We start from the raw sequence: 132,527 nt of genomic DNA, 5'->3' as shown, positions 1-132,527 counted from the left end.
AGTGTATATTAAATTTAAAAAAAAAATTACAGAAACGAGAACTGTAATAACTGACACCTCCTCAACGGATTGTTTCAGCTGTGTGTTTAATGCCGCCTACACAGGTTCTTCTTTCCGTACCAACCTTTCGTTCGTTTCTATTTTTACGGCAGCTTTCGATTTTATTCACTTCATCGAAACGGCAAACGAAGCAATTTTAAAATAAATTTGCATATAAAATCGTTATAGCGTGGACTTTTTAAATGTCTCAACGTTCAACATCACCCTGTTGACCATAATTGTTCGTTTTCTTTCAAATTATTATGAGTGGAAACAGCCTAACACGAATAAACAAAGTGGAATTTCTTAGAGGGGATTTACATCCAGGAATTAAGGCTGAAGTTCTATAATTGACGTGACTAAAGCCTTGACTGGAAGCGCTCAATAGGGGAAGTTCGTCCGCGGCTCTGATCTCAAGGCGGCGCACTCCAATTGGCTGAAAGGCATGCCATTCAAAAGAGGGTGGTGCTAGGGGGGCTACGGGCGACTTTGGGCGAGATCTGCGTGTCTAATCGAGTTGAAGATTTTTTCATTGTTTGCAAATCGATAAGCGATTCTTTTTCAATTTTGCAGACTGTCTGAGGCGGTTTGAATATGAAGAACGTAGTAAAGCCTTACGACAGAGATGGCAAAGGAGGCGGGTATAGACAGTGTCGAAATCTACAAGTAAAGAGCAATCTTAAAAACAGGCACACGAATTCACACGAGCAGACCACCGCAGCTCCTCCCTTCCTGTCTGTATGTTGGCGTTGCTTCTTTCGAAGTGACAGCATTACGCGCCGAAATCTAATGAACTGTTCATTTCTTTATATTTCTTTCTCACGGATTTTGGCATCTGCGTTCAAATCCCGTATATGTTTGCCTTCTGTGCTCTGTTTGTAGATTCTCTAAGTGTTTCCGTAAGTTTTTTCTCTGATTGATCCTGGTTTTCCACTCTCTTGTCTCCCAAATGCACGATTCTTTAGTGCAGCGTTTCTCAACCTTTAAGTATTTGAGCCCCGAATTTTCATAACAGTTTTAATCGCGCCCCTCTAACGGTTTTTTTTTTTTGAAAGGAGCCCACTAATACCAATTTGTTCTTTTTAAATTAATAATATATCATAGATGCATATTTTATTATACCAACTTAACTTTTATCGACATTTATCTAACTCTATTTATTTTTCTAGTATCAGAATGTAGTTTAAGTTAGTTTGTTTTGGTTTCAATAGATGTATTTTTCATATTTTCGATTCTTGTTTTCTTTTTTCACATCTTCGCGCCCTCCTAGGGGGGCTCGCCCCACAGATTGAGAACCACTGATTTAGTGAATAGGAAATTCTGATTTCGATCCGTGTGAGTGTGAGTCGGATGAAAGGGACAGTGCAGGCTAATAAATTTGCGTTCTGTTACGTTTCTTGCTGGAGGCTCTAACCAGTCATCAATCCATCAATAATCATTTCGCCACTAAAATGACCGATCCCTATACGTCATTATTGAGTACAATTAATAAAGTTAATACACAAATACATCGATAACGCTGTTCACTTCCAATTGCGATATGCCATCCCATTCCTGTTGAGTTGTGCTTCTTCCAACGACTTCCCAATCCAATAATATCTCCCTGCTACGTCACCGCAACTTTTGATTACAGTTTCATGGCGGTAGTCATGGAATAGAATGAAGTTGGGCGGAGAGCAGAGCAGATGTCACTACAGGAGTCAGGCAGCAGTTACAGACCGGCAGTGTTAGGAGGGAAGTTTGTGGTTAGTGTGTAGCACAGACAGTTAAGATCAGGAGTAACTTAAGGTTATAGGAGTTTGTGTTGTTATGGTTAGGGGTTTATGTGGTTAGCGTGTAGCATAGACGTGAGGTAACGTCACTTCTATCCTGAAACTGCTGGTGTACAACTGCGGTCACTTATGGCTCTCCCATAAGCTGAGCCATCCCAATGGTTAGGCGTCTTATCATAACTTTGAACCCTGAGAACTGTGTTGTGCACAAACCTGACTCACCCTTTACCTTGTGCAGTGCATTTGGACACAGCCATATATCCAGCTACCGTCCTACCTGTTCAATCCAAAAAATGCAAACTACTGTGACTAAATGGGTGCAGTGCTGCAGTCTACTTCCTTTCGCTAAGTCAGCATGTCCTCAGCTGCTTCTGAACATCTCAGCTGTCTTACTTTGGGGGAGAGTACTGTGCTGCTTGCAAACCTGACATACTTCTTACCTTATGAAGAAGGAGACACTCAAAGTGCTTTACATACTGTAGATCAAACACCAGCAATGTGCAGCAAACACCTGGATTGACCATTGTGTGCCAATACACTCACCACATATTAGCTATTAGGTGCTGAAGGGGTGAGAGAGAGAGAGAGACCATTGGAGACAGGGGATGATAAGGAGGGCCAGAATGACCAGGCTGTTTAAGGGCAATTTAACCAGGACATTGGGAAACACCTTACTCTTTACAAAAGATGCCCAAGGACCTTTTGCAAACACAGAAAGTCAGAACCTCATTTTTATGTGTCATATGATGGAGAGTGTGGATATTTACAGCACTGTGTCCCCATCACTGCAATGGGGCTTTGGGGTCCACATGGTACGTACTCCCTATTGACCTCACCAACACCTCAAGCTTTATCTAGGTGGTCTCCCATCCAGGTACTGGCCAGGCCCAAACATGCTTAGCTTCAGGTGAATAATAATAATAATAATAATAATAATAATAATAATAATAATAATAATAAACTTTATTTACATTGCGCTTTATATTTAACAATCTCAAAGTACTACAAAATAAGAATAAATTAACAAAAAAGATAATATATAGGAATAATTTAACAAAATGCCTTTCTAAAAATATACGTTTTTAGGTTTCATTTAAAAGAAGTGCAGGTGACACAGCTGCTTGTGACTGTTGCAGTTGTGACTGTTCCACATGACCGTCATAATCAAGTTCTTCCATGTGAACCCTGAATACCATGGGAACTGATTGTGAGGTCATTTATGTTACGTTGAATGCCTAGAGGGGGCCTCATGGCCTAGGAACCCCTGCAGATTTGATATTTTTTTCTCCAGCCGTCTGGAGTTTTTTGTTTCTTTCTGTCCTCCCCAGCCATCGGACCTTACTTTTATTCTATGTTAATTAGTGTTCCATAATTCTATTTTCTTCTTTATTTTGTCTTTTTTCTCTTTCTTCATCGTGTAAAGCACTTCGAGCTACATTATTTGTATGAAAATGTGTCATAGAAATAAATGTTGTTGTACTTTTAAACCTAGCCGCATAGTCTGTAGTCTTTCTTGCACTTCAACTAAATAATTCTGACACTATTGATTTACAGGAGGATGGAATGTGGCCCTCTACATGTCCCACCTGGAAAAAAGACCTTCAGCTATTTGCTCCCTACCAGTAAGCTCAATAATCTATATATATAATTCACTAAGGCAAGACAACCATGGAAAGCATGCCGGAAGGGGCGTGGATTCACTAAGCCACCGACAAGTGAGACACCTATGGCGCACGCAGGAAGGACCCACGCCCACCAACTCGGACTCGGACTCGACGACACAGAAAAAATGCCGTCATTTATATTTGTCTGTCGTAGTGGCCACATGCAGTGCAGGTCAGGTTAATGTCATGTGCATGTCATGCACCTCCGAGCTACGTTGACTGTTCATAGAGGAATGTTTCTCGCGGAGGTGAATCGCCATATGCAGAGTGTGAAACAGTTTGCGAGGGGTATCCCATGGGATCCTTAAAACAACCCTTTACCACTGAGGTTAAAGCACAATGAAGTAAGCAGTCTTTAAAAACCGACTTTTCGGTTATGACTTACGACCGCGTGCACCATAGCAAACTGTTTTACACGCTACATACAGCTATTCGCATCCGTGACAAACATGCGTCTTCTTAGATGCTCCTGCAGGAACACGGAACACGTTTCCCTGCCCACCAACACTCCTTTTTCACCGGCCGGCGTCTACCTTTGCTCTCTAGGCATTCACACTGCCTGCCCATTTGCCCGGACGCAAAAACTCACCGACCACCCAGTTAGTCCCTTTCATCTGTGTTAGGAGTCCACATGTACGTCTGAGCCACGCGGCGTTTGTTATGCCGCAGGTTCACTATTGTGTTGTATTTTGCTCTCTCCAGAGTTCCATCTTTTCATTCACTTACTGTTGTATTCTCACACCAACCCGTTTTAGACAACCGTGTCTTTCCAAAGGTGTTTAGCATTCAATAAATAATTATGCATGAGATTGAGCGTGTGTCTACCCGGCGCGGAGAGATGTGGGTAAGCCGTTGCACCCCATTCGGGTTGCAAACCGTGGAATTCCCACTAAGTGCGACTCATACGCTCTAACTCATTACGTCCCTACCCTTTGTACACACCCCCCTCCCACCTCGCTACTACCGTGGTCGGGTGTCTTGGTGGATTATATATAGAAAAGCAGCCAAAACCACACAGAGCAATGAAAAGTCTACGTGAGTCACAGCTGCATCTGGACTGTGCAAAGACGACAACGACTCGAGTGACGAGTTAGAGGTGGGCACATGAGCGGGCAGTGCATACTGCACGAGAAATCAGCAGACTAGCATGACGAAGGGAGCGGAGTGGACGTCCTTCTCCTCTCCTCCCGTTCCACCCTTCGCGCCTGAGCACCGCATGGACGATTGTGTGTTGGTTCGTTCCGTGCATTGATTGATTACATTACCGATTTTTCAAATGTTAATTTTCTCCCTGTACTTAAAAATCATTAAAAAACCGGCCTGATTGTGTGGCGTATGGTACGCCGCGGGTTGGCTAGTACAGTATATATTATACAAGGGACATTCAAAAAGTTTCTGCACTGTTATATTTTTGTTGGAAACAGTGAAGGTGTGAGGAGTAGTAATTAGTCGTGTCTGAGAATGTCATGTGACTGGGAATGTTGCATCGCAAACGAAGGTGACTGTGAAGAAAAGTGATGGAATTTGTTTTTGAAATTCTTAATTAAGGGCGGAAATGTTTTGAATGACTCTCATATATATAGTCATATGAAAAAGTTTGGGAACTGGCTGTAATTGGATTTGAATTGGAAATCTTCCAGATACCAACACACATCCTTTATACCAGTGGTCTCAAACTCCAGTCCTGGATGGTCAAAGTGCCTGAAGGTTTTCATTTTAACGCTTTTCTTAATTTTTGCTGCTAACCTTTCATTTCAATATTATCCTGTCCTGGTGGTCCAGAGAAATAGTACAATCTGCATGCCTCCAGTCCTAGCCATTAGATGCTGTTGGATGGCGTCTCTGGTCAGGTTTTTATGCATCTCTTTCAACTCATCACCTACAATTTCCTCTGCTGTCATTTGAGCCACTGTATGAGGAGCAACACTTCCACAAAGAACATTCGTTCTGAGGTTTGATTTTTTTATTTCACATCATCCGGGTTATCGATTCTACTTCTTATCCTGTTCCTATATGCCTGTATATTTGAATTCCTCAAAAATACATTCCTCAATTTGGGCTCCTCGTTCATCACAATGTAATCATAGCCCGTCTGAAGAGCACTGGATAACAGTTCTCTCTGCATTTAATCCTCACAGAATCCGATGTGCTTGGAGCCCGTGGAAAAATGAACATCCCAGGACACGGCAGAATTGCTGCTGGAGCTGCTTTGTATCTCTAGGTTCAGGACTATTTTGTGAAGAGGATGTTGTAGGTGTTGGAGGATATCTGTTTTTCTTGTCAGACATCTTGGGCGATACAGTGGCGCAGAGGGTAGCGCTGCTGCCTCGCAGTTAGGAGACCTGGGTTCGCTTCCCAGGTCCTCCCTGCATGGAGTTTGCATGTTCTCCCCGTGTCTGCGTGGGTTTCCTCCCACCATCCAAAGACATGCAGGTTAGGTGAATTGGCGATTCTAAATTGTCCCTGGTATGCACGTGTGCCCTGCGGTGGACTGGCACCCTGCCCAGGGATTTCTTTCTGCCTTGTGCCCTGTGTTGGCTGGGATTGGCTCCAGCAGACCCTGTGTTAGGATATAGCGGGGTGGAAAATGACTGACTGACGTTTCCTATGACGTGTAGACATTTTGTTGAGCTGTAGGCCGTGTGATGTGGTTTTTCTTCTCTACTGGTACAAGTTTGCCACTCACAGCCCTAAAATGCATTGGACATAGCAGGGTCAGATTAAGACCAATGAACCCTAACCCTAAGCATGTTACTAGTGTGGTTATGTGACAAACCTGTTACACAAATCAGCTGATGAGTTCAATGCTAGTGAGACCCAGCCAGCTTTGTTTACACTCAATGGAAGTGAAACTCTTATGCCATGAAACAGAAACAAATGTGATATCTGATGGTACCTTCAAACCAAACTGTTCAAGTTTAGTCACTCAGCAGACCAAATAAAAAAGTTTTTTTGATCAAAACAAGTCAAAATAGATAAGGACGATTACGAAAGAATGACTAAAGCCAAAGGAGGTAGTGAAAGAATTAAGGGCTTGACAGCCAAGGAAAAAATAAATAAATAAATAAATAGAAACTCTGTGGTGCCCTCCTCTACCCTTGGAGCCCTAAGTAGGGGCTTATTTTGTTGAATTGTTAATCCACCCTTAAAGATGGGGTGAGAAGCTCAGTCATCCGGGAGGGACTCAGAGTAGAGCTGCTGCTCCGCCACATCGAGGGGAGTCAGATGAGGTGGCTTCAGGCAACTGATCAGGATGCCTCCTGGTCGCCTCCCTGGTGAGGCGTTCCGGGCACGTCCAACCGGGAGGAGGCCCCGGGGAAGACCCAGGACACGCTGGAGGGACTATGTCTCTCGGCTGGCCTGGGAACGCCTCAGGATTCCCCCAGAAGAGCTAGAAGAAGTAGCCGGGGAGAGGGAAGTCTGGGCATCCCTGCTCAATCTGCTGCCCCCGCGACCCAATCTTGGATAAGCGGAAGAGGATGGATGGATGTTAATCCAGGGCTGGAAGGCAGAAAACAAACTTGGAAGCTCCAGCACACATGAGGCATGCATATCACCAAACTCATCTGCAGGAACCAAGGAACCCGAGATGGTGCTTACCAGGTAAATAGCCAGTGCTGCAGGGGCAAGCGGCTTTCTGAGAGGTTCATTTCTTTGTGAAGAAAACACAGTAATGTGCTTGATGGAAAATATGTCATGTCATTTTTTAAGCCACTCAATCCAGACCAGAGTCGAGGTGGGTGCTGCAGCCCATCCCAGCTAGCATATACTGTACATAAAAGATCTGGGAGACAACCGTGACCCTAGTATAATATAAATTCAATTAAACTAGATGATCTTTTTTCACAGAGATTTTTTTCAGTGTCTTTTCAGACACAAGACCATTACAGAACTGAACAAAGATGGCAGTGTACCTGGTCATGTGGGTTCCGGGAAGGAAGGGGAGGGCTCAGGAGGGTGGACAACTTATTTGATTCTGCAGAGGGAAGAAGAGAGAAGGCATCAGAACATAGCAACAGACCTTGGTTTGGCAGGTAACTACCATCACCAGGGCCCTTAAGTTGCCCACCAAGTGTATGATTATATATGTTTGTGTGTGGTTTTTTACGCATAATTTATTTGCAATTTATAACTGAAAATACATAAAATGAGAAATAAATTGTTAATGAAAGGGAGCTACTATTATTATTATTGTTAGCAACATCAGCAATAATAGCAACAAAGCCTGCTGGGATTGAACACCTCCCTCTGTAATTGGATTCTGGACTGAGCACTGGAGCACCTCAAGGCTGTGTGCTCAGTCCATTATTGGTCACATTGCTGATTCATGACTGTGTAGCAACACACAGCTCTAATTACATTATAAAATTGACTTTAGGAAGACTAAGAGTGACCGTCTGCCACTGAACATTGACGGCTCAACTGTGGAGGTCATCAATAGCACCAAATTCCTGGGTGTCCACCTGGCAGAGAACCTCACCTGGTCCTACAACACCAGCTCTTTAGCCAAGAAAGCCCAGAAGCGGCTCTACTTCCTGCATAGGCTGAGGACACGGCAGAATTGCTGCTGGAGCTGCTTTGTATCTATAGGTTCAGGACTATTTTGTGAAGAGGATGTTGTAGGTGTTGGAGGACATCTTTTTTTCTTGTCAGACATCTTGGGCGATACAGTGGCGCAGAGGGTAGCGCTGCTGCCTCGCAGTTAGGAGACCTAGGAAGCCCATCTTCCACCAGCTGCTGTAACAACATTCTACAGAGGAACCATAGAGAGCATCCTGAGCAACTGCATCACTGTCTGGTTTTGGAAATTGCATGGTCAGGGATCGTAAAGCCCTACAACAGATTTTGAAGACAGCTGAGAAGATCATCGGTGTCTCTCTTCCATCCATCATGGACATTTACACCATACGCTGCATCTGCAAAGCCACCACCATTGTGAATAACCCAACACACCCTTCCGACTCACTGTTTGCACTCCTGCCATTGGGAAAAAGGTACTGAAGCATCCGTGCCCTTATCACCAGAATGTGTAACAGTCAGTCAGATTCCTGAACACTCACGGACCGGTCTGATATCTGATATATGTGTTCTGCTCTGCAATGTTACACATGGTTGCACATGTTTGCACATTTGACTAACATGTACCTTCTTATATATTACGTGTCTTTATGTTATGTGTCATGGATTCTTCGTTGTCCTGTGTTCTATGTAGCACCATGGTCCTGGAGGAATGTTGTTTCGTTTCACTGTATGCTGTACTACTGTATATGGATGAAATGACAATAGATACTCTTGAATCTTGAACAACAACAACAACAATAATAATAATAATAATAATAATAATAATAATAATGATGATGATGATGATGATGATTATTATTATTAGTCCCAGGTAGATAATTACAGTGCATCCAGAAAGGATTCACAGCGCATCACTTTCTTCACATTTTGTTATGTTATAGCCTTATTCCAAAATGGATTAAATTAATTAATTTATTATTCAAATATGGCTACAGAGTCCTATTTTCTAGCAGCTATTCTTTCAGTGTCCTAATGGTCAACTCCCTTAGCTTAATTCATAATTAGCCCTTTGTAAATTCTAATTTGTTATTAGAGAAACCTTTGTAATTGCATTAGCACCACTGAAACCTTTTATTCTGTTTGCATGGGTTGCAAGATACTGCCATTCTTAAAGTCCAGTTCTGCATTCAAAAATTAAACAGCTTTTTCAGCAAAAATGTCAATCCTTTTTTTTTTACTGTATTATTTTATTCTATTCAGTTTGACAGATTGCCAAGAAATTGAAGATTGCATACAAAGGTGCCAATTATTGTCTTGAGAGGAGAGGACAGAGTGGATCTAACATCACAGAGGACTGAACAACATAGCGTGTAGTGTCAAAAACCAACACCTTACAGCTTCTCAGTTGGCTTCTTCCTTAAATTTATGTCAAATGCCAGTGTCATCCACAATAGGAAACAGATGACTCCAGGATTCTGGCCTTAGAAAAAAACATATTTGAAACAGGCAAATAAAAAGAAATATAAAATGGACAAAAGAAAACAGGTATCTGAAGGAAGAGAACTGTGAAAGTGTACTATGGTGAGCATCCTGGAGACGTCTTCTTACTGTTGCAGATAGCACTGGCATTTGGGATGTATTTAAGGAAGCAGTTAGTTAATTCTCTGTAGATACTCAATTTAAAATCAGATTAAACTGTGCTTTGAACAATTTAAAATAGATAAATGCTGGCTAGGTGAATTGGTGATTCCCGATTGTTTATGTGTGTGTGTGTGTGTGTGTGTGTGAGTGGACACAGCGAACGACTGGCATTTTGGACTGGCTGTTTAGTGAATTACACTCTTTTCTGCCGGGATGAGCTCTGACTCCACAAGATGCTTAACTGAATGAACTAAGCAGGTTACAAGAATGTTATGTTATTATTATCAGTAATAATACTAATAACCTAATAATTCCTCATATCTAGGTTTTCCTGTCCAGTTTCTGGAGTTGGATGTGAAAGCAACAAATACATTACTATTAAAGTTTATGAAAAAAATACTAATAATTGCTACAATACTATACTAATAATAATAGGGTCTTGACAGTAATAATTTATTCAATGATTATAATAAAAATGAACCCTAAGATGGCACAGTCATTACTGTAACCATGTAAGAGCCTTAATCCTTGCTCAAAATTCTACACCTGTTTGGTATGTTTACCTGAGGAAGTTTGCATGCATTTCGATTTTGAATCTTAAGGAGTGTAAATGTACTGCTACAGCACAAAATATACGGTACGTCAAATGGTGGTCTCGAAAAGGCTCACTGTGGGGCGGTGCTTGTGAGTGTCCCTTGCGAATAAATAAGTTTGGTTCCTCTTTTGTACCTCTGTCAGTTCGGATCGTTGAAAGAAGCGTTACTACTACTACTACTACTACCACTACTACTACTAATAATAATAATAATACAGAGCCGCTTTAAGGCGAATTGCCTTACCAACTTCATCTCATCGACAACACGATAATTCGGTTTGGAACAAGTAAATGACACTTACTAAGCACCGAACAGTTAGAGAACACAGAACATGCAAAAGCTGCTTTTATATACACTGTACAATCAGCGCCTGTTATCTGAGCTATCAAGCAGCTTTCTTTGTCTCTGAGCCTCATATGACGCTTTGTTTTCAGGGGACAACCTTCATAGATACTGCGGTTCCTTAAGTCTGTGCGCGGTGGTAAAAAAGTAAGAAAATTAGTACTAATCTGCTATTGAATCTACTTATGCGGGATACCACAAACTCCTGTCTGCGACACGTACAAACAGCTTAGTTAAAGTAAGTGAACTTGCGTGTGTGGTTGTGTTGTAGAGAAACAGAAAGAGAGAGAGCGCGTCACAACTAGAGCTTACGTCACAAAGGACGCTCCTCCCCCGAAAGTCCCTTTCCTTAAAACAGGAACGCCGGCTTGTAAATATAACCAAGCAGTGAATGGCACCGCGATTACATCCCTGATTGGGGGTCTTAGGAATTCCTTGCCTTTGGTGAATAATTTTTAACTTCTCATCCTTGACACATGGAAGCACGTGGTGAGACCGTTTTTTTTTCCATTATGCTGTTTCGAATTCTTGTTACCGCTTCGGTTTCGATGACATATGCGCTTCTATGATTTAACGATGTTTTCCATAAAGACTACATGATGGCTTGATATTATCTCTCCTTTCGAGTGGCACGCATGACTGGGAGGCGAGTGCTTGCTGTGTGGTAGCTTAAACAGGTGCGTTGCCCATTACAGTAACTCCGGTCACAGTTTGACTCAGTTCTGAGCTTCATCGCGACACGATCTTAACTCCGCTAAGCGAAGTCTCAGTCTGCTTATATGAAAGACTCATTTCAGAATACGGCATGGGTCATGGTTGGCATTTAGTATTTTGCTCACTTGCGGTGTTTCTCCAGACGGCCGCATCGGTTTAGTGGAAACAGCGTAAAAGTGAAATCGTGTAAACTTAACTAGTTACCTAATATAGGGATTTTTCTTATTAATTATGTAACTGATCCAAAGCTGATCAGGAGCTGACAGACACGCTACAAGTTCAACTGACATTTCTTCTGACGGATTTACGTGACTTGGTGTGGCAGTGGCTGGGTGTTTTAACTGAAGAGCTGAGCTTTGACTTTGGTGATCGCGTTTTGAATCTTGATCCATGTTGCTGTCTGAATGGAGTTTACAAGTTCTTTTCATACTGGTGTAGATTTTCCTTCCTGCAGTAAAGAATTCCCAAAGTTGTGCTGATTAGGTCGAATGTTGATTCCAAATTGCTCGGTGTGTGAGTGTCCACTGCACCCTGTCCAAAATTGGCTGCTACAAAAATTGCCTGTGACGTTCTGCAATGCAAAAAGGAAAGAAGGAGGTTTGAGTACGTTAGGTTCTGGTAGTTCTGGTTTGTGGTTATTTTGATGATGTGGCAGTACACCAGGGGGTGTACTGGGTCCAGTGCCATGGGTTTGTGTTGGGGATTGCTGGTTGTCTATGCTGATCATCTCCTTTATGCCTTCATATGCGTTCTTATCCCACAAACTCAAACTGGCACCTTGTCTAGGGCTGTTTGCTGTCTTGGACCCAAGTGCTGTTGGGATGGTCTCCAGACCCCTGTGACCATGTAACTCCAGGTTTGAGAGTGTTATGTTATCAGAACCTAATTGGTTTAAGCTGGTTATATATATATATGTTTTATACATTTTTTTTCAAACATCGTCGACTTAAATATAATTTATGATGAAACAAGCCAAGGAAATGAATTACTTGAAATAAAGGCAAATACCTCTATGAGGATTGTTGCTATTATCCTGTTCTTTATGTTGATTTTATTAAACAAAAAATCATGTAATAATGCTAAAAAATAACATTATCTAACTAAAATGGGCATTTTATATCTTTAATATTGGACATATGTTCACCTGTCTTATATGCACACTGCTTATATCAGACTTTGCATACCAGGTTGCCAAGCCCCTACTTTGGTTATTTTTGTATTCTATCTATCTATCTATCTATCTATCTATCTATCTATCTATCTATCTATCTATCTATCTATCTAATCCTGCCTACTATACTAAAATTATCTATCTATCTATCTATCTATCTATCTATCTATCTATCTATCTATCTATCTATCTATCTATCTATCTATCTAATCCTGCCTACTATACTAAAATATCTATCTATCTGCCCCACATTTCTGGGTTACATATCACAAAGGCTTTCATTAATAAGCCATTTATAAACAATATGTAACACTTGACTGATTACTACTTAATGCAGCCATCTTGCAAACTTGCTTATGCAGGGCAGGGTTGTTGGGGAAGCTGGAGCCAAGCCCAGTAACCATCTGACACAAGGCAGGAACATGCCTTGGAGGTGGCAGCTGTCCATAGCAGGATGATCACACACATACCCAACCACACACACACACACACACACACGCACATGCTCTAGGGCTAACTTAGCATCTCCAATCCACCTAACCAGCATGTCTTTGGACTGCGGGAGGAAAGCAGAGGGCCTGGAGAAGTCTACATGGACACAGGGAGAACATGCAGTCTCCACAAAGGGAACACTCAGGTCTCCTTACATTTCCATCTACTTGCTTAGCAGATGCTCTTTTCCAAAGTGACTTACAAATGAGGTCAACATAATCAAGTAAACATCAGTCTGGGTGACTGTATGGGAACAAGCATTACAGGACAAAGTGACAAAATCGATTGTCACAAGCGAAGAGCTCAGAACAAAACCCAACTGAGTTACAATTCCTAGATTATAAAAACCTAACAGCTAATACGTTACTCTGTGCCTCCTACCATTATTTCATGTACACAGAAATAGTTATAAATGTGAAATAATGAATCTAATTTTTTTTTAAATTTTGCAATGGTTTACATTAATATTTAATTGACAACATTAGATGATGCCTCTTTACATGTTTTTTGAAAATGTTTATTCATCAGATGTGGTATCTCTTTGCAGTACCTAATCTAAAGTTTAAACATCCTTTGTAAAGACTGAATAGGTTTATTAATGAAAATGTATTCTAGAGTGTCATCCAAGCCAGTGTTTCTCAACCTTACTGGACCCACATTCTCCCTTGCCGTGACCCAGCGCCATTATAAACGAAGGCAACTTGTGAGTCCCTGACAGAAGCCCTCAACTCCAAAGTGTGTTGCGCCCCCTGCAGTTTCAGAAACACTGAACCCATCTTCTATTTCTCAATGATGTTCTCTATTACCTCAAATTGACAAGTTCTCTTTAAAACTTTCTGCTGATAATCTGTCCAGAAATTAACTTCATCGATGTCAGTGTAAATAAAGCATGTCGGCCCATGCTGAAGCTTTTCTTTGTTGTTTTATTCTTTAACAAGGAGCCACTTGCTTTCTTGTTCATGAGCTGGGAAGTGATTGAGTGCTGTGTTCTGTTTAATGGACTGTGTCAGGAAAGTATTATTGCACCTGCCCTGTATTTTCTGTTTTTGTTAAATTGGATTGCATGTCATTACCACATTTTGCTTTGTAATCAATGACATAATAATTATAAAAAAAGAAATGTTGTGATGGGTGGTGCTATCACCTTATGAATGTTGTGTCATGTTGTGCCAGCTGTTTAAATTGACATGGTCTGGTGACGTGATCCGCAACAGCAATCAACAAGTCTGATATTCCCAATGACTAAAAGCCACATAACGTGACATCAGCTTTAACTATTGTGGACTGGCAGGGACACCTCCATGCTGGAAGGTCCAGGGGGGAGCAAGAATGTTACCTCCCCTGTAACGCTAGATGGCAGCCCCTCTGGGTAGCAGTGGTGCCTCGGACTCCATGGGCTTTATGGGAGTGGGAGTTTAGTGCTGCCCTGTCGATAGGAGATGCTGATGCCTGGAGAGCAGCTATTCCACCACACCCAGACGTAGGCCATCGAGCACCTGGAGCACCTCTGGGTGACCTGTATAAGGGGCCAGCAAGCAGTATTCCAGGAGCCAGAGTCAGGAGGATGATGATGAAGATGATGATGAGGAGAAGGAGGAGGACAAAGCTTGCTGAGGAGGAGTGGAGGAGAAAGGTGAACTGTGAGATAAAAGAAAGAAAAGAGAGTGAGAGACAAAGAAAATGTATGTTTGGGCTTTTGGGGACACTGTAGATAAAAATCACGTGTGCTTTAGTACTGGTGTCATTTGCGTCTGTCTGTGATCCGGGCTGGAATGTTCACACTATCTCTACAGAGAACTTGAGGCTTCCCTAAATGGCCTGCATGGATAAAACAGCTTCTTTTGGTGGACATTTCCTATGCTTTAAAGTGCTCTCGAGCTCAGTTTTGGAACTATGTAAAGTTTATGTGCACCTCACAATGCACAGAAGACTGTCCTGTTTAGATCTGTAATTTGATAAATTAATGAATTCATGAATTAATACATGGAAATCAGTGTCCGAGGACCGAGCAGTGAAGACGTGTAGTGCTAAACTTGACTCACTTCTACTAAAAGATAAACCGAATTGTGTGAGATTAGTGAATACACTTGCCACGTTATTAGTTTTGTTAGATCTCCTAACTGACTCAAGGAAATGCTGGCACTGGCAGCACATTTTTGTTCATCGACGTCAGCACTGATTTCCAGGAAAGGCCCTGAGTTAATCAGCAGGCAGTCCTGCCTTCTATTAAGTGCTTTAACTTTACTGGTTGACAACACAGAAGCTATGGGTAGCACTGAAAGACAGGGACTCCGTGTGTAGATGGGGGGAAAACCCAGAAAATGGGGTGAGCGTGTGAAGTTTGTATGAAAAGTGGGGGCCGTCAGCTGTCAGTGCTGGGCCTGCTGCCCTTTTTAACTGATGCAATTGATCTAAATAAGTGTATGAATAACAAGATAGATAAGTGTGCAAAATATACTAATAAAATGAAATGGTAAATACCTTACAGTCAGCAGAAACATTCAGAAATCCACATAGCAACCGAAAACATTTAAGAAGATTTCACCATGGTGGGTTTGAAAGTTGAAAGTCCACAACATGAGAAGGACCAAGGAGTCATAGTGAACTCGTCACTCTCCACATCCAGGCAGGAGTGATTAGCAAGACTAATATTAGGCTGGGTTAAGGACCACGGAGTACAAGCCAAAGGAGGTTAGTTTTAAGCTGTGCCACACAGTAGTTAAGTCTCATCTGGGAAGCTGTGTGCAGTTTTGGTCTCCAGCTGCCCCATAAGACCCTGGTTAGGAAAATGGATGGATAAACACATTACAAAAAATGGAGCAAATTCAGAGAACAACTGAAATTATGCTAAGAGTGAGCTGGTGATATAACATCCATTCATCCACCCATTATCCAATCCGCTATATCCAAACTCCAGGGTCACGGGGGTCTGCTGGAGCCAATCCCAGCCAACACAGGGCACAACGCAAGGCAGGAAACAAACCCCGGGCAGGGCGCCAGCCCACCGCAGGTAATATAACATGTAGCTGATGATTTGCAATATTACACCTCAAATTAATAAGGTCTCAAGCAGTGTACAAAATATTCCATGGTAAGTAAAGGGGTCCTGTTACTGTTTGTTTGCTGGATTTTACATTTTTTACTCTGGCGCTTTGAAATATAAAATAAATCATGTATGGCTAATTCTATCAGTTAGAATTCTTATTTTAATTAGATAAATCATGTCATATGTGGATATGCACTCTGCAAATGAAAATCAAGTCACATTGCACTACCAACCATTAATCACAGTACATGCAAGCCTACAGTGGATTCAGAAAAATATTCAGACCCCATTACTCTCTGCACATTTTACTGTGTCATAGATTGAATTTTAAATGGATATGTATGCCCATTGTTGCCCATCTATCTATCTATCTATCTATCTATCTATCTATCTATCTATCTATCTATCTATCTATCTATCTATCTATCTATCTATCTATCTATCTATCTATCTATCTATCCTGCCTAATATACCAAATTTAACATCTATCTATCTATCTATCTATCTATCTATCTATCTATCTATCTATCTATCTATCTATCTATCTATTGTGATGGAAACCAGGGTGTCAGTGAGCCCCAAACCCCAACACGAACACACAAGCACAGTCCCGGGTCCAAATAAAGGTTGGTTTATTAACCAGACTCCTCAAACAAGTCACAAATAGTACAAAAACACAAGTTTCTCTCTCTCCACAATTCAATTCTTCCCCACAATTTCTCTCACCACCACACTGCCTTCCTCCAGTCGTGTGTTGTCTTTCTTCCTCCCAGCTCCGACTTGCCTGGCCAGGGGAGTGCAGGCTAATTATTAATGACCCGGGAGTACTTCCGGAGCTTGTCTCCCTGCAGCGCTCTCTTGCAGCACCCAGTGACCCCAGCAGGGCTGCTCTGCCAGACTACATCTCGCCTAGATGCCCTGCTGGCTTTCCACTGGGCACCGATATCTGGGACTGCTGCCATCTAGCATGTTGAGGGAGTTAAAAGCCCCCAGCCACATCTTCTCCTTTTAGTGGGCTGACCATCACTCCCTTCCATCTAGGTCTGGTGCCTTTTTCCTCCACGGCTGTTTTCCTCTAGATGGCGCTAGGTATCTAGTTGGAATAAGTTCTTTTGCAATTGCAGTGTCTTAAGTAGCCCAAAACTATATAGATATAATATTTAAAAGGCAATATCTCTCCCATAGTGATATGACGGTAAGAAATCACATAAGAGAAAATAACTTAGCTTTCTTTAATGACGATTTAAACGGCATTACAGATGAGGAAGCCATAGCAAAACTTTTTAACCGATGTGGGATCTCGATGTGTGCAGTCTGCCATTTTCGTTGCTGGGTTGGAAGGATTTTCGGGATCGAATGACATTTTCTTCCATCCGTCAATCAGCTTCAAAGGTGTGCCAGGCAATGTTCCAAGGCTTTATACTCTTTCTCCATGTGCGGACCCTTACTTAGGTAAATCATGCCATTCCAAACAAAGCAAAGAGAGGATTCAATTTCATGCACACAGAAATAGTACAATGCCCATTTTCGTAGTTGTCCCTTTCGTGTCTTCTACTGCTTGCCTAGCAGTTCTAAATGATGAGCCCCTGTGTGCTAAATCAAGCCTTTAGCTGTACATATGAGGAAGAAGCAGATTTATAAAATATTTTTTGCACAGGGCACAGTGACATATTAAACATATTAACTTTTATTCTGATTACAACAGGCTGGGATGCCCATCTGCCTGTTAGGCACCCCCCTATTCAGGTAAGAAACTATCCCCTCTTCTGGTCGAGATGCCCATACAGCCCATGTGGCATCTATCTATCTATCTATCTATCTATCTATCTATCTATCTATCTATCTATCTATCTATCTATCTATCTATCTATCTATCTATCCTGTATTCTTCTTCTTCTTCTTCTTCTTTCAGCTGTTCCTGTTAGGGGTTGCCACAGTAGATCATCTTCTTCCATATCTTTCTGTCCTCATCATCTTGTTCTGTCACCCTGATCACCTGCATGTTCTTTCTCACCACATCCATAAACTTTCTCTTAGGCCTTCCTCTTCCCCGGCCTCTCTGTCCTTAGCATCCTTCTCCCAATATACCCAGCATCTCTCCTCTGCACATGTCCAAACCAATGCAATCTCGCCTCTCTGACTTTGTCTCCCAACCGTCCAACTTACGCTGACCCTCTAATGTCCTCATTTCTAATCCTATCCATCCATGCAAATCTTAGCACCTTTAACTCTGCCACCTCCAGCTCTGTCTCCTGCTTTCTGGTCAGTGCCACCATCTTCAACCCATATAACATAGCTGGTCTCACTATCGTCCTGTAGATCTTCCCATTCACTCTTGCTGATACCCATCTGTCACAAGTTACTCCTGACACTCTTCTCCACCCACTCCACCCTGCCTTCACTCTCTTTCTCACTTCTCTTCCACAATCCCCTTTACTCTGTACTGTTGATCCCAAGTATTTAAACTCATCCACCTTTGCCAACTCTACTCCCTGCATCCTCACCATTCCACTGACCTCCCTGTCATTCACACACATGTATTCTGTTTGTTCCTACTGACCTTCATTCCTCTCCTCTCTAGAGCAGATCTCCACCTCTCCAGGGTCTCCTCAACCTGCTCCCTACTATCGCTACAGATCACAATGTCATCAGCAAACATCATACTCCATGGGGACTTCTGTCTAATATCTATGCAATCCTGCCTACTACACTAAAATTATTACCTACTGTATCTATCTAACAAATGTGCTGGTAGGGTAGAAGCTGAGGATGTGGCTCTTGCATTGTCTGTGACGATGTTAAGAGAATCTGTTATGTGCTTTTAAAGTAGTATAAGTAAATAAATTGTCCCATGAGAATGGTGCATTTTATTCTGCCTCCCACCTGATGTCACAGACTAAGCATTGGTCAAGTCATTGTTCAGGGCTAAATGTGCACAGGAGATTGGATGAAGGTAACTTTGCACAGGCCTCTGGCTGAGGGTATGAAGGCATGCAGGATGTTGGGCTTTAGAACAGAGGATAAATAAATAAGGCTTGGGTGTTTGCTTGTGGAAATGTACAGGGCTTATTAGTTTACCAACACCCATCTCTGTTAGGTTAATTAGAAAGACTAGCTGAGCTGAAAGAATTCATGAAGGTCAGTGGCAAAAGTGGAAAAATGGAAGCCATTTCTGACGCTGTTGTAGGTGTACTTACGAATTGTGCTTTATGCGATGCCTTCACTTTGTTTTCTTGCGTGCAGATCAGGGGATCAAGTGTCTTGTACACTTGAGTTGTCACATCTTGAAAGGGGTGTGCCCAGTGCAGATTTATTTTTTCCATTACACGTATATTTTTTCATTTTTAAAACCGCCTTATCCAACCCACAGTCGCAGGTGGCCAGAGTTTGTCCCACAGGGTATGAACCAACCTTGGGTAGGGCACAGTTACCCACACATTACTTGCTCACACTTAAATTCACCAGTCAACCTAATTGGGAAATTTATGTGAAAAAACAAATAAGAGCACGCCATGTCATAAAAGAGCTGCTAGGCAATTTCTAGGCTTAGGGCGTAGGGGATAAGAGGATGGGCTGAAGTCATTGTATCCTTAACTTAAGAAAAAGGGGTTTTAAAGGGGGCAGCATGGTGACAGTGGTAACTAGGGTGCTCCCTGTGGAGAGCTTAAGAGTTCTCTCTGCTGGTGTCCCCATTTGAGTTTTCTCCACAACACAAAGACATGCCAGTTAGGTGAACTGGATAAACTGGCCAATTATGTGCGTGTTTCCCTTGCAATGAACTGGTTCCCTGTTCAGGAAATGTTCTTGCCTTGTGCCCTATACTTGCTGGGACTGGCTCCTGGGACCCTGCTCTGTATAAGCAGGTTAAGAAAATGGAGGCATGTGGTTTAAAAGGTAAGTTGATTGATGTGGTTAACATTATGAAAGGAGTTATTGCAGTAGGGTAGATGTCAGCTGTCATTTTAAAGTGAATTATTCAGCTAGCTTACTGGGGACGAAGATACAGCTCTGTAAATGGTTAATTTAGCAAAAATGCTTTTTTTATTTGATTTACACATTTCCGAAGAGAGATATATGGATACATGGAATAAGACAGTGAGTAATGTAGCCATGAAAAGATGCTTGGGAACCGTGATATCTTTAACTGATGATGCTCTTGAAATAACAAGACACAGATATAATTTTGGTTCTAACATAGTGAGCCTCTGGCCACATAGCCCATTTCAAGTCAGTCTTGTTTGGTATTCTGTATAATGCTGTTACTATTTATGGGCACACAGTGTTTCAGTCATACTAATTAGTGACTGTGTTTAGCACCCAAACAGAACTCTGCAGACCCCGCAGTATTTACCTACTAGAATAAAGTACTCAAATCCGGGGTCTTATGTACCTGGCCGTGAATGTGCATACAAATAAATGGTGCCTGTTGATGGTATTCATCTTCATGTCCTGGGTCAGTGCCGGCCTTGATTAACTAGTTCTGAAAATGGATAGACAGATGGACAGACAGCTATTAGATAGACAGATAGATAGATAGATAGATAGAAATTGTAGTATAGTAGGCAGGATAGATATTAATTTTAGTATAGTGGGCAGGATTAGATAGATAGATAGATAGAAATTGTAGTATAGTAGGCAGCATAGATATTAATTTTAGTATAGTAGGCAGGATTAGATAGATAGATAGATAGATAGATAGATAGATAGATTTTAAGTTTAGTATAGTTGGCATGATAAAGTAGCTAATAGCTGCTGCCTCTGCTAAAAATACTACGGTAAATACTACGGCTGCTACTTCACATACTTCTATCACTCCTACTATAACTATTACTTCTGTCAATACTGCTAGTTTATATACAGCTGTAACTATGACTACTTAATTTTTTAATACTATTTTTACTACTTGTACTTTATGTCCAGTAAATTCTATTACTTTTTTCACCATATAATTTAACACTATAGTATATTTCTACATTTGCAATTTTAGTATTAATGTAGCAAAAACTACTACTATCATTGAGACGTCGTAAATTGCTACTGCTATTGATATTACTATTATATGTGACACTACTTTTGGCTGCGCATATTAGTACTACAAGTTTTAGTTCTGTTATACCGTATACATCTACAACTTTTAAAGTTATTACTTGTACAGCTAGTTTACGTACTGATATTGTTTATAATATTACGTCTTCTACTTTTACTGCTACTATTACTACTAGTACTGCTCATCTAATGTTAGTATTACTTGTACGACATCTACTTTTTATTCTGATATATTTATTAGTACTTCTACTTTTAATACTACTATTACTACTTTTAGTACTACTGTAGGTACTACCACTACTACTAATATTGCTAGATCTCTTACTACTACTATTATTCCTACTTCTAGTTTTAATGCTGCTCTACCTGGTAGTAGTAATTTTAATATTATTATTACTACTGCTAGAATAAATACTGCCATTAATAATACTATCAATGCTTTTGATTTTACTGTTATTGCTGCTGATGCTACCACTAGTTTCAATCACTAGAACCACCACATTTAGCTTTGCTATTTCTATAACTATTACCACTTTTAATTCTACTATTATTATTGCTGTTACTTTTAGTAATTTATTACAGCAACAACTATCTATTGTGACTACTGTATTGAATACTAGAATTTATATCAATGCTGCTTTTAGTACTGGTTTAAGTACTACTATTACTACTGATGCTTCTTTTAGCCCTGCTATTACCACATTTGTTGTCACTGCTGGTGTTTTACTACTGCTGTATTATTACTTCTAGTTTTAATGCTGCTATAATCTCTACTAATTTGCCTTTTAACACCAATATTACTACTTTTACCAGTTTTACAACTGGGTTAACAACAATTACTGTTACCACCACTTTTACTTGTACTGCTAGAAATATGATTTTTTTTATACTACCTTTACTACTTCTAACTAATTTAAAGCTAGAGTAATAATTATTACTATCACTAGTTTTACTTTTACTGCTATACAGTAAGTACTACCTTTAATCCTACTATTACTACTGAAGCTACTTATAGCACTGCTGTTACTACTTCTGTTATCACTGCTTGGTTTAGTTAACTTGGTTCATTTAATATTAAAAGTATTAGTGCTTCTCATTTTAAAACTGACTTTACTTTTACCACTTAGACTACTTTTAGCATTGCTGATACTTTTACTAATGCTTGTACTACTACTAATGTTTTGGTTGTTGTTACTGGTAGTGATAGTATTTCTGTAATCATCCATACTGTTACCGCTTTTACTAGTATCTCATAACAGCCATCAATATTTGTTAGTTGATTTCTATTACTATTATTAATGTTACAACAATCCATCCATCCATTTTCCAACCCACTGAATCCGAACACAGGGTCATGGGGGTCTGCTGGAGCCAATCCCAGTCAACACAGGGCACAAGGCAGGAACCAATCCCGGGTAGGGTGCTAACCCACCGCAGGACACACACAAACACACCAAGCACACACTAGGGCCAATTTAGAATCGCCAATCCACCTAACCTGCATGTCTTTGGACTGCGGGAGGAAACCCATGCAGATACGGGGAGAACATGCAAACTCCACGCAGGGAGGACCCGGGAAGCGAACCCAAGTCTCCTAACTGCGAGGCACTACCGCTACCACTGTGCCACCGTGCCGCCCTGTTACAACTGTCACTATCATAACTCCTTTTACTATTATTATCATTATTATTTGAACTACTTTTAAAGCTACAACTGCTCTTGCTATGACTGGTAGTGGTAGTTTTGGTACTGCTGTAACAATTAGTATTATTACTTTCAATAATACTTTTGCTCTTCACTTTTATTTGTTAATGTGTTATGTGAATCTTTTTGTTGGAAGATGCCTTTTTGTTTTCATTTATGTCCCGTTTTCTTTAATAATTTGCAGAATTTTAGAAATGTGTTTAAATGTAATATATTTATTTGCTCAGTTCCAACAAGGAATGTAATGTTTAACTGATGAAGGACGGGTTGTGGGTTGTGATGCAGTCAGAGAGGTCCTGAGAGGTGTCTTGGGTCGCTCTGCCTCGGTGCCTTTAGTGTCCGTTTCACATGAGCAAAACAGAGGGGCTGTGCACGTTCAGGTCAAGGAGATCAGTGGATGGGCAGAAGGTGGTCATCCATCCCAGAGTGTGTATGTGTCTTACAATGTCTCTCATTCACTATGCTATAAACTGAGAGATAATTATATAAAGAATTTCAGATATATAAAAACTATGCAGAAATCTTCTGGTCTCCTTGTAGCTTTTTATATTTGTCTGTGTGTTTCTGTATCTGTCTCATTTGTGCATATCAACGCTGTTATCTCCACAGCCTTCAGAGCTCTCTTATCATCTGTCTAAATTTGCTATCTGTATTTGTTCATCATTGTGCATATGCTCACAATGCCTGCTTGTATTTTTATTATTAACCGACTCTTTCTGTTTCAATGTAATGCTGTGCTGCTATATAATTATCTTCATTTTGCAAGCATTTACAAGTTTTATTCCCCCATGCTTGTAATGTCTTTAGTCTTAGAGCCTAATCTACTGCCTCTGTTCAATTGCATTCAGTCACTTACACAATTTCCCGGTCTTTGTTTTATTTATTTATTTATTTACTTTTTTAACGGCAGTAGTTAATTAAAAAATTTTTAGTTCCAAAGCTATGCATTAAAGCAGGGGTAAGCAATGTTGGTCCTGGAGGGCCACAATGGCTGCAGGTTTTTGTTTCAATCCCATTTCTTGAAAAGAAGTCAATCATTGATGGTGAAGCACTTATTGCTCAAGCAACATTTTTATGCTTAATTTTCGTTGTCTTGATTGTTAAGATTCCCCACCTTTAATTGATTATTAAAGTTCTATAAAGCTGCATTCTCTGTTTTTAACTGCTCCTTATTAGCAAAAAGATGCAGTTCTCCATCTAACTTGTCTCCATTTACACCTGTGTGTTTTCGTCACGAGCTGTCAGGTTTAATGAAGGAAATGGAAGAAGAAAAAGAGAAAAATCGAGAATTATTAGGAAAGGAAAGGAAAATAAGAATGACCTGTCATGGCAAAATGAAAACTCTAACAAGACTTGTTATTGGCAAGAATTGATTTTATAATCAAACAGCTCGGTTCGAACACAAATCTGTAGCCACTGCGGCCCTTCAGGACCAATGTTGCTCACCACTACACTAAAGAAAACTTATATAATATGACAATCAAACATACGTTTCAGTTAAACAAAACTACAAGATTTAGAAAACTCATGCAGTCGATCCTACGTATTAGAAAAACCTCAGTAAAACCCCACCCTCATCCACAGCGCACAGCTAATCTCTATACAGTATATATAAAATCCAATGTCTGTCTGTCTGTCTGTATGTCTGTCCGCTTTTCACGAGAGAATTACTTAACGCATTTAGTTTTGTTTGAACATTCCGTTGATTTTGCAACTTTCTCATGGCGTTAAGTATCACAGTTCGCTTGTGGTGCTGATTTATTAGCGCAAATCCAAGAGGGACTGATTGGGCGGCGAGGAGGGGGGCGGGGCCCTCCTCACTCACGCGTCTGCCTCGGGGCGTAACCTTAACTCTGCTTAGTTAGCGAATGAGAGAACTACTTAACGGATTTAGATCTTTTTTTTTCTAGAATTTGCTTGAACATTCCAATTGATTTTGCGACTTCTCTCATTACGCTAAGAATCATAGTTCACTTGCAGGAGCGATATATTCGCGTTAATCTGAGACAGAGGCTGCGGGTCGACGGGAGGTGGAAGCGTGACGTCAGGAGTGGGGAGCTGGGCGTGGGCCCTCCTCACTGTCCTGTTTCACGAATACGCGGGCGAAGCCGCAGGGGATGTCTAGTCTTCATAAATAACTTTAATCACAAAAGCACCAGACATATGCACCTGTCTTCCTAGCACTCCTCTTTAGCTGTCAGAGCATGGGATACACGCAAAGTCAAAACTAAGTATCATAGCTTGCTTGTGGTACCGATTTATTTGCGTGAATCCGAGAGAGACACAGTGGGCCGAGGCCCTCCTCACTCATGTGCCAGCCTCAGGGTGTATCTTACATCCGCTTAGCTAGCGAACGAGAGAACTACTTAATGGATTTAGATAGTTTTTCTTTATAGGATTTGCTTGAATGTTCTGGATGATTTTGCAACTTGTGTTAAGAATCATAGTCGGCTTGCAGGAGCGATATATTTGCATGAATCTGAGACACAGCCTACAAGCCGAGGGAAGGGGGAAGCATGACATCAGGAGTGGGGTGCCGGGCAGGGCCCTCTTCACTGTCCTGTTTCACTTCTACGCGGGTGAAGTGGCAGAGGATGGCTAGTTAGTAATAAAACAAAGAAGCCTACTGTGTTATACAACAACATTTATTTATATAGCACATTTTCATACAAAAACATGTAGCTCAAAGTGCTTTACATAATGAAGAATAGAAAAATAAAAGACACAGTAAGAAAAGAAAATACTGTAAGTCTAACAACAGAGTTACAACAGAATATTCGGGGCCTCTTTCTAGTGAATCTCTCTGTACATTTCAGTCTCTTAGCAAATCCCTAGCATACTAAACAGAATAGGAAGTGTTTGATATAATAATATTGCACATATTTAAGAAAAAAAATGTAAAGTTATTCACATGAGAAACAACAGACGAGTTATTGCACATCTATGTAGTTTTAAAAAAATGTTCTGGGAGCTTCAATAAGGACAGAGAGAACAGCTTATTGAGTGGATAAGTGGATGAGGAGTTATATAGTCTGATGGCTGTGGAATACATTATGCTAGTCAATCTACTGCTAAAAACTCCCATCTGTCCAACCACAACACTATGAAGTGAGTGATTAGCGTTTTCAATCATAGACTGAAGTCTAGGCAACAATCTCTGATCTGCCACAGTTTACAAGCTATCCAGTTTCTCTGCTATTACTTCTGAATCAATTTGTTAAACCTCTTAATGTCTGTAGCACAGCACAAGGATAAAAATGACACTCACAGAACATCTGCAGCTTAGTTCTGCAGACCTTAAAGGATCTAAGTCTGCTTAGGAAGTAGAGCCTACCCTGACCCCTCTCATATGTGGCCAGTGAGCTCTTAGACCAAGCTGACTTACCGTTCATATAAACCCTCAGGTACTTATAGTCCTGAACGATCTCTCCACATCCACACCCCTAATGGACAGGGGAGCAACTGGAGATCATGTTCTTCTGAAATGTTTAGTTTTACTGGCGTTTACCTGCAGCTGACAAGTTAACAAATCTGCCCACTAAACTACTACAGTGTAGTAGCATAATTCGTTCTGGAAACATGCTCGCAGTCCAAAGCACTTGTATATCAAAGTGAATTTCCCCATATGAAATAATGGAAACTCAGATGATTCGTTCCACAACCCAAAACTATTCATATAAAAATGATTAATACAAAATATAAAGTAAAAATACATAAAACATATTAACCTGCACTTTACCTTTAAAAAGAATCATGGCTGGTGTGAGTGAGTTTCTAAACTCTTGTGGGATTCCACCCAACGGGACAACACCCGGAAGAGCGTCCCAAAGCAATCGCAGTCTCCCAGCGCTGTAGCAGTTCGCCGTATAAGCATATCCAATACAAGGAACATTATAAAGATCCCGCTACAATAAATAACCGCGCTGTTGCTGTTTCCAGCTGAATAAAGCTGGTGTTGTTAAAGTACTGAGACTCGGCTTCGTGTTTTGGGGCGCAAGATGGGGACTCGCACTTCACAGCACACACGTGCGCGCGCACACACACAGTCACAATGCTGTAGTAAACAGTATATGCTCGTATGGATGTTGAGTACATGAGTGAGGCACGCAGACTCAGATGGAGAATAGGAAACGATTGCCCGAGAGAGAGAGAGACGCGCCAGCGAGAGAGATAAGGAGGGAGAAGAACCATCAGCTCAGTTGTGATCACATGACACTCAGCAGACAAAGTGTATCCATACTACTCGTATTGCAAGACATCGCTCGTTTATCAAGTCAAAATTTAATACAAAATTTAGCTCGTCTTGCAAAACACTCGTAAACCAAGTTACTCACAAACCGAGGTTCCACTGTATATTGATATCGTCACCTGATATTTCCCCTGTCGCAGATGGCTGGGGGGGTGACCTGGCCAAGGACACCGAGGAGGACCAGAGGAGGGCTCACGCCTCCCCCAGACCATGTGGGGGCGATCACCCTGGTGCCTATGGGGACTACGGGTACAGAGCTTTGAAGCTTAACCCTGTAGGGGCCCGTGGTCAACACCAGGGGGTGCCCCAATGCCTTGGCAGCCCTGGACCTCAGCACTTCCCCCACACCCGGAAGTGCAGGGGGAAAGAGGAGCAGGGATGCAGCCACTGGGGAGTGCCAGTGGAAGATTGCCAGGAAGCACCTGGAGCACATCCGGGTGTGTATAAAAGGGGCCGCCTCCCTTCATACAATGACTTGAGTCGGGTGGAAGAAGGACGAGGTCTTGGAGGAGGCAAGGAGGCGGCCTCAAGTAGTGAGGCATTGGACTGGTGGCTTGGACTTTGGGGTTGTGTGCTGCACTGTACATAATATTATGGTTACTAAATGTGTGCTGGGTGACCTGAACGTGTCCGCCTGTCAGTGTCCCGGCTGACTTCCACACCCCTATTGCAGAATCATCAGAGAATTTCTGCAGATGGCAGCCCTCTGTGTTGTTGCTAAAATCTGTAGTATACAAGGTGACAGAACTTATCCCTTGTGGAACACCAGGACTACACAGCAAAGTGTCAAACCCAAAGCCCTGTCGTTGCACATACTGTGGCCTTCCAGTTAAATGGTTCATGATCCACGAGACTAAGAGAGCATCCACCTATATAGCAGACAGCTTACTCCCCAGTCTGGCTGGCTGGATGGTGTTAAAGCACATGAGAAATCAAAGAACATAATCGCAAGAAAAGAAATACTGTAACAAGTTAATCAACATGGCTGCTTATCAGAACTCACCTCCTTAAATTAAGTTCCTGTGTTACTTCTGCCATTGGAAAGTATGCTACAAAAGACAATAAAGAGCCACCATAAACACAGCTCTTGTCAAACACGCACTGCTTCTTAGCCTCTTTCTGTGGTGTAGGCTAATTCTTGCGTTGCTACTCTGTGACCTGTCATGCATAGGATTGGAGCAGGAAGGTATGATGTTCTAGTAAAAGATGTTATTTTCTGCAAGGAACTCAGACAGAGTGCTCCATCATCAAGATTTTAGAACCTTGTGGCCTTATCAGTAAGAAAGTTCTTCTAAGAAAGATGACTAGGTCAGCCGGCAGCGGTGGTCAATCGACCATACTTTGAGAACCGGTGGTCTAGATTTTAGCGCTGTTGGCAGTATTTAATAAATTCTGGCAATGCTATCTACGCCCTTATAAATTAAAATATTTTCGAGTGTGAGTAATGGTGGTAGTTTAGGGAAGGTAAGGAAATTGTTTTTGACAAAGTTCCCAACTTGTAAATAGAAAGAAAAGCTTGTTCTTTATGTCCTGCTGTAAACTGACATCCTGTCCAAGATGGGTTTGTGTCTTGTGTCACCTCCTATGCTTGAGCATTTATTAAAATATAACACTGGACAAATGGCGCTTTTTTTTTTTTTTGCATCATTTTATTAAGTGCATGAATAGATCTCTGTGTGATCTCTGTACGTGCATTTCGTTATTTTGAAGCCGTAATGGAGCTCTATTTCCTTGTGTGGTAGCACAGTGTTGATCCTCTCCATCAAATAACCACATGCCTCTAGAGAATACAAGAGTTAAGAATTACCACAGTCCGGCTGGAATTGCCTTTTCCGCATCCTTAAAACTTGTGTGGGATAAGCAATTTTGAAAATATATTGAGCAGCAAAACTTCAGTGTGTGTTTGCAATATTTCCTTAATGATTGCAACATCAGCTATAATGTCGACAAAAAAAACCACCTATAATGTTTTCTGAGAAATCAGAAAAGCCTTGTCATGACAACTATTGCATGGTTATCTGATAAATTGGGTAATATGAGGAAACGATTCAAAGATGTACAAGAGAAAAACGAAAGCTGCCATGATATAACACGGTGGCCATAAAAATCTGAGCATTCCCATGATGTCCATTATAAAAGTGGTGACACCCCTAATTGTGTAGAGCCTCCTGCATTTTTAAGAACTTAAGATACAATTATGCCCCTTGTGTCACTCTCAGTGTTTTGCAAAAGGTGTCAAAGGTCTACACTAGGGATACGTTATCTCTGCTGTTAGATGAAGTTTACTTAGTAGCATGTGACTTTATGCCATTTTTTTTAGGGTTACAGTTTGTGAACCCTCTAGAATTTCTACATTTCTGCATAAATATGATCTAGAACATCTTCAGATTTTCACGTCCTAAAAGTAGGAAAAGAAAAAACAGTTAAACAAATGAGACACAAATTTAATACTTGGTAATTTATTTATTGAGGAAAATGATCAAATATTACATATTTGTGAGTGGTAAAAGTATGTGAACCTCACGGATGATCAGTTAGTTTGAAGGTGAAATTCGAGTCCGGTGTTTTCACTCAATGGGATGCCAATCAGGTGTGAGTGGGCACCCTGTGTTATTTAAAGAACAGGGATCTATCAAAGTCTGCTCTTCACAACACACGTTTGTGGAAGTGTATCATGGCACGAACAAAGGAGATTTCTGAGGACCTCGTTAAATGAGCTGTTGATGCTCATCAGGCTGGAAAAGGTTACAAAACCATCTCTAAAGAGTTTGGACTCCACCAATCCACAGTCAGACAGATTGCGTACAAATGGAGGAAATTCAAGACCATTGTTACCCTCCCCAGGAGTGGTCGACCAACAGAGATCACTCCAAGAGCAAGGCGTGTAATAGTCGGCGAGGTCACAAAGGACCCCACTGTAACTTCTAAGCAACTGAAGGCCTCTCTCACATTGGCTAATGTTCATGTTCATGAGTCCACCATCAGAAGAACACTGAACAACAATGGTGTGCATGGCAGGGTTGCAAGGAGAAAGCCACTGCTGTCCACAAAAAACTTTGCTGCTTTTGCTGCTGATCACGTGGACAAACCAGAAGGCTATTGGAAGAAAGTTTTGTAGATGGATGAGACCAAAATAGAACTTTTTGGTTCAAATGAAAAGCATTATGCTTGGGGAAAGGAAAACACTGCATTCCAGCATAAGAACCTTATCCCATCTGTGAAACATGGTGGTGGTAGTATCATGGTTTGGGCCTTTTTTGCTGCATCTGGGCCAGGATGGCTTGCCTTCATTGATGGAACAATGAATTCTGAATTATATCAGAGAATTCTAAAGGAAAATGTCAGGACATCTGTCCATGAACTGAATCTCAAGAGAAGGTGGGTCATGCAGCAAGACAACGACCCTAAGCACACAAGTCGTTCTACTAAAGAATGGTTAAAGAAGAATAAAGTTAATGTTTTGGAATGTCCAAGTCAAAGTCCTGACCTTAATCCAATCGAAATGTTGTGGAAGGACCTGAAACGAGCAGTTAATGTGAGGAAACCCAACAACATCCCAGAGTTGACGCTGTTCTGTAAGGAGGAAGGGGCTAAAATTCCTCCAAACCGGTGTGCAGGAATGATTAAAAGTTACCGGAAACGTTTAGTTGCAGTTATTGGTTTCTCTTTATCTACTTTTAGGACTTGAGTGAAAATCTAATGATGTTTTAGGTCATATTTATGCAGAAATATAGAAAATTCTAAAGGGTTCACAAACTTTCAAGCACAACTGTATATCAAACGGGACATACAACAGACAGCATGGTGTTGTAGTAGTTAGCAGCGTTTCTGCCTCACTGATTGAACAACTTGTATTTGGATCCTGTGCATGGTTGTTTTCTGGGTGGAGTGTGCACCTTCTCCCTGTGTCTGGATGAGTTTTTATTCCTCCCTTTATATATGATGTCCTCAATCAGTCCCTCAAACATATAGTATGGCCTTGAGCTTCAGGAGTTTTTAACTCCTGAGCTATGTAAACGTAAATGTACTTCTATTGATTATTTACAATTATTGGGTCATTGGGAGCTCTAAAATGTATAACTTGATTGTGTCTTCCAAAGTATTGGTACACAAACTAGGTCTAGTTCCTGGCCTGCGCCTAGTTCTTTTGAGGTAGACACAGTCCCTCATGATCCTAAACTGAGGCAACTGAGTTTGAGAGTGTGTTTTTGTTATGTTATGACATACAATAAGCCAGGACCTAAATGATTGATCCATAAATAGAGCAATTGCAAGTACGTACATCATACAAGTACGTAAAGTGTCACGCATGCGCGTCGGGGGACCTCCTCACAGGTAAAAACCCTGGGCCTTCCAGAAGGAGGCGTCATTAAAGGCACGAGCAACCTGCCGTATGGAGCTCTGCTACCTCAGTGACCTTTGCTTCTTCTTCATCTTCTTCTTTCAGCTGCTTCTGTTCGTGGTTGCCACAGCGGATCACCTTGTTCCATATGTTCCTGTCCTCTACATCTTGTTCTGTCACACCCATCACCTGCATGTCCTCTCTCACATCATCCATAAACCTCTTTTTAGGCCATAGTCTATTCCTCTTGCTTCTCAGCTCTATCCTTAGTACCCTTCTCTCAATATACCCAGCATCTCTTCTTTGCACATGTCCAAACCAACACAATCTCATCTCTCCATCCATTCAATCCAAAACCTCATTTCTTTAATTAAAACCCACATAATGGGAAGAAATATATATGCCAAGGAGCGTTACCTTTTTTTTTTTTTTTTTTGTGTCTGCGGACAATGAATAGAACAGCCCAGTTCGCACCACAAATCTTCTTACCGTGTGGAGCTGTCATTCCTATACCCGTCCACAACAGACTGAAACTTTAAGGCCCTTTTCTACAAACAGTCTGAAGCAGAGAATTTTTTTTTTCAAAATCTGTAGCTTAGAAAAGGGTATATTGAATCTTAATGTCATTAAATTTTCCTTTTTAAAAGCAGTAAATACGTAGTTGAGTGTGTTTAACATTCCTTTTGAGAACAAGGATAGCAAAGTCTACTGAAAGAAGAGCTTATGTATAAAATGATGATGACACTTGTTTGACAGCAACAATGGACTCTTGGCACACATTTTTTTAGTGCTCTCATCGTTACTCATCGATCAACTCCAAAAAAAGAATAAAAATAGGAAACACCGTGATGTGAACTCAGGTCTTTCAGTCCTTCTTTTGAAGTGAATGTACGTCATGGTCTCGTTCAAGTCTCACCCTTGAAGGCATATTTATGTTTTCAATTTTTATATTTTGTTTCTTTCTCATTAGGTTTTGTTTCTGTTGATTGTGTTATAGTGGCTGGTTACATGCTTTTGGTTGACTCTGTTAATCTAGCTCCTTCTTCTCAATGTATTTTATTTTTTGTTAATTATCTTAATATGTTAATTGTGAAGATGAGAGATCCTGAATAGCGAACAACCGTCAGGTGCAGTAATTATTTTCGATAATTAAATCATAGAGAGCCACTGTATCCTTTTTTTGCTCCCCTTTGCATTTTGGGTATTATACTTCTTTTGATCGTGTTTTGTAATGAGTGAAACAAGCAAGTGTCGATTCTCATACATTTATGTCAAACTTGTACTTAAATTTCTTTCACTGGTGATTTCACAATAGCAAAACACAAACCTCACGAATAAGAGTTTTGTTCAAGTCAAGTCAAGTCAGGTAGCTTTATTTTCACATATAATACCATCCATTCACCATATTGCAGCATACAGTGCCATGAAATAACGTTCCCCAAGACCAAGGTGCAACATATATTTAATAGAAGTGGGCGGATCGATTTAAATATCAATAATATTGACACCAATGTTGGATTGATGCTAGCATAACGGGATCAACAGTTTAGTTTCAGTTTCTCTCCTCTTCATTCAGTATGTTGCTGCCTTTTCATCAAAAAGTAGATATGTCTGTTGCAAACGCCACTCCTTTCACATCTCGCACACTCGGCTCTTCCTCCTCCCCTCCTCTGCTGTGTTTTGTTGTCGTCGCATCATGTGACTTAGCAGTGCTGAGCAGAGCGTAGACACCAAATTTTAAGCTGCAGTGAGTAGGAACATGATAGCATGGCAGGGAGGAAGAGGAGCATTGTGTGGTGTTATTTTATTGTTGTAAATGTAAACATTGCATACTTCGATGTGTGTAGGAAGGCTATTCGCTACCGTGGCAACACCACCAATTTATAAAAACACATTAAACACCACAAAAAAGAGAACATTGAGCTGCAAAAGAAACAAACAGAGGAGGAGGAGGATGAGGGAAATCCTTCAGACAGACCCAGACCCCAAGCACAGGGACAAATGTCACTGGCAGAGTCCTTTCAGAGAGGCAAAGATTATCCATTTAGCTTATGTAGTAGTGAAAGTAATATTTTAGTCACATTCAGGTAGCTTTAAATTCTTGCCAGTAATATATCTTTAACTCTGCCACCTCCAGCTCTGTCTCCTGCTTTCAGGACAGTCCCACCGTCTCCAACCCATATAACATAGCTGGTCTCACTACCGTCCTGTAGTCCTGTAGACCTTCCCTTTACCTGTCTGTCACAAATCACTCCTGACACTCTTCTCCACCCACTCCACCCTGCCTGCACTCTCTTCTTCACCTCTCTTTCACAATCCCTGTTACTCTGTACTGTTTATCCCAAGTATTTAAACTCATCCATCTTCGCAAACTCTACACCCTGCATCATCTTCACCATTCCACTGACCTCCCTCTCATCAACACACATGTATTCTGTTTGTTCCTACTGACCTTCATTCCTCTCCTCTCTAGAGCATATCTCCACCTCTCCAGGGTCTCCTCAATCTGCTCCCTACTATCGCTACAGATCACAATGTCATCAGCAAACATCACAGTCCACGGGGACTCCTGTCTAATCTCGTCTGTCAACCTGTTCATCACCATTGCAAATAAGAAAGAGCTCAGAGCCGATCTCTGATGTAATCCCACCTCCAACTTGAATGCATCCATCACTCCTATGGCAGACCTCACCACTGTCACACTCACATATCCTGTACAACTCTAACATACTTCTCTGCCACTCCCGACTTCCTCATATACCACAGCTCCTCTCGAGGCACCCTGTCATATGCTTTCTCCAAGTCCACAAAGACGCAATGCAACTCCTTCTGGCCTTCTCTAAACTTCTCCATCAACATCCATAGAGCAAACATTGAATCTTTGGTGCTCTTTCTTGGCATGAAACCATACTGCTGCTCACTAATCATCACCTCACTTCTTAACCTAGCTTCCACTACTCTTTCCCATAACTTCATGTGCTTCAAATAATCTGTACCACATCCATAAAATCAATCTTATAGTTATTACTCTTGTTCACATAACCACGGAGGAATGCAAAATGTAATGTGCAGCATATTTTCCACACAATGAAGCATCAAATCACTCCATTTTGCACATTACTGCCTCTTCTTTTCAGAAAAACCTAACAAAACGGATCCCATGATTACTTTGAAATCTCCATTTCATTTTTCTTGATTCAGGTAGGTGAGGCATCACAGGTTCCAAGTGTCGTAAAGCTCTTCGGTTTCATTTCTGTCTCTGGCAAATCTTTAGAACTGTGAATGGCAAAATCGTCATCATAACTGGTAAAGTGAGCATCGTACTACCAGAGCAATCACAACATACACCTGATAGCTCAACAAAATATCTACACAGGAAATTAGTCCATTTTTTTCTCTTTTTTCCATTAGAGATCTTTAAATATGAAATGACACACATAGAATAAGTGCAGAAAAACACTTTGCAGACAGTAACTAAATCCCTTTCTTTTTATGTTGTAATTGAATAAGATGCTTCTCGCACCCTTGTACCCTCAGACTATACGTCAGACACCAGATAAAAATCCAATAATTATTTATTATAATAATAATTGTGCACAAAGCACCACCACTCCACTATTCTTCAATAACCAATAATAAACAATACTCAATCACAATCCTCCACTCCCAGACGCTTAGCCACCCTGCCTCCCAACTCAGCTCCCCGTCTGGGAGCTCCCACAGTCCTTTTATATTCCCTGACCCGGAGGTGTTCCTTCCCAACAGTCCACAAGTCCTTATTCCTTCCGAGTCAGGGTAAATAATGTTTTTTCTCACCCCGGAAGCCCGTCGCTCTTCCTATGACGAACTTCAGGGTCATAGGGCATGAAGAACTCTTCGGTCCTCCCTGCGGCTCCCTCTCGTGGCCCCCATGGCATCCAGCAGGGCGGTGCATAAAAACTACATGGTCCATAATGCCCTGCTGGTCTTCTGGGGACCTCCATGCTGCAAGGAGGGCTCCACCTGGCGGCTTGGGGGTATTGGCCGGGGTACATGGCCGGCCATATCTTACAATGTCAATGGCTTGAATTTTCGCTGGAAGTGAAACAACACATATTTCTCACATTTTTTTTTTTTTGCTGTAAAATGAAACAGTGATTTTTGCTCATCACTATCCATTTTGTTTTGAATTTCAGGTTGTACTTTTTTTTTTTAATTTCAGAGTAGGATATTGATATTGCTTTGTTTAATTCTATTATTCTTGGATTTCTTTTTGGACTTTTTGGACTTCTGTGTTCTGTTAGATTAGGTCTGATTATTTTTTTCATCAGGAAAACATTGTATCGATAGTGAAATTCTGTTCAGAAGGACAGTCTTCAGATATCGCCTCTTCTCCAAGAGCATCGAAGGACTGGATTCTGAGTTAAAGAAACACCACCGTCCTTAAATCCAGTGGCCGGGCACCATCCTTCTCCTCTATGAATGTCCAGTAACTGAAAAGTGTGAATGATGTTGATTAGAAAATTGTCTGATCGATTAATCCCGGCACATCTTTCTCTTCCGGTTTTATTGGTACTATGCATACAAACCACAAACTATAAATCCCACAAGCTCCTCCGCATCAGTGCAAACCTGTTTAAAGGCACTGACCCCAATTGGTTGCACCCAGTGTTGTCATTCACATTTAACAATCACTCAACAGGACATACATAGAAACAAAAACCACTTATGTGGCCCCGCAACAACATAATCAGAAAAATTTGCAGAAGTAAACACCTGGAAAGATAAAAAGAACATTTAACAAAACCCAATATGTAAAGCAAGAATGCTTTGTTTTGTAGCACGTTCATTTTCTAAAAATTCATCTCACATGCCTGTCATGTTCTTAATTTTTACCCATTTTGTATGTGAAGCACCAGACTCCATTCCTAATCGTTTCTTAATGCTAATTTCATTACTAGTTTATTGTGACATTATTGTCACATGCACAGAGTAGAATGAAACACTTACTTTCAGGTGCTATCAGCATGGAACACGTCACCGCTCTCTGGCACCATGATTAGCGAGTACAATTACTTAGCCTTCAAACTATGTTGAGCATCTGGCTCCAGTCGATATTATTGTATTTATTTTATATCAAATACTACATTCAATAGCCAATTGACATTTTCATCCTTGTCATATCCTAGTTTGTATGCAAATCATGTAACTCAATAGCTAATCATAATGCATATATTTATTCACTGTATTTAAATAACAGGGAGGTTCTGAATAAAGAAACAGTTGTATTTGTTTTCTACCAGAGGCCATGAGAATAGAATAGCACCCTATACCATAATAATAATCCATAATAAAGAAAACAATAGTAATAAAGTTACAATGTTTACATTTAAAAAAAAAAAAAACGTAGTCAGGTCGATTAGTTAATGATAAATTTGGGTGTTGCCAGGTTGTAAGCCCTTGGCTGTGGTTTCACATAGCTGGCTTTGCATCAGATAAGATAAGCCCAAAGTGCCTTGTGTAAAACTGGTATTCACTATAAAAGAAGTGAACTGGAAATAATTCCCTGATTTTTATCACTTTGTATTGCATACCGAATAGGGATCCCAGTTTAAAACAGTCAGGTTTTTTTCATTTTTTTAATTGATGCCATATGTTGTTCTTTTTTCTTTGAATTCACAAAATTTGCACTGCACCTAGCAGTGAACTGCAACAGGTCTTGTATTTTTTTTTTTATACAGTTTACACACACCCTTTGAAACTTTGATCTTTGATTTAATAGGCGCTCACCAATCAGCCATTGTTTTAGTGTATATTATGACAGGTTTGTGGCATCTCAGTCAAGAACTTAAACATAGGACCTTGAACTTCCTGGGGTGTCTTCACTGCTGAACTAAATAAATATTTCTGTAGCTCTGGATACTACTATTGACAATATACAATTTATTCAACAACATCTATTGTGACATACATTTCATAACATTCTCACACTCATGTAGTCCAGTTCCTGGCAGAGGAACCCATCTCGGCAGCATCAGGCCAAAGGCAGAAACCAGCCCTGAGTAGTGTACCTGTCCATTGCCATGCCCCTTTCACATTCTGCTAAATTGGGATTGATAAATAATTTAATATGTTGCTCTTTAGGTAATGGAAAAAAATTCCGAGGTCCCAGTGAAAATTGCACAAAAACAACAACCAAACACAGTTTTTGAAATCAGGACAATCAATCTGTGATGCAGCACTGTCAACCACTTAAGAATTCTGACATATGATTAATATTATGCAACAGATTTACTTTGTTCCCCTCTCAAACTTAACTTAGAGCAGTGGTTCTCAAACTGTGGGGTGGGGCGTGAAAATGTGAAAAAAAGACAACAAGAATCGAAAATATGAAAAATACATCTACTGAAACCAAAAGAAATTAACTTAAACTATACTCTGATGCACTCTGATCAGCACCTCCAAATCCGAGAGCATGGTCCTCAGCCGGAAAAGGGTGGAGTGCCCTCTCAGGGTTGGGGGAGAGATCCTGCCCCAAGTGGAGGAGTTCAAGTATCTTGGGGTCTTGTTCACGAGTGGTGCGTGAGATCGACAGGTGGATCGGTGCGGCATCCGCAGTGATGCGGGCTCTGCATCGGTCTGTCGTGGTGAAAAAGGAGCTGAGCCGTAAGGCAAAGCTCTCAATTTACCAGTTGATCTACGCTCCTACCCTCACCTATGGTCATGAGCTATGGGTAATGACCGAAAGAACGAGATCGTGAATATAAGCGGCTGAAATGAGTTTCCTCCGCAGGGTGTCTGGGCTTTCCCTTAAAGATAGGGTGAGAAGCTCAGTCATCCAAGAGGGGCTCAGAGTAGAGCCGCTGCTCCTCCGCATTGAGAGTAGTCAGATGAGGTGGCTCAAGCATCTGATCAGGATGCCTCCTGGATGCCTCCCTGGTGAGGTGTTCTGGGCACGTCCAACCAGGAGGAGGCCCCGGGGAAGACCCAGGACACGCTGGAGGGACTATGTCTCCCGGCTGGCCTGGGAACGCCTTGGGATTCTCCCAGAAGAGCTGGAAGAAGTGGCCGGGGAGAGGGAAGTCTGGGGGTCTCTGCTTAAGCTGCTGCCCCCGCGACCTGACCTCGGATAAGCGGAAGAGGATGGATGGATAGATGGATACACTCTGATGCTAGAAAAATAAATATAGAGTTAGAAACATGTTGATAAAAGTTAAGTAGGTATAATAAAATATGCATCTATGATATATCATTAATTAAAAAAGAACAAATTTGGTATTAGTGGGCTCCTTTCAAAAAAAAAAAAGGTGGGGGGCGTGATTAAAACTGTTATGAAAACTCGGGTCGCAAATACGTAAAGGTTGAGAAACGCTGACCTAGAGCTTCCTATTCTAACATCCTGACGGTTTTCTTTGACCAATCAACCATACATGTTTGCTTTTAATTGTCGTTACTCAAAAAACAGTTTAATGAAGGTAGTAAATGTGCTGCTGGTTAACATAGGAATTCAAATATCGAATGGGGAGAAATAAATACTGTAGATATTTTATAAGTGGATCACCCAAGAGGCAGGGCCACCGATACATCACTGCTAGGGATTGCTCATGTCCCCATTTGAGGGAAGCTGGGAAATAGAGTCCCTTGTAGTTCACTGAACTTTGTTGGAGTGTTGTGGTATCTGCAAGTATTGCTATTGATATTGTCATTGGATTTGCAGTTTTTATCACTTTTTTTGCTTCTGTCAAAGGATTTTAATTTAACATTTTGTCTTGAGACTTGTTTGCCTTCTGATTGCCTCATTACCAACTCCTGCTTCATTTTCACATTTTGTTATATTCTCATTTTTGTGAATAAATCTTATTTTATAACGATTCTTTGTTTGCTCTTTCATCCACTAGCTGGGGGTTTATGGTCACCCTCCTTCTGATGGGGCTATTTTGTAAACATTAATTGTATTTTTTTAAACTGTAAATTTTACCTTTTGCAGCCAAATCCCATTTGTTGGGGACTTGGCTGAAAGTAGCTAGTACAGTAGGAGCTCAGGCTGCCCTAAAGTATCCTTGTCTGGGCAGACTGATTAGGATTTTGGAAGCATCACACCAATTTGGCTATTTTGTACTGCTACATCACAACACATGGGAAGCCAGTCCAACGCAGAATGTGATCATACCTTCTCAAACTGCGACAATTTATTCAATATAATAAAAAATATAATCTTATATATAAACATCTACGCATGGAAGTGTATGTGTGTGTCTGTCTGGCCCGGAAGTGAGAGGTGGAGTCGGGGTAAGGGCTTTACCTCCGAAGAAAGAGTCACTCGCTTAGCCGCTAATGCACAAGCGAGGCGAACACATTGGCAAAATGAAACCTGCTAGGAGAGAGACACCCAGAGTAGTTCCTTTCAATTACCTGACATTTCTACATTTCATTTTTTTTTCTGACGATTTCAATAGTTTCTAGGACCCCAGGCTTTTTACAGTAAGGGCTTACACAGCTAGTAATATATAATACCAGTAACGGCATACTGCACAATAACATGTAGTGAATACACTTGACTTGAGCACTCCTAGTTTTCATTCTCTGTCTCTGTCTCTGTTTAGCATTCGTTTGCTCAGAGGTTGATGCACTTGCTCTTCTTTTCTCCACCCTAGCGGCCCGCTGCTTCTCTTCTTTTGTCGGCATCTTTTTGCGTTAAAACGGATTAAGTTAGTTTTTGTTTTGCAATTACTTAGTAAGTTTTCTTTCATTTTTCACTTAAGCAGGCACTTAAGTCTACAATCTGCCTCAAGAATGATTAGCGAAGGTGGTAGGGAATGAGAACGGCGCCCATACGCATGCGCCACAAGGCCACCCTGCTGCGCGCTACCGAGAGTCGATTGTACAATAAAATAAAATAAAAATAAAAAGAGTAATAAAAATCATCACCCCGAAAGTGGATAGTAGACGTCACGTAGTACATGTGTACCAAATTTCAAAATCAATAGGTGAAACGGTTTGCAAGCTACAGGTGATTTAAAATCCTGGACAGACAAACGAACAGCCATGTTAGCGTATTATATAAAAAGATAATATAATATAATATAATATCTATTATATAAAAAAATCTTGGGTCAAGACGTGATCATCTCAAAGAGACACTTTGACGTCACACGACACTATACATTACAAACTTAGGAAGCAAGACCCGTGAGACGGTGACTTTTGCACGTCACGCCCAACTTACAAACAATTTTAAAAAAGTTCACAGACATCTAACCGCGCAGTTGTTGGAATGCTTTTGGCAGACACTCCCAGCTGTTAAAAATGTTATACGTTCTAGATGGCGTGTGAATGACTAGGCAAAGAAGAAAGAGCAACTCGTCGAAAAGAGACACGAAAGCATTGGAGATTAAAGAAGGTAAAAAAAGGATGCACAAGAGAACAGTAATAATCTATGTGCAAATTCAGAAAATAAGGAAAGTAATAATCAGCCCGGATGTCCCACGAGAGACACTTTAACATCCTGCAAGACAAAGCAGTGAGACAAAAGGACAGCTGCTGTATAGTCTTTTAATGATCAATATATTAATCGATGTGCAGCACAACAAGCAGAACATGCAGCTCACCAGCAGCAGCAGCAGAAAGAAAGCAGCTGATCCATCCACATCACCTTAGCGTGCTTTCAGCCCCGAACCCCAATGTCAAAACACGAGTGGCAGAGATGTAAAATGGCAGGTGCTTAGCGTGCCCCGGGGGGTGGAAGGGGGAAAGCGGGTGAAGTGAGGACAGCTGTTGTACAGGCTTTGAAATGATCGACGCACAGCGCGAGAAGCAGAACACGCAGCACAGCAGAAGGAGCAGTAAGCAAGCAGGTGTTCTGTCCGCATCTTAAAAGCATGCGTTCAGCCACCCCGTTCACAACGCGAGCGGCAGAGAAGCGAAATGGCTGGAGCGTGGCGTGCCCCAAGGATAATATAATATAATATAATATAATATAATATAATATAATATAATATAATATAATATAATATAATATAATATAATATAATATATGGGCGGCATGGTGGCACAGTGGGTAGCGCTGCTGCCTCACAGTTAGGAGACCTGGGTTCGCTTCCTGGGTCCTCCCTGCGTGGAGTTTGTATGTTCTCCCTGTGTCTGCGTGGGTTTCCTCCGGGTACTCCGGTTTCCTCCCACAGTCCAAAGACATGCAGGTTAGGTGCATTGGCGATTCTAAATTGTCCCTAGTGTGTGCTTGGTGTGTGTGTGTGTCCTGCGGTGGGTTGGCGCCCTGCCCGGGGTTTGTTTCCTGCCTTGTGCCCTGTGTTGGAAAACCCCCGTGACCCTGTAGTCAGGATATAGCAGGTTGGATGATGGATGGATTAATATAATATAATCAAAGGGCGGCACGGTGGCGTGGTGGGTAGCACTGCTGCCTCGCAGTTAGGAGACCCAGGTTCGCTTCCCAGGTCCTCCCTACATGGAGGTTGCGTGGGTTTCCTTTGGGTACTCCTGCCACAGTCCAAACACATGCAGGTTAGGTTAGGCAATTCTAAATTGTCCCTAGTGTGTGGGTCTGTGTCCTGTCACCCTGCCTGGGGTTTGTTTTCTGCCCTGTGCTGGCTGGGATTGGTTCCAGCAGATCCCCGTGACCCTGTGTTAGGATATAGTGGGTTGGAGACTGCCTGACTGACACTTTCTGATTAACAGTTCATGTTTCTTTCTAGCTGTCTTAATTCAATCAGCAGTCATTCTGTTGCCCTGCTATAGCATATAGTATAGCAGAGCAGTAAGAACATTCAATTAAACTTTTAGCTTCTCTAGAATCTTCCTTTTACCAATGTGAAATCTACATTCTATTCATATTCAGCAATACTTAGGTAATTTTACTATTAATATTAACCTAAAAGATATGGCTCTTACATGAGTGTTTACTAAAGTGGAAATTTCAATTCAGTTTTTACTCTCAGTACTTTACACAGTATTTTACAAAATGCTAATTTCAGCAAGTGATTGGGATGAAGGGTTTTCTTAGCTGGTTGTTTCTGGAGTCAGATATTTAGGTCAATTACATTTATTATGAACACATATGAAAATGTGGGTTGTGGTCTTCCACAGAAGACATATTTTGTGACTAACACATTCTTAATGTTTCTTATCTGTTTCAGCTGCCTTCTAGGACTGATGCCTCCCTTCGAAAGGGCAACAAAGCACAACATTCACATGCAGAGTCACTGTCCAAGTTCTTCTTTTTCCTTGTATCAACAGGAAATGAAATGAGTATCTTCTGGAGACCGATTACCACCCTAATGTTCCTCTTACTGGCCTCAGGGGTGTGTCTGACATCGAGGCCAGAGGAAGGTAAATATATGGCTGGTAATTTGGGGACTTTCTGTGTCTACTTGTACTGATGAACAAGTATGGTATAACAAACAGATCAAAAGGAAAATGCAACAGGCACAAGGTGAGAAGTGGTCACCTTAAGAGAGGAGCTGTACTGTAGAGGAACTTTGCAAGCTGTCTGTCCTTTCTTTTGTTTGATGCTTGAGGACATCCAAGGGATGGGATTAGGGATGGTGGATTAAGATAAGGATCTATGCTCTACATAGTCTAAAATGCTTTGATATTTCATGGTATCCAGTACTTACAGTATATTGTGACCAGCAGGGGACGTTGCAGCAACCCAAATACCAAACACAACCACACTACACAAGTCCTGGGCTCAAATAAAATAGGTCAGTCAGTCAGTCAGTCTCCAACCCACTATATCCTAACACAGGGTCACGGGGGTCTGCTGGATCCAATCCCAGCCTGCACAGGGTGCAAGACAAGAACCAACCCTAGGCAGGGTGCCATCCCACCTCAGAAATAAAATAGGTTTATTAACAAAAGTATCTTACAATAAGGTTCTTATACATTGGTTCTTTATCAATATTCTCTTCTCTTCTTTCTCTCTCTCTCGTTCTTCCACTCCTCCCAGACGAATGTTGTCCAATGACAATGGATGAGGTCAAGCAGCTTGCTTTATCCTAGACAGGGGAGTACTTCCAGTGATAGGGCGTGGCCCGATGAAAGTACTTCCAGGTCAAGAGAAAGTCACTGAAAGCAGAGATCACAGACCCTGATAGCACCTCCCGGAACTCAACACGGCTGCCCCAATGGGACCGCCGCTCCCAACATGCCTCACGGGTGTCCATACAGGTAGTGCACCCAGTCACCTAACCCATCGAGGGAGCATGTAACCATGAGCAGTTGTCTCCCCAGGTTCCTCTCTCACAGTGGCCTCCAGGCCAGGTATTGTTCCTCATCTGACCCTGCCGGGATGTCAGTACGCTCAGCTCCAAACTGACATCTCCTGTCTTCTTCCTGGCTAAGGTATGGAACACTGTGCCTTTCCTCTTGAGCTTCTAATGGGCTGACTTACCGTCCAGGTAAGGAACCTTGCCCCGTCCCAGCTGTGATGCCCGCTCAGATTTGTCATCCTTTACAATATAAATGATGCAGTTTGGGAGTGGGGATATGTTAACTGCAGAATATGAATATTAAAGAATGAGACTGCAAGTACAAGTGGATGAAATCCTTACAGGGTGGCTGGGCTGACATTTCATTATAGTGCGAGAAGGTTAGAGATTCAGGAGATTCTTGGGTTAGAGGCACTTCTCCTCTAGATCTAGATGTGCCAGTTGAGATGGTTTGGACTGGGCATGTCATAAAGATAAAAGATGGACAGCCCCCATTAAAAATGTTCTGGGTACCCTTACACTGTGGGAAGACCCAACGGCAGACCTAAAACACACTGGAAGAATCATATCTCTTGGCTGGCTTGGGAAGGCGTGGGGATTTCTCAGGAAGTGATGGAATCTGTAGCTGGGGACGAGGAAGTCTGCGCTGACTTGCTTGACCTACTGCTACCATGACCTTCACCAGGAAAAGTGGTTTCGGAAAATGAGATGACTTGTGCCGGTGAAACTAGGAAGTGCAAAATGTGAAGCTAGTTTCATAGTACAAACACTGGTTATGTGATGCAGGGATATTTTGGAATTGTTGAGTATTTTATAATAACTTGAAGATATTCCCTTCAAATTCTAAACACAAAATTGAAAAATCACAGTTGGTTAGAGAAAATGTAAAATTAGCTGAAACATCCTTGTTAACTTTTAAATCCAATATGGAGAAACTGGATGCAGTTCGAAACAAATCTGTAATCAGTTGAAGACCTCCTCTTCAAATGTTAAACACAAAAACGAGAAACCGTGTGCAGTTAGAATAAATTTATAATGAACTGAAGACAACCTTTTCAAATTTTATATACAAAATTGACAATAGCACGCACTTAGATTTTTTCCCTTCCTGTTTATGAACAGGCTGGGCTTAACACAATCGCTTTATATAAATGTAGAACAAGAACAAAAACTCGATTTAAGATTTATTTATGTGGATACCGGTGTTGATTACATTTTTTATTACCTAGTGCTGACTTGAATGCCGTTGTGATCAACGTTTCCTCAACTAGTTGGTGTTGGCTTTTCAGAGCTCCCTGCTGATTTTCTTAATTCAAAGGATTTTTTTTTTGTTCTTTATTTCGCCTTATACAATTTCTTGTATTAGGAATTTGTTAGTTTTCGCATACTCCTTGGGGTCAGAGTGCAGGGTCAGCCATTGTACAGCGCCCCTGGAGCAATTACAGGTTAAGGGTCTTGCTCAACGGCCCAGCAGAGTAGGATCTCTTTTGGCAGTGATGGGGATTCATACCAGCAAAGATCCTTAGTCTCAGAGCCACCACTCCACCCCTATTAGCTAGGGATGCACCATAACTACTCCTTGGTGCTTGTATCTCTACCATGCCACACTACAGGCACATGTTCTCAATATTAACCTCATGTTATGGCTTTTTCCTGGACACAAAAATCGCAGAAAATTTAGGAGGTACTTGGAATTAAATGCAAGTAAGTTTCAAAACTGAGAGGTGGCAGGAAGTACATAGGTAAGTGACTAGAATGTTCTTTTCTCACAAACAAAATGGGAAGATTATGGTGTTGATGGTGATTGATTTTCTGCCAAGGGCATGTCTCTCATGTCCCCATCAGATTTCCTGGTGTATTTGATCTTTCTGCTCATGTAGGGTTAATTTTGTGTACAAAGTTGATTTCCACTACAGCTTTCACATACTAATTTAAGTTTCAAATATGGCTGAATATGTTTATTTTAAACAACCCTTTAATATTTGAAATAAAATTCAATCTTATCTTAGTACTAATTCAGCCAGCATTTTAGGTCACCTGCTGAAAGACTAGATGCCTGCCTAATCAGGTTTGGGCTACAGCCAGACCTTACATGGTGATGCCCCTAATGACGAAGCAAACACTATGTACTTATTCTAATCTTCTAAAATATATACTGTGATTCCCCCATCTATCGTGGAAGTTACCTTCCAGACCCAAGAGCGAGAGGTGAAAATCTGCGACATAGAAAGATCATATAAATAAACATTTTTTTTTTTTATAGTTTAAGCCTTAAAATACTCCTCCCACACGCTTTAAACACATGTAAACTTGTAATGGCGAGCATCCTTGTAACGCTTTCCTTCCTGAAGCATATCCAGGAGTTTTACCTTCTCCTGAATGGTCAAAGTCTTCCTCTGGTGCTTAGGCTCACAGTTACCAGAAGGCTTAGAAGATGCAAGACTCTTGGGAGCCATCAAGGGTTTAAAACAAAACAAAAAAGTTCACAAAAAGTTTCCTCACAACGATTGGACCACAAGCAAGGTAAGCGATAGGCAGAGAGCTGAGATGCGTCTGTTCTTGCGAGATTACACCACATTAGCAGCAGCCAATCAGAGTCCAAGAGAATGAAAATACCGCTCTGATTGGTTGAGTCTCCTCTTTCGGCCAATAACGGACCTTGTAAGAAATCATCTGGGTACTGTAATACGAAAGTCTATCGTAGTGACTGCTGAAAACCGTATGCTTTGTTATGAATTGGCTGCAAAGTACACTAGAGGTAGGATGTACTTATTGAATTTTTCCACAATATAGCGAGGGTTGCCATAGCTGAACCGTGATACAGTGGGGGATCACTGTATATTGTAAAAATAAGTTTAGATGTACTTAATAGCATCATACCACCATGCCAGTTCACATTGTAAAGAGACTGACAATGAGAGGTCTCCTTTCATTTTACAAATTGTACACATGCCATCTTTTACTCAGATGGAGTGGTGGATCTGAGGCTAGGGATCCCTGCCAGCAATCGGAAGGTTGCTGGTTCAAATCCCATAAACGTCAGAAGAGACTCTACTCCGTTGGGCCCCTGAACAAGGCCCTTAATGACATTAATCTGCGTCCAGCCCTGCCAACAGGTCCTCCATTTTGCAGGGGGTTGATGGCAGGATTGGCACTCCAGCCACTGTAACAAACCTCACACTGTTCAGTGTGGTGCTGAGGTGTCACCCATTGCACGGCTGCACCTGGATCTCAATCGAGGTAGTTCACCGTGTGGAGGGTACGGCAACATGCTGTAATCAGCGCATGCTCCCCAGTCCTCTCTTATCTCTCAAGCTCTCATATAAATTTGACCTGTTTCACTTCAGATACACAGTATCACTAGTTAAACCTCAAATGTAATTAGAGTTATGTCCACTGTTTCAAAGTCTTTCATTTAAAAGAACAAAGCAATCAACACTAACAAATGCAAGTTAGGTGAGGGAGAAATTTCACGGGGAGATTAACAGTTCTCTGAACAATTTAAAGATCAGAAAACTTGTTGCTTATAGACTAAGCTTCTTCGTATTTTTGAATGGTTAACTTGTATCATCATTTATAATAAGTAATCGTGATAAGGAGGAAATAATTAAGGAAAATCTCAATGCAGTCTTTATTATATTCAGTTATTTCCTTTTTGTGCTCATTGAACTTAAAAAAAATGATTACAAAAGCATGTTTATGCAGTTATAAAACACTATGGATACGTGCTCAATTGACGCTACTTCATGACAAAGAAATCCTTTTTCTGAAGGTAATCTAACAATCTCCTCTTGCCAGGAAAAGTAGGATAAAATGTCAAAACACCATCTATTTGATGATGTCATTTTGTAATAAAGATTCCTGTTTGGTGTTTTCAAGTTCAAGTGTGATATCTTTAAAGCAGTTTTCACCCTTGTCTTTTCAAAAAACACGACATGGAGTCATAATGTTTTACAGATGGACCGGAAACACTTGGGTGTGAGTCTTTGGTTGGTACTGTATTGCTGTTACTATTAATTATACTATGCAGACATAACAATAAACTTGACTCACTTAAAATAGAGACATGCCAGTTGTTGTCTTGTAAGGGAATTGCCAAACTCAACAGAAATGTTGGGACACTAACCGGGTTCAACCCATTTAATCGTTTGAAGACTTCAAACAAAACAAGCGCTTGTTGGCATGAGAAACAAAAAGGCTTTGAGTGGAAAATAACCAAACTTCACCTCTGAGCTGCTTTGAATCGGCTTTCTTGAGCTGGTTGGCCTGCGCTGGAGTTCCTGTAGTGTGCTCAGTCCACGAGTCGTTGCCTCCTTCCTGAGGTACCTGGGCTTTATTGGAGTCAGACCGGAAAGGTTGGAGTCGTTTGCCATCATTGGGTCTTTTCCCAGCACTGTGGAGGGAAAAGGAGATGACACAGTTAGCGATAGTGCCCCCTCTCATCCTGAGACAGTGCAACATACCTCAGATGAACATGGAGGGCAATCCGTCAGCAAGTATCCATGACACTATATCAGCCTAATGTCCTAAGATCAGCCATCATTTTCCAATTTTGGGCCAGCAGTATAGTCTGTCTTGCTTTCTAGCCTGCTGCCAGCATTGTGTGGTAGTTTGGGCAGTAAATGGCTTTTCAGTGCAAAGTCAGGAGTTAATAGATAAGACAGGAAACAGAATGATCCATGATAGAGCTGACTGTTATTGTTTGCTTAACTCTTTTAGGGCTGAATATTTTTCCAAAAACTCACTTTTTTCCTAAAAAGAACAAAAAGCAATGGTTTAACACATCAATCAACAAAAATCATTTATTTTTGACAAATGTTACTGTCTTGCATGTTGTATGAGCCTGCATACTAGGCAATTTCACATACGGTGCATCCGGAAAGTATTCACAGCGCATCACTTTTTCCACATTTTGTTATGTTACAGCCTTATTCCAAAATGGATTAAATTCATTTTGTTTCCTCAGAATTCTACACACAACACCCCATGACAATGTGAAAAAAGTTTACTTGAGGTTTTTGCAAATATATTAAAAATAAAAAAAAACTGTACATATCACATAGCCCTTTATCAGTGCAACCTCACGCATGCGATGGCGCACCGGTGCGTCAGATGTGCAAATGCACCTGGAGCGGCTTCCGCTGGGGGTCCGATCAACTGATGCCAGCTCCACACTCTCCTGCTCACCTTCAACAAAATCGGAGTCCGAAAAGTCTCGTACTTGTCCAATTCAGTGATTAATGCGCATAACATCGTCTGCTGAGTATTTTGCTTTCTGTGCTGGCTTCACTCCCTCATGAGATGTCGATGCCATGTTGCCTTTGTTTTACTTTTCGTAACTCATGCACACGCAGGAATTAGATGCTGAGTCAATGAGTCTAACATTCCCACAAGCAAAGAGGGCCTACCTTTAACATAACAGGGAGTTTTGTCACCGTTTACAGCTGATTATCATCATCAACCCCTGCATGTCGACAAAAGTTGACATCCTCCCTAAAAGAGTCAAAGTTCATAATAACTTTTGTACTTTTTCAATATTTATCTAACAACAAATACAACCACTTTAAAATATTAGAATTTCTATAATAAAAAAAACAGACACTGCAGCGTCATTCCCCTGTTCTACAGTTTGTGATGAAGTAAAGGATTTACATGAAACTGAAATCACAGAACCTAGAGTTTCACTTCACAAAAAAAAATTTGCAAAACAAAGCATGTTTTACCACAAGCTAATTTTGCACCTTTACACATATATTTTCATCTCATCTGCAGGTTTTCTTCTCCATGTGCAAGAGCACGACACACTTTATTTGCAGTAAGCGGAAAGGGGGCCGTGGGTCGTGAACACTTTCCTTCATTAGTCAGTCTCCGGAAAGATCCTGACTTGGATCAGCTTGCAGAGTTTGGGAAATTGAGCACAGATGGTGTTACTGCTGACCCCAAATGGCCAGTGCAAGGTGGAACGGGCAGAGTGGAGGCACACGAGACAGATGAGAGTGGGTAGAGCTGAATGGAAGGAGCCATGAGAGATCAGGGAGAGTTGGGAGGTGGCAGGATGATAGATAGATAGATAGATAGATAGATAGATAGATAGATAGATAGATAGATAGATAGATAGATAGATAGATAGATAGATAGATAGATAGATAGATAGATAGATAGATAGATAGATAGATAGATAGATAGATAGATAGATAGATAGACATGGAGCAATGTATCTCAAAAACTTTGAAAAACACAAAACCTCTTGATGAGTTGCGTGTTTCGAAAATTGCAAAACAAATTCAGTGACAATTTCATACAAATATATTTGAAACAAAACTCTCCTATTTTCCTTATCACTATCTACACTCACCTAAAGGATTTTTAGGAACACCACACTAATACGGTGTTTGACCCCCTTTCACCTTCAGAACTGCCTTAATTCTACGTGGCATTGATTCAACAAGGTGCTGAAAGCATTCTTTAGAAATGTTGGCCCATATTGATAGGATAGCATCTTGCAGTTGATGGAGATTTGTGGGATGCACATCCAGGGCACGAAGCTCCCGTTCCACCACATCCCAAAGATGCTCTATTGGGTTGAGATCTGGTAACTGTGGGGGCCATTTTAGTACAGTGAACTCATTGTCATGTTCAAGAAACCAATTTGAAATGATTCGAGCTTTGTGACATGGTGCATTATCCTGCTGGAAGTAGCCATCAGAGGATGGGTACATGGTGGTCATGAAGGGATGGACATGGTCAGCGACAATGCTCAGGTAGCCCGTGGCATTTAAACGAAGCCCAATTGGCACTAAGGGGCCTAAAGTGTGCCAAGAAAACATCCCCCACACCATTACACCACCACCACCAGCCTGCACAGTGGTAACAAGGCATGATGGATCCATGTTCTCATTCTGCTTACGCCAAATTCTGACTCTACCATTTGAATGTCTCAACAGAAATCGAGACTCATCAGACCAGGCAACATTTTTCCAGTCTTCAACTGTCCAATTTTGGTGAGCTCGTTCAAATTGTAGCCTCTTTTTCCTATTTGTAGTGGAGATGAGTGGTACCCGGTGGGGTCTTCTGCTGTTGTAGCCCATCCGCCTCAAGGTTGTGCGTGTTGTGGCTTCACAAATGCTTTGCTGCATACCTCGGTTGTAACGAGTGGTTATTTCAGTCAAAGTTGCTCTTCTATCAGCTTGAATCAGTCGGCCCATTCTCCTCTGACCTCTAGCATCAACAAGGCATTTTCGCCCACAGGACTGCCGCATACTGGATGTTTTTCCCTTTTCACACCATTCTTTGTAAACCCTAGAATTGGTTGTGCGTGAAAATCCCGGTAACTGAGCAGATTGTAAAATACTCAGACCGGCCCGTCTGGCACCAACAACCATGCCACGCTCAAAATTGCTTAAATCACCTTTCTTTCCCATTCTGACATTCAGTTTGGAGTTCAGGAGATTGTCTTGACCAGGACCACACCCCTAAATGCATTGAAGCAACTGCCATGTGATTGGCTGATTAGATAATTGCATTAATGAGAAACTGAACAGGTGTTCCTAATAATCCTTTAGGTGAGTGTATAACCAGACAGTACATAAATGACTAAAAAGTTTATTGGGCTGTTTGGTTTTGTGGTGTCCTTACTGTGTGGAATACAAATCAGGGAAAGATATTTTACTTCCCAAAATACACTTGTAAGGCCATATGGAGTTTTAATATGGAATTTTGAGCTCCATATTACAGGAACTATTAAGCTGAAGACTCATTTCAAGACTGTAGAGGATGAATAGCTATGCATTAAGTATTTTTAGTCCATGGAAACTGAGATTAAGAGAAGAGATACCAGAAATGAATGAAATTATAAAAGGAACTTGAAGGGTGGAGTGGTGGCTCTGCGGCTAAAGATTTGTGCTGGTATCTAGAAGGTTGCTGGTTCAAATACCATTACTGTCAGAAGGGATCCTACTCTGTTGGGCCCTTCAGCAAGGCCCTTAACCTGAATATTGCTCCATGGGAGCAGTATAATGGCTGCTAGAATTATGAAGGGAATTACTCTGGTTGATCAAGATGGTTGTTTTATAATGAGTTAATTCAGAACATGAGAACACAGTTGGAAACCAGTTATGGGGAAATTTCACACAAACATTAGGAAGTTTTTCTTCACACAGAGAGCTAAAAATACTTGGAAAAAGTGACCATGTAGTGTGGTAGACAGTAGGACCTTAGGGACTTTCAACATTCGACTTGATGTTATTTCAGAAGAATTGAGTAGATAGGACTGGCAGGCTTTCTTGAGGTAAATGTCCTGTTCTCACATAGATTGTTCTAATGTTTTTAAGGTAAATTTTTAATCTTTGCCAGATTTGATAGCAAATATTCTTCATGCCTAATGTGCTGCTATTATTGTCTGCTCAAAATTTAGCATTTTATAAAATAAAATCTAAATTCTCTTTGTTTTCTTTTAGAAGTGACTCTTATAGACAGTTTGCAATGCTACAATGACTATAAAACTGCAACAGTGTGCAGCTGGACTGAAACAAGAAGACAACGTGAATTGTTCCCTATGAACCTCTACCACTGGAGTAATGAGGACGATAACGACGAGTAAGAGCTTAACATCTACTTCACCACATCTGTGGTATCAGAAAAACAGAGTTCATGTTAATTATCTTTTTCTTTTGCTGAACAGCTCAATACACGTCATTTAAATGTTATCTAGATTTTTCTTTCCCCTGAAGCCAACAATATTAGCTATTATCTGAGGACATGGTTTATGTCTTATTGACGCTAAGCTATCATTCTTTCAGAATGACTAAAAAAAGGCTTTTTTTCCACTTAAGTTTTGCATTTCGTTACAAAGACTTAAAACCAATATTTATTATGCTTAGTACAGTGTAGTAAGGGCTATGTGGGTGGCACAGTATTTATCCTTCGAGTCGCAGTCGGAGTTTGTACAGAGTTTGCCCTTTCTCTTACAGTATGTTAGTGCCTGCTTCCCCCCAGGAATTCTGCGTTTCCTCTGACATTAGTTAGTTTTCAATCTTACCTTATATTTTTAAGGACTTTCAGAAGGAGCTTTTTATAAACAAACCCCTGTTATTTTACAAAATAAATGATATCTGATTTGAAACACATGTTGGAATTGTAGGCTTTATTTGTGCGTAAGTAAAATAAATGGAACGGAACAGTGAGATAAGAGAGGAAATTCATTTTTTTTTCGTCTAAGTCATTAAGAGACGCACCAGTAAAACTAAACAAGTTTTATTGTGAAACATGACCCTTGCGCAGAACAATACACTTGTCTTAACGTTTCCATAGCTTTTCTGTGCCACTCAGATAAAACGTTTTGCCTTTCTTATGCAACCAGCCTTCTGTACCTGAGCTGATGTTTTCATCATAGCCATTCAGATTTGTGAATAAGTGTGGTGGGTTCATGGGGTCATTTTTGGAGGATTAGGGTAGAAGTGGTATTGGTTTGAATAAACAATTGGATCCTTAGAAGCCCATGCAGTGAAATGTAAGGTGGGATATTGTTGTGAAGCAAACAGGGAAAGGTCAACAGATTAATTTGTCACAAACTGCCACAAACTGGTATAATGTTGACCAGTTACAGGACATAATCAATATGAGTGACCCTGTCAACATCATAAAAAATTGTGCATGTGATCTTTCTGGCATTGTCTTGGACTTTGAATTCCTTTGGTTATGAAACATAGTCATATTTCCAGACGGTTATCAGCAAGAGTGAAAGGGAAGGTCTACAGGCCTGCAGTGAAACCAATTTTGTTATATGAGTTGGTTGCGGTGGTGCTGACCAGAAAGCAGGAGACAGAGCTGGAAGTGGTCGAGTTAAAGAAGCTAAGATGTGCATTGTGTGCGACGAGGATGGACAGGATTAGAAATGAGGACATTAGAGGGTCAACTCAAGTTGGACGGTTGGATGTGTTGGTTGGGACATGTGCAGAGGAGAGGAGAGATGCTGGGTATATTGAGAGAAGGGTGCTAAGGATAGAGCTGCCAGGCAAGAGGGAAAGGGGAAGGCCTAAGAGAAGGTTTATGGATGTGGTGAGAGAGGACATGCTGGTGATGGAGTTACTTACTTATAAATAGGAAAGACGTCAGTTCATTTTTGGCAGGGAATTTTTAAGAGCTGCTGTGTAAAGAGGGTAAAGGCTAAGACTTTTCTTAACTTGCACAAATCACACTTCTTCTGCAATATTAGTTCTGCTTTGCAAATTTTTTCTTTTGTGCTTATTCACCCGTGTAGAGTAGAATTGTCTTCATTTTCCACTGACAAAGACATTCCAATTGTAGATATACACATAGCATAACAGTCAAGAACAGGGGCGGGCAAAGTCAGTCCAGTTTTCACATTAATTCATTTGACTTCATCGTTTCTCGGTGCTAGGATTGCCCGTCTACTCATTACTTCTGTTGATGACCCTTCGGGATGAATTTCTTCAATAAGATTTTGACATAATAAGCCTTCTTTTTTTGGGAACTTAAAGTGAGGAAAATGTAAAAACTTATAAGAGCTGAGAGCGCAGGAACTGCGTCTGTCAAAAGCATTCACACGAATGACAGGTGAGAGGGCCGTGTCTGTGGATGAATAGGGTCGAGAGGAGGGTGGGACTTGAAAACATCTCATGGCCAAAGTCTCGTCTCGCAGAACTTGAAGTTATCTTTTTGAAAAAGTCTCGTCTCGGGATTTCCTTTTATAATAGAGAGACTTGATAGCTGTTGCCTTGTGCGTATCCTCTGCTTTCCTCCTGCGCCTTTCTTCGGTAACCGTGTGTGCCTCCCTTGCCTGGTGCTTTCTTTCTCAGTCGTGTTTCTGTAAAGCCTGATTCTCAGACGCTGCTATTTCAAGACGCCTTTCTCGCTTTTTGACTACCACCAATGGTAGATGGACCCCTGTTACCTGCCATGGATACATCATTCGTATTCTTTAATACTTTTGGTGTTTGGAGGCGACTCTCAGCATGCCTCCAATGCCTTTCTTTGGTATCCTTGTGTTTTGTGATCTCCCCAATGCCTGTTGCTTCCTGTCTGCTCATTTGACTGAGCAACCAAAGTTAAACTGACCACAAAGACCAAAGCCAACCTGACCAATCAGATTTCTTGGAAGGAAAGGTCACACAAACACATAGATGCAGTTAATTTGGATGACACGGTGGCACAGTGAGGAGACCCGGGTTTGCTTCCAGGGTACTTCCTGTGTGGAGTTTGCATGTTCTCCCCGTGTCTGCGTGGGTTTCCTCCGGGTGCTCAATCCTAAATTGTCCTTGGTGTGTGTGTGTGTGTGCCCTGTGGTGGGCTGGCGCCCTGCCCAGGGTTTGTTTCCTGCCTTGCACCTTGTGTTGTCTGGGATTGGCTTCAGCAGACCCCCGTGACCCTGTAGTTAGGATATAGCCGGTTGGATAATGGATGGATGTAGTTAATGTCCTTGGTGGAGATGTGATTTGTAACAGCTATCTTAATATAGTCATTAACATACACTGTAAGCCAAATCTACTATTTTTTTAAGCATTAAAATATTTTTTAGATGCCACTGAGTGTCCTGGTGGCAGAGAGGTTAGTGCTACTGCCTCTCAGCTCCTAATTTCAAACTGTGGCCCAGTCATTGCCTGTGTGTGTCTGTGTGTGTGCACGTGTTGAATTTCTTCATGTATTCTGCTGTTTGCCACATCACTCAGATACAGTAATTGGTGAATAAAAAGTGGCAGTTAGTTTGCGCTGTCATGGACGGGTACCCTGCCCAGGTTGAAACAGATGCTTCCACAATAAGCTGTACCCTCCCTCTGACCACATATTTGAGCTATGCGTTTGAAAATCGAATTAATAACTATTAAAAGCTGGACTCTTATCATTACTATCTCAGTTGGTAAAATGTGGACTTATTTTTTGTAAACCGTTAAACACTGCCCTCTAGTGTGTTCTAGGAATCACTTATGCATTAAATTTCTCAATTTTCCATCCATTTGATAGAGTTTATCACAAAAACATCCACACTCACTCATACGAGGTCACAACAGGAACTCCAGTTAAACCTGGCGGTTTAATTGTAGGGTCCCCATGGTGTTGATCTCGACAGCATTTGGCACAAGACAGGGACCGTTGTTGGACTCATTAAAGGTCAAATTAGAGTTGTGAATCAATTTAAGTCTGGATGTGTTGGCATGAAGGAAGAAAAATGGAGCACTGGGGGAAAAAATACCCACACAGGCACAGAGAGAAGGAATAAAAAATGTACACAGGAATATTTTACATCCCGATTGATAAATGTAAGCATAGTATATGAGGAGAGAAGAGGTTGGAAGTATGTACTGATAACGCATTGCCGCACCCACCACACAATGAACCATCTGGATTGAGACCCGAGTGCATCGGGTGACACCTCGGCACCACACTGGAACAGTGTGAGTTTTTTTGCGGTGCCTGGAGTGCCAGTCCTGCCACCAACCCCAAGTTTTCTCTGTAAGTTGGAGAATCCACTTGCATGGCTGGATGCAGGTTAATGTTATACCCAGGATGGAGCAATTCCAGGTTAAGAGCCTCGTTCAAGGGCTCAACAGAGCAGAGTCACTTCTGGGGTTTATAGGATTCAAACTGGCAACTTAGCCTCAGCCTCAGAGCCAATTCTCCGCCCCACAGCCTCATAGTCTATAACGGTGAGTAAAATATTTATATAATCGGCCATTTCAGTTGTTTACACCCTATACAACAGAACAGGACATTCCCAGTCCTGCTTTATTGAATTTAGGGTCACAGAACACACACAAGGCAGGAGACATACCCACACTAACACAGCACCATTCAAACTGACCTTCGTTTTATTTTACTTTGTTGTGTTTCTGCCACTTAATCAATTTCAATTCACTTTAATTCTAGTTTCCTGTCCCAAGAGGTACATTTGGTTTGTTTTTCCCAGAAAGACCAGCACAGTACGTACATTAAAATACTGCACATAAGAACTAAGCCATCAAACTTCACTTTGTATAAATTATTAAAATGTTAACAGTAAACATAATACGTGCAATATAACATCAAATCAAACCTGTTGTGTCCTTAAGCATTACTTAAGAATGCTTTGAAACCCTTTCAGTTTTTTTTTATGACTCATTGGTACAAGAAAACCCCCACATATGATATACTGTTCAACTCGTCTTGATGTCTGGTTATGTAAGATGTCAAGATTTTTGGGGATCCCTCCTGTTTTTGACCCTCTAGATCTGAAAATCACACATTTGTGGGCCATATTTATGATGAAGAGTAAACCAATAAGTGTGTTCAGCAAAAATTGACCAGAAGGATCTGAGGCCCCATCAACTGACCTCATGTTTCCCCCAATGAAATACAGTTCCAAAACGTCACCAATCTATATATATATATAAAATTCTTTTCACTTTTGAAACGGAAATTACGCATGACCACGCGATATGGAAATTACGTAGTGCGCCCCACGTCGCCCTCTCCCAGCCCTCCGCTCTGGACTCCAGTGCTGAGAGACAGACAAAACTGCCACATTGTAACTTTTTTTTAATTCCCAGTACTGTACTTGATAGTAGAAGTGATGAGGAAAATAGCTTTGCGTCTTTACACTTTTTAACTGCGCCGAGCTGTAAACCGCCTTCAGCAGCGACAGGTCGTAAGAACAAAGTGCACGCTGGGATGCGCGGTTTACTAATCACTTACTGAAAACAAGTACAGTAGTACCTTGAGATACGAGTGCCCCAACGTACGAGTTTTTTGAGATACGAGCTGTCACTAGGTCGATATTTTGCCTTGAGTTACAAGCCAAAATTCGAAATACGAGCCTTCAAAGAGCTTGTCGCCGCACATTCCGAGGAACTGACGACAGAGGAGTTGACGGAACTACAGACGCGACAACATACGGAGGTTCTGCAGGAGATCGGTATCGCGGAGGAGGTTACCTCATAAAGTGAGATAAAGGAAGTGATTGTAATTTGGGAAAAAAGTTTCGAACTTTAAAGAAAAGAAACACCCTGAAAAAGTTACAACTGATCGCGCAGCGGCGCTATTTAATGACACTTGCCTAACGCATTTTAGAAACATTCTGAAAGAGAGGATGAAACAGACCTCACTGGACAGGTTTTTATCGAAAACCCCTGCAGATGAAAGTGAGGAAGGTGCAGGCGAAAAGGGCAAAAATCAGTGAATAACATTCAGTTATTCAGTTCAGCCTTTCTCCACCACCTCCGTCAGCATCTTCAACTCGTCTGATCCCCAAGGTAAATGCCCCACGTTATACTGTACTTAATAAAAACACTTTATTGCAGTACATTCTATTGTATTGTGTTTTTATACAATATTCGTTATTTACAAGTATATTTTTCTTATTTAAAAAAATGTAACAAAAAAATTGCTGTGTTTTTTGGGTGTCCAGAGTGGGTTAATGGCATTTCAGTTCATTCAATGGGGAAAACTGATTTGAGATAAGAGCATTTTGATTTAAGAGCTCGGTCATGGAACGAATTAAACTCGTATCTCAAGGTATCACTGTACACAGAAACACATCGATCTATCCTATAGAAGTGCGCCCCGACTTACTGATATTGAAAAGAAGTAAACAGAAACACTTACTAATACTGAAAAGTAAACAGAAACACGCCGATCTATCCCATAGAAGTGCGCCCCGCGTCGTCCTCTCCCAGCCCTCCTCTCTAGGCTCCAGCACTTAGAGACAGACAAAACTGCCACATTGTAACTTTTTTATAATTCCCAGTACTTGATAGCAGAAGAGATGAAGAAAACAGCTTTGCGTCTTTACACTTTTTAACTGCGCCGAGCTGTAAACCACCTTCAGTGGCAACGGGTCGTAAGAACAAAGTAGACGTTGGGAAGTGCGGTTTAAATTTGAATCACGTGGGATGTGTTGTTCAGACGGCAATGTGAAATTAACACCTTTCAGCCGTCCACCTGTACCGTTGTTGTCTCTTATTTCTGGCGCAAATCCACATTCAACTCATATTTTACAGAAAATTACGAAATACAATTCGTGTTTTCAGATGACATCGTTTGGCAGCACGGCTCCTACCGAACAGTCTACGTTTATGCTGACATTGAAAATACCCCAAAAAAAAATTTATTGGGAAACTTCAGGAACCGTCAACATCGACAAAAAGAGTCAAGTTACACAGAGAAAGTGAGACAGAAGCAGATCGAAAGAGAAGACTCGCTGATCAACGCATACGATAATCACAATTGAGGGCCTCACAAACATCCGAACAACGTGCTGAACAGAATCGGTCGACGGATGCAGTCTTCACAGGCTACCACGTCACACAGGCGTCAGTTGCCTGATGCAAGCCACAAATTCCTCCAGATTCTGCATTTTATTTTTTTCCCTCCCGCTCAGTGAGCGAAGTCACTGGGTAATCTGCTAGTATGATCATTTTTTTGATATCCAATTCTTTACCTATGGTCCCAGCCTTCAAAAAGCCACTCCCAGAAGGTTGAACATCGACAAATTTCAAACCTAAGCATGTAGGGTATTGTTATAGACTATTTCAGGGGCAATGATTACAAACATGGAGTTATTTTTAATTTTTGATCCTTTACTAGGACTCTGTCCTTCTATGGACCTCTTCTACAATAACAAATTTATATTAAAATTGAGAATGTTTAAAGTTTAAAAATCTAAACTGAAAAAAGTCTTTCTGTATGAAAATGAAAACATGTTTGGCATCCAGCATCCATGCCCAGGCGTAATATCTTCTGGCCTTCACAAATATCTGATGAACAAAGGTGACAGGATGCACAAAGAAAGATGGACGTAAGGGTTAGCATACCTGATGAACAATGATTCCTAAATGCATGTCCTGATTGAAACAGATGGATTTACCATTGTGGCCATTTATTTTGCTGTGGTAGTATTTTAGTTTTTCAAGTAGCTGACGCAACTATACCATCCATCCATTATCCAAACTATATCCTAGCTAAAGGGTCACGGGGGTCTGCTGGAGCCAAACCCAGCCAACACAGAGCGCAAGGCAGGAACCAATCCCTGGCAGGGCGCCAACCCACTGCAGGACACACACACACCAAGCACACACTAGGGCCAATTTAGAATCGCCAATGCACCTAACCTGCATGTCTTTGGACTGGGGGAGGAAACCGGAGTACCCGGAGGAAACCCACGCAGACACGGGGGCAACTATACTTGTTCATTATATTTTATACTAGCCACCCCCTGTGGCTCTGCCTGTGTAATAGTGAAACAGGACAATGAGGGCCCTGCCTGGCTCCCTACTCCAGACGTCACGCTTCCCCCTCCCCTCGGCCCGCAGCCTCTGTCTCGGATTAGCATAAATATATCACATCTGCAAGTGAGCTATGCTTCTTAGCACGATGAGAGAAGTCGCAAAATCAACTGGAATGTTCAAGCAAAATCTAGACAAAAGCCCAATCTAAATCAGTTAAGTAGTTCTCTCGTTTGCTAGCTAAGCAGATGTAAGATACCCCCGAGGCTGGTGTGTAAGTGAGGAGTGCCCCGCACCACTCCCCTCGGCCCGCTGCACCTATCTTGGATTTGCGCGAATAAATTGGTACAGCAAGCGAACTATGATACTTCGCACAATGAGAGAGGTTGAAAAATCAACCGGAATATTCAAGCAAGTTATACTAAAAAAGCCCGATGTAAATCCGTTAAGTAGTTTTCTCGTGAAAAGCGGACGGACAGAGAGGATTTTATATATATAGAGATGAAGACCCCAGAATAGGGCACCTTACACTAATAAAAATGAAACCAATATTAAGACTCGACCTGTGATTGACTAGAATGATAAATGGTCAGCCTACAAGTTACCCTGAATAAAATTCATGTAGAAGGCTAACAGCAGTTGGAATGAATGAGTATCTGAACCGGTTGCTTCTTCTAACCTTGAACCTGTGACTTGTAATTATGAACTCAGTTGGTGAGGGAATGCACTCTGCTTTCTGTAATGCTTGCTTACGAAACAGGTCTTTTAAGTTTGACTGTTGGGGCCCTGTTATTTTACTTGTTACTAAAATAAAGAGTAAAAGATCTGAATAATCTAAAACAAAGGTTTTCCTTTATGATTAATCCCTTTCCAGTATTCTTTTGTTTTGCCGGAATACTATAAGGCGTTGTGTTGACATAGTCACTTGTTTTATTTTTATATATTAACACTCATATCCTTTACTCTTAACAGAAAGCAAAGTATTTGCCATCCAACAGAACCTCCTGAGAATATCTCCTCCTCTCTGATTGGTTGGAAGTGCAAAACTCTTTCCTTCTTGTATGCTGCTGGTTTGAAAGATTTTTATGTTTTCAGACCAGACATTCCAGTTGGAGAACCAAAACCTTTCCTCCTCTCAGAAAATGGTGAGTTTACTGACAGAGGTGTGTGTGTGTGTGTCAGGGTGAAGAGCCTGCTATGTGTGTGCATCTCTTGTGTGTTTTGTGTTCATGTTGTGCAGTCAAGCAGTTAACACATATGGGTGTTCTTTGTATTCAGACAGGAGGTTGTGGTGGTCCGTTAGACATTCTCAAATGTATGTTCCTGGCAGATTATGAAACAAAGAGACCAATACTACTGTACATCACGCCTGAGGAGGGTAGGATGACCTCCGTTGGGCTTGACGTTTACTCTTAACAATACAATTCTGTCATTCAGATGTGACAGGAGCTGCTTTGTTGTCTGCTTCACTTATTTATCTGAAGAAATTTGGTCAATGCACAGCTCAAGTTTCAAAAACTAGGACAACTGCCAAAGGCAAGTCGCCATTTCCTGTAACGTTTGACCTCTAGAGTTGTAAATAGACTAGAAGGAAGATGTGCAAAGTCCTTGGAGTAAGAGAAAGATGGCTGGAAGTGAATTCCTAGTAAACAACTACAGTATAAGGAACCTCACTGCCATCAAGCTACTCTATAAAAATGTCATATCTTTCAAGCAATCAATCTTTAACAGCATTTGCAGCATGCAGTGACACAACGCGATGGACTGTGCAGGTGCTAACAAAAACAAAGTACAGTAATTAAAAATAAAAAGCAGCAAGTGTAATAAAATTGAGAAAATATACATTTCTTCTTCTTCTTCTTCTTCCCCTCTGGCTTTTCCTTTGTCCATGGTCTCTCCCACAACTCTTTCTATTTCTGGCCTTCTCCTTTGTGCACCCAATGCCCTGCATGGTTCGGTGGCAACTGGGTGGTAGTCAACTCGCCAAAAGACAACCCGGAAAAGACAAGCCGGTGAAAGACAATTCAGCGAAGAAACAACTTGGTGAAATACAACTTGGCGAAATCATTTACCAGTTAGGTAAAAGTTAGGTTCAAAAATATTTTTTAATTATATTTAAATGACGTGATTTAAAATGTTGAAAATAAATTTATATAATTGGTGAACGAACTTTATTCTGCAGATGGAACAAACTCTATCTTACATTATCTTCTGCAACCAAAATTGCTAATCCTTTATTTAAATTGTATTGATTGTAATCGTATGATAACGTTATTTAGAATACAAAAGGTGAGCTGCGAGTACGGCTTAAGGAATATCTTTACTCTCAACATATTGGGACTCTCATAAAGCAGGTGATTCTGTGGATTTTCCGGCACCCTACATTGTCATTTAAATATCATTAAAAAAACTCTTTGAACCTATTACCTAAGTGGTAAAGAATGCTGCCAAATTGTCTTTCCACCAAGTTGTCTTTTCGACGAATTGTCTTTCGCCAAGTTGTCTTTTTGCCGAGTTGTCTGTCTTCCGAGTTGTCTTTTTGCCGAGTTGTCTGTCTTTCGAGTTGTCTTTTCGCCGAGTTGTCTGTCACTCAGTTGTCTTTTCGCCGAGTTGTCTGTCGCTCAGTTGTCTTTTCGCCGAGTTGCCTGTCGCTCAGTTGTCTTTTCGCCGAGTTGTCTGTCGACCAGTTGCTCTTGAATGGCCCTGCATATCTCACTTTGCTGTATCCTTTCACTTTTTTCTCTCTGTCTCCTCTGTCCTCCTGACCACTGCATTTTGAATACCCTTCATAGCACATTGTTTTCTTCCTGTTTCTATACTGCTCCAGTTGTGAAAATAGCCACAATACACATTGAGAGCTGCCCTGATACCTCCCATAATGTCCTGTTAGCATTTCCATCTGGCAGCAAAAAAAGATCAAAGTGATCTGTCTTCCTCTCTTACTTTTGAGGGAGCAACTTAGTTGTCTTGTAATGGTTTCTCTCCGACTTTGACAAGGTTGAATGAAGGCACTACAAAGGAGTAGGTGGAACAGGTGGACTATCATCAAGATCAGCTATCACAACACACAGATGGTCCAGTACCCATAATACATCAGGACTAACCCCTACCGGCTGATGGCCAGCAGGGAGCAGGTTACAATATGCAGGCTGTGAACAGCTCATTACCACCTGAATTATCACCTCTACACAAAACCTCCTATCAGCCAGATGGAGGAGAGCCCCTGTAGGACTGGCAAGCAGACAACAGGACATGACCGTTTCATGAGATGGTGAGGCAGCACACTTGACCATACCTGGTCCAAAAGATTCACAGTGACCTTCACAGTGGACACAAGACTAGCTGTCTTGGCAATGTGTAGCCCACTGGAGCATTTATTTTGTCATCTTCCACCCTTTCAATGTCACCTTGAAGCTTCCCCCAATATATAAAATCTCCATTCTATCTAAATTGTTCACTTCACACATCCACCGCAGCATTTTCATTCCTTGAACTCCCATTTATTCAGTTTTCCTTCTAGTTGTTCGCCACATTTTCTGCTCTGTAACACTTATTGCTCCTCTCTCTTTCATCTTGCAGATTTTTTCTTTTACTTTGGAAGCTATACTATGTAGGTGTCATGCAAAAAAAAAAAACATTTGAAAAAGTTATTAATCCATGCAAACGAATTACATAACTCATTCGAACAGATTATTTTCATTTTTTAGCCTGACTCCTATTTCAGTAATACGGAGCCCCATACAATATTAATTTGTTTGAACAGATTATTATTTTTTCCACTTTGCAGTCCAAATCTTATTATTTAGCTGAATTTATGGAATTTTCTCATTTGTTTCCAGTAAAGCCCAAACCTCCACGTGACCTGCAAGTCCACATGGATGAGAATGGAGTTGTCACCTTAACTTGGCAGAATGACTACCCATCTGAGCATCCTCTGAGAGGGCAGCTACAATACCAAGTCCAATATAAGAGAGATTTTGAGGATTGGCAGGTAAGACATTGGTTGGAGAATGCTGCAGTATGATATGATTTTGGATAGCATTGCCACATTTGGTAGCACAGAAATCTTTATGGAAACCTAAAAGGTGACACATATATATCTAGAAACAAATAGTTGTGGTACTAGAGAGGGCAATCTTTACCGAGTGACAGATAAGAGGGCACAGGAGAGGCCACGAGGTTACTAGAAAGAGATCACAGAAGTGGTCACCTGTGTACTCTACAATCTTACATAACAACAGCCAGTGAGGATTACACACAGTATGTCACTTGAATTCACTATAATCCAAACTAATACGAGGTCATAGACATTTTCACATGTGGTCTTTCTCCAGGATTTTCATTTGCGTAATTGTGCATGTAGCAATTGTTGGGGTCACAACTCATGACGTCATAACTTACACAATATTGAAGATTTCACCAGGGTAATAATATTATCCTCCCTTTGGGATGATTCTGTCAATCTTGTTGTTATATTAGCCAAATCATTTTCTGATGACAGATTTCAAATTCTACTTTTGATTTTTGGGTCCTGTTTTGAATTAGTTTCTAGTGTTTCGACTCCTGGTATTTGAATTTTTACCTGTGCTCTGACTAAGTCCATGTCCTCTCCCTTTGCAACTTGTTTATTTCATTTCCTGATTCTCTTGCTTATTTTGCACTTTTATGCATACTTTACTCCAGTGTGTTCCGTAATGACTGTAAACTGCTTGATGTGAGTGGAGCACGTGTGTAGCTATTTCATTATTCACAGGGTGCACTGCTGTTGAGATAGATAGATAGATAGATAGATAGATAGATAGATAGATAGATAGATAGATAGATAGATAGATAGATAGATAGATAGATAGATAGATAGATAGATAGATAGATAGATAGATAGATAGATAGATACTTTACTAATCCCAAGGGGAAATTCACATAATCCAGCAGCAGTATACTGATACAAAAAAAAAAAATAATAATTAAAGAGTAATAAAAATGAATGTAAAAGCAGACAATTACTTTAAATAATGTTAGCATTTACTCCCCCGGGTGGAATTGAAGAGTCGCATAGTGTGGGGGAGGAACGATCTCCTCAGTCTGTCAGTGGAGCAGGACAGTGACAAAAGTCTGTCACTGAAGCTACTCCTCTGCCTGGAGATGACACTGTTCAGTGGATGCAGTGGATTCTTCATGATTGACAGGAGTTTGCTTAGCGCCCGTCGCTCTGCCACAGATGTTAAACTGTCCAATTTTAATCCTACAATAGAGCCTGCCTTCTTAACAAGTTTGTCCAGGCGTGAGATGTCCTTCTTCTTTATACTGCCTCCCCAGCACACCACCGCGTAGAAGAGGGCACTCGCCACAACCGTCTGGTAGAACATCTGCAGCATCTTATTGCAGATGTTGAAGGACGCCAACCTTCTAAGAAAGTATAGCCGGCTCTGACCTTTCTTACACAGAGCATCAGTATTGGCAGTCCAGTCCAGCTGTCCATAGTGACAGATATTTGAACAGATTCAGTTGGCTTTTAAAGTGCAGAAATAGTCTGAAAATATATTTTTCTTACCTAAGATGACCCAGCATGCCAAAAAAAACAAAAAAATTTTTATATATATATATATATATATATATATATATACAGTATATATATATATATATATACAGTATATATATATCTTGCATAGTTTACTGTCAAATAATGCAAAGAGTACATGACACGTCTTTCACCCTCATTTGGGCTCATCAGGCGTACACACTCCATTGCACCCCTTGCGGGGATCAAACCTTGGACGTCAGAGACGAAGTCTCTTCATGCTGCGCCACGGCGTGTAGTTCGTTTATTTGACAGTCTGTAGATCAGAGTAATTACATTCATTGCATTTGTAGTCTGAGTCCTAACCTGATTGTATAGATGGTTACCTACCAGGCAATTCTATGCAGCATTCCATGATCTTCTTGCAACTGAAAGAGGGCCATGTGTCAGATGTTTAGAGAGGGGGAGAGAGAGAGAGAGTGGGGGAAATAATTATTTTATCTCCAGCTGAATTTGTAAGTTTGCTCACTTATAAAGAAATTAGCAATCTCTATTTTTTATGGTAGTTTAATTTTAATGGAGAGAGACAAAATATCAACCAAAAATCCGGAAAATCCACATTACATAAAAGTTATAAATTGACTTGCAAGTCATTGAGTGAAATAAGTTTTTGATCCCCTACAACCCAGCCAGAATTCTGGCTCCCACAGATTGGCTGTGTGCCCATGTGGCACTCAGATTACAATCAATCAATCGACAGATCAATTCCAGATACTTCTGCTCTCAACTCATTGTGTGTATAAAGCACACCGGTCCACAGAATCAATTTCTTCCATTCCAACCTCTCCACCACCATGGGCAACACCAAAGATCTGTCAAAGGATGTCAGGGACAAGATTGTAGACCTGCACAAGGCTGGATTTTTTGGTTTAAAAGAAAGCTTCCCGTTTCAATAAAATGAGATTCTGTGTCTCTTTGTAATGGTTACCAACAGAAGTGCAAATGACAGAAAAATTGTCACCAAAACCTTGATTTGCACTTTAACAAATGTCCTTTTGTATTTTTAACCATCCTCAATATGAGGAACCCATGTAATTCTCTAGTATGCCCTGTCTGTCTATCTATCTATCTATCTATCTATCTATCTATCTATCTATCTATCTATCTATCTATCTATCTATCTATCTATGTTATCCTACTTACTACACTTATCAATCTATCTATCTATCTATCTATCTATCTAACGTGCAATGGCAAATCGTTTCAGAGTTTTGGGGCTGTAACTGAAAAAGCTCGATCACCTCAGAGTTTGCATCGTGTCTTGGGAACACGTAAAAGCATCTGGTCTGCTGATCTGAGAGCTTGATTGTTCTTTTGTAAAACCCTTTCCTGATCTCAGCCATTCTGTAAAACAAACTGCCTAAAAGAGCTGGCTTTTCAGTTCTCTTCCCAATTCCCAATAAGAGAATAACAGCAGTAATATTCATCACTTTGTTCTTCTCCAAAAGTGTAATTTTTCATTAGGGTTTTTGCCACAGCCATTTTCAGCACGTTACTGATTCACATGGCTCACAGATACTGGCCTTCTTTTAATTAATTAAGCATACTTCAAGTATCTGGTGACTCTTAGTTAAGACTTGTATACTCCAAGAGCCCAGCCTTTCTTAAATGCTTTAACATGCAGAGTTTATGACCTTTCACTTGCTTCTTCAATTGTGACTTATTTCTGGTTCCTTTTCTGTTAATTTCTGCTTAGTTGTGTTTTCATTTCTCTGTTTTTCTGATGTTGCCTTTTCTTTCTCTGAGCTGCTTTACTACTTCCAAATAAAGCCCACAGTTGGCTTTTGTTGCTCACAATACCGAAGACATGGCACCCACGCAGTGGCTGAGGCTCATCTAACTGTTTCTGGTAGGTGTTATAGTATGAAGGTAATGTTCTTAGAGGTAAGCAGTCTTATACCTGTGATATCAGGAAAGTAGCGGGGGTCACTGATGATACAGAAAGGAATATATCTGACAGCCTATATCTGATTTTTCTCAAGCATTAAAAACAAATAAATAGAAAAAAATAATAAAATCATTCACATTTAAAACAAATTGCTAATTGAGTGTTTCATTATCAGAATGCTGAACCAATTCATGTTCCCGAAAATGAAACCCAATTTGTGATTGGATCAGAGAGACAAATCAAGAGCATGAATTACACAGCTAGAGTGCGATCCCGAATGAAACCCACTGGCCAAAATCTGGGAACCTGGAGCAAGTGGAGCCTCCCAGTGGACTGGAACAGTAAGCCTGGTAAGTCTTTTACAATAATGTGTCTATGGTGTTTTACATTTGGTTTTTGCGATTCCTGGGTGTTAGGGGCACAGGAAGTGTCAGTCGAAGCTTGTTTGGAGCCTTTAGGGGGGTTGATGGAGTGCGCACCCCTTCAGTAGCACAAACAGTGTCCATTTGTGAATATACCGCAGCCTTTAAGGAGCATTTGCCCCTTGGTGTATGGAGCATGAACACATTTACTTTTATTAAATGACACCCAATTAGTAGCTGTGAACAGTCAGTATCATTAGTACATTAGTATCATTAACGCCACCAACTCATTGTCATCATAGTTTGACCTTCTCCCACGGTGTATAGAGAGCATGCACTTTCAAAAATACAAATGATGCCCTTTTGGATGTATACCATGGACATTATTATACTTTTCTGACCGGGGTTTCCTTCATTGTGCAGTGTGTACTCTCGAATGTCACCTGGTGACCCTCAGATGCAAACTAATAGATTGTCCATCTGTTGGCACAGTCCACAATGAATGCAAAAATCTGTGAATACATTCAACCACGTAGGCTAACACACAAACAAACACATACGCGCACACACACAATACAATACATGTACAGCACGATTACAACTGTATTTAGATAACAGTAAAAATGCAAAACTCTGTTTTGTAATGTTATTCCTAGGCCTACCTGTAAATTGAAAAAAAAAAAAAAACATTAAAATCCACTATCTCTGCTAGATTGGCTTCTGCAAAGTCTTCACAGATTACCTGTTCTTGAATCACCAAGCAAAGCATATCCAATAATATAACCTTTTCTTATGGGGTCATAACTTTCTTCTATCTCTTGTACTAAGGTGTTGTACCGTGTTAGCCATTATGAATGTAGTGAGACGTCAAGCAAAATTATGCCTTTTATTGGCTAACTAAAAAGATTACAATATGCAAGCTTTCGAGGCAACTCAGGCCCCTTCTTCAGGCAGGATGTAATACAGAAACTGGAGTTCCCTGTGTTTATATACACACAAGGACAGCAGGTGGATCTGTGAATCTTAAACCTGTGAATAGCAAGGGCCAACTGTAGTTTTAATGTCATATTGTAAAAAAGAAGTAGGTATATGTGTGATAGTAAATGATAAAAAAATTATTAATAGTGCACATTGTATGTATTTATGACTTACTAGACCTTTTTAGTTTCATCCACTTTTTCCAGCGTAGGCACGTTGCCCGTAGTTTTCTGCAAAATAATTTCCATTTCATTTTTGATAACAAACCCATGAATAGCTGAATCTGTGAATCGTAAACCTGTGAATGGTAAGGGCCAAATGTAGTTTTATTCTCATATTGTAAAAAAAAAAAAAAAAATGGCGTTCATTAAACTTTGCACACCCCACATGCTGTCCTCTTTACAGAATTTCACATAACTAATTCTGATCTCGGTTAGCTGCAACATTTATATCAACTACAGTCTATATAAAATCCAACGTCTGTCTGTCCGATTTTAACGAGAGAACTTCTTCAGAACAGATTTCGATTTTTTTTTTTAATAATTTGCTTGAATATTCCAGTTGAGTTTTGCGACTTCTCTCATTGCGCTATGTATCATAGTTCGCTTGAGTTACCGCTTTAGTTGCGCAAATCCTCACTCACATGCCAGCCTTGGGGCGTACCTTACCTCCGCCTAGCTTAATTCTGATCGTGGTTAGCTGCGGCAATTATCTCAACTAGAATCTCGTGACTTCATTCAATCTCGGGCCAAAAAAATGATTCAAAGCAATGACAATAGTAGTTATGCAGACATTAGTTTATTAAACTGAGACTCCTATTCTGACACTGTAAGTACAACAGTAGTCATTAATGTATAACATCTCACAGACAAACAGTTAAAGAAATACACCCACTGTAGATATATTGTATATCACACCATACTAACCATGCTGAGATATCATTTGGCTATAGGTTAGGTTGACTAATTACTTTAAATTAAATGAGTAGATATGAATGTGGATGTGAGGATGAGCTTTGTCCAAGCATGGTTGGCTTATTCGTTTAGGATAAAACACAACTTTCCCAATAACCTTCTTGTAGAATAAGTCCTTACGCATAAAATATATAGCCTGTCCTTTCAGACCGTGTCTGTTATATTTTACATGACCACTAGATGTCATGAAGCGTCATGCTTTAGTTGTTACATGATGAAGTGCTGTATCTTGTATGGCCACTAGATGTCATCAAGGAACAGAGTGTAGGGTTAGGTTATAATTAATGAAATATTTAAGCATTAGGAAACCAATCCTTATAAATTAATTACGCTGCATACTTCAGAAGAACAGTTACTTACTTAATCATACATAGCGTCATAGGCATCAAAAACAAAGCATTAACCGTGCATGGATAGGGCAGTCCAAAGCAGGACACACGTAGATTTAGTATCAGTATTATGCAGACTTCTTTGGGATGCAGGAACAAAATTGGAGTTCCCAGTGAACAATCCATGAACACCGACAGAATGTGTAAAATCCACTGAGAGATGAGATTATTAACCCTAGACTCTACATCGTAATTTAGTCTTTCCTGTTCCTGGTTTATTATTGGGCAGCACGGTGGCACAGTAGTAGCGCTGCTGCCTCGCAGTAAGGAGACCTGGGTTCGCTTTCTGGGTCCTCCCTGCGTGGAGTTTGCGTGTTCTCACCATGTTCCTCCAGGCGCTCCGGTTTCCTCCCACAGTCCAAAGACATGCAGGTTAGGTGCATTGGTAATCCTAAATTGTCCCTAGTGTGTGTGTGTGTGTGTGCACCCTGTGGTGGGCTGGCGCCCTGCCCGGGATTTGTTCCTGCCTTGCGCCCTGGGATTGGCTCCAGCACACCCCCGTGCCCCTGTAGTTAGGATATAGTGGGTTGGAAAAGGACTGACTGACTAGTTTATTTTTTGTTATTCCAGGGACCTACTGGGACTCTCCAAATCTCATCTGCACATTTGATGGGCATCTTAGTGTCTCTTGTACCTGGGAGGTCCCAAAAGAAATTGCTTCAGTTTTGAAGTTTAATCTGACGTACCAGACCAGTTCTGATGCTCAGTAAGTACCCGACGTGTTGTTTTTCCACTTCTTCTTTTATTCAGTCTATTGGGGAACACTTTGGTCTCCTCCTGGTTTATCTTCTCCAGCCTTCTTCCTAACATTGACGTCTAGGTCATGTGATGCTAGGAAATCTAAGCTTTCTACCGTTATTTTCTAAAAGGCAAGTGTGCATTCCTGAAGCTTTCGGTGAGAATCTTGAAGGGCCTGTTGTGGTCTTCCAGTGTGAATTCAATGTAACCAGCGCCTCGGAAGTGGTTGTCGGACTGAAACCAGAAGAACATGTCAAAGTAATACATCCATATCAAAATAGTAAGTTTCTCCAATTTCTTTCATTAATTTAATAAATAAATAACAAGAAAGAGCAGAGTTAGCCACCCTTTCTATGGTGACTAGTTTTACCACACTGTCTATATTCCAGCTTATCTAGATTTATGTTTGGGATTTCTTGTAAACTTTATGGAACTTGAAAATACAATCAGTACAGAGGAGAAAGGATCCAATGGGCTCCTTTCACTTGCATTCTCTCAGATCATTCAGAGCTGTTAATTTATCCAAACCTGCCTTGTCTTCACCAGAGCAATGGCTGTAATGCTTCCTCTGTTTGCTCCTTGTTTTAAATCTTGTTATCCCATGCAAGATTCACAAGAATGTGGAGCCCTATTCTGGCAATGTTTGTCACAAGGCTGGAACTAACCTTCAATATCATGCCAGTCTCTCACAGGGCACTGTGACACTCTGGGTAAACAACAGCTGCCATACTCGTTTGAACCCAGGACCATCAATAGTCATGTTCTGAGGATGAGTTGGGCAATGAGGAAACTTAACAGTGGTCTCCGCCACAGGGCACACAGTCCCGAGATCTTCAAAAATCAATTCCTACTGAAATAAATCCCACCCTGCCCTCATGCCTGTGATGAAGAGATGGCATAAGACATTAACGGAAGGAAATACCTTTCCTTACTTAATAAAAGAAACCTAGTGGAGCAATGCATTATTGATAGTGGAGGCCCTAACTCCATCTGCATTCTTCTTCAGAGGGGACTAAGAGGCAACTATTTTTCACAGCTGTGATATCCCATATATGAGATTCCAAAGCTTACAAAAAGTATGACGTGACCTTAATCATTTGCTGCTATCTTTTTCAGTCAAGCTGCCCCCACCCCAAAATCTCAGTGTCCATCTTGTTGATAATGAATGGGTGCTCAGCTGGGAGGAAGATCACTCAGAACTTATAAGTAATAAAGCTGAATTTTATGTTCACTATAAAAAAGTCAACGAGCCATGGGAGGTAAGATTTAACATTTAATAATAGATTGCTGTTTGTAGATGCTACTTATGTGTCCTACCACATGAACCTCATTTCTTAGACAGTTAGAAAGCAGCTTACCCAAGAACCTGTAAGCTTATTGTCCACCTGTAAGACTATTGGTGTCTAGTGGACATATCATTATTAAATTGTTCCTTGGAATTCGGCACATGGCTCCTCCTGGGTTTGGCATATATGGATTACTGGACCAATGAGCGAGATTACACGGCAGCCCTCCTACTAATTTTCATGATAGGCGAAACACCGGTATGCAGAGCTGGACTGACATTTACAATCAGCGGGAGTTTTCCCAGTGGGCTGCTGCTGGCTTGGCCTGGTCTGGCATTCAGAGCAACCAGTGAAATAAACTAATGGTGAAATTATATAATGTTATTATACTGGAAAACGTGCAGGTGTTATTTCTCTGTAGTGGGCACAAATCCTTTTGGTTTAACCTTGGAAGGTTTCTTTTCTGGTTTCTGGTTGGATGGTTTCTTGGGATTGGCTCCAGCAGACCCCCCGTGACCCTGTAGTTAGGATATAGCAGGTTGAATAATGGATGGATGGATGGTTTCTTGTTTTTGTTCAAGTCAAGTTTTGACTTTATGTGCATCTTAGCTCTGACAGTTAAAGAGGAGTGCTATGATGAGAGGTGCATACGTCTGGTGCTTCATACGTCTGGTGATAGATAGATAGATAGATAGATAGATAGATAGATAGATAGATAGATAGATAGATAGATAGATAGATAGATAGATAGATAGATAGATAGATAGATATTAATTTGTGTAGTAGGCAGGATATGATAGATAGATAGATAGATAGATAGATAGATAGATAGATAGATAGATAGATAGATAGATAGATAGATAGATAGATAGATAGATAGATAGATACTTTATTAATCCCAAGGGGAAATTCGCATACTCCAGCAGCAGCATACTGATAAAGAACAATATTAAATTAATGAGTGATAACAATGAAGGTATACCAGATAGACAATAACTTTGTATAATATTAACGTTTACCCCCCGAGGTGGAATTGAAGAATCGCATAGTGTGGTAGAGGATCGATCTCCTCAGTCTGTCGGTGGAGCAGGACGGTGACAGCAGTCTGTCGCTGAAGCAGCTGATCTCTGTCTGGAGATGACACTGTTCAGTGGATGCAGTGGATTCTCCATGATTGACAGGAGCCAGCTTAGCTCCCGTCGCTCTGCCACGGATGTCAAACTGTCCAGCTCCATGCCTGCAATAGAGCCTGCCTTCCTTACCAGTTTGTCCAGGCGTGAGGCGTCCCTCTTCTTTATGCTGCCTCTCCAGCACACCACTATGTAGAAGAGAGTGCTCACCACAACCATCTGATAGAAAATCTGCAGCATCTTATTGCAGATGTTGAAGGACGCCAGTCTTCTAAGGAATTGTAGTCAGCTCTGTCCTTTCTTACACAGAGTATTAGTATTGATAGTCTAGTCCAATTTATCATCTAGCTGCAATCCCTGGTATTTCTAGGTCTGCACCCTCTGAACACAGTCGCCGCTGATGATCACAGGGTCCATGAGGGGCCTGGGCGTCCTAAAATCCATCACCAGCTCCTTGGTTTTGCTGGGGTTCAATTCTATAATGTTATATATGAAGACTAGCCATCCACCGCGGCTCTACCTGCATAGTAATGAAACAGGACAGTAAGGAGGACCCTGCCAGGCTCCTCACTCCTGATGTCATGTTTCCCCCTCCCCTTGGCCCACAGCCTCTGTCTCGGATTAGCCCAAATATATCGCTCATGCAAGAGAACTATGATTCGCAAAATCAACAGGAATGTTCAAGCAAATTATAGAAAAAAACCCAATCTAAATACGTTAAGTAGTTTCTCTTGTGAAAAGTGGACAGACATACAAACGGGCCTAAAAAACTATAAGAACTTTCGCGCTTGGATCATAGAATTTTTAAAACTGTTTCTTAGCGAGCATCAACGGGCCAAGGGTAATCTACATTCCAAATTTCAAATCCCAAGTCCTCATGGTTCGGGAGATTTTGTGATGAGTGAGTCAGTCAGTGGTATTTGGCTTTTATATATATAGGTTGTTTAAAAGTTTATGATATACTGTACTTTGAATTATATTTGGACTAGCTGTCCCCCGTGGCTCCGCCCGCATAGTAGTGGAAGAGGAAAGTGAGGAGGACCCTACCCGGCTCCCTACTCCTGACGTCACACTTCCCCCTCCCCTCTCTCTTGGATTCGCGCAAATAGGGGTCTCAGTTTAATAAACCAAACTCTGCATAACTAGCATTGTTATTGCTTTAGCCTGAGATTGAATGAAGTCACGAGATTCTAGTTCAGATAATTGCCGCAGCTAACCACGATCAGAATTAAGCTGGGCGGAGGTAAGGTACGCCCCGAAGCTGGCATGTGAGTGAGGATTTGCGCAAATAAATCGGTACCATAAGCGAACTATGATACATAGCGCAATGAGAGAAGTCACAAAATCAACCGGAATGTTCAAGCAAATTATAGGATAAAGCCCGATTTAAATCCGTTAAGTAGATCTCTCGTAAAAAGCGGCAGACAGACAGACAGATAGACGTTGGATTTTATATATAGAGAGATGTTGTATGGGTTTTGGTATTTGTTACTATGCATTTATTTTATTTTTGTTTCAAATTTTAACTTAGTGTAACATTATGTCACATTTTACATTTTTTTTTCCTTTTTCCCTCAGAGTCATTGAATAGGCTACACGAAATGTTTTATTTTTTTATTAATGAAACACATATGTGAGAGGAATGATTTGCGTTTTTAAATGCACCTGTTGTTTTTTATTTCATGATAAGTTTGTTAATGAGCACGTCTTGTTTTTACTTTATTTTAATATTTTTAAAGTGCGTCTCTCGTGCTCTGACAGTTAAACCTTAGCGCTACGATAAGATAGTGACTGGAAAGGCCACACAAAATGTTTCATAGTTTTTACTAAGTGCATTCTTTTAAAAATGTTTGACAGAATTCTGTGGCACTAAGACACTGAGTTATTGTCTGTTGAAGAAATTCAAAGTGGTCTTTTTTGACCAACACTTCAAACTTTGTGGAAGATTATTCAGCATTGCCATCCAGACATGGACAGCGGCTCAGCTGTGGAGATTTCAGATTGCAACCATAATCTCTGCACTGGGGATTCCACTGACAACTACTTTTTGTGGTTCAGTGCTTCTTGCACATTTGTTTTGATATAAATATTATAGGAGTATATGGTTTATGTATTTATGAAGTGTTGTTCCACACTTTATCAGAAGTTGTCTTGAGACTAATATTTAAGTGTGAAATGTATGTGTTAAGGGAGGCACGGTGGCGCAGTGGGTACCGCTGCTGCCTCGCAGTTAGGAGACCTGGGTTCGTTTCCCGGGTCCTCCGTGCGTGGAGTTTGTATGTTCTCCCCGTGTCTGCATGGGTTTCCTCCCACAGTCCAAAGACATGCAGGTTAGGTGCATTGAGGATCCTAAATTGTCCCTAGTGTGTGCTTGGTGTGTGTGGGCTGGCGCCCTGCCAGGGGTTTGTTTCCTGCCTTGTGCTCTGTGTTGGCTGGGATTGGCTCCAGCAGACCCCCGTGACCCTATAGTTAGGATATAGTGGAATGGATGGATGGGTGGATGTATGTGTTAAAGCTATGGTCTCCTCGTTCATAAAACAATTCCAAGACAAAATGGCATTTGTTGGATTTTTGCGTCTGTGCTTGTACAAGAAAACTAATGTATGTTGTGTGGCCTTGGTTAGACTTGGGATTCCTGACCTGAATAAGCTTCCCAGTCTGGCCCTGCTGGTGTGCCAATATGACGGTTTAAAACCTTAAATTACATTGACTCTCTAATGTAACCAGTAAATCCATGGGAGTGTGAGAGGAAAACCAGAGTATCTGATCGAAAACCCCCACAGAATGGTGTCCTGTCCAGGGCACCCAATTCTGCCAGGTTAAGCTCTGTCTGGCCTCCCATTAGGTGGGTTTGAGAATGTTAGAAAATGTTATATTGCATGTGGCAAATATACAGATCAAAACTAACATAAAGTGGTTATGACATCTATAATAACATATTAATAAACTGAGGGGAAAGAAGGAAAGAGAGTTGGCAGTCTTTGAATGAGTAAACCATTCCCTAGCTGCACCAGTGCAGAAGAACTAAATGGCAGGAGGAAAAGTGCCCAGGATAAATAGCAGGAGTGTCTGAAAGAGAGGGACATATAAAGTTATGACTATCCTATGGTTATGACTGCGTTGAGCAACATAGCCATCACTGAATTAGGAGGAGCCCAATTCTTTTAGGAGGACCTTTTGTATTTTGATTTTAATGTTGCCTCGTGACACAATATCATATTTTGTTCCTCTGTGGTTTTAGATCCAGTTTGTTTTTCTTTTCTTGGTATAATGTCTTCCAGGTATTGCTTCTTCTGCCACTTTGACTCTACTCCACTTCATCTTTTTTCTCTGTTTTAGGCAGCTGTGGTTAAAAGTAATTTCAATCAAATATCAAATAGGAAAACGTTCCAGATGGCTATTCCAACTTCAAAGCTGTCCCCCACTACAGAGTATGTGGCAAAAGTTCGGGCTATATTAGGTTCCAAAAATGATCCAAATTATTATAGCGGGGACTGGAGTGAGTGGAGCGCAGAGTGTCACTGGAAGACAGAACCAGGTAGGTTGAGCAAAATCACGGACTTCAGGAAAGTAAACCTTGGGATTTAAAAGTCACTGCTCCATTTTAACATAGCATTACATGATGTTCTCAGATCTAACCAGCCTAAGATTGTAGTAACCATAGCACATTGCCGCTCTAATGTGTAAATAAACATAAATAGTAAGTCATTTCCTTTAAGTTTATAGTTAGCTGGGGGTTATTTTTCAGAAATCATCTTGCTGTGCGCCTTGCGTCCTGTGATGGCTGGGATTGGCTCAAGCAGACCCCCATGACCCTGTAGTTAGTATATAGCAAGTTGGATCATGGATGGATGGATGGATGGATGGATCTTGCTATGCATACGCCGGCTATGAAGAGAGGAGCAAAGCAAAACTCAGAGAGCATCAATGGTGGCTTCTGACATTAATAAATGGGTTACAAATGGAAAGATGTTTCCAGACCAAGAAAGCTCTTTACACATTTCATACAACTTCGACAGCTCTTTGTACCGGCAACAATGTCGATATTGTCAGCATTAAAATTTTGGGACTGGACCCCAAGTACAATCTGCATGCGTAGAGCTGCTGACAGTCAAGACAGACTTTTTCAGATGTATTATTCTGTACTTCTGTGTATTATGCATGTATTGAAAATATCTTCATATGTTGGTGTATTTGATACAAGAGCGGCGTTTGGGGGTGGTAAGTGGGGTGACTGCCCAAGGCCTCGCGTCTAACGGGGCCCCGCTTTTGAGGTCCGTGTGTCCCGTTCAAGTGGATTTGTCAAGTTATATTCCGTCCATCCATTATCCAACCCGCTATATCCTAACTACAGGGTCACGGGGGGTCTGCTGGAGGCAATCCCGGGCAGGGTGCCAGCCCACCTCACCACAGCAAGTTATATTCACTAGTTTTATATATATATATATATATTGTGGAGCCAACCCGAACACAGACAGGCGGACATGTTGTTTGTCACCACCACACGTTTATTACATACAATATTTACAATTTAAAGTCACTCAGAATCAGCATAAAGTGCACAACAAACCCCAATCCACAGTCCTGGCCAAACAACAATGCCTTCTCCTTCGGGCCACCTCCACACTCTCTTCTGCCTCGTCCTGCTTCTACCCGACTCCAGCCTCGAATGAAGGGAGACGGCCCCTTTTATATACTCCCGGACGAGCTCCAGGTGGTTCCCGGCATTCCCCTCTTGGCCACGCCCCAGCGTGGCGGAAGTGCCGGCTGTTCTTCCCCCAGCACTTCCTGGTGTGGCGGAAGTGCTGAGGTCACAAGTCCCCAAGGCATTGGGGCGCCTCCTGGCGGTGACCACGGGCCCCTACAGGGAGCAACCAGAAAGGCGGCCTCCACGTGATCCCAGATGGGCACACGCCCACTTCCGGTCCTCCAAGGCGTCCCGGCCGGGTCGTCGCCCCTGGCATCCATGACAATATATATATATATATATATATACAGTATATATATATATATATATATATATATATATACACAGTATATATATATATATATATATATAACAGCAAGTTATATTCACTAGTATGTATATATATATATATACAGGGTTATTCAAAGAGAATGAACCGATTTCATTACACAATATTTTATTAAGGAAAAGTAATACAAAACTCCAGCCAAGTCACAAGTATTCTATTCACAAACACGTTTTATTTCCTGTCTTACAATTGTTCAATGTGGCCACCACCTGCAGCACGGACAACATCAATGCGATAAGAGAATTCCTCCCAGGTGCCTATCAGCAGTGCGTGTCTGCATGGGTTTCCTCCCGGTACTTTGGTTTCCTCCCATAGTCCAAAGACTTGCAGGTTAGGTGCAAGTTGTGTTTGGTATGTGTTTGTGTGTGTACGCCCTGCGGTGGGCTGGCACCCTGTGTTGGCTGGGATTGGTCCAGCAGACCCCCGTGACCCTGTAGTTAGGATGCAAAATGGATGGATGTTTTTATTATTATTATTATTATTATTATTATGGTTAACTTACTTAAAGCATTAGGAGAAGGGTGCTGTTGTATGAGCTGCTTGCATATGTAGATAGATAGATAGATAGATAGATAGATACTTTAGTATAGTAGGCAGGATTAGATAGATAGATAGATAGATAGATAGATAGATAGATAGATAGATAGATAGAAATTGTAGTATAGTAGGCAGCATAGATATTAATTTTAGTATAGTATGCAGGATTAGATAGATAGATAGATAGATAGATAGATAGATAGATAGATAGATAGATAGATAGATAGATAGATACTTTATTAATCCTAAGGGGAAATTCACAAAAAAAAAAAACACACAACAAACTTCATTCTCTGTAGGTCCTGACATTTTTCACCAGTGCGGCCAGTTCGTCGATCTTATTTGGTAGTGAGTTCACATTTCCCAGAATCATAGAAGGCACGAAGGCTTGTAGCGGCACTTTCTCCCTAGTCGCTTGGCTTTTATCTTACCTCCAGCTCTGCTGTCACGAAACCGCCTTCTTACCTCGTCAGGTAAATAGGGAACCACACCGGCGCGGGCATTTGTTCTCAGCGCTTGAAGCTGACTACTTGAATAGACGAGTCTCGGCGTGTAAAAATCCATGTCCAAGTAGTAAAAAGTGTCCAAGGAGTCCACATAAAAGAAAGTGATAGGAGTGATCAGTAAAATAAAGAAAAAGGTAGAAAAATAAAGTCGTACACGCATGCATGCATTACAAAATCCATTTCAATAGATGGTGCACCCACCGCAAGTGTGATCTATGTCGATTACTAAGATCTCAGTCCATCTTAGACAGGTAGTGCAGCTAGTATTTTTGTAACGGGTTAAAATAGGTAAGCAAACATTTGTGTTTTTAATGTGATAACACTTTGTCTTTTCTGGCTGAAAATGTCCCATCCATCATCTACACTAGCCAACATAACAATCAATTTCTCTTTTTGAAAGAGTTGAGAATTTGCTCCTCTTGTGTCCAATTGGATTTTGTAATTGCGGTAACTCCTTGCTGGGTTGGAACAGTGAATGCTACTTCTTTGTATTTCCAATTTATTGGGGTGTCAGGAATATAAGTTTAATCACACATTAAGTAGTACTAGGGTGTTGTACTGTGTTAGCCATTATGAATGTAGAGAAAAGCCAAGCAAAATGACACCTTTTATTGGCTAACTAAAAAGATTACAATATGCAAGCTTTCGAGGCAACTCAGGCCCCTTCTTAAGGCAAGATGTAATGTCTGAAGAAGGGGCCTGAGTTGCCTTGAAAGCTTGCATATTGTTATCTTTTTAGTTAGCCAATAAAAGGTGTCATTCTGCTTGGCTTTTCTCTACAATCACACATTAATAAACCCAATGACTTGTTAAATAATTGAATCCACCAACAGCAAACAGCATTTATAGTAGGGGTAGTGGGCACATCTGGGTTCACAGACATTCCTGTAGGTCTCTGTATAAGTGCAGGAGACAAAACCAGCAGTGACATTCAGTATTATTATAGAGATGATTCAGAGTGGATTCATTCAACATTGATTTAAAGTTGCTATAAATTGCAAAACTGTATTGGCATCAAAGCCCTATCATAAAACAAGTTTGAATAAATGTCTACCCTCAAGAAACAGTAAAAGCTTATAAAAGTCATCCTCAATTGTTCACTTTCTGCTATATTGTGAACAGCGACTTGGCAGGCACTAAAAATAGGAAACAATAGGAACGTCAGCGTAGGGTATGTGTACTCTAGAGTTCTTGGTGAAGTTAAATCATTACATATGCACAGAAAAAAAAAAGATTCTCTAATTTAGCCTCCTTTTTTCTTGCAGGTCAAGATAATCCACTGATGATGATTTTTATCATGGTGCCAATAGCCATTTTTGTCGGTGCCATTGTGCTAACTATTATGTACAAGAAAGGTCAGAGGTAAGTGACCAATTATAATTAATATGGAAATAATACAACTGAAGGGGAAGCAGCCTGTGTGTTGTTTCATAATGAGGTCATTATCTGTAATGCTAAGATTATTAAAATATACTGCATAAGTAGACCGATAGCATCACTCTGCACAATTACATTGAATGATTTCCAGTTTCCCACTTAATATTATCATTTCTTTCAGCTTGATGATGAAGTGGGGCATATCAGTTCCCGAGCCTCAGAAAAGCAAAGTGCTGACGGAGCATTTCAAAGTACGTTTGGCATTTTCTTATTGTGTCTTCTGCTATCACTGTCAAATCAGCTCTTTACTGGAAAAGAATATTTTCTTAAAAGAATACTGAAGAGTTTAAAGATAGATGAACAATCTAGACCAGCCTAATTACTCAACTCAAGAACAAATATCCTCCAAGTGATTTAAAGGAATATTCCACCCACACATTACTTCCTGTGGTTTGTAGTAGATAGATAGATAGATAGATAGATAGATAGATAGATAGATAGATAGATAGATAGATAGATAGATAGATAGATAGATAGATAGATAGATAGATACTTTATTAATCCCAAGGGGAAATTCACAATGACCAAGAAAAAAAATTAATATCATGTGTTCATGCACAACAGAAATAAAGTTTCTGATGGAATATGTGTCTATGATGACCAATGCAGGGCAACAGTTAAACATTTTAAAATGTCAATGGAAAAATAATCTCATGTGGATTATGTGATATGAGTAACATGTCAAGTCATCCAGTCGTATGCCCACAACATTCAAAATACATGGATTTTTTGATTAAATATTGTTAAACAAATACTTCTGTAAAATAAGAGTACTGTAGTGTAGAAACAGGAAACATGTTCACAAGGGGTTGAGGGTTTGGATTTTTTTATTCAGAATTAGAAGGTGGCCATCAGAACAGAAATCTTGGGGTTTCCTTAGGGTTGCATTTCTGTTTTATAGACTTTATAGGTTTTTTTTTTCTTTTTCTTAATTTATCCCCCTTCTCTTGTCTGTCCTTTGTCTATTTTTATTTGTATTTCTAATTTGTCTGGTCCCTTGCTGATTTAGGTGTTTCCCGGAGAGCCTTATTTAAGACACTGCTGCTCACCCTTCTTTATTCTGGTTTGTGGTTCTTGAGCCTTTTTTTCATTTTGTATGTTCTGTTTATGACCTTTACTCTTCATTTAGATATTACATTTTGCTTAGTGGATTTTTAGCCGTGTTTATTAATTTATTGTAATTTTCTTTTTGTAATCAGATTTTCAGTTCTGTGCTTCCCTGTTTTGTTTGTGAATATTTTAGTTCAGATTTTTTTTTTTTAATTTGTGTATTTTGTATTGCGTTAAATTCCATACTGCTTTGCAGCCCTTCCCCATCATAACTTGTCATCTATGGGGAAGGAGCGAAATCTTTAGATTCATCCAAAATTTCGGTTTCCAGATTTCGATGGATTTCATTGTCTTAGGGTCCCCTGATACCGAAACATTGATATCTTGATGATGGGTGTGTGTGTGTCTGTCTGTGTGCATGTGTCACAGTTTCTTGAGGACGGTCTAGAGCTAAATAGAAAAGTACCAAACTCGAAACTGATGCCTGATTAGTTTTTGAGCAAAATCGTGCAAGAGAACAAGGCAGTCTAGAGGAACCCTCAACTATCGTAATTCTGCAATTGAATATGAATTCTTCTCATCAATTGCTATTATTAGTATGATGCTGCTGGATTATATGAATTTCCCCTTGGGATTAATAAAGTATCTATCTATCTATCTATCTATCTATCTATCTATCTATCTATCTATCTATCTATCTATCTATCTATCTATCTATCTATCTATCTATCTATCTATCTATGTATCCTGCCTACTACACTAAAATTCATATCTATCTATCTATCTATCTATCTATCTATCTATCTATCTATCTATCTATCTATCTATCTATCTATCTATCTATCTATCTATAATGACCTAATTTATGATCAGAAAGATCAGTGTCAGAGCATTAAGTAATTACTGAAATGATAGAGAATAGTTTGGGTAACTTGGTTCTTGGGGTACAAAGCCTACTGATACTACTGTCCGAGTTTTTTACACTTTAAAATATTACATTTTTAAATGTTTAGTTTTGGACAAGATATTTGACAGTTTCCATCTTTCCCATTCTTGAGTTAGGCTTTAAAGTCTTCTGCCTTAACATTTAACCAGCTATATTTCTTTGTTTCAGCTGACTGTTTTCATCTTATTTTAACTTAAACATGTTGTCTTCTTTTTTTTTTTCCTATACCCATAGAAGATCTCTGGATTTCATCTTGTTTCCTTAAATACCCCAGATAAACCCAGAATCAGCAGCCTGCAGGTCATGGACACTCTTCAAACCTCTTTACTCTCCCCGTATGTATCCATAAAATTTTCACCTTTCCATTTCAAAAGTCATTCTTCTTAGACTCTCATCTATGATTTGCTTCCTTCCTAAAATTACCTAAATTCTTTGAAATATTGTTGTGATTCAGCAATACACGAAATGGCAAAGGTGAGAGACCTGTAAAATATAACAGGCCTGAATCCTAACCAACCAGCCTGTCCAGATAAAGTACACTGAAGGGCAGCCTAAGTTCCTGCTTTACAGACAGTCTTCGGCCTACACCAACTCAAAAGGGTTTTGCCTTCAAAAGTTGAAACATGTGTAAGCAATATCACAAAATGATCAAATTATTTAAGAGCGGAGATACAGCAACCATCCACGACTGGCTTTTGTTTTAAAGGTAAATGAAAAAATCTCCCAATTATAAAAGGAAATCCTGTAACGAGACTTTCTCAGAGATAATTTCAACTCCTGCGAGAGTTCATTTCAGGACCCGGTAAATGAGATTTTAAACTTTAAGTCGGAGACTTGTAGATCATCTAAATCATGTTGTCATCAGGGAAAAGTAGTATTTCTTCACAATGAAGAGGCGTATCCACGAGAATTAAAAGATATATTGTTTGGTGAAAGTGGAATCCATATACGTGAGCGGCAGAGATGTGAAGTAGCTGGCACGCCCGCGGTCCACTCACTTCTTATTCGTGTGAATGCTATTGTGAGACATGGTTCCTGCACTCTCAGCTCCAAACGGGGTCAGAAATAAAAGACAGAGAGTAGAAGACAAAGTAGAATGTCGTAAAGAGGTTCAAAAACGTTGGCACAATACACATGCAGAGCAGGTTAGAGATTATGAAAGTAGTAAAATTCAAAAGTCTTAAAAAACTGATAGTAAAGTTCGCATTACCGGTAACAAATGGAAATTATTACTCAGTGCAATAATGTAACAGCGAAAAGAGATTGAATATATGGACATAGGTGATATGATAAAAGTATGTAGATTTTGTTCAGCTTTAAACTTTAAGTCGGAGACTTGTAGGTCGTCTAATTTGTGTTGCCTTCAGGGAAAAGTAGTGTTTCTTCCCAATGATGAGGCCTATCCGCAAGAATTAAAAGATTTGTTGTTTGGTGAAATTGAAATCCACTTTTCGGCTGAGACGTGAAGTGGCTGGCGCGTAGTGCAGGCCAAGGTGTTGGCAAGCGAAGCGAGCAGGGGGCGAAGCCCCCTAGTTTTTAGTAGAACAATCTAGATGAGATCAGGCTATTCGGCCAAAAAAAAGCTTACAAGTCCTATCCACTTAATTCTTCCAAAATAACATCAAGTCTAGTTTTGAAAGTTCCTAAAGTCCTACTGTCTGCCACTACTAGCTTATTCCATTTGTCTATGGTTCTCTGTTTAAACAGATTCTTCCTCGTGTTTGTGTGAAATTTACTCTTAACAAGCTTCCAACCGTGTCCCCGTGTTCTTGATAAGGTCATCTTAAAGTCATAGTCCTCATATTAAGAAGGATTTAATTAACAAAATAGAGAGCAATATCAAACTATCCAAAAATGTCAAAAGGGCAAATACACAGTGATTAAATCCTAATACGGTAATCCAGTAAATGAAATCCAGACATACACACAAATTCAAGAAAACCAAGAAAGTCAAAATAAGAGCAACTCTCAATTCCACCATAACTTAATATCCAGGCTGCCTTGATCAGCCGTGGGCAGTTCCTTAATAGTGAGGTAATGGTGGCCCCACCTCCTTGGGATCCACAAACAAAACACAAGGAACATGAGAGAACATAATTACACACACAAACTAAATAATACATACAAATGACAAAAGGAACAGAAAATACATAAATAGATAATACACAGTATTAAGAGGTGCAGCTTTAAAAAAAAAGATCCCGCAAACAATTTAAACATAAGCTAGGGAGGATCTTTGGCTAAAACATAACAAAAGATCTTCCAAAATAAGTGTAACATACATCAGTGTTGAATTTTTATTAACAAAAAGCTAGCAGTATTTGGTAATATTTACATTGAACTGTTTATCGCGTAATAATATGTGAAATTAAAATTTTGCAAAGCAAAAGAAAAGGACGCATTTCCGCACAGTGGTATGAAAAAATAATAACAGTAAATTTATTGCTGAATCAACAAACTCACATTGGGCCAAAGATTTGTTGGTGCAGTGGATTGTGAACAAGTTCTACAGTGGACTAAAGTTCCTGTCTTGCACCTGAACCATCCGCAAATCTGTCGTTGGAGAAATTAGGTTCAGTAAATGAATGGCTGGATGATTAGTCTAATGTTGGGTTCTACTTTTATAGATCTGCCTCCTAGATGTGTACAATTTCCTAATTCTCACTTTTTCATTATTCTGCAGGAAAGATATGCTAATGACTCCCACATCCCCTGTACTGACAGATGATGGCCTATACAAGTACTTTGATGACTTTTCTGAGCCTGGCATGGTTCAGAACATCCAAATAGCTCCACACGACACCCCAGGGGGATTGGTTAACCACAAAACTTCTCAATTGTTCAGTTTCAGTGGCCCCTATATTCTTTGCCCTCGGGCAAGCTCCTTACCTGATGTAAAAATCTCTCCTGGTCAAAACAACCCAGATGCAGAAAATGGTTATATCTCAGCACTGAACCGGGTTGATCATCATTCTTTACTGCAAGGGAACCAACTTTCGGGGTGCAAGGAGTCAACTGGTTACATTGAATCTCCATGCCCTAAAGACTACATCGCTGAAACACGCAAGATAAGCTGCCCTTGCTTGAATTCTGAGTCCTTGTTGTTGAATAGTTCAGGGAGATTGGATCATTTGTTAAACAAAGGCAACACTTTGCAATCAGAGCAGCAAGTGAGGAGTATTACTTGCTTTAATTATGTCAGCAGTTCAGACCTACCGAATCTGCCAAAAGAAAAAATTGGAAACATTGACAGTGAAAAATTGCCAGTTACGAGTTGCAATGCAGATGTAGGAAGACAGAATGCTTGTATCACTGGGACACTGGAGCCCCGATGTCCCATCCTGCAAGACAATATCACAAGTCATTCTAAATCTACTCAGGAGACCCCACAAGATAGACTTGTTGAACCCAACCTACTGTTCCTCACTGCAGGGCTAAATGGGGAGAAACCTTCTGAATTTTTGTCTGTGAGTTGTGACCCTGAATACAGCACCCTGCAAATGCTAAACTCCCAAAACTGTTTGACAGAGGGGGGCGCACCTACCACTGGTCCTATTGTACCTGTTTTACTGAAGCAGGTAGGAGATTATTGTTTCATCCCAGATCCCAGTGGTCGAGATTGGAGCTCGGCATCCCTTCCAGGTCTCTCTGACCTGGCCAATCAAAACTTTCCCAAGTTTAAACCCACAGGAGAACAGAACTGTGGAAATCCTTACGTGACACTTACAACAGTGTCTTAGGGTCTGTTCTCAGATTCTTTGTGAATGGAACTTGTTCGGTTTAAATTTTGAATGGGCTGACCTCAGTTGATGCTGTAAACACTCATTGCGAAAGTCTGTAAGGCACACACTTGTCTATCCAAGAGTTTAGCTGTTCAATTTTCAGTAATTTACTCTTGTCTTCTCAACATCATCCCTTTCAATGCAGTGTTTAATCCTGATCTTGGTTGTAGCTCATAACAAATACAAAATGTTCACGAAGTGGCACAAAGACTAGCAACTGGGACACGGCATCCTCACAGAAAACAGGGCTGACTTCAAATATCTGCCAAATGTCATTCTACCACTGTCATAAAGAAAATGGTTACAGAACAAATTGTAAAATACACAATGACAATTTATTAATCTGATTTTATAACCACTTTTTCATATTGATATCAATTTGGAGTAATTGTGTCTTTTAAGTTTTTGGTAGGTTACCCTTTCATTGGTTTTGACAGAATACACAGCTTTTCAGCTGCTAACCATAGCGATGAGCTTCAGTTGTATGGTTTAGCAATCAGACAAATAGACATTTACATCTTTTATTATAAGCTTACTCAGAACATGGTGTTAAATAAGAGAATCGACAGGATAAAGATCTGGGGTACCAGTAGAAAACCCTGCTTAATGTCCAAGTTGAATAACATTGTATTGTTTTTAAGAAGTAAAAGAAAAAATACAACAGTATTGATATTTTTGGTTGCAAAAAAAGATTTTATGGGAAACAGCCTGCATGACGGCTGATTCCAAAGAGAGAAGGATTTCCTATTGCCGGTGGATTTGTATAGCAGAACAGAAGTGGAAGGGGTGGAATGATCAATGTTCCAGGTAGAAGTAACATTAGTGGTTCTCCAGATTGTCTTCCTCCATTTCAAGGCAACTGGAGATCAGGTTGGTGGTTAGCCTCATTCACCTTCTCCAAAATACTTGATAAGCCCCTTTAGACACATCCACATCCCACAATGCTAATCAGTGGTATCAGATGATTAAAGGACCCCCAGAAAGGGGCGCCAAAGCGAGCTGCTTCCAAAAGGCTGCTGCACGTCTGCATAAACTAATTCATCCTGAGTTTGTGACTGGAAATGTTCTTGAAACACATTGAGTTTCTTCAAAAAGTTTGTATGATTTGTATTTGCATATCTGACCAATATTCCATATATCATCATTCTCCAATACCTAAATAAAGAAAGTCTATTAAGACACAGAAGATAAGCTCATTTTATTTAATACAAAACACAAACTAGCTTACTTATTATGGATTCAGAGTTAGTATATAAGATACTGTATTTCCCAAACAATTACAACACCTGCCATATTATGCTGCACTGTAAAATGCTTCATATGCAACTATAACTAAAACACAAAATGAAATCAAACATACTGATTTGAAATTAAATCAGTCAGAACCCCTAATAATAAACAGTTGAAGCAATAATAAATATTACCATATATACTCACGTATAAGTCGGTTGTAGAAACCCAAAAAATCGATCATAAAATCAGACCCTGACTTAAACGCATTTCAAAAATGCGACACTTAAATTCTTCTTGCTTCCTCCAATCTCGCACCAGTTTCTCAGATACATTGAACTTTATTGCAGCAGTGGAGTTACCCATTTCTTTCACCACTTCAATGACTTTTAATTTAAAACCAACTTCATATTTTCTTCTGATCGAACATTCCATCGTAGATAAGGGATGCTCTTACGATAAAGGTGTATGAGGGTGTGAGATACAAAAAACACAAAACAGTGCAAACGTCACTTTGGAATAGTCTGGGTATTACCGTGTGGTCGTGTAGGCACAATAGAGAGAGAGAGGGGTTAGGGATCTATGCACCCAAATAGATAAAAAAGGCTGTGTGCTCCATGGTTACTCTCTCAGGTGGGAGTTAGCATATCATAATCCCTTGTACGAATAGTGAGAGTTTTCCACATTCCACTTATACAACCAGCATTATAAAATACCATAAATTATACAGTTAAATCAAGTCCAGACTTATCTGCGAGTATATACGGTACATGTAGTTTTCAGCCTTAAACCCACCTCTGCTAGTAGTACATTGTGCTACTCACAATCCTAAAAGGTATTTAGTATACTCACTAGCAGCATGGATGGATGTCTATATACGAGGGATCTTTAAAAAGTTTTTGCACTTTTATATTTTCGTTGGAAATGGAGAAGGCGGGAGGAGTAGTCATTGAGCATTAAAAAGTTGGTACAATGCTGGAAAAATTGCAATGCAAATGAAGGGGACAATGTAGAAAAATGATTTACAGTAATCCCTCGCTATATCGCGCTTCGACTTTCGCGGATTTTAAATGTAAGCATATCTAAATATATATCACGAATTTTTCGCTGGTTCACAGATTTCTGCGGACAATGGGTCTTTTAATTTATGGTACATGCTTCCTCAGTTTGTTTGCCCAGTTGATTTCATACAAGGGACGTTATTGGCGGATGGCTTAGAAGCTACCCAATCAGAGCATGTATTACTTATTAACTAAAACTTCTCAATGATATACGATATGCTTCCCACGCGGTGCTTGATTGTTTGCTTTTCTCTGTCTCTCTCACTCTCTCTGCCTGACGGAGGGGGTGTGAGTAGAGGGGCTGTTTGCACAGAGGCTGTTTGCCTAGAGGATACGGACGCTCCTCTACAAAATGCCGCTTTATCGCGGTGCTTCGGCATACTTAAAAGCACAAAAGCACGTATTGATTTTTGATTGTTTGCTTTTCTCTGTCTTTCTCACTCTCTCTGACATGATCTGTGCCTGACAGAGGGGCTGTTTGCCTAGAAGATACGGACGCTCCTCTAAAAAATGCTGAAAGACTACCTTCACATTGCTCCCTTCTTTGTGGCTGCGTTATCGCGGTGCACATACTTAAAAGCCCAACAGCACGTATTGATTTTTTGATTGTTTGCTTTTCTCTCTCTCTCTCTCACTCTCTGACATTCTCTGCTCCTGATGGCGCACCTTGAAGAGGAAGATATGTTTGCATTCTTTTAATTGTGAGAAAGAACTGTCATCTGTGTCTTGTCATGGAGCACAGTTTAAACTTTTGACTAAAGGGTGTTATTTCATGTCTAGAGGGCTCTAATAATGTTAACAGTGTTAAATAGAGTTTATAAGGGCTTAAAATACATAAAAATAACCATACTAACATATGGTTTCTACTTCGTGGATTTTAATCTATCGTGGGGGGTTCTGGAACGCAACCCCCGCGATCGAGGAGGGATTACTGTAATTCATTTTTGAACATTATAGGGAAAAAAATACACCTTTAGAAGAGTCATTTTCAACATTTCAATAGGCATTTTCCCCACTACAGGAGCTTTGTTTTCTGTACTATGTAGGCCCTGGGTCATTTGTAGGCCCTGGCCACTTTTGTGTGTTGCCTTCCCACAACAGGAACTGTAATTCCTATGCAAAATATGTGACATGCAAAGAAGTGCAAAGTGTGGCACGATCTAATGTGGGTCACCTGTACCTTATTGCTTTGAAGCAATCACATTTCCACAGGGAAATTATTGGCGTAATGCCATGCATGGCGCAGTGCAGCATGGATGCAGCTTTAAAAAGTGATGCGGAGTGAAGTGTGGCACATTACTGATAACTCTCCAAAGTCCAAACTAATAACCGACATGGAAGAGGATGCTATTTGCTTGTGGTCAACCAATCAGCAGAATTCATTGCCCAAGCTCCACCCACAAGAATTGCTAGTTGAACAAAAAGTACCCTGGAGTAGGAGCTAAAAAAAACCAAATAACAATACTAGATATTACAAATACCTTGAGTTCATGTGATTGGAATGCTACAAAATGTTGCAGAGTTTCTAACAAATCCCATGTTCCAGAAAAAAAAAAGTTTTTGTGATGGGAAAGCATCTAATGTGTACCAGGACCAATTGTTTTCATGCACCAATTCTGGAAAGACCTTTTAGACTGCTAAATCCATCCATTAAAGATGTTTTTATGAAAGAAAAAAAAAATCCTTAAAAAAAATAAACATCAAAAATATGTATACATGTGAATTAAAAAAAAAATCCCCCCAAAAAAATTAAAAGATAACTTTCTAGCATCCTTAATTGCATTCAGATTGGTGAATCGGCACTCAGCGTTACATTACGGTGGGAGCTTGTGTGCCAATGCAGTTGTTAATGTCGATTGATGAGGATTACAAAGCAGAGCGTATCATTTTTCTCAAAAAAAACAAAAAAAAAACATAATGCTGCATGAACATTAGAAAGCAAATAATTAACTTTTATTACATAAAGGATTGGAAAAGACTCCGCCTCCCAACCGGTTGTCACAGCAGACATTCACACAACATTGCATGCTTACTTGTGGAAAACAAGTGGTAGGAGTAGACTGTAAAGAGGGTGCTAAAGACTAAATGACAAGTGCCAGGTTACGGTGGGTGAGGTTGGCACAGATAATCCTTAACAAGTTGTACCAAGGGGGCTTCATTCAGAGTTTTCATTGTCATCTTTCTCTGCTGCACCACCCTGCTGTGGTGCTTCCAGTGTGACTACACTTTTTGTCTGCACTTCATAACTGCTCCATTCTGGTGTTGAGTGAATAATTATTACAGAGTACATTATTCGATTAATGTTTAATTAGTATCATTTTTTTTTTAGTATGACAACATCTCCATGTAAGCATTTATAATCTGGTTGTATTTATTCTTTGATCAACTTTTTTTTTTTTGTTAGCCATCAGATCACTGCCAACGTTTTCTACATAAAAATATCCTGCAAAGCCAAATACATTGACAGGAAGCTGAAAGGGGATTAGGGTGCTGTCTGCTTAAGACACGCTTATACTGAGATGTGGATGATGGGGTTCGTTGTTGCTTAATAAAACAGGGTAGCAAAAAGGAAGTTGGTTAGCAGATGAGGGTGAAAACCCAACTGTCAATATTTAAGTGAAGAAATTATATTTTTTGATACTTAAATGTATAACTGAGCGTTTAATACAAAGCAAGATTAAAAGCTAAGTGCTGGGCGCGGTGTTCAAGCTAAGTGTGACCTCAGGTAATGAATTCCTATATGATATCCATGTGTGTGCAGTTTTGAAGTCAAACCTTCACTTATTTACAGTCTAAACTGTTATTTGTAACACGTTCTTCATCAGGAAAAGAATTCTACTGACTCTTTTAATTCTCTTCTTTTTTATTTTTTTGGATAAGTGGCTCTGCGGTGCCCAGGGTTTGTTTCCTGCCTTGTGCCCTGTGTTGGCTGGGATTGGCTCCAGCAGACCCCCCGTGACCCTGTAGTTCGGATGTAGCGGGTTGGATAGATGGATAAGTGGCTGTTCTGTGAATTTTTGCCTACCTGAATGATAGAAACTCTGTACAGTTGTGTTGTTTTCAAGACACCAATGAATTGTTTTCTGATCAGAAATCAGAAGGTAAAATGAATGAGACGGAAAGCTGGAATACTTTCTTTGTTTTTGTGCTGTATGATTTCCAGACTTCTATTAGAAAAACAAAACATTTCAAGTCTGAGTTGTCTCTTAACACACTTGGATGAATTACTGCTGAATAGAGTGCCTTTCATAAAGAGGCCTATGACATCGCACATTACAAAAAAAATAAAACATAAATGTAAAACATTTAACATTAGGCTTTTTATTGTATGTTTCTTAACTTGCCAAGACGGTTTTCAAAAATGGTTTACTTTTACTGTTTTTTTTTTTTTTAAATAAATGGCTTAGCACTGGCACGGTGATTTGTGCTGCATCTTCACACATCCAGAATCCTGGGTTTGAGTCAATTGCCTGACTGTTGTCTGTGTGGAGGTTATGTGTTCTCTCCATATCTTTCCTAGTTCTCCTCCCACATCCCCAAATATGTACATATTAGATTATATGACACTTCCAAACTGGCCTGTTTTGGCTCTCAGATGGACTTGTGTCCTGTCTATCACTCTTAAAAACAAAGCTGCCAGAGAGCAACACCATAGGGGAACCATGTTTGGTTCCAAATGGCCCATCAACATGATGATCCAGAAAGAATCTTCATGATCTGAAACAGGCTCCATACTGTAAATAACTATGAATAGATGGTAAGATATCTGTGAAATACCAGTGGGTCGTGATTTTAAAACGACTCTCACTGCATAACAATGACAAAGGCCAAGTTCAGGTTTTCCTAATCAGTTAGGCTACCTAGCAGGAAACTACCATACATTAAAGATGTCAGGTTTCCTCTACATATTATTAGTTTTTTTCAAAGTACCGATTTAATACTGTATGTAGAGAACCCTTCCCAGAACGAAATGTTGCTTTGTCAAGCGAATGTTCCACGAGGAGCAAAACACCACCCAGTAAAGAACCATAAAGAGCCATTAAAGAACCAGCATGTTTAAGAGTGTAGAGATGTTTCCTGCATTGCTTTTACTGTTTCCAGGAAAGACTCCAGGACCCTGTAACCGATTTATGTTATATGACAAAACACTTAAAGGAATTCTCCACATAATATATTTTTAATATATTTAATATATAGAATATTTTTAATGTGTTTTCTACCCTATGTACTTTGTAGATGTAACTGAAAAAAAATTCTCATGTTTTCATGCAGAAAGGTGGAGGTTGGCATTAGTGACAATGCCGTATAATGGTAAGCATTGTGAAAAACGTCAATGGAAAAAAGGAAAAAAATATCTGACACTACTCGTGTCGCATAATCCATCCATCCAGTTTCTAACCCGCTGAATCCGAATAGGGTCACGGGAGTCTGCTGGAGTCAATCCCAGCCAACACAGGGCACAAGGCAGGAACCAATCCTGGGCAGGGTGCCAACCCACCGCAGGACACACACAAACACACCAATCACACACTAGGGCCAATTCAGAATCGCCAATCCACCTAACCTGCATGTCTTTGGATTGTGGGAGGAAACCCACGCAGACACGGGGAGAACATGCAAACTCCACACAGGGAGGACCCGAGAAGCGAACCCGGGTCCACTAACTGCGAGGCAGCAGCGCTACCACTGTGCCACCGTGCCGCCCCGCATAATCCATATCTCGGTTATCCAGCTGTATGCTCAAAATATGCAAAACACATACTTTAAAGTATTATTAAATTGATATTTCCACAATACTCAGTGCACGTATTCTAAACAGTAAACTAAAGCCTCAAGGGATTGCCTTTTTGAATTGAAGACAGGACTCTTGACCAATGAATCAGGGGAGAGAGGTGATCCTTCAATTTATAAAAGGCAATCCCATAAAGGTTTAGTTTACTGTTTAGAATGCGTGTGCTGAGTATTCCAGAAGTATCTGTTTAATAATATTTTCTAAAAAAAAAAAAGAGAATGCGTTGTGCATATTTTGAGCATACAACTGGATATCTGACACACAGATTGTGCGCCACGAATATTAAATAGATACTACCGGAATACTCGCCGCACACACTCTAAACAGTAAACTAAAACCTCATGGGATTACCTTTTAGAATTGAAGACAGGACTCTTGACCAACGAATCAGGGGTGAGAGGTGGGTCTTCAATTTAAAAAGGCAATCCCACGAGGCTTTAGTTTACTGTTTAGAATGCATGTGCCGAGTATTCCAGAAGTATCTATTTAATAAAATTTTGTCAAAAAAAAGAGAACGTGTTGTATGTTTTGAGCATACAACTGGATAATTGAAACACGGATTATGCGTTACGAATAATGCAAGATTTTTTTTTTCTCAACGTGGACGTTTTTTACTTTGTTTGCCATTGTACAGCATTAGTTACTAATGGCTTCTATGATGACAAAGTTATTTCCTTCCTTTCTGTATGGCAATATGAGATTATTTTTTCTTGTCCACCACTACAAGTTAAACAGGGTAAGTAACATATAAAAAATATATCCTTTTTGGATGGAGTATCCATTAAGTGCGTTATCACTACTTGATGATGGTGATGAGCTCGGTTTTCCAGCACTTCACTGAAACAGATCTCTGATTTTAAAATGACATTTGTCTTTAAATATGAAGCAAAATGACAGGTGTTATTTTAGCAAAATGTGCATAATATTTCAAACTTGAAATGCCAAACTTTAACAACTCTTGAAGAGATTTCGACTGATCACTTTATAAGTAACTAAGCACTCCTTCAAGAAGATGAAGCAAAATAGGCTGAAAGTTGTACATTTTCTTCTTCTGGACCATAGAGATGTAGCTTTTTGGACACCTGCCTCACTTGATTGCTCATTGACCAGGGGTCTTGCAACACCACAGCTTTTAAAGTTACAATGAGGTGTTATATCATGACCAATTAAGGAATGACAATAATACGATGTATAGGACTTGTGTTTCAGTACTTAAAGAGAAACCGTATTTTGAAATCCTACTAATGCTTGTGATTGCATTGCATTTATAATTAAATAAGTGCTGTATTTCCTGGAATAATGAAAAAGATGTTTGCATTATACATTAAAATGTATTTTGACTAAAATTCATGTTATCTGTCTCTTTATAATTAGATCCCCCCCCCCTTTTAAATATAACAGTATTTTCTGTAACGAATTAGCACCCCAACCAAAGGTAATTGGTGGTGCCTGGTTTCCTCCAAACGTGACGCCTGGCATTCACACCAGAGTTCCATCTTTGTCTCATCAGACCAGAGAATTTTGTTTCTCATGGTCTGAGAGTCCTTCAGGTGCCTTTTGGCAAACTCCAGGCGGGCTGCCATGTGCCTTTTATTAAGGAGTGGCTTCCGTCTGGCCAGTCCACCATACAGACCTGATTGGTGGATTGCTGCAGAGATGGTTGTCCTTCTGGAAGGTTCTCCTCTCTCCACAGAGGACCTCTGGAGCTCTGACAGTGTGACCATCGGGTTCTTGCTCACCTCCCTGACTAAGGCCCTTTTCCACTAATTGCTCAGCTTAGATGGCCGGCCAGCTCTAGGAAGAGTCCTGGTGGTTTCGAACTTCTTCCACTTACGGATGATGGAGGCCACTGTGCTCATTGGGACCTTCAAAGCAGCAGAAATTTTTCTGCAACCTTCCCCAGATTTGTGCCTCAAGACAATCCTGTCTCAGAGGTCTACAGACAATTCCTTTGACTTCATGCTTGGTTTGTGCTCTGACATGAACTGTCAGCTGTGGGACCTTCTATAGACAGGTGTGTGCCTTTCCAAATCATGTCCAGTCAACTGAATTTACCACAGGTGGACTCCAATGAAGCTGCAGAAACATCTCAAGGATTATCAGGGGAAACAGGATGAACCTGAGCTCAATTGAGCTTCATGGCAAAGGCGGTGAATACTTATGTACATGTGCTTTCTCAGTTTTTTTATTTGTAATAAATTTGCAGAAATCTCAAGTAAACTTTTTTCACGTTGTCATTATGGGGTGTTGTGTGTAGAATTCGGAGGAAAAAAATTAATTTTATCCATTTTGGAATAAGGCTGTAACATAACAAAATGTGGGAAAAGTGATGCGCTGTGAATACGATGCACTATACATTAGTGACATCACAAAGTTAAATTATATTGCTTTTTGCAACTTTGTCACCTTTATCGGAAAATGCTATTAAACATACCATAATCCAGGTCAGTTTGAATGAGGAATGCCCATTAGCTCAGTAGTTTTCACATTTAGCTGAAAGGTAAGCAGTCAGGTTTCTGTCTGAATATTTTGCATGTGTATGGCTGCCATGGGGAATCACACTAAATGCAGTAAGAACATTTTCCAGGATACGAGGTGTGACAATTGAATTCCCAAAACAGCCATGTAGAGCCACCCGTGTTACTGAAACAGTGGAGCTGTTGAAAATGTTGTATGGTGAGGATGCTCTCAACAAGTCAAGGGTCTTTGAGTGACATAAGGGGTTTCAAGGAGGGGCGAGAAGACATGAACGGCAACACCAGATGTGGATCATCCATCATGTCACTGTCCCAAGCTGTGATGTGCCACCTGTTTGCAATTTCTTGGCTAAGTAACCAGAAAGAAAACTGGTAGAAGAAAACTATGGAATGAGTGGTGTTACAGGGGCCAGGCAGAAGGAATGACAAACAAAGGCAGGCTAGGGTTCATAAGCCACAAACAGTTGCAAAGTTGAGTTTTGAAATCAAAATCAGTAAATGAAGACAACTCAGGCGAACACAGCAAAAGGTCTTTAAACTAAACTCCTTGTGGAAATTTATTTTTGCTTTCTCTCCACTAAGAAGAAAGAATTTAAACAAAGAGAGGCCTACCATGTTTTATTACTGACTGTAGTTTATAGCGCTGAGCTGCAAACAATATAGCATCACCCATAGCAAAGTAACTGAAAATGGTGGCAATCATGCAATACAAAGTGGGATCATAACAGCCATTGCAAAAACAATGCTTAATAAAAATAAAATTAAGAATTAGCACAAAACTGGCAGAAAAGGCATAAATGCAACATTTTAGAACAGCCAGACATAATTATGGCAGAAATTGCTTCACCAGATTAGTAAAATGCCAGATAGCCAAACTGGAATCAGAGCGCAGCCTACGACTCTTTTAAGAGTAAGAATTTCTGTCCAGCATTTCAACTTTAAGTATAGCATTACGTTTGTCTGAAATTTTTGCTTTTATGACGACATCTTTTGCATTGTAAATGGACATGTTGTCAGAGGCCTTCATTCGGGAGAACCTGCTGTCTCCTTTTTCATCATACATTTGACGGAATAAGACTTCATCGCAAGCCTGGCAAGGCTCAATTATTCCAGCAGCGCACCAGATATTGTACAGGTTGTAGTCGTATGGATTACTGAACATGATGGCGAGACAGCTGACAGTACTCCCTTCTTCACTCTTTGCCAGCTCATAGGTCAGGACGCCAACACACCCACGGGGCACCACTTTCCTTTTGGTGAAGGACATTATCGCTGCAGTCTCTTTAGGAAGAATGCTAGGAGGTGGAGTGATGTTGTATCCACTGGAACAATGGTATCTGAGGAGAAATAAAAAAGAAGATCAAAACAAAATGAATTCACCAAAGTAATGGCCTTCTATCTTTATATATAATACGCTACTGTGGCATTGTTTGTCTGTCCAGGATTTTAAATCACCTGTAGCTCGCAAACCATTTGACCGAGTGACCAGATATTTGGTACACATATACTATGTGACGTCTGCTATCTGCTTTCGGGGGTGATGATTGACCTCCAAGGTTATTCCTCTTTTTATTTTATTTTATTTAAGAAGATGATCCGCTGTGGCAACCCCTAACAAGAGCAGCCGAAAGAAGAAGAAGAAGAAGAATCAACTCCTGTGTATGGGCGCCGTTCTCATCCCTACCACCTTCGCCATCACTTCCTCTACCTCTTCATATCTTAAATCATTCTTGAGGCAGATTGAAGACTTAAGTGCCAGCTTAAGTGAAAAATTAAAGAAAACGTACTAAGTAATTTCAACACAAACACTGACTTAATCAGTTTTAACGTGAAAAGATGCTGACAAAAGAACAGAAGAAGCGGGCCACCAGGGTGGAGAAAAGAAGAGCAGCTCAGCAAGCAGCAAGCACATCAGCCTCTGAGCAAATGAGTGGTAAACGTACAGAGAAAGAGGATGAAAACTAGGATAACGTGCAGTGTGCCATTACTGGTACTCTATAATTCATTAAAAATACAGAGTTTTGAGAATAGAATGATTTTCTTTTATACGGTGATCTCTCTTTTCACTAAAGATGAGACATAGTTTCTTAAACAACTGAAAAACCAGAACCTCATAACCGTCTTATGTCTAGGAAAGACTTGATGGCAAAGAAAAGAAAAGCAGCTGCATGGGGCAAACATGGTGGGAAATTGTCACTGTGGGCTGGGTGAGCTAGCAGTAGTGTGACATAATGACTTCTCAACGTCTGTTTGGCTTGTCTAATTCATAACAGTGACAGGCCGACATTTCTGGAGCTCTGAAGCTTCAGCTTTTATGGAGGCCCTTTCACAACCAGCAATGAGGTCTGGGTGACCACTGTTATCGTCTTCCATAACAGATCTCCAGATTGTTTTTTGAAAATGTAACCACGACATCTCAGATTTTGATTAAAATTGCTGCACTGGATTATTTCACATGTCAGAGTCATTGATGTAAATAAAAATTCTTAAGCCTTATAGTTTTCAATTTATTGTTGGGGGGAAGACAATTAGTAAAATGTTTATGTGTGCATGATGCATCGTCGAAGGATGAAATAAACATAGAAAAGACCTCCAACAATATAATCTTTTATTTTACAACATCTCTCATATTACATAATATACAAAGCACATTTTACAAAAACAATAAATGAATTTGAACATTTTTTCATTTACCGCTAGCTTGCATGATACTTTAGTAATCTTTAATTTTTATTTTATAGATTATTTTGTATTAAAGTACACTATATTGTTATAATTTTTTTAAAAATATCCCTTCTTATACAGTAGACACACAAATGTGGATTAAGTTTGCTTCTGGTGCCCCTGCAGCTAACCCTAACCCTAACCATAACCCTATTAACAAATATTGTCTTGTGTAATTTTTGCTGTTCCTTTTTAATATACTGTATGTGCATCAACAACATCTTCTGAATATTCAATACATCTTGCCTGAAGAAGGGGCCAGAGTTGCCCTTGAAAGCTTGCATATTGTAATCTTTTTAGTTAACCAATTAAAGGTGCCATTTTGCTTGACTTCTCACTGCATTCATAATGACAAACACAGTACAACACCCTAGTACTACAATCGAAGTCCAGGAAGTTAAGTGACTGAATCAGCATCACTGTTGGATTTTGAACCAGCAACCTAATGGTTTAACATCTAGTGCCTTGGCCATTACAGAATGAAAAATGTCTTTGTTAAGTAAAGGAATAATAGTTCTACATCTTGATTATGTCTTGCCCGAAAAAGGGGCCAAAGCTGCCTTCGAAAGCTTGCATATTGTAATCATTCTAGTTAGCCAATTAAACGTGCCATTTTGCTTGATGTCTTATTACATTCATAATGGCTAACACGGGTCAACACCTTAGTACTACAATGGAAGTACAGGAAGTCAAGTGACTGCATCAACATCACTGTCAGATTTTGAACCAGCCACCTAATGGTTTAACATCTAGTGTCTTAGCCATTACAGAATGAAACAAAAGTCTTTGTTAAGTAAAGGATTAATAGTTATACACCTTGATTACATCTTCCCTGAAGAAGGGGCATGGGTTGCCTCGAAAGCTTGCATATTGTAATCTTTCTAGTTAGCCTATAAAAGGTGCAATTTTGCTTGACTATTGGCTACCTCCTGTGACAGCAACTCCACTCTGTTAGCACATAAGAGAACCTGAAAATGATTGAGATTTTAAAGCAAATGGTCAATTATCTTAGAACTGGTCGAAGGCAATCTTTGATAAAGCATTCACTTACTTTGGGTTTCTCAAGATGAAGGTTGAAGAGGAGTTCAATAATTGTATTGTGACGTTTCTGCTCGAGTCAATGGACTTTGAAGTGTTTTCAACAGCCAAGTCCAGCTTGGGGTCTGTGATCTTGTATATCTGTTCTGCCATTTGTTCAGTTTTGTGCTCTGAAACCAAATAACAACAGTCACCATCATCAACATCGTCAGTGTCAGGGGTCTGAGCCTTACGCTGGAAATACTCCTACTCCTACTACTACTACTACTCCTACTCCTACTACTACTACTACTAATAATAATAATAATAATAATAATAATAATAATAATGTAGCACCCTGGATGATTATTTGAACCTTTGTTATTAAAAACACAGTGTTTGTTCAAATATTATTTACATATAAACACGCCATTTTTATCTTATTTGTATCAGCTCAGAGGAAACTGATTTCCTGTTAAACTGGGGGTAAATGTTTATTAGTAGACTAATTTCTGATCCTCAAGGCGGTCATGTTTGGGATCGGTCAGTTGGTAAAGCAAAAAAGAAAGGCAGGAAAGTAAAAAAAAAAAAGTGCACAAGGAGGACGCGTGTTGGTGTTAACAGAGGGCTTGGGTCATTTATTTCAATTTTAATTGTGAATTGCGGGTGAATGTAAGAGAACGGGAAGAATGATAGCAGAAGAAAAAAAAATGATTAAGAAAAAAGAAGAGTTTTTGAATGCTTTGGTGAATCGATTTGAAGGCAGATTAGGGTGTTCGTCATTGTGGTCTCGTGGTAACCTGCAAGATGTGGCAGTTGGCCCGCTGCGTTAGAGTCAGAAAAGAAAAGAAGAGCTTCGTAAACAGACCGGGAATATTCAAGTCTGAGCTGAGGGCTTTAAGGAGTTGAAAGCGCTACTAGAAATCGTGCATCTTCATTTTCATGGTATAGATGCAGCTTTCTGGCAACAATAAGGCGGCAAGTGAAGGTTTTTTTTTGTTATCGCTTCATCTTTGCTTCAACGCGCACCAACTATAGGTAGCTACCACAAACTTCAAAGGCTCCAGTTCACTTTACTGCTATAATACAATAAATTATTATCCCTCTCCCACTTGGACAGAGGCAGTGGTGCTGTAAGAATTATGTTTCTGGACTTCTCTAGTGCCTTCAACACCATCCAACCTCTGCTCTTAGGGACAAGCTGACAGAGATGGGAGCAGATTCATACCTGGTGCCATGGATCGTGGACTATCTTACAGACAGACCTCAGTATGTGCGTCTCGGGAACTGCAGGTCTGACTTTGTGGTCAGCAGCACAGGAGCGCCGCAGGGGACTATACGTTCTCTGGTCCTGTTCAGCCAACATACATCGGACTTCTAATACAACTCAGAGTCCTGCCACGTGCAAAAGTTCGCTGACAACACTGCTATTGTGGGCTGCATCAGGAGTGGGCAGGAGGAGGAGTATAGGAACCTAATCAAGGACTTTGTTAAATAGTGCGACTCAATCCACCTACACCTGAACACCAGCAAGACCAAGGAGCTGGTGGTGGATTTTAGGAGGACCAGGCCCCTCATGGACCCTGTGATCATCAGAGGTGACTGTGTGTAGAGGGTGAAGACCTATAAATACCTGGGAGTGCAGCTGGATGATAAATTGGACTGGACTGCCAATACTGATGCTCTGTGTAAGAAAGGACAGAGCCGACTATACTTTCTGAGAAGGTTGGCATCCTTCAACATCTGCAGTAAGATGCTGCAGATGTTCTATCAGATGGTTGTGGTGAGCTCCCTCTTCTACGCGGTGGTGTGTTGGGGAGGCAGCATAAAGATGAAAGACGCCTCACGCCTGGACAAACTGGTGAGGAAGTCAGGCGCTATTGTAGGAATGAAGCTGGACAGTTTAACATCTGTGGCAGAGCGACGGGCGCTGAGCAGGCTCCTGTCAATCATGGAGAATCCACTGCATCCACTGAACAGGATCATCTCCAGACAGAGGAGCAGCTTCAGTGACAGACTGCTGTCACCGTCCTGCACCACTGACAGACTGAGGAGATCATTCCTCTGCCACACTATGCGACTCTTCAATTCCACCTTGAGGTAAAGTGTAACATTATACAAAGTTATTGTCTGTTATACCTGCGTTGTTATCACTCTTTAATTTAATATTGTTTTTTTATCAGTATGCTGCTTCTGGATTACGTGAATTTCCCCTTGGGATTAATAAAGTACCTATCTATCTATCTATAAATTGATTTATTTATATTTATAGATTTTCTTCTACAGAATATTCTTATTTAATTGAAGAATTATATTAAAGCTTGGGTTTCGATGGCACAATGGAACACCTTGTTAACAATGTCAGGCAAGCTTGTATTTTTGTGTTTGTTTTTTGATGAAATTATTTTTCATGAGAGGGTGGATGTGCTGAAGTTTTTTGTATATATATATATATATGTGTGTGTGTATGTCTGTGTATGCGTGTGTGTGAGGGGGACGTTCAAAAAGTTTCAGCACTTTTTTAACTCTATTTATTAAGAATTTAAAAAACAAATGACATCACTTTTCTGCACAGTCACCTTCTTTTGCGAGGCAATTTTCTCAGTCACATGACACTCTCAGACACGACCAGTTTCTACTCCTCCCGTCTTCACCGTTTCCAAAGAAAATATAAAAGTGCGGAAACTTTTTGAACATCTCTCATATATATATATATATATATATATTCATAGCATTCGTAGTCTGAGTCCCGATTTATATACAATTTTTGTGTACAATTTATGTGCCATTTATGGTACAAGTGTTGAACATGATGGCGAACAGGTTGAGACATTCCTGCAAATCATCTGCCATTCAATTGTTAACATAATTTTGACGCATCCTGTATATATATATATATATATATATATATATATATATATATATATATATATATATATATATATATATATATAAAGTAAAAGGACCGAGGAGACAGCAATAAGGGTTGGGGTTTCCGGCCCCGTATATTGTACAGACTTTGCACAGAAAATAAAGTGGTCCAAAGCATAAACTAAAGAGTTCATAAAACGCCACTCCTGGCGCCGGCCATTTTATTCGAAGTGCAAGGGAGGATGGGAAGGATATCAGGGCAAATCAAGGGCGGAAGCCTCCTACTCCAGGCCTATGGTGCAGGAAGGTCTTTCTTTCTATGAGGAAGCAGAGGGAGAAAGTTAATACCCCCCTTAGCCCAGGACCGAATCAGGTCGGGCGGACCTAACAGGAGAGGTCGGGCGTAACCGAATACGAGAGAGGGCATCGGCATTGGCCTGAAGGGTGCCCGCCGATAAGTGACAGTGAACTTATACGGCTGTAAGTCCAGGAACCACCTGGTGACCCGCGGATTCGACTCTTTGTGTAGGGACATCCACTGAAGTGCAGCGTGATCAGTCACCAGAGCGAATTCGCGACCCAGCAGGTAGTAACGGAGGTGGGTCACTGCCCACTTAATGGCCAAGGCCTCCCTCTCCACTGCCGCGCACGGTCTCCCGGTCCATCAGTTTCCGCTAAGGTACATCACAGGGTGCTCGACACCATCGACGCTTTGGCTCAGCACGCACCCAGGCCTGTGTCCGGCGCCGGTCTGGAGAATAAACGGAGCCCAAAATCGGGCGTCCGTAACACAGGTGCCGGCGTTAGGGCCTTCTTTAGGTCACTGAACGCTGTTCTGCTTTGTCGGTCCACACCACGTATAGGGAGCCCTTTTGTCAGGTCAGTCAAGGGTGCTGCTCTTCGAGAAACGGGAACAAACCGGCGGTAGTAACTCGCAAGCCCCAAGAAAGCCTGCACCTGTTTCTTGGTATTCGGACGGGCCATTCTAAGATGTCTTTAACTTTGGAGCTCTGTGGCCGCACCTGTCCTTGTCCCACGAGGTAGCCTAAATATTTGGCCTCCTTTAATCCAAAAACACTTCCGGGGTTTATGCGGAGGCCGGCTTTAGCCAGTGTTCGGAGGACAGCTGCGACCTGCAGTAGATGCTCCTCCCAGGTGCCGGAATAGATGACAACGCCATCCAGGTAGGCGGCACTATAGGACTGGTGGGGCTTCAGCACTCTATCTACCAGACGCTGGAAGGTCGCCGGGGCCCGTGCAGCCCAAATGGGAGGACCTTGTACTGCCAGTGCCCGCTAGGGGTGCTAAAGGCCGTTTTTCCTTTGCGGATGCCGTTAAAGGAATTTGCCAATACCCTTTGTCATGTCAAGGGTAGTCAGATACCGAGCCGCACTCCAGCCGCCAAGGAGGTCGCCAATGCGGGCATGGGGTAGGCATCGAACTTGGAGATCTGATTCAGACGCCTAAAGTCATTACAGAACCTCCAGGAGCCGCCTGGCTTGGAGACGAGGACAATAGGGCTGGACCAGGGACTATGGCTCTCTTCAATTATGTCCATGTCCAACATACGTTTCACCTCCAGTTCGACCTCTGCGCTGCTTTGCCTCCGGAGTCGGTAGGGCCTCTCCCGGACGATTACCCCGGCTCCGTGACTATATCGTGGCAATCAGCGGTCCGCCGGGTGACTCGCCACTACCTCGGGATGGCTCGGAGTGTTTGGGCTAACTCCTGCCGCTGCTTGGGGTCAGCTCTTGCCGAGGTTAAGGGCAGTTGTGCTTGCTAAAAGGGAGAGTGACCTATGGGAGCTGGGAGCTCCTCTCTATCTCCAGGGCTTTAACAGGTTGACATGATAGATCCTCTCACTCGGTCGACGATTGGGCTGTTTCACCAAATAGTCGCAGTCCTTTTCTCTCCTTAACCTCGTAAGGCCCTTGCCAGTGAGCGAGCAGCTTCGAAAGTGGGAGGTCGGGACGAGCACCATAACTCGGTCCCCGGGCGGAACTCCCTGAGGACGGAGTTGCGGTTGTAACACCGGCCTGCGCTGCTTGCGCACGAGTCACGTGCTCTTTTAGGAGGGGCCTGATCTTTGTGAGTCGGTCGCGCAGTTGCGCCACGCTCAAAATGTTAGAGGAGGGAAGAGCCTCGCCTCCCAGCCTTCTTTTAGGATGTCGAGGATTCCCCGGGTTGTCGCCTCGTATAGCAATTCAAATGGGGAGAAGCCTGTAGAGGCCTGGGGTACCTCCCGTAGGCAAAAGCACGAGCGGGAGGAGCTGGTCCCAGTTCCTGCCGCCCGCTGACTACCTTGCGGAGCATCTGCTTAAGCGCCTGATTAAACGCTCACCAACCCGCCAGTTTGCGGGTGATAGACTGACGCTTTCAGGTGCTTTATCTGCAGTAATTTGGCTACCTCCTTGAACGTATCCAAGTGAAGGGCGCACCCTGGTCCGTGAGGACCTCCTTGGGTATGCCCACGCGTGAAAACAAATTAACCAGTTCCCGTGCGATGCTTTTAGTATTAGCGGAGCGCAGGGGAACCGCCTCTGGGTACCGGGTGGCATAGTCCACCATGACTAGGATATACTTGTGGCCACGGGTTGAGGGCTCCAGGGTCCCACCAAATCGACCCCTATCCTTTCAAAGGGGATGTCCACGAGGGGAATAGGGACTAGAGGAGCACGGTCCCTCCTAGGAATCTGGCGGGTCTGGCACTCGGACAGGATTGACAGAACCGCCGGACCTCCTCATTGATCCCAGGCCAGTAAAAGCGGAGCTTAATCCTTCCAGTGTTTTTCGCCCCGAGGTGGGCCTAGGAGGTGAGCATGTGCCAACTCGCATATCTCCCGCCGGAAGGTACGCTGAATTAGCAACAACTTCCGACCTCGCCTCATGGGTAGCCACCGGTACAACAGATCATTCTCAAGGACAAAGAAGGGTTCCGCGGTGTGGATCCGTCCGCTGTTGAGCTGTTAGGCAGAACGACGCATTCCGGCAAAGCGCAGGGAGTCATCATTCCACTGCTCCCTCTTAAAGGAGGCCGGCGTGGACCGAAATTGATGGTCCAGGCCGAGAGGGTCTTGGGGCCTGGGCCCGGGAAGAGTTCCCTGGCTAGTCCCTTCTCCGCGGAATCTTCCGGTCAAGGTCCGTAGCCACGAAAGGCCCCCGAGACACCAGCGCCATAGGGCCTGCCCTTGTGCACGGCGTGGAGGCCGCGGGAGGGGTGCCTTTTCCCCTCATAACAAGATCCAACGAGGCCCCGGGAGCGGCGAATGGCTTACCGCTGATTCTTTTAGACCAGTCTTGTCCCAAAATCACTGGGAAGGGGGTCAGGTAACACAGCGACCGTCATTTGATTGGTTCCCCCTTCCAGGTGACATAGCAGTGAGCGGAACGATATGACCTAGTCCCCCCATGCACACAGGTGACCAACAAATGCTGTTTTAACCACTGTTGCGGTAAGACAAAACGGCGAGCAACAATGGTAATGTTGCTGCCGGAATCAAACAAAGCCACCACGGCGTGCCCATTTAGCAACACCACTCCCGTGATTCGACTCGCCAAGGGATGCGGCGGGTACAATACCTCTCCGACGATGTCCAGCTGCAGTCCATAGGCTCCGGGCGTGTGATGGGGCAGTTTGGTAGCAGGTGACCGGTCTCGCCACACTTGAAACAGCGCGGCGGACCCGCTCTCTCTGGCTCTGGCTGGCGCTTCTGCAGCGCCGAGGGGCTCGGGTGGCCGCCCGTCCCTGCCGGTTCCCCGAGCAGGCTTTTCTGACCCCCAAGTCGGAGGACCGCCAACTGACGCTCCAGGACGCCGAGGAGGCCCGACATGTTTGATAGGCGTGTCCCCGACCTGCTGGGCGAGGGAACTGGGCATGCATTGACCAGGCCTTCACAGGCCACCCGCCGACCACTTTCCGCCTGCCGGGCCTCTGGCCGTAGCCAGCGCCCATCTTGCCCCAGAACTCAACGCCTGGGCGCGAAGGGCTTTTCAGGGTCAAAGACCCAGTTCCGCCATTCGCCGCCTGCTGGCCCGGCTAATGCCGAAGGGCCAGTATTTCGGGCTTGAGGAGGTCGTAATTAGCGCCTCCTCCTCAGGGAGGTCATAATAGGCCGCAGCGCTGGTCCTTCAGGTATGGCGCCAGGATGGACGCCCACTGACCGCTGCCACTGCTCCGGTGGCCGCCCTCTCAAACATGCCCAGGTAGCGTCGACGCCCCCGAAGGGCCCATCGGACTAGGATGAGGCGGCTGCCTGGGCGGGTCTGGTCTCGCCCGCTGGGCTTCCACTAACCTGGCCTCGTGGCCTCCAGCTCCCGGTGGTGGCGGCTTGCGCAGCTGCAGCCTGGAGCTGGTCATTCATGGCTGCAGCACCGTGTTGAGGTCCTGTCCCTCCGTCATTCCGGGATCTCTATCCTGCCGACTACGCCACTTGTAAAGGACCGAGGAGACAGCAAGGGTTGGGGTTTCCGCCCCGTATATTGTACAGATCACAAAAAAAAAGGTCAAAGCATAAACAAACAGTTCATACGCGACGCCGACTCCTGGCGCCGCGCCATTTTATTGGGGAGGAGCCGAAGTGGAGGAATGCTGGGAAGGACCGCAAGGGAGGATGGGAAGGATGACGCCAGGGCAAGATGGCGGAGGAAGGGCGGAAGTACGCACTGCGTCAATCCAGCCTATGGTGCAGGAAGGTCTTTCTTTCTATGAGGAAGCAGAGGGAGAAAGTTAATACCCGCCATTCCCTGGCGCTAATGGTTTCCCAGGTGCTATCGAATCAATCCGCGGCCTCCTACTCGAGCGTGCGTGACAATATATATATATATATATATATATATATTCATGGGAAAGTGGGTTATGGAGTGCCAATCAGACAGATACAATGATTTTCTGAATATATAATGTTAAATCGTGATTAGATAAAGTCAGCGTTGGAATTTATAAAGTCAAATCTTCAATATATAGTCAATGTCAGAATATATAAAGGGTTACAATAATAATAATAATAATAATAATAATAATAATAACAATAAAATAATTGATCAAGACGTAGCACTCATGCAACTAAAAGAACACATCAGAGTGAACAGAAAGTGTAGAATTTACACACACACGCACACAAACGCCGACCATTTTGTAGACGCCTGCTCATTACGGACACCAACAGTGCACAACATCCACTGTAAAAAGGCTGGGAGGCAAACAAAGAGAACTCAGAGATGGTGAGCAATAAAAATGGCACAAATACAATCAGACAAATTCTCAAATATCCCTGACAGAATCATCAGCTATAAGCTTATAAGCATAGAACAACGCACACTAATTTATCATTTGACAGATTGACCACTATTTTAATAACATAATAATGAACAACATAGTGATTCTGGTAAAAACCCTTTTAAAAAGGTCATAGAGCCTAACAAGCAGAAAATCTCAGTCAGGCTAGTTGTGTTCATATTAATGGGAACATTACACTCTTAAAATTAAAGGTGCTAAAGTGGTTCTTCAAAGTGATGCCATAAGGGGAACCATTTTGATTACCATAACATCAAACCTCATGAAGATTCCAACAACTTTTATTTATTTAGATATGTAACAGGCTCCTAACCCTGCATGAACGGATGAGAATAGAATTGTAAAATACCAACGTGTTCCTGATTATAAAAGGCCTCTCGATGCATACAATAACACAGGCTAACTTCAAACTTTCTTGATCTGTTAAGATTTATGTTTTATCCGTATATTAGGAAACTTTTAACTGAACCAATTTGACAACCTTTCCTAGAATTATAAAAATTATAATTTTAGTTTTTATGAAGCAATGATTCTGCAAGGAACCACAAAAGTACCAGTAAAGTGCCATTAAAGAACCGTTACTTTTAAAACGAAGAAAGAAAGATAGTTGCTCAGTAAGCAGTATTTTAGTGAAATGTATTTCTAGGATCACAAACTGTTATATTGACTCTTAGTCCCTATAGTTGCATCTTGATATAGGCAGCTTTTGAAAGCTGCATGAAAGTTATTCATCATTACCATTAAAATAAACTTGTATTATCCTAAAAACAACATTTAAGTAATAATTAAAAGGTGATAAAGTGAAACTGAAAAATATTCTTAATTCTATAAAGTGCGTGATAAGAACAGTTAAAACAAATTATTAACAAAAAATAAATATCAATAATACAACTTCTTAAAACTCTTTGTAGCAATTTGAAAACACAACACTTCTGATTACTTTAAGCCATAATGTTTATAGGCACCGTTACCTTAGAATTCACCGGTGTGTGCCAATTAATTCACAACGCGCCGTTAAAGTTTGGCTTCTTCGAGGTCTGCCGGCCGATCCGCGGTGCTGTGTAATTTGTAGACGTTGAGTCGGGCCCCGCTCCTTTCCCGGACAGTAGCCTATACTTTGCTAAAACTGTAATGCAAAATGCAATATGTCTCTGAGAAACGATAAGGTGTGATTTTATACGCAGAGTCAGTCAATGCATTATCAGAGGGGTGCTCTTTATGAAAGTTAAGAATCGAGCGCTCCGGACACCAAGGGGACTCAGCCAGTTCGTCGAACTCTGGAACTGCTGCGTGGGCGTTGTTCTGTGCGCCGGTTATGACAATAAAACTGCGCACACTTTTTCGAGGCTTTGAATTCAAATGCATTTGTAGAGGAAACAGACTGACGGAAACCATTCCTACACGCGACTGTTTTGCAGCCTCTTGACCCAGATAAACGAGTCGAGCTTGGTTTAGAACTAATATTATGCAAGTTTCTAATTAATCTAGCCTGTATCTGTATGGGATGAGGAAGAAACACTCCTAGGGAGGCAATGCAAACCCAGTATATACAAGAAAGCAAGCGAGGGTTTGAACCCGGTGCTCTGATGTAGTGCTCTGTTTGTTATTCACGTTGTAGAAGGTTACGTGCTTCTCTAAAGAGATCTTTCGCTACGGTTTATTGATGTCTGTGGTTTCTGCGGCTACCTTAACTTATTTCACAGGACGTGGTTGAATAATAATTAAAAAAAAATGCAGTGCAACAAAAAAAAACAACCGATCACGTTGTGTCTTTAGCGAACGACAAAAACATCTTGAAAACGCCCAAAGAGCGCTACCTCGGTGTGTATCTATGAGTTATTTACTTAACGAGTGCTTTGTTAGGTTTTAGGAAGACAATGCACAAATAACAACATTTTAAAATAAGGGATATCTGTACTCTTAGTAAAGGTGCTAAAGAGGTTCTTCAGAGCGATGTCATGTATATAGGGGAAACCATTTGGTCCCAGAAAATGAAAAAAGATCCATCCACATGAAGGATCCAGAAAGCACCTTTATTTATTTAGCTCAATAGCAGGCTCTTTATAGTGAATAACATTGAATAGAAGGTAACAGATTTGCGAAATCCCAATGGATTCCTGATTTTAAAGAGACTCTTGCTGTGTAAATAGCCCAAGCTAAATTCATGTGTTTTCCATCTCTTGCTGTCCTGCTTGGTAGCCCAACACATTAAAGATTTCTGTTCTGTCCAAATGTGAGGAGCATTTTCAGGGTCCAAAGACACAATTTTATATGAAAAGAACCCTGTCCACAATTTTCTTTTTTTATACATCTATGCATTTATGTCAAGCAAGGGTTCAACAAGGAACCCCACAACTCAGCACAATGTCATTAGAGAAACTGAATTTTTAATAGTGTATACGGCATCTGTTAGTTACTGTTGTAACAGGGCTCAAATGGAAGAGAACAAAAGATAAGACTGATTGTGAGTTGCCAACTAGAGTTTGCTTCTTTTGAGCCCAGTCAGGGCCCACAGTCCTCTTGACTGAGATCAAGTCAAGTTGGAGAGCATGCACTGGTACAGCGCATTGCCGCACCCACTACATGATGAAACAACTCGGGATCCCAGTTGGCAACCCCACAGACAGACACGCGCTATAGCCCTACCCTCTGGAAACCACAGGCAGACACACGGTCTAGCCCTACCCTCTGGAAATGACCCTCTATCTGCTGCAGCCAGGTGTTACGTGGACGACCCCTTGGCCTGGTCCAGCCACTTGGGTCCTCAACAATAAGGATCTTATGAGCTGGATCACCCTCGGGGAATCGCTCCACATGGCCATAGTGCTGTAAGTGATGCTCCCTCACAATGCAAGTAATGTGCCCCATTCGGGACTCCATGAGCAACACAAAGTCAAACAAGTGGTACCCAAGGATTTTCCGGAGAGACACAGTACCGAAGGAGTCCAGTCTTCGTCTCAGGTCACTGGATAGCGTCCATGTCTCACAACCATATAGTAAGACAGGAAGCACCAGGACTCTAAAGACTTGGACCTTTGTCCTTTTGCATAGATATCGGGAGTACCACACACCCCTTTCCAGCAACGTCATGACCCCCCATGCTCTCCCAATCCATCTACTGACTTCATTGGAAGAGTCACCAGAGACATGAATGTCACTGCCGAGATAAGTAAACCTCTTGATGAGGTCAACACTCTCTCTGCAAACAGACACACTGCTAATGGCCGTGCCTAAGAGGTCATTGAAGGCCTGGATGTTGGTTTTTATCCAGGACACTCGCAAGCCCAGACGCTCAGACTCCTCACTCAGTCTCTCAAGAGCCCCGATCAGAGCCTCCATTGGATCCGCCAAGATCACAGCATCATCAGCAAAGTCAAGATCCGTGAATCTTTCTTCACAGACAGATGCCCCACAGCCACTGGACCTCCACTACCCCTGCCCAACACCCAGTCCATACAAGCACTGAACAGAGTAGGAGCAGAACAGACCCCTGATGAACCCCAGAATCAACTGCGAAAAACACAGAGGTTCTACCTCCACTCTGCACAGCACTCACAGTACCAGTGTACAGGCCGACCATGATATCCAGCAACCTTGAGGGGATCCCGCGAACCCTCAGGATGTCCCACAGGGCAGCATGATCAACTGAGTTAAACACTTTGCGAAAATCAACAATTTGACTAAGAAGAGAGAAACTAATTACATGGACGAACGGTTTCCACCATGTGCTCCGGTTTCCTCCCTCAGTCCAAAGACATGCAGGTTATGTGCATCGGCGATCTGAAATTGTCCCTAGTGTGTGCCCGGTGTGTGAGTGTGCATGCCCTGCCCCGGGTTTTTTTCCTGCCTTGCACCCTGTGTTGGCTGGGATTGGATCCCATAATGGATGGATGGAATGAAGAACAGGGCCTTCACTAAGGCTATCTGTAACAAATAAGACACAGATCACTAAGAAAGTATTCAGACCCCTTCACGTTTTCACATTTTGTTATGTTGCAGCCTTATGCTAAGTTTTTTTTTTCCCTTATCAGGCAACAATCAATTCTTCAGAATAACAAAACCAAAAACAGGATATAAGAAACTTTTGCAGAACCTGACATGTACTCAGACCTTTACCATAACACTTGCAATTTGTTTCTGGTACATCTGAATCAATTGATCTTCACTGAGATGTTTCTACACTTTGTTTGGGGTCCACATGCGGGCAATTCAATCAATTGCACTTGATTAGGAAAGGCACACGTCTATCCATAGAAGGCACAACCCAAACCATGAGGTTGAATGAAATGCCTGCAGGGAACAGAGACAGGATTGTGTTAAGGCACAGATCTGGGGATGGCAACAAAAATATCCCTTCTGCACTGATGGTTCCCAAAAGAATGATAACCAGCCCTGAAGAAATCAGGGGAGAAGGGCTTTGGTATGGGAGATGACCAAGAACCTGATGGTTGCAACCTATCCTGACAGTGCTAAGCATAAATCAAGAACCATAATTAATGGTTTGTCAGTCCAAGGTACACGCATACACACACCCAAAGTTTGTCATAATGGGCCAATTTCCTATACCTATCATTTCTTAGGGATTATTAATAGTAACAACAAAATAATTATTACCATTGCTTTTGTTATTAGACTCTTTCAGCTCCCCTCCTGTTTTTGGCAGTGACACAAACAAGACGTCAAAGCGATTCACCTTGCTGAGAATGTGTGCTGTGCTCATGTCTGCAACCATCAACACTTTACTAACTGATGGACGACCCGAGAGTCTTCCAAGGCAGTTGTTGAAACTTTTCTTGAGTATTCCTAAGGCTCGCTCTAATATTACCATCCCTCTTGCCTTGACACTCAACATCTTGCTAATCTACAGTAGATTTCCAGGTAATTGTGCTTAATGAGCTTCACTTTCTCCTTCAAGATGATCACTTGGAACAGCTAAGTTGATCACTTGGCATTTCCTCTATTTCTTGTTGTGCCTCACTGTTCGCTAGTATTATTCAGTTAGTGACTATGCACACGTCCCAAATGATGATGGTGGCATCACTGACGTTAACTCTCTTATATGGAGTGTCCTTTTTGTGTCTTTTAGTTTCTTCTGCTCATGTCCCAGTGGGTGTAACTGGCCACTTTGCTGTGTTTATACGCATGCTCAGACAGTGTGAGCTTTATGCAGCCAGAGTTTATGTGACTCATGTTCTCATCTGCTTGGCTGAACATCCTGCATATCCTGTTGACTCCTTGTTTCAGGATGGTTTTCTAATAATAGCCAGTGCTGAATGTCCGATCTTGGGCTGCAATTATCAGACTACTTGTTTCTCTTTTGAGACCAGAGCTGCAGTGCCATGCCACGGATACTTCATTGTCAATTGCTGGTCTGTCAAGATTTCAGAAGAAATGTCCCATTGAGTGACCTGCTCTTTTAGCGATATATATGGATGTATATCAACAAATGAAATTAAGTTGGCCAGACAAAATATCTTGGGTTCATACTGTCTGCAATGAAATAAAAGTCCAATTTAAGAATTACTGCTGTTTTTTACTGTTTGCATTTTCCATACAGTGTCTTTTTTTTCTGAATTGGGCCAATAGATTGTTTGCATGTTTTTGACGTTTTGAATGATGGTTTCGTTCCAGAAGATGTTCATGATGTTCCTGGCCAGTTTCTGGATGTAATACTTGCCTTGGCCAGCATTTTGGTGTCTCACTAGCCCAGAATATTGGTGCAACAAATAAAAATCCATCCATCTATCTATTATCTAACCTGCTATATCCTAACTAGAGGGTCACGGGGGTCTGCTGGAGCCAATCCCAGCCAACACAGGGTGCAAGGCAGGAAACGAAACCCTGGGCAGGATCAGCCCACAGCAGACAAATAAAAATTCATCCATCCATCCATTGTCCAACCCGCTGAATCCAAATACAGGGTCACGGGGGTCTGCTGGAGCCAATCTCAGCCAACACAGGGCACAAGGCAGGAACCAATCCTGGGCAGGGTGCAAATAAAAATTCTCATTCAAAATCATAATTAGTTGAAGCATCAGTAATGATGGTAAGAATACATAACTGAAAGTATTATTGGTTAATGATACAATAAACACCATCCTTAATTTGATCAGCCGTAACAGTTTAATGAGAACACACATTTTCTTAATAATAACACTTCAGTGTTTACCTTAAAAGTTCACTTTTTTCCCCTTTAGTAAAGGAGACCTTTGCTGATTTTTCCAAAATAAAACGTCACGTGGGCGGCATGGTGGCACTGTGGGTAGCTCTGCTGCCTCGCAGTTAGGAGATCCAGGTTCGCTTCCTGGGTCCTGCGTGGAGTTTGCATGTTCTCCCCGTGTCTGCATGGGTTTCCTTCAGGTGCTCCGGTTTCCTCCCACAGTCCAAAGACATCCAGGTTAGGTGCATTGGCGATCCTAAATTGTATTTGGTGTGTGTGTGTGTGTGTGTGTGCCCTGTGGTGGGCTGGCGCCCTGCCCTGGGTTTGTTCCCTGCCTTGCACCCTGTGTTGGCTGGGATTGGCTCCAGCAGACCCCTGTAGTTAGGATATTGCGGGTTAGATAATAGATGGATGGAAAATTTCACGTTCAAGTGATGTGCACATTGGATAAGTCCAGTCCTTTTATTTTAAGACAGGTGTTTTAAATTGTATGCGTGAGAAAAAAATATAATAATTTTACAGGGCAGACAAACAAAATTCATAATCTAGCAATGATGTGATCTTGCTGGTCCCAGCATTCGATTTTATCAAAGTACGAGGGACATTCAAAAAGTTTCTGCACTTTTTGTTAAACTCTATTTATTAGAGAATTTTAAAAATAAATGACATCATTTTTCTACATAGTCACCTTCCTTTGCGATGCAGTTTTCCCATTCACATGACACTACTCAGACACGTCCAGTTTCTACTCCTCCCACCTTCACTGATTCCAACGAAAATATAAAAGTACGGAAAGTTTTTGAACGTCCCTCGTAAATTATTTATTTTAGTGCTAGAATTTTAAAAACAATATACTAGTCTGTTATCAACTGTTATAAATACATAAAAAATAAAAGTGTAATTTACAAAATGCACCATTATTGTCTTATCTCTACATACATACATCTCTATATTCGACTGCCAATACTGATGCTCTGTGTAAGAAAGGTCAGAGCCGACTATACTTCCTTAGAAGGCTGGCGTCCTTCAACATCTGTAATAAGATGCTGCAGATGTTCTATCAGACGGTTGTGGCGAGCGCCCTCTTCTACGCGGTGGTGTGCTGGGGAGGCAGTATAAAGAAGATGGACGCCTCATGCCTGGTCAAACTGGTGAGGAAGTCAGGCGCTATTGTGGGCATGGAGCTGGACAGATTGACATGTGTGGCAGAGCAACGGGCGCTGAGCAGGCTCCTGTCAGTCAAGGAGAATCCACTGAATCCACTGAACAGGATCATCTCCAGACAGAGGAGCAGCTTCAGAGACAGACTGCTGTCACCATCCTGCTCCACTGACAGACTGAGGAGACCCCACACTATGCGACTCTTCAATTCCACCCAGGGGGGTAAACGTTAACATTTTACAAAGTTATTGTCTGTTATACCTGCATTGTTATCACTTTTTAATTTAATATTGTTTTTGTATCAGTATGCTGCTGCTGGAGTATGTGAATTTCCCCTTGGGATTAATAAAGTATCTATCTATCTATCTATCTATCTATCTATCTATCTATCTATCTATCTATCTATCTATCTATCTATCTATCTATCTATCTATCTATCTATCCTGCATACTATACTAAAATATCTATCTATCTATCTATCTATCTATCTATCTATCTATCTATCTATCTATGTATGTATGTATGTATGTATGTATGTACAGTGGGTACGGAAAGTATTCAGACCCCCTTCAAGTTTTCACTCTTTGTTATATTGCAGCCATTTGCTAAAATCATTTACATTAATTTTTTTCCTCATTAATGTACACACAGCACCCCATATTGACAGACAAAAAAAAGAATTTTTGAAATTGTTGCAGATTTATTAAAAAGAAAACTGAAATCTCACATGGTCCTAAGTATTCAGACCCTTTGCTCAGTATTTAGTAGAAGCCCCCTTTTGAGCTAATACAGCCATGAGTCTTCTTGGGAAAGATGCAACAAGTTTTTCACACCTGGATTTGGGGATCCTCTGCCATTCCTCCTTGCAGATCCTCTCCAGTTCTGTCAGGTTGGATGGTAAACGTTGGTGGACAGCCATTTTAGGTCTCTCCAGAGATGCTCAATTGGGTTTAAGTCAGGGCTCTGGCTGGGCCATTCAAGAACAGTCACAGAGTTGTTGTGAAGCCACTCCTTCGTTATTTTAGCTGTGTGCTTAGGGTCATTGTCTTGTTGGAAGGTAAACCTTCAGCCCAGTCTGAGGTCCTTACCACTCTGGAGAAGGTTTTTGTCCAGGATATCCCTGTACTTGGCTGTATTCATGTTTCCCTCGATTGCAACCAGTCGTCCTGTCCCTGCAGCTGAAAAACACCCCCACAGCATGATGCTGCCACCGCCATGCTTCACTGTGGGGACTGTATTGGACAAGTGATGAGCAGTGTCTGGTTGTCTCCACACATACCGCTTAGAATTAAGGCCAAAAAGTTCTATCTTGGTCTCATCAGACCAGAGAATCTTATTTCTCACCATCTCAGAATCCTTCAGGTGTCTTTTAGCAAACTCCATGCAGGCTGTCATGTGTCTAGCCCCAAGGAGAGGCTTCCGACAGGCCACTCTGCCAATAAGCCCTGACTGGTGGAGGGCTGCAGTGATGGTTGACTTTCTACAACTTTCTCCCATCTCCTGACTGCATCTCAGGAGCTCAGCCAAAGTGATCTTTGGGTTCTTCTTTACCTCTCTCACCAAGGCTCTTCTCCCCCGGTAGCTCAGCTTGGCCGGACGGCCAGCTCTAGGAAGGGTTTTGGTCGTCCCAAACGTCTTCCATTTAAGGATTATGGAGGCCACTGTGCTCTTGGAAACTTTAAGTGCAGCAGAAATTTTTTTGTAACCTTGGCCAAATCTGTGCCTTGCCACAATTCTGTCTCTGAGCTCTTCAGGCAGTTCCTTTGACCTCATGATTCTCATTTTCTCTGACATGCATTGTGAGCTGTAAGGTCTTAGATAGACAGGTGTGTGGCTTTCCTAATCAAGTCCAATCAGTATAATCAAACACAGCTGGACTCAAATGAAGGTGATCTCAAGGATGATCAGAAGAAATGGAAAGCACCGGAGTTAAATATATGAGTGTCACAGCAAAGGGTCTGAATACTTAGAACCATGTGATAGTTTTTCTTTTTTAATAAATCTGCAACAATTTCAAAAATTATTTTTTTTGTCTGTCAATATGGGGTGCTGTGCGTACCCACTCTATCTATCTATCTATCTATCTATCTATCTATCTATCTATCTATCTATCTATCTATCTATCTATCTATCTATCTATCTATCTATCTATCCATGTATATTTGCCCTGTAAATATTTTAGTCTTTTGGAAGCTCTTGATATGACTTTGGAGAAATTAAAGGTCAAGTGGACTGTGTTAGAAATAAAAGACTTGGTCGTGTTATTTGTGGAAATTCTCAGATGATTCAGCACTTATGGGGTGTATTGATGAAGGGGATGAGACAGAAGAGAGGAGTCAGGGAGAGAACTTTGTTTCTGGAGGCAAAGAGAATTGTCTGCAACTTAACATCAGTAAAGTAAGGAGCTGCTTATTGACTTTTGCCTCACTGAAGAGTCTTTATGTCCGGATAGTATTCAGGGAGTGAATGCTGCAGTGGTCCACTCCTACAAGTACTTTGGGGTCCACATTAATGACAGGTTGGACTAGCCTCATAACACAGAGGAACCATAGAAGAAAGAGCAGAGCGGGCTCATTCCTTTAATGTGGGAAGCAACATTCATCACATTTCCCTTTTCATTATCTCTGTGTTAAAGAGGACCTTCACTTTGGGATCGTGCACAAGTCAAAGTAAGGATCAGAATCTTAATATTTTTGCAGTGGAAGCAAATGAGTCTTAAAGCAAAATTTAAAAAATAATAATTTATTCATACTTTTCACTGCTATTGATAAAAAATACCAAGTGAACAGATTTTCATTTTATTAGAGTCAATGAAATACGAAGTTAGAAAAGACTTCAACAGGTATCATTTGGTAATGCAAATAGAACAGTGTGTGATTTCCTTGTGCAGTCAACATCTATGTGCCGGAGTTCAAGGTGTTCATCGTTATATATAAACGTCTATGCGTGGAAGTGTGTGTGTGTGTGTGTGTCGGTCCGGCCCAGAAGTGAGAGGTGGAGTTGGGGTAATGAAACAGAAAACTCGCTTAGTCACTAATTACACGGGATAGGTGAGCACATCGGCAAAACGAAACCTCCAAAGAAAGACAAAGTCACTTAGCTGCTAACATCGGCAAAACGTATCCCTTTTACTTTTCCTTCTGCCGTTAATGAAGAAGCGATGCAAGCACGTCGGCAAAACAAATCCTCCGAAGAAAGACCAAGTCGCTTATCCACTAATACACAAGCGATGCCAATCCTCCTAGAAGAGAGATGCCCAGAGGAGTTCCTTTCAATTAGCTAACATCTCTAAATCATAATTTTTTTTCTGTCAATATCAATAGTTTCTAGGATCCCAGGCTTTTTACAGCACGGGCCTACAGAACTAGTTGTATATAAAGTGCTTAATGTATGGTTTGTGGGTGGCACAGTGGGTAGCACTGCTGCCTCGCAGTAAAGAGACCTGGGTTCGCTTCCTGGATCCTCCCTGTGTGGAGTTTACATGTTCTCTGCTTGGGCTTCCTTTGGGTGCTCCAGTTTCCTCCCACATTTCAAAGACATGCAGGTTAGGTGCACTGGCGATCCTAAATTGTGCTTGGTGTGTGTGCCCTGCCTGGAATTCTTTCCTGCCTTGTGCCCTATGCTGGGTGGGTTTGGCTCCAGCAGACCCCCGTGACCCTGTGTTAGGATATAGCAGGTTGGAAAATGATTGACTGACTGTATGCTTTGTAGCCAACTTTAATTCACTGATACACAGTGAATTAAAAAAAGGACAATTTCTAAACAGATGTAATAGAAGTAAAATGGTTTATTATTAAGTTTTTGCTTCAAAGTGTAAAAAAGGAGGAAATGAAAAAAAAATTTCTTTGTAAATCATTTGTGATATTATTTGAAAACACTTTATTTGTCCAGAAAGGGGAATGTAGCTTTTTACAGAGGCTCAGTGGCCTGCAATGGACTGACGCCCTGTCCAGAGTTTGTTCCTACCGTTACATCCTAGGGGCTAGGATCTGCTGTAGACTCGCTCAGTGGGGAATATTTAGAGCTACAGATCAACCAGACCTGCATGTATTTTGCATATTGGAGGAAACATTTGTAATATTGAGATCATGCAACTCACAATAATTTGTGATGGAGAAGGAGCCGCACTTACATTCATGTTAATTATTAATGGAGCATTGATGCTAGACACGTTACAGTTCTGAATTGTATAAAGCAGGCGTGATCATGGGTGGGTCGAAGGGGCTACAAGATGTATGACTGTAGTGGATGTTGTTTTTAGAGTAGATGAGACCCAGTTAGGAAATCCCAACTACGCCTCTTAATGAAGTTTTTGGGCACTAGGACCCCTGCAACAAAAGACGCTTTCACCATTCTATTATACCCACTTTTTAACAGTTCAAAATCTGGGACCCAATGCCAGACACAAGTAACAATGCTTCAATGGTGAATCAAATCCCCTTTGAAAATAATTTAAAACATTAAAATAATTAAAGTCCTTAAATAAAACATTTTCCTTCTCTTTTGGGTAAAACAGTAGTACCCAAGAACAGTCAATCTCTCCACAGTCTTTTGCCAGTCTTCTTCTTCCAGAAAACCTACTCCAACATCCGTTCACTTGAAAATCGTCCTACTCCCCAGGATAGAGCAGCAACTGAATAAGGGAAGGAAGCATCTAAACACCTGAATCAAAGCCTCCAGTCCCCGATCAAAAGCAGTGCTGATTGTTCTCTATCCATGACTCGAGCCCCATAAGTTTAATACTTAATTACAGTTTCTTGGTTCCTTAAGAAAAATAAAACACACCAGGTTCAGCTCCTTGACCGCTTCATCCTGACCCTCCGGAAAACCAAAAACACGTTGTTGGCTCCGCTGTAACCATTGGCACTTCTTAAAACATCCTGGAACCATTTTCTGCATTTTCTTCACTTTAATTCTTGTTCTTGTTCTTTCTAAGGATAGAGCTGCCGGGGAAGAGGAGAAGAAGAAGACCTAAGACGGCAGTTCTCAACCTGTGGTGCGCGCCCCCCGAAGTAACAAAAAAGGGGGCGTGAAGATGTAAAAAGAGAATCAAGAATCGAAAATATGAAAACAAATCAAATGAACTTAAACTACATTCTGATACTAGAAAAAAAATATAGAGTTAGATAAATGTTGATAAAAGTTAATAAGGTAAAGTGGTGTGAAAATCTATTTGCCCCCTTCCTGATTTCTTATTCTTTTGCATGTTTGTCACATAAAATGTTTCTGATCATCAAACACATTTAACCATTAGTCAAATATAACACAAGTAAACACAAAATGCAGATGGTTTTTATTATTTAGGGAGAAAAAAATCCAAACCTACATGGCCCTGTGTGAAAAAGTAATTGCCCCCTTGTTAAGAAATAACCTAACTGTGGTGTATCACACCTGAGTTCAATTTCCGTAGCCACCCCCAGGCCTGATTACTGCCACACCTGTTTCAATCAAGAAATCACTTAAATAGGAGCTGCCTGACACAGAGAAGTAGACCAAAAGCACCTCAAAAGCTAGACATCATGCCAAGATCCAAAGAAATTCAGGAACAAATGAGAACAGAAGTAATTGAGATCTATCAGTCTGGTAAAGGTTATAAAGCCATTTCTAAAGCTTTGGGACTCCAGTGAACCACAGTGAGAGCCATTATCCACAAATGGCAAAAACATGGAACAGTGGTGAACCTTCCCAGGAGTGGCCAGCCGACCAAAATTACCCCAAGAGCGCAGAGACGACTCATCCGAGAGGTCACAAAAGACCCCAGGACAACGTCTGAAGAACTGCAGGCCTCACTTGCCTCAATTAAGGTCAGTGTTCACGACTCCACCATAAGAAAGAGACTGGGCAAAAACGGCCTGCATGGCAGATTTCCAAGACACAAACCACTGTTAAGCAAAAGAACATTAGGGCTCGTCTCAATTTTGCTAAGAAACATCTCAATGATTGCCAAGACTTTGGGAAAATACCTTGTGGACTGATGAGACAAAAGTTGAACTTTTTGGAAGGCAAATGTCCCGTTACATCTGGCGTAAAAGGAACACAGCATTTCAGAAAAGAACATCATACCAACAGTAAAATATGGTGGTGGTAGTGTGATGGTCTGGGGTTGTTTTGCTGCTTCAGGACCTGGAAGGCTTGCTGTGATAGACGGAACCATGAATTCTACTGTCTACCAAAAAATCCTGAAGGAGAATGTCTGGCCATCTGTTCATCAACTCAAGCTGAAGCGATCTTGGGTGCTGCAACAGGACAATGACCCAAAACACACCAGCAAATCCACCTCTAAATGGCTGAAGAAAAACAAAATGAAGACTTTGGAGTGGCCTAGTCAAAGTCCTGACCTGAATCCAATTGAGATGCTATGGCATGACCTTAAAAAGGTGGTTCATGCTAGAAAACCCTCAAATAAAGCTGAATTACAACAATTCTGCAAAGATGAGTGGGCCAAAATTCCTCCAGAGCGCTGTAAAAGACTCATTGCAAGTTATCGCAAACGCTTGATTGCAGTTATTGCTGCTAAGGGTGGCCCAACCAGTTATTAGGTTCAGGGGGCAATTACTTTTTCACACAGGGCCATGTAGGTTTGGATTTTTTCTCCCTAAATAATAAAACCATCATTTAAAAACTGCATTTTGTGTTTACTTGTGTTATATTTGACTAATGGTTAAATGTGTTTGATGATCAGAAACATTTTGTGTGACAAACATGCAAAAGAATAAGAAATCAGGAAGGGGGCAAATAGTTTTTCACACCACTGTATAATAAAACTTGTAGCGGTTTATCAGTAGCAAAAAATATAGGAATACATTTTATTAAGGTTTCAAAAAAACATTAGGGGGGCGCGATTAAAACTGTTATGAAAACTTGAGTCGCAAAATACTTAAAGGTTGAGAAATGTTGGCCTAAGAGGAGGTTTATGGATGTGGTGAGAGAGGACATGCAGGTGATGGGTGTGACAGAACAAGATATTGAGGACAGGAAGATATGGAAGAAGATGATCCGCTGTGGCAACCCCTAACGGGAGCAGCTGAATGAAGAAGAAGAAGAAGAAGTTCTTGTTCTTTGGAGCAAACTTCCATCCTCCTTCTTCCTCCCAGAGTCCCCCTTCCTTTGTTAGCACCATCAATACCATTTCTGCCCAATTAAATTCTGTTTCAACACATCTGAAAAATACCCAATCAATTAAATACAACGGGTGAATTCAATTAAAAGGTTCTCAATCAAAAAATTTATATACTTTGTACCACAACGTGCAATCTACCAACGCAACAACAGAACACATTAAGAAAACAATAAAAAATTCTCCGTGCATTAACATACTGTGACAGGAGAAAACATTCCTTAAGGAAATCCATCCATCCATCCATTTTCTAATCCGCTGAATCCAAATACAGGGTCACGGGGGTCTGCTGGAGCCAATCCCAGCCAACATAGGGCACAAGGCAGGAATCAATCCTGGGCAGGGTGCCAACCCACCACAGTCCTTAAGGAAATGTATTAATACATAAAACAGAAATAAATTAACAGGGATGAAATCAGCTGCCAATATTTTATTATGTGAGGGGATAAAACAAACAGTATAAAAATTAATAAGCATGTCATTGTGTTTCCCTACTTAACAAGTTCTCTGTGACATAAAATTTTCAGGCAGGCTTTCATAACATCAGGATATACAGCTAATATAATTTTATTCTCATTGAATTCCTTCCTCATATTTTATTGCCTTATGAAGAATGTATTATCTTCCTTTATCTAAATTGCACACTTTATTTTACTGGCAAATTATGTGTCTAGTTCTCTGGAATCTGATTCCTGATCTTTACAATTCTAGAATAACATTTGTTAAAAAACTGGTTATTGTTACCCCAAGGATCTAGAGTTTGGGATTGGAAGGCTCTAAACTTGTTAATAGAGGTCATGTACTTCAATCTTCAACACAGAATTGGACAAATCTGTCATTTTGGCCTTTATTTCTACATCGCAAGCAGTATGACTGATTTCATTCGAAGCCTTTGCACGGGAAAATCTTCCATCCCCATCCTCGTGATACATTTCGTTGAATAGATTTTCATCACAGTCTTCATCGGCAAAGACAAGCCCAACAGAAAACCAAATGTTGTACAGGTTGTAGTCGAAAGGGTTGCTGAACATGGCGGCAAGCGATCTGGTTGCTTTGCGTTCTCTTTCCTCAAAGATCTCATAGGTCAAAAGGCCCACGCAACCCCGCGGTACAAGTGGTGTCTTGACGAAAGTCATCACAGCAGCCGTGTCTTGTTCAATGATTGTTGGAGGAGGAGAGATATTTAGTCCACTGAAAATGTAGTATCTGAGGAAAAATAAAATGAAATATTCATTTACATCTGCAATTGCTCCAGTCTTGTGTACATATTGATGAACATTGCTTGTTTGTGATTTTTCTAGCAGAAGTAACAGATCAGATTACACAAAAGACAGACTTTTCATATTTGCTTTGTTATTCATTTTTGTAGGTTTATTTGAAACCTTTTTGTAACTCTTTATACTCTACTATAGGTTTTTGTGTCATGGAATCTATTTCTATCTATGTTTTCCAGGTAAAATCCCCTTTTACAATGGCTGTAATTTTTTTTTTTTAATTTTCACAACTATGCTTATTGTTAGTAGTCAGGCTTAAGCCACTTTCATTTGGACCAATTTACTTGTCCAGACAATCAAATAATAAATCTGCTTAATAATTGACAACCTTATGGATGAGCGCAGATGAATGCAATATCTCAGGAGAGTGGGTGGAATGCTGTGGTGGGTTAGCGCACTGCCCAGGATTGGTTCCTGCCTTGCGCCCTGTGTTGGCTGGGATTGGCTCCTGCAGACCCCTGTGACCCTGTGTTTGGATTCAACGGGTTGGAAAATGGATGGATGGAGTGGATGGAATGATCACTTACCTTGGATTCCTGAGAATGAAATTTCCGCTATAGTTTGAAATTTGAATGGTGACAGTCCTTGATGAATCCATCGTTTTGGAAATATTTTCAGCTGCATGGCTAAGACTGGGATCTGTAAGTTTAAACTTCTGCTGTGCCATCGTTACTTGCTTAAAATAAAACAAAAAGTATACAAGTTGTCATTCCTTCTCCCACTCTTATTAAATTGATCATATCTCCCGGACGTGTTAATAAACCAACAATAATCAAACAATTCTTCTTACCTCTGCTGTTCCCATTACTACTACTACTACTACTAGCACTGTTAATTTGACTATTGCTTGTGCTGGCAATATCACGGCTAGTACTGAGAAAACAAAGATCAACACCATGTAGGACTGCAATGTGACATACCACAGTGTGATATGCCAAGAATACACAGGATACATGTTTTTGCTCCATCTGTGGGAATGTAGAAGTGATCAGTTTTATTAACTATCATTTTATTACTATATCACTATTATTACTACAACTAATAAGAATAGGCTGTTATCATTATTATTACTAATACAATTACTACTGCTACTATTATAAATATACTTCCATCATTATTACTTCTATTACTACTACTGCTGCTACTACTACTACTATACTGCTTTCATTATTACTAATATTATTACTACTACTAAAATACTGTTATCATTATTAATACTATTATTATTACTACTACTACCACTAATACACTGCTATCATTATTACTAATACAGTGGTACCTCGGTTCACGAACGTCTCAGAACACGTACAAATCGGTTTATGACCAAAACGTTCGCCAAACTTTTGTCTCTGTTCACGACCACAGACTCGGTATACAAACAAGCCAGTTTCCCTTTCGGTTTGTAAGCGCCGATGATTTCCGCACGTGTTCAGTCTCTCCCTGTGCATTCCCTGTGAAGCAAGCAAGAGAGAGAGAAAGCGCATGGCACACACAGTTAAAGAATGCACCGGGCTTGTTTTAAAGAGACAGCAAGCATTGTTTTAACCTCATCGATGGCTGGAAGCCCGAGAAGGCAGTTAAAGAATGCACCGGGCTTGTTTTTAAAGAGACAGATCCAAGCATTGTTTTAACCTCATTGTTATTAATGAAGACTTTTTTCTATTGGGTTTTAACCTCCAGTTCATTTCTGTTTACAGATAGATTATTACAAAAATCATGCTATCAATATGCATTGTGGCAATGTTAGTTGTCATTAGTCATACTATTACTACTATTCTACTACTGCTATTATTATTATTATTATTATTATTATTATTATTATTACTATTATTATTATTATTATTATTATTATTATTATTCTAATTATTATTAATATTATCACTGAAATCCTGCTCTCAATATTACTTCTATTAGCTACTATTACAATATACTGCTATCATTATTACTAATATTATTATTACTAATAATAATAATATACTGTTATCATTATTAATACTATTACTACTACTATACTGCTATTAATATTAATATTATTAGTAGTAGTAGTAGTTATATATATAAGATTCTCTCATTATTATTACTATTATTACTACTAATATACTGCTATTATTACAACAACAACAACAACATTTATTTATATAGCACATTTTCATACAAACAGTAGCTCAAAGTGCTTTACATAATAAAGAATAGAAAAATAAAAGACACAATAAGAAAAACAAAATAAATCAACATTAATTAACATCGAATAAGAGTAAGGTTCAATGTCCAGGGGGGACAGAAAAAATAAAAACTCCAGACCGCTGGAGAAAAAAATAAAATCTGCTGGGATTCCAGACCATGAGACCGCCCAGTCCCCTCTGGGCAGTCTAATGGTCATTATTACGAATGGTTATTACTACTGATAGTACTTCTGCTAATATTCTGCAATCATCATTTGTTACTATTATTACTGATATCACTGTTAATACTGTATTACCATTATTGCTAATACTACTATAATCATCTTTAATAACTGAAACAATTTCTTTTTTTCATTTTCTGTGTGGAGACTCTTAAATTTAAACACAGCCACGCTAGGCCCATGTGTTGAGTAGGCTTGTTTCTATACTTAAAGGTCTTTGTCTCCATTGCATCACAACATCTGAAAATGGATGATGAATGAGTTGATAAGCTTGAGCCGAACAGATATCATGTGGCTCTCCTGTTCATTGTGTTACATTAAGCCAGTGTTTAATACGCAAGTGCATTTGCTCTTATTGTTGTTGTAGCTTTTAGTTTTCACTCAATTATGTGTTTTATAACACACATGAAACTGAAACAAAAGAAAAGTATTCCAACTTAATTAAAAAAAAAATAAAAATAAACACACAGAAATTCACCCTCACTCTCTTTTCGGAACTAAAGTGCATTGAGTAGATTATTTAGCTTCAACTGATGTTCATCATTTTCAAGTAACTGTAAAACAATTTGTTTTCTTACCTGACTTCTGGATCACTGCAGCAGGGTTCTCACAAGATGTTTTCCTTCCTCTCTTTGGCTCTTGAATGTGAGGAACACTTGCACTCCTGTCACCTCCCTCCTGAAATGCTACTTCTCTATTCACATAAGCCAATTGCAAAGTGATGCCTACTCTTCTCGTCTGCTAAGCTAATGAACACCAGACTGCATATGCCCTGTCACTTAAAACTAGGAAGAATTGAAAGCCTTCTTTACATTTGTTCTTGAGGATGACACCAGAGTGATGAAGTTCTGTCTGTGCCCTATTTGTTTTTTTTTTTTTTTTTTTTTTTTCATAGAAGGCTACCAATTAAATCCATTGGTGGCATCATTTTCAGGAATCAGATTTACTACAAGAAATGTCTTCAATGAAATACGATGGAGGAGTACAGGAGTTCTACACACCATCCTGTCTTCAGCCTGACCTCTGCTGTTGTAGTGACTGTGCAGGGCAGCAGCACTAGTCTAAAATATTGGGATCAGGAGAGAGGGCGGAGTCAGGAGAAAAGGCTAAAGTCATAACCAGGAGAACAGGAGACTATAAAGTAAGCTCAGGATGTAAGATTAAAAATCAAAGTGAAAGACTGGACCAAAGATATTTTGGAAGCCACATGACCATACCAAACCAAAAGATATAAATCATAGGACAGAAGACATTTTGAAACCAATGCACTCTAATTTTTACATCCTCTCCATTTTTAAGGCTTATTACAACAATTTAGTGGGCTTTTTATGTGAAAGGTTGTACCAGCAATTAACAACCTGAGATCAATGTAGGTCCAGATCTAAACCTGGTTCATTTTTGATCCAAAACTCATGTGAGTTTAAACCATCTAAGAAGACTGGAACATGCAAACACGTGTTTGCCACAAATCTGGGTGCTTAACTTTCTGTATGTTCCCATGTCTCTCAGCACATTTACTGTGTTCACATGCTATGGGAAATGAATACCCTTTGAACTGGGAGAACTCATGGGAAATAATTTTAGGCTAACCTATCATGTTGTAATATCATGTTACCTTGTCCAATAATATAAAAATAATAGATAGATAATTTTGGTCTAGTTGGCAGGGCAACAGATAGATAGATAGATAGATAGATAGATAGATAGATAGATAGATAGATAGATAGATAGATAGATAGATAGATAGATAGATAGATAGATAGATAGATAGATAGATAGAAATGGCATTTATAGTTCAAAGTGTCATTGGCATGATGTGATACAGTATGTGCTTCATGCATTTAGTTTACTTTCGATTTTCATTATAGAAATCCGAGTCTGTTTTCAGTTGCTTTATGTGGATCAAGTAGCCAATCATTAAAATCTTGCATTTCTTAAAAACAGCAAATAAGAAATTCATACAAATGTAAAAAAGTGGTAAAGTGAGACATCATCAATGGTATCTCTGAAAATTTCCAACGTGCATAATTTAGACACATAATTAAACTACAGATTGTGGTCATGGTATAGGAACTCTGAAGTCAAATGACAGGAGAGAGGCTCAGGTCTTACTCATTAGAAACTTTCAGTATTAAATAATTTTTTCCAAAATATATTTTTCCCTTCTACTGTGACAGACACACTTAAATATCTCAGCTCCACTCTTTTTGACATTGAAGCTGAAAACATAAACAGAAGTGGAAGGAATTCAACACATTTTCCAGACAAAACGTTGCTTTGTCACACACTGTGCAGACAAGACGAATAAAGTTAATGTATTGTAGATTAATTTTGAATTAAAAAAAAGAGAAAGACAGACAGCTCATGGTAAAGTGAAGATAATTTTGGGATTTCTGTATTATGTTCACAATTTTCCATGCAACCCTTAAGTATAGGAAATGGATAAATGGATGGCTAGATTTTCCAATTTAAACAATACACTAATTTGTTATTATCTCAAATCCATATTAGACATAAGCAGGTAACATATAATGCCTTTCATAAGAACATCTCTCTATTTTAATAAAAAATCTTGGGTCGAGATATGATCTTCTCGGAAGACACTTTAACGTCCCGCGAGACAAAGCAGTGAGGCAAAACGGACAGCTGCTGTACAGGCTTTTAAATGATCGACACACAGCACAACAAACAGAACACACAGCTTGGCAGCAGCAAGCCAGCAGCTGATCTGTCCACATCTCCTTAGCGTGCTTTCGGCCCCCCCACCCCACCCCCTTCACAACGCAAGCAGTAGAGACGCAAAGTGGCTGGCGCATAGCATGGGGGAGGGGATGAATGAGCGAAGTGAGCAAGGGGCTTTCCCCCCTAGTATAGAAGAAAGAAATCTGACAGAAGAGAGGAGACCATTCGATCCATTTATGCTCTTTGGTTTAGCTAGCTAAGCTGTCCCAATATTTTATATCATCATCAAGATGACTGCTTCAACTCCATTTTTTCGGAGGTTTGTTCCAGATTCCCACAGCTTTTTGTGGAAAGAAGTGCTTCCTGGCTTCAGTCTTAAATGAACTTCCCATTAATGTGTGTGTGTGTGTGTGTATCCTCAAGTGCATGAAGTGTTAAAAACTAAATTGGAGAGACATTTCTATTCTCTAGCTTTCCTTGACCTTAAGTGATACTATTGAATCCTTCCTCATAGTCATTTGTTTATTTCAATTTATTGCTGGTTTCTTTTGTGTTTTATTGTGTTACATTCTATTTATGTTTATTTTATATTTTATTATAAAACACTTTGGCTACAGCATTACTGAATCTTACTTGTCAATGTGTTTGAGAGTTTTGAAGACCTACAGTGCATTCAGAAAGTATTCACAGCGCATCACTTTTTCCACATTTTGTTATGTTATACAGCCTTATTTCAAAACAGATTAAATTCATTTTTTTCCTCAGAATTCTACACACAACACCCCATAATGACAACGTGAAAAATGTTTACTTGAGATTTTTGCAAATTTATTAAAAATAAAAAAATTGAGAAAGCACATGTATGGGTATGGGTAGCGCTGCTGCCTCGCAGTTAGGAGACCTCGGTTCGCTTTCTGGGTCCTCCCTGCGTGGAGTTTGCATGTTTTCCCCGTGTCTGTGTGGTTTCCAAAGACATGCAGTTTAGGTGCATTGGCGAGCCTAAATTGTGCTTGGTGTGTGGGTGGGTGTGTGTGTGCCCTGTGGTGGGCTGGCACCCTGCCCAGGGTTTGTTCCTGCCTTGTGCCCTGTCTTGGCTGGGATTAGCTCCAACAGACCCCCATGACCCTGTGTTTTGATATAGCTGGTTGGACACCGACTGACTGACGTTTCTCATTTCAAAATCTGATTTATAATTGTTAGCTATTATTATTATTATTATTTTAATAATGGTGCCTGTTTGCATCCTAGTTCCTTCTTCATGTTTCACTTTCATCTTCTTCATTACTCTCAATGTCAGTGGGCTGGGGGCTTTCCTGGCTTTCATGGATCTGAAACAAAACATATTTAAAAAAAAAGAAAAGAACTCTGAAACTTTTTTTATCTGCAACACTGTTGTTGGGCATTATTAGATTCATTAAGGAGATAAGCAGAATGCACTTGTTTCATCATCAAAGTAAAACCACCACCACCACCATCTCCATCATTTTGACGATCTTTGCTTCTACCTGTAGAGCAGATAAAGGCACCCAATTCCTTTATGTGACAATTATGCACTTTGTAATAATTTTGGTCATTGATTTTTGGCAGGGAAACTCTTTGCATAAAGGAAAACATTTGATATGCCTGTGTTGACAAATAACATTCTGGGACTGTGGGAGATAAATGATTAAGTAAGGACGATAAAATGAGTAAAGCCGTGAGATTTACCAACCAAAATGGCAAGTCCAAAAGTCAGCGTCAGAAAAAGTAAAATATTCAAGCTTTATGTACAGTCCCTGACAAAAGTCTTGTCGCTTCTCTATTTTGTAGAAACTCCTGCTATTAACCTGACTTTTAATTAATGAACTGGTGTTAGAAATAGCTCATATGAAAAGCTAAAGCCCTCCCAAATGATGTTTAACGCACTAAAATAAATTAGTTTCACTGAAAAAAAGATTTATCATTTAATCAAGACAGAAAGGTCAAATTTGGGCAAGACAGCCTATACAGAAAATGAACGACTTTACTGCAAATCCAAAAATATGTCAGCAAATTAAGTAGTGGTGCTGTGAGATCCAAATTTAATATCTTGTATGACTTCCATGAGCTTGAAGGACAGCATCCATGCAGTTTGGCAAGGATTCATACAATTTATTTGATGAAGTCATCAGGAATAGCAAAGAAAACAGTCTTGCATGCCTCCCAGAGTTCATCAATATTCTTTGGTTTCGTCTCCCATGCTTCCTCTTTCATCCTACCCCACATATGCTCAATGATGTTCATGTCTGGTGACTGGGCTGGCCAATCCTGGAGCATCTTGATCTTCTTTGCTTTAAGGAACTTTGATGTGGAGATGGAAGTATGCGATGGAGCACCATCCTGCTGCAGAATTTGGCCTTTTTTATGGTTGGGAATATAAGAGGTAGCTAAGATTTCTTGGTATTTTAGACTATTGATGTTGCCTTCCACCCTGCAGATCCCTTGCATACCCCCATACTGGATGTAACCCCAGACCATGATTTTGCCTCCACCAAACTTCACGGTTTTCTGGGTAAATCTCAGCTCAATGCGGGTTCCAGTAGGTCTCCTGCAATATTTGCGGTGACTGTGGTGTAATTCAACAGAACAGAACACTTTTCCAGCGTCCATCCTTTTAGCAGGCTGTGGGCCTTGGCAAATGCCACACGGTTTTTCAGTTGCCTTTTGTTTAGTGCTGGCTTATGGGCACTGATTCGACCATGGAGGCCATTTCGAGACAGAATCCGACAAACTGTTCTGGTTGACACAGGGACTTCAGGTGACCAGGTCTCGTGGAGCTCTGCTGCAGTGGAAAATGGGCTGGCCTTGGATTTTCGAGCCAAAAAATGGTCCTCTTGAGCAGTTCTCTTGCGGGGTCTTCCTGACCTGGGCTTGTCAAAAACGTCTCCAGTCTCTTCAAATCTTTTTTTTATCCTCTGAACTTGACACTGAGACACATTGAAGATGTTTGCCACATCAGCAGTGGATTTGGTCTTCAGCCTCTTGATAATCAACACTTTAGTCTCAGGGTGAATCCTAGGCCTATTTGCAGAGGTCTAGTTGCAGTTGATGTGAAGGTCTCGTGTACTGGGGTTCTTTTTATACACACCTGAGACCTAATTGATCCATTATTAGTCACAGGTGAAACTCATATGACAAGGCGACAACACTTATGTCTTGACAAAAATTGACTCAATGGGCTTTACCAAGCTGTGAATATTAGAATACTTTTTGTCAGTTTCGTTTTGCACTCAAACATTATTACAAAAGCTGATGGGATTAAAATGACCCATTTCTTGTAACAAAATCTTGATTAGAAATATATTTTAGCAGCACTTCAGGTCAATTTGTACACAAGCGACAAGACTTTTGTCAGGGACTGTACATGACTATCCCATATTTGCATAAGTATGATATTTTGCATAAAGACCCCTTTTGTTACAAGGAATATCCACACCTTTTTATACTCTGAATGAAACTTTACAGACTTTTAGTTGACTTTTTTCCCCAAATGCCAAATGGGGTTGTTGAAGCCGACTTATGACACATTTTTTTTGATTCGCTTATAAAAGTATCTTTATTTTTCTTTTCAATACAATAGTAATGTTGAGATTATATAAAAAATGCAATCATCCAAAATAGAACTGTTTTTTATCTTATATGACAGTGGTGGCGAACCTATGGCACGCGTGCCAAAGGGGGCACTCAGAGCCCTCTCAGTGGGCACGTGCGCCGTCGCCCGAGCACAGAGTTCGTTACTATAAAGCCAGAGGAATGCGGGGCCGGGCTGCTCCCCTCACCGCTCCCCCTCTTCACACGCGCCGGAGGACTTTTCTCACATCACCCGCCCTTCTGCCCAGCAGCCCAATGGGAACGCGTCCTTCCTCTCCTGTC

General features: G+C 40.9%; 3 protein-coding genes across 3 annotated transcripts; 1 reads left to right on the top strand and 2 right to left on the bottom strand.

Moving 5' to 3' along the window:
* The first annotated feature begins 10,913 nt into the window (after positions 1 to 10,913).
* On the top strand, positions 10,914 to 87,556 carry csf2rb (colony stimulating factor 2 receptor subunit beta). Its single transcript, XM_039765330.1, has 14 exons — positions 10,914 to 11,019; positions 42,469 to 42,661; positions 51,999 to 52,137; positions 60,729 to 60,901; positions 63,596 to 63,747; positions 67,398 to 67,572; positions 70,496 to 70,631; positions 70,795 to 70,943; positions 71,780 to 71,922; positions 76,419 to 76,617; positions 80,424 to 80,520; positions 80,717 to 80,786; positions 82,826 to 82,926; positions 85,275 to 87,556. Exons 2-14 carry the CDS (start codon positions 42,577 to 42,579, stop codon positions 86,329 to 86,331), a joined length of 2,676 nt encoding a protein of 891 aa, XP_039621264.1. The 5' UTR covers positions 10,914 to 11,019; positions 42,469 to 42,576; the 3' UTR covers positions 86,332 to 87,556.
* An 8,907-nt stretch (positions 87,557 to 96,463) lies between these two features.
* Positions 96,464 to 109,227, bottom strand: LOC120536824 (DELTA-thalatoxin-Avl1a-like). Its single transcript, XM_039765329.1, has 3 exons — positions 108,810 to 109,227; positions 99,709 to 99,865; positions 96,464 to 97,270 (listed from the first exon to the last, which is right to left on the bottom strand). The coding sequence occupies exons 2-3, from the start codon at positions 99,846 to 99,848 to the stop codon at positions 96,838 to 96,840; spliced, it is 573 nt and encodes a 190-aa protein (XP_039621263.1). The 5' UTR covers positions 99,849 to 99,865; positions 108,810 to 109,227; the 3' UTR covers positions 96,464 to 96,837.
* A 13,459-nt stretch (positions 109,228 to 122,686) lies between these two features.
* Positions 122,687 to 127,012, bottom strand: LOC120536823 (DELTA-thalatoxin-Avl1a-like). The gene is made up of 3 exons (XM_039765328.1): positions 126,533 to 127,012; positions 124,078 to 124,226; positions 122,687 to 123,482 (listed from the first exon to the last, which is right to left on the bottom strand). The coding sequence occupies exons 2-3, from the start codon at positions 124,215 to 124,217 to the stop codon at positions 123,062 to 123,064; spliced, it is 561 nt and encodes a 186-aa protein (XP_039621262.1). The 5' UTR covers positions 124,218 to 124,226; positions 126,533 to 127,012; the 3' UTR covers positions 122,687 to 123,061.
* Between the last annotated feature and the right edge of the window lie 5,515 nt (positions 127,013 to 132,527).

Source organism: Polypterus senegalus, chromosome 10 (genome assembly GCF_016835505.1).
Source record: "Polypterus senegalus isolate Bchr_013 chromosome 10, ASM1683550v1, whole genome shotgun sequence".
In the NCBI taxonomy this organism is placed as follows: domain Eukaryota; kingdom Metazoa; phylum Chordata; class Cladistia; order Polypteriformes; family Polypteridae; genus Polypterus; species Polypterus senegalus.
The sequence above is the reverse complement of the archived record's forward strand: the minus strand, read 5'-3'. Positions and strand labels throughout refer to the sequence as shown.

What these genes read in the sequence shown, in the direction of transcription:
- csf2rb (XM_039765330.1), top strand. Translation starts at nt 42,577, where the DNA reads ATGAGTATCTTCTGGAGACCGATTACCACCCTAATGTTCCTCTTACTG. An exon ending in GGACTGGAACAGTAAGCCTG is followed by an intron (nt 67,573 to 70,495) that starts GTAAGTCTTTTA and finishes TTGTTATTCCAG; the next exon opens with GGACCTACTGGGACTCTCCA. An exon ending in ATGTACAAGAAAGGTCAGAG is followed by an intron (nt 80,521 to 80,716) that starts GTAAGTGACCAA and finishes CATTTCTTTCAG; the next exon opens with CTTGATGATGAAGTGGGGCA.
- LOC120536823 (XM_039765328.1), bottom strand. Translation starts at nt 124,217, where the DNA reads ATGGCACAGCAGAAGTTTAAACTTACAGATCCCAGTCTTAGCCATGCA. An exon ending in TTCATTCTCAGGAATCCAAG is followed by an intron (nt 123,483 to 124,077) that starts GTAAGTGATCAT and finishes ATTTTTCCTCAG; the next exon opens with ATACTACATTTTCAGTGGAC.
- LOC120536824 (XM_039765329.1), bottom strand. Translation starts at nt 99,848, where the DNA reads ATGGCAGAACAGATATACAAGATCACAGACCCCAAGCTGGACTTGGCT. An exon ending in TTCATCTTGAGAAACCCAAA is followed by an intron (nt 97,271 to 99,708) that starts GTAAGTGAATGC and finishes ATTTCTCCTCAG; the next exon opens with ATACCATTGTTCCAGTGGAT.